This window comes from Mya arenaria, chromosome 9 (genome assembly GCF_026914265.1).
Source record: "Mya arenaria isolate MELC-2E11 chromosome 9, ASM2691426v1".
Taxonomy (NCBI): domain Eukaryota; kingdom Metazoa; phylum Mollusca; class Bivalvia; order Myida; family Myidae; genus Mya; species Mya arenaria.
The window spans coordinates 16281185-16413921 of record NC_069130.1 but is presented as its reverse complement, the minus strand read 5'-3'; the positions used below and the strand labels follow the sequence as shown (position 1 = coordinate 16413921).

The 132737-nt window shown below is 34.2% G+C and overlaps 6 protein-coding genes, 1 long non-coding RNA gene and 1 pseudogene across 9 annotated transcripts; 6 read left to right on the top strand and 2 right to left on the bottom strand.

The window, feature by feature from the left end:
• The first annotated feature begins 13645 nt into the window (after window positions 1–13645).
• On the top strand, window positions 13646–23996 carry LOC128246774 (uncharacterized). 2 transcript variants are annotated; one of them, XM_052965209.1, is made up of 4 exons: window positions 13646–13884; window positions 19771–19885; window positions 20363–20523; window positions 22196–23996. In XM_052965209.1, exons 1-4 carry the CDS (start codon window positions 13821–13823, stop codon window positions 22540–22542), a joined length of 687 nt encoding a protein of 228 aa, XP_052821169.1. In that variant the 5' UTR covers window positions 13646–13820; the 3' UTR covers window positions 22543–23996. The 2 variants fall into 2 exon arrangements, with proteins under 2 accessions (XP_052821169.1, XP_052821170.1); XM_052965210.1 differs by lacking the exon at window positions 13646–13884 and adding an exon at window positions 18028–18173.
• A 2609-nt stretch (window positions 23997–26605) lies between these two features.
• On the top strand, window positions 26606–32271 carry LOC128246788 (uncharacterized). The gene is made up of 4 exons (XM_052965226.1): window positions 26606–26770; window positions 28326–28440; window positions 28855–29012; window positions 30690–32271. The coding sequence occupies exons 1-4, from the start codon at window positions 26677–26679 to the stop codon at window positions 30806–30808; spliced, it is 486 nt and encodes a 161-aa protein (XP_052821186.1). The 5' UTR covers window positions 26606–26676; the 3' UTR covers window positions 30809–32271.
• Window positions 32272–45107: 12836 nt separating this feature from the next.
• On the bottom strand, window positions 45108–49137 carry LOC128246773 (uncharacterized). Its single transcript, XM_052965208.1, has 6 exons — window positions 49086–49137; window positions 48659–48799; window positions 47974–48153; window positions 46546–46715; window positions 45953–46136; window positions 45108–45669 (listed from the first exon to the last, which is right to left on the bottom strand). Exons 2-6 carry the CDS (start codon window positions 48726–48728, stop codon window positions 45329–45331), a joined length of 945 nt encoding a protein of 314 aa, XP_052821168.1. The 5' UTR covers window positions 48729–48799; window positions 49086–49137; the 3' UTR covers window positions 45108–45328.
• Window positions 49138–49146: 9 nt separating this feature from the next.
• Window positions 49147–65182, bottom strand: LOC128245802 (galaxin-like). Its single transcript, XM_052964028.1, has 10 exons — window positions 65049–65182; window positions 63270–63310; window positions 62997–63095; window positions 60673–60804; window positions 60198–60416; window positions 59150–59319; window positions 50466–50506; window positions 50181–50278; window positions 49564–49694; window positions 49147–49307 (listed from the first exon to the last, which is right to left on the bottom strand). Exons 1-9 carry the CDS (start codon window positions 65180–65182, stop codon window positions 49639–49641), a joined length of 990 nt encoding a protein of 329 aa, XP_052819988.1. The 3' UTR covers window positions 49147–49307; window positions 49564–49638.
• On the top strand, window positions 55737–56935 carry LOC128246792 (uncharacterized). Its single transcript, XR_008263363.1, has 2 exons — window positions 55737–55937; window positions 56689–56935. It is a non-coding gene; the product is annotated as an uncharacterized LOC128246792 (long non-coding RNA).
• A 4383-nt stretch (window positions 65183–69565) lies between the features above and the next one.
• Window positions 69566–79522, top strand: LOC128246786 (uncharacterized). Its single transcript, XM_052965224.1, has 4 exons — window positions 69566–69729; window positions 75417–75549; window positions 76239–76393; window positions 77724–79522. The coding sequence occupies exons 1-4, from the start codon at window positions 69663–69665 to the stop codon at window positions 77978–77980; spliced, it is 612 nt and encodes a 203-aa protein (XP_052821184.1). The 5' UTR covers window positions 69566–69662; the 3' UTR covers window positions 77981–79522.
• A 7305-nt stretch (window positions 79523–86827) lies between these two features.
• Window positions 86828–94355, top strand: LOC128246771 (heat shock 70 kDa protein 12B-like). 2 transcript variants are annotated; one of them, XM_052965205.1, is made up of 8 exons: window positions 86829–87077; window positions 88468–88563; window positions 88812–88904; window positions 89130–89345; window positions 89749–89908; window positions 90204–90800; window positions 91061–91123; window positions 91387–94355. In XM_052965205.1, the coding sequence occupies exons 1-8, from the start codon at window positions 86967–86969 to the stop codon at window positions 91788–91790; spliced, it is 1740 nt and encodes a 579-aa protein (XP_052821165.1). In that variant the 5' UTR covers window positions 86829–86966; the 3' UTR covers window positions 91791–94355. The 2 variants fall into 2 exon arrangements, with proteins under 2 accessions (XP_052821166.1, XP_052821165.1); XM_052965206.1 differs by lacking the exon at window positions 88812–88904 and having other exon boundaries at window positions 86828–87077.
• An 11396-nt stretch (window positions 94356–105751) lies between these two features.
• On the top strand, window positions 105752–126482 carry LOC128245801 (heat shock 70 kDa protein 12B-like; annotated as a pseudogene).
• The last annotated feature ends 6255 nt before the right edge of the window (window positions 126483–132737 follow it).

The following is a 132737-nucleotide window of genomic DNA, read 5'->3' as shown; positions in this document are numbered from 1 at the left end:
GGAAATCAAGGAACTTCTTTTCAGCCGCTTTTCAAGTAAATGAATTAAAGCGGATGTGGGCACCAGGTATTCTTTTATATTTAATCAGTTTTCAATCTGCAAAATATACTGCTCCAAAAATTTTCAGGAATAAACACGTTTAATTTCTTTAGTTTTACTTTACTCTACAAAACAAGTTTCATTCCACCCCAAATTCATATTTTGTTTTGAACATTTTGAAAAATAAGATAATGTTCAAAATAAAAATAAAATATGTTGATGGCGAAGTCCTGTTGTTTCTTTTAGTGTTAGTTCTTATTAAAACAATTATACCATGATACAATTAAATATGCATTTCCTCAGATATACATACATACGATGTCATCCATAAAAACGTTCTACCATTAAACTAATATGAATTATAGCATTTAATTAACGTTAGAAGATATCGTGAGGTCTAAATTAATCAAACATGTCATTTTCAGTACTACATATACATACAATATACAAGAAAACAGTACGAATCAAATGGCATTTAGGTTAATAAAATGAATATATACATAAAAAATATGTCTGCATACATATAGATAACAGTCATATATTTCAAAGACAACTCTATTGTTTGCCTTCTTTGGTGGACCATTTAATCCACCCGTGAATCTATTAAGATGTCAAATTTAGGATGTCAACACGGTGTTGATATTGAAAAGATGACACCAAACAACAGTTGCATTTTAAAAGAAATTTCTCTTCAAGTGGGAAAACAAATTTCTTTTGAAAAAAATATATTACTCATTTTACAAGAAGCCGATATTTTATTGGATATATTTAACACCAATATCTAACCGATTTTAAATTAAAATATATTGTTACATTTTCCAAAAAATGGGTAAATCCATTTCATGAAACATTATCTTTGCGATTTTTTAAAGTCAGTTTTAAAACCTAACGCGTAGCATCCGTATATTATGTATATTGTTTTTACACACTTAGTCCAATTTGGATATATATTATGAGATGCATCCATGTTGTATCGGATGCGTAGTTGCAGTTCATTCCTCAACATGTGATTACTAGTGTATTCATTGTGTTTCATACGAGTCCTCTGTTACGATGAAAATGCAGAACTTATCTGTAAACGAAGAAGAAGATCTGTCAATCTCTCTGGTTTATCTTTTAACGAAAGAGATAAATCTTTTAGAAAGAGGGGATGATCCCTTGCAAAAAAGATTTGTCTAGAGCTGTGCAAAGAGCCTTAACAAAGTTCAAGCAATATGGTAGGTATAATAGCTTAAATAAATACAGATTGCAAAAATCGAAGTCTATTTTAATAAATGCATTATATTTCTGTCGATCACGTTGGTTTCGAACGTTCAATATACTAGTTTATGTTTTAGGCACTTTGACAAAGGTTCTCCGTGGAAGCGTCGTGTTCTTTATACAGTTATCGTTCGTCAATTGATACGATGATATGCTTTCCGGCAGACTGACAACATAATTTAAACCATTGGAAATGGAGTTGAAGAAACGTCTTCAAAGACCAAGTCTAGAACTGGATGTGATCATTAATACCAATGAAGTCCAGCACTTTCTTCAACATTCGTGTAAGTCACAATTTTATAACTGTTTCAGTATTATATTACAATATGCCAATGCTGTGTATCTTACTGCATTACTCATTTAATGTATTACGTTACTCAATATATGCATATGCTTGATAAGCAAACACAATTAAACAATAAAACAACGGACAAGCCCAGTAATAAAACATATTCCAAAACAAGGTGTTAGAGGCATAAAACTAGCGCCGAAAATACACAGAACGAGGGGGACACAATCTTTAAACAACACTAAGAGTTCACGCATGCATCAAAATGTGTTAAAAATGTATGTTACTGCCAAGGCTACCGCCTTAAATGTTTAACATGATCAATAAATTCAGCCATGGACTCAATGGATTACCTGAGTACAACGAAGGTTGATCCTTTGAAATAATAGTTTTTTGCGTCACTACATTAAAGAAAGGAGAAAAGGGTCGTCACAACGCTGATCTCAATCGTAAAGTGTCAATAGTGTCATGTCCTAAACGTTGGTCAACGAAAGTCGGAGATAGTTGAGATTAAAACGCTTTTATTTTCTTTTATCTTTTTTATCCAAGTCCGAAAATATTCTTGCAAATAAAATCATTAGAAATAAAAATGCCTTAAAAGTGGACATTTGAATAAAAAATATTTAACAGAAACGTTTGTTCAAGAATTTTTATATATTTTGTTACTATAATGCTAACAGTAAGGAAAGATGTAAGCAAAACTGAACCCTTTTGTTTTGAACAAAAATTTTATTATATTCCTTTCTATGAACTGAGATTCGTACGTTTCATTATTAATTTAGGGATATGGATTCTTTATATGTTTTGGCACGTTTTAATTGTTTCAAAATGAAGCAAAAACCCACAGGTGTCATTATATGTTCATTGTTTAAAAAGTTTTCTTAAAAATTAGTATATGCAAGTGTATTTGAAAGTGTAATTTTCTATCCGTCACTAAATACAACTCTTTTATTGAATACTTATGTGAAAAATTATAGAAACAAGCTCAGTAGCAAAAATTTAAATATAAATTCCGATTAATGGCAGCGAGTAAACGCCAAAGACATAGAACACAAAAACAAAAAATCACAAACAAAAAACATGGAACAACAGCAGAAAACTCCACAAACAGCACAGTGCATATATACTATATATAAAAACTAGGTAGTTTATCAAGGAATGTTAGGTACCGTCTTGGAACGGTCTGTAAAATGTTAATTTACTAGGAGTTTAACCCAGTTTACGTGCACAACCCACACTCACTAAACGAATTCTACTCAAATGGGTTTTCTATCTAAAATTGTAATATACGAGTAGAAGTCGACTGCTATTCATGAGTAAAACAACGATATTGTCTGCTTGAACCAAAAATTATCTTCTTTGTAAATGTTTTGTTTGGTAAACAATTAAGTAATTGCAATACATTTTTTTAGGGAGAGCCAAAGTATTCCCAAAAGCTATATTTGCTTTACCCAAAAATGGTATTATACTCAACCACATTCATGCATTCAGATCCACACTTTCTGATTACTCATGATAGTTGGGTATTTTTAAAGTATATACGTGCATTCTGTAATTCCTTTTACAGTGCAACTGTTAAAACAGTTGGATGCTGGTTTAGACGTGGACCAAGAGCCAACCTCCGACAAAGGTAAAAATCGTATACACAATTTTACATTACAGTAAAAATAATTAAAGAAACACATTTTGAAATATTTGAGATGATTACATTGTAAAATGACAATAACATAATATATATATATATATAAACACTGTTGTTTTTAAAGCTATAATTAAAACAACAGCTGTGATGTATGATTGCTGTTTTAGTTTATCTTTAGATACAGATGAAAAATTCAACAATTCTTACAGACATTATAACTACATCTGTCGAATACAACTTTAATCAAATACATATCATCAATACAATAAGATATATACAGATGTAATAATAGAATGTTTTAACTGTTGCTAAAAGTACAACCTTTAACCACTTGATGCGCCATAAATTATTGACTTGCTTAAAAACCACAAGGTTATATAAGTACGCATAGTATATCAATTGCAATCCACTTTATTTGTCAAAACCCGCTTCACCTAAAGGTATATTTTCTTGATTTATTGTCAAAGAGGTTTTGATTTTATTTAATATGTTAGACCTAGTACACAGGAACATGTAATTGCATTAATGTACATTCAGAATGAGTCTTCTTTTATAGGACGCGCTGAGAGCTCGCGTACCCGTATATACTTTTAGAAGTTAATCGTAGACATATGACGACCTTTTGCACGTCATGTTTACAGCATTCTAATGCCTGAACTGTGTTTGAAAAAAGAGCCTAAAGCCATACCATTGAACTGCAACAGGGACACTTTACCAAGGTGATTTAAGAAAATACCTTTATCACCCACGACGATCAATTTATCTTCGATTTCTATTTAATACATTCTCCGATTTACAACGATGAGTATTATCATACGTAACTTATTAAAATGTGTTTTTTGACCGAAAAGACAAAAAATTAATTTGGATCATCCCGCGTATGTATTAAATTATGTAATAATCATATGTGTTAACACACATTCATCCCATAACGAGTATATATAGTAACTTAACTAGAAGAAACGAAAATTCTGACTAATTGTGTTGCAAACATCCAAAGGCAGATATAACGTCAAAATAAAAGCCACTGTCAGTTGAATGATAGTCATATTTAAAAAATAGCACTAGTGATGACACATGCCATCCTAATGTATTCGTTGTTGAAGGTTTCAGACTATAACATGAAGTACGACCTGGTAAAGAATGTTCTATGCTACACTGAATTAGTTTAATTAGTATTCGAAAAATATTGGATATAAGTTAGAACAAATACCACACTTCACACGGTATGGTATAATTTGACTTATTATAAACTATTTTTTACGGCATTGCCATTCTCAATCGTTTCTCAAAAATAATTTAATATTAAACTATCGATATAATTCAGGCTATGGGACTGGTAATGAAAACCACCATTCTCTCTCTCTTTTATCTCACACGCACACACACACACACACACACGCACGTACGCACGCACGCACACACACACATGCACGCACGCGCGTGCACACACGCACACACACACACACTCGGAACTTTCTACACCTTGTGTTGAAAGTACGTCTACTGAACATTTTGCCATTTTCTACCTCTTGACCATACGGGTTTCTACGAGATATAGTGTATAACTATAATCTTACCCATTGATTTAAAATAAGAAAGTAGCTTACTGTTATTAACATATTATTTAGATATACCTGTGAAAACAAAATTGATCACGAGACGCTTCTTTCTCGCTTAGAACATCACTTTGGTATCACAGGGACACCACTTACATGGATGAGGTCCTACCTCAGTGATCGCTTTCAGACGGTAGCCATTAACGGTGAACTCTCGGACTCAGTGCTGATGAAGTACAGCGTACCCCAAGGGTCTGTTCTTGGCCCCAAAGACTATACAATGTACACAAAGCCTGTTGGAGCTATTTGTAGAAAACATGAATTGGACAACCATTTCTATGCGGACGATTCGCAATTATACTTCAAACCATTAAACACGATTTAAAATGACGAATCTGTCAATCGCATTGAACACTGTCTGAATGACATAGTGAAATGGATGAACAACAACATGCTAAAGATAAATGCGGACAAAACAGAATTAATCATATTCTCATCTGAGCACAACGCAAAAACAGTTTCAAATGTTTCCCTCACAGTCGATGGCTCTATAATCAAACAATCACCAAGTGTTAGGAATCTGGGCGCTTATCTTGACTCAAACATGAAGCTGGATCAACACGTCAATAGTGTTTGTAGGAATTCTTAGGCACAATTGCGACACATTGGCCATATAAGACCTTATCTAACACTGAACGCAACCAAATATCTGGTAAACTCTCTTGTTACATCTCGCATAGACTACTGCAATGCTCTCATGTACGGTGTTCCAAAGCAGATATTAAACAAACTACAAACTGTTCAAAATACTGCAGCTAGAATTGTTACGAGTACAGCCAGGTACAACCATATAACCCCCGTGTTATGGGAACTCCATGTGCTCCCTGTGCAATGCAGAGTAGAGTACACAATTCTAGCAAACACATTTAAAGCGCTCTATCGAACAGTTAGTACGGTATCATTGCCCAATTTATTGCGTTCTTCGATTCGATAAAACTGTCGGTTCATCATTCAAACGTAAGGTTTGGAAATTCGATCAAGGTGATTATGTAAAACTAAGGAACCTTATCTCTAACTTTGACTGGAAGTCTTGTGTGCACACATATATCAACATATATACCGATAATTTCACTAATCACTTCATGGCTATGTGTGAGACCTGCATACCTACAAAGACTGTTGTAATTCGCAATAAAGACCCCCCTTGGTTGCACAATGAAATCTGAAAATCTCTTCGACAAAGACGGCGCGCTTATAGAATCTAATAGAAAGGCAAAACGTGTAAATTCCAAACACCAATGGTGTATATAGAATCAAATATGAAATCATGTTACCAACCTTGTTCGATCTGCCAAGCTATCACATTATGAACAACTAGCTACACGACTCAAGGAAAAAAAACATCCGACTTTTGGAAAACCATAATGAACTTTGCTATACCAACAATTTCATCTAAAGAAATCCCACTACTTAGCAATAACGGCATCATCTACGAATCAGATACAGACAAAGCGAACCTACTTAACACATTCTTTCAATCTAAGACTCAATTAAATATACCAAACAGGCCACTTCCTTCCTCCATTGATACTGTTAATCCAAAACTACAAGACTTTGTTATTTCACTTCAAGACGTAATTGATTCAATAATGGTTCTTAAAACAGGCAAAGCAACTGGACCAGACTTTATAAATAGCTTTGTGCTGAGGGAAGTAGCAACTGAAATTTCTTACCCACTTCGTGACCTTTTTAATACCTCACTTCGTCTTGGTAAAGTACCATGTAAGTGGAAGCTAGCTCATGTCTGTGCTATTAATAAGAAGTCTGACCCCCAAGATGTTGGAAATTATCGGCCTATTTCCCTATTAAGTGTTGTCAGTAAGGTTCTTGAAAGAATTTTGCATAAGTATATTTTCAATTTCTTGCGTCAAAACGACTATCTAACACCATTTCAATCTGCTTTTGTTCCTAAAGACTCCACTGTTAAACAGCTTGTATCGATCTATCATTATTTTTGCCTCGCTCTAGATGAAGGTAAAGAAGTAAGAGCAGTATTTTGTGTTATTTCGAAAGCTTTTGATCGAGATATTTGTTTAATTTCGTGTTGGTCTAGATACGATTCAAAAATAAGATCGTTTCCATATTTCTTTGGTTTTTCGTGCATGAATTTTTTCCAATCCCCATTATTATTTGGGTCTAGATATCGTTTAATCAGTAGAGTTTTTAGTGAGCCTAGGAAGTGTTCTATATCTGTTAATTTTATACCTCCATATTCATAGTTTTGACATATAATATTTCTTCTAATCTTATCAAGTTAATTGTCCCACTAAAACTCAAAAACTGTTTTTTTAATGTCGTCAATTGTTTGTTTACTTGGATTAGGAAGAACTGCAAAAGGGTATATAAGTTTCGGAAGTGCAAAGGTGTTAACGACCTTAAATTTTCCCATGAGTGTGAGCTTTCTGTGCTGCCACTGTTTTAAGCAGATTCTGAATTCATACACTTTGTTTTCTATGTTCTTCTGTATATTTAGTTGTCTATTGTTTGTAAAAGTCATGCCTAGTGTATTTGCGGTGTCAGAAGTCCATATAAAGTTTTAAGTGTTGCTGAAGTGTGTGTTTGTATTTTTCAATGATCCCACTCTAAGGACTATATATTTATTGGTGTTGAGGTTTAGGCCTGAACAATCAGAGAACATTTCTATTGTCTTAACAAGAGTTTCAAATGATTGTCTACTACCATTATTAAAGAAGGTTGAGTCGTCTGCAAAAAAGGTTTGTTGTTGCATTTCAGGATATTGTAAAAGAAATAGCAACAATAAAACGATAAAACTCTTAATCAAGGTCACATTCATTGTATATACAAACCAAGTCAAAAAAAAGAGAAATAAAAAAAAATCAAAGAAGAAATGTCGAAGGCATATTTAAAAAAGAAAGAAATCAAAGTTGGGCTTACAGACCGTCACGTTGTCATGACCTTTGTGTCGTTGTTGTCGGCGTCGTAGTTGGCAAACAAACACATTAACCTTTCACATGACTCAACAATCGTTCAAGATACTCATATGACACTAGGTACACATTTCCTAGCGGCAATACTCACATATTCCGTTTTTGACATATAATCTTTTAAAGGGTATATAAAAAGTATGAGCTTCAATTCGGCCATTCACTCCCTATTTCTAATAACGATATGTTTTAAATGAACAGTAAGAAGATCATTGTGTAATCCCATCAATAACAATAAGACACTTCATTTGGTTTATTTTGCCATTTGGTTAAAACAAGAGTAACTGTGATGGTGATACAGATATTAATTATACAACGGTAATTACAGGGACTACAAAGACGTACGTACACTAAGAAAAAATAATTGTGTAATCCCTTCAATAACAATAAGACACTGTATTTGGTTTGTTTTTGCCATTCGGCTAAAACCAAGAGTACCTGGTGATCCAGCTATTAAAAATACAACGGCAATTACAGGGACTACAAAGACATAACACAAACTTTATCAGAGACACACAACACCTCAAACGTCATAGAAATACAATGCACATACATCAAAATAGCGGTATTTATAAATAAATAAATTTAACTGGATTGAGAACAAAAAATTGATATTACTGCATACCGGTTTGTGTGCAGCAAACATAACTGCTTGGGTCATATTCTGTTTCTTGTCCATTTGGTACTGTGCATTGAAGTAATCTATGTGTTCTCGCATTTCTATCCACCAGTTCTGTTCCGTGGCACACACTAGTAAATTATAAATTTAGATGTATGGATTCGAGCTTTATTTCTTGGAAAGAAGAATTGTCAATTATTTGTATTTTATAATCATCTTGAGTGAAGTAGTGAAAGTGGAATCATCATCATCATCATCATCATCATCATCATCATCATCATCATCATCATCATCATCATCATCATCATCATCATCATGATTCATCATGATTCTTCATGATTCATCATCATTATCATCGTAATCATCATTATCATCATTATCATCATTATCATCGTCATCATTATCATCATCATCATCATCATCATCATCATCATCATCATCATCATCATCATCATCATCATCATCATCATCATCATCATCATCATCATCATCATCATCATCATCATCATCAGCAGCAGCAGCAGCAGCAGCAGCAGCAGCAGGAGCAGCAGCAGCAGTAGCAGCAACAGCAGCAGCAGCAGCAACAGCAGTAGGGTCATCATGTTCATCATCATCATCATCATCATCATCATCATCATCATCATCATCATCATCATCATCATCATCATCATCATCATCACCATCATCATCATCATTACCATTTTCATCATCATCATCATCATTATCATCTTCATCATCATCATCATCATCATCATCATCATCATCATCATCATCATCATCATCATCATCATCATCATCATCATCATTATTGTCATGTACAGCAACAATAATATGATTAATAATAACATCAAAATGTTACATATATTTCAATCTGTTTGTTTGAAGTTATGTCACAAATTCAGAATATAATTGATATTAACAAAACATCCCCACCAGTTGCATTTACTGCCACGCCAGTGCATGTTAAGAGTATCCTGAAATATAAGTCAACTCATTCACCTTATAACCAAACAAGCTAAATGCTCGATGTTAACAATGTTATGAAACATTGAAAACTGAATTTGTATATCCATTGTGTCGGGTAGCTCGTATTGCAAAATATTTGCTTAAGGTTTTTAGCATTAACATAAACACGCAGATGACTTCAGTGACAAACTGATGTTTACACTAGATGATTTGTGATTCTCATGGATAACTTACACACATTACAGTGCTAGGATTAAATAACCATGTCTTAAATTTATAGTTGAAATAAAAATCTAAAACCTGGACATGTTTTGTACACGGATAAATTGTAACGTAATATTGGACAGACTTAGGTTGTGAACATCAAAATGGGATACAGTCATTGTTTGAATTTATGCATGAGTATAGCTACATGTAAGCGGATAAACAAGATGATCGGATAGGATGCGCGCAATTGTCCCAAAGGTATACGATACATTTGTACAAAAACAACAACACTTTATTCGTTTTTATTGCACGTGTGCTAAAGCAAATGTCACGTGACATTCATGAAGCTTAATAGTTCAAACGAAATAACCGACACGGGATAAAAACCCATTTATGTTTGCTTGTACTCTGATCAAATACCTACGCAAAATAGACAAATAAACACAGTAACATTGTAATAATGTGAATGCTTTTTTTAGAACTACTTATGTCGCAGTAAAAAATCGAAAACTGAATGATCCTTCCAAGACAGCTTAGAAAGATATATCTAACATTTGTAAATCAATAAAGTCGATACCAATATTGAATTCATTTAATTATTTTTAGATCGAATGGGACACTTCTGTAATGGAAAACTTTGATTCAGATCAATTGGTATTTAATATGCAATTTAACTCAATCTTAATGTCATACATTATTGACGTCATCACTTTTATTAGTCAGTTATAATAACAAGTATTCCGATTAGCTACGCCGTTTTAAGATCCAATTAAGACCAAAATTGAATGCCATCCAAGTTTAAAAATTGTTGATAGGTTTTATATGTAATGCAATAATAGATGGTGTACTTTGCGTCCTATATGTGGCTAAGAATGCCTAGTACATCATTTGAAAACAGAATCAAATACAGCTTGTTTAAAAGTACCTGAAAATTTGATTGAAATCATAAAAGGTATGTATTTTGCTAATAAAAAATTAACGTGAACAAGGAAAAAGTATGATTGATTCGAAAGACATGTAGTTTGACGGATATAGATATTTCACGAAAAGTAAAACTAATCGCTACTTACAACAGTGCCGTTCGATTCATCTCTGATACTGATACTACAGAAACAAAGTGTGTAGTCCTTGCTGCTTAATTGTTGAAACGTTTGATATATACTATTCTGGTATATTGTAATATATTTAGTAAATCAAATAAACGCCCATTCAATCCACCTATTTAGTTTTGAATGACCCTTCGCATGTTTCTACTAATTTATACTAGTCTAGCTAATATATAGGGAATTTTTCAAGCTTTTTTTAAAAATAACTCTACATGAGAAATCCCAGTAAGCCTTATGAGGTTTAAGGAATTCCATGTTAAACTTTGAATTTTGTCATAATAAAAATCCCGTGCGGGGGAGGCCGATGAGGTAGTGTTTTAATATATTCTGTCTGGTTAGACGTCGGTGATAAGTACTTTAAGAATGTGTGGTATTGAAAATATGATAATATGTTGTAATTAATACCTTACTCTATAAAATTTAAAGCTGACTCAAATTGTGGAATGTAGGATAATGCATCTTGTTTAGTAATTATTCGGCCTTGGTGCTGGGCGCGTTTTAAACAGGATAATGACTTTATTTAAAGCTATCGGGCCAGTCTCTGTATTTACCATCGTTAGTTACCCTGTCCGTATCAGGGCGATTGCCATAACAGTTGCCAATGAAGATATATTGAGAACTGTGTACTTTTCGCTGTCTTGAAGCAGTATGGCTCTGTTAAAAGCTAAAGGGCTTTCTGTATTTACGATCGCTTTTTACTGACCGTACCAGGGCTGTTGCCATAACAGTTCCCAATGAAGACAAATTGATAACTGTGTGATGTTTGCTGTCTTGAAGCAGTATGGCTCTTGTTTGATGTATTATTTATGGAATGAACTGCGGGGTATGAACGCAATTGTGCTGGTCAAAGTGTGTGGAGTCCGAACAAGATCAATAGTTTTCATGTATATTGTTATGCGATGAATCGCGATCCGAACATATCCGAAGATGTTGCGTTCATCGATTGATAAAAGCAATTGCCGAAAGGCAGTTCATTTAACGAATGGAAGTTGAGGTGTAAATATGTATATGTGTGGTCTTTATCCGTGTACCTTTAAACATGATATTAGTAAGACGGAATACTTCCGTGATTGTCCCTGTATCTGTTATTGTATCATTATATCACGAGAGGTGATTCTCTGACGTTATGGTTTACTAGAAGAAGTTTCAAGTAGAATATATCCTTTAAGATTGAAAATGTGTAGGACTGTTGTTTCTTTATCCATTATATTGAATGTATTCTCCATATAGAGTCATTAAAATAGAAAACAGCCTTAATATGTTAAAATAATCAATATAAGGAAAACTCTGTTTTCAATTTAGGACATCACCAAATCATTAGCATAGTGAATGTGGTCGATACATAAACACACCGCGACCAATATATATATATATATATATGTCTATACGTATACAATGTACTATTACAAATGAGCACAAAAACACAAGTTTGTGTCAATAAACTATCTGAACCTCTGAATAACCCGTCACAGTATATCTACAATGAGAAATTAGGATTTAATTTCCCTTCCACACATATAATTGTTTGCTCTTATGTCAAAGCTATTAGATACTGCATACTTTGATGCCGTGTACATGCCTTGCTATAACAATGTTTATATGTTTATGCAATTAACGGAGTTGAGATGAGTTGCATAATCAGGAGGTTGTGTTAGATTTTAGACTACTGGTATTGTACATGTAGTTTCTACTAATTTTTTGACATTATTTGCAACGAAGTCTTATTTAAATAATAACATATGAAAAGGACCGATATATTTTAAGCACTTCATAAACTACACTTATCGGCGTAGTATTTAATTATTTTTTTCACTTGCTTATTTTAAGACTATTAAATTACTCCGGTACAGAAACTGGGCATATGAACCAGTTAACGTTTTGTTTACTCGCGCTAAAATTGATATACGTGATAAATTAAGACATTTTGAATTATACTTTATCATAATTTGTATCGATGTGTTGATAAATTAATATACAAACACTATGTTTAAAGTGAATTCCACTTTCTGTTGTCAAGCACCAAATATCCACACGTAAGACCCATATATATAAAAATAAATCATACTTCATGTATTAAAGGTAAAAAAAGCAAAAACAAAAGTTTTATTTTTTTCAAATGGGTAAATCTAATTTACTGTTCATTTACCCATACATATCGAAATGATTTTAATAATATCGATGATGTGTGTCTTAACCCTGTATTGATTGTAACAATACTGCCAGTGCGTTTAATAACTAATGACTAATGTAACCGAGTCAATGCTTAACTCCTACGCATCATAAGCCATTTTTTTTATTAATATTCGATCAGTGCTTTTATAGTGTGATATATTGTCTTTGTTAAAAAATACTGTATTCGTAACTAAAAAATCAATTCTATACCCTTTAAAAGTATAATATAGTGTCTTTGTAATCAAGTTGTGCATAAAAATCCCTGTGTTTTGATATGCATAGAATAGTACAAAACGACTTGCTTCACTGGCGTTGAGATGAAGAATATCTTGGCGTGCTCACCGACGTTAGACGCTTACACTTACGCGGACTTTGATGGGCGGTTAATTTTCCGGCACTCGATTTAAGTGCTGAAATCTTTTGAGCATCCACTGACTATGGTGATTATTCGACTTTAAAATGCCAAACCATTTCTGGCACTATTGATAGGTGTTTTTTGGTCATTAATTACCGTTCAGAGCATCTGGCCCTTTATGTAAAATGATAGCCTTATTTAACTCGCCTTTACAAATTCTGCCTTGAACAACATGCTTTATTCTTTCTGCGGTCATTCATTTGTTATTTCACTCACCAGTTGCCAGATGTCGATAAACAACGTATGAATAGTCGCACAGCTGTTTCTTAACAAATATAGGCTTTTATAGTTTAAACATTGTATATTGTACAACGATTGTGAAGAAAGTTATGATAGCTTATACTTAGTCACTCTCGTTGGCACGATGTTGCGCGAGAGTGTGGTCTTGTGTTGTGGGAGAAACCGGAGTACCCGGAGAAAACGCACTAGTCCGGCTTGGTGACCACTAGCCAAACTCACATGCGTCCAGACCGGGAATCGAACCCTTGACGAGAAACAAGTGCACTAACACTGCGCTAACCGAACAACAGGTTATATTGCAATGGTTAACGGTGCATTACAATGGATTTACTCTTTCAAAATCCTATACACTCGGTTAAAGGAAGGTAAGCAGCCGGGCATCAGTTGATCAATAATTGGAAAACAAATGTTAGCCAACGATTTTCATATCCAATGAATTCACTGTAACGCATTCACACTAATTGCTTTGCTGAATTGCCAGTTTTGAGTTTAGTCTGCCAATAATAGTCTGTAGGTTTCACAGTCACTCTGAATGAGAAAAGTGTAATGAAAGGAAATAAGACAAGGATGATATGAACAATACAAATGCCAACTAGTTTCTGATAAGATATCGAGCGTACTAACACAATGTCAGAAGCAGTGTGTAAAGGCTTCATTTGGTATCATCAGAAGCATTGCGAAGCGCTACCTTTTACCATCAGAAGCAATACATAAACGCGACGTTGTGTTCCGTCTGGAATAATGCTTGACTTTACATTGATTATAACAAGACGCAATTCGTAAAGTCTACATTGTATATCGTCTGACGCGAAGCGTAAGCGTTACATCGTGTATCGTCACAGACAATGCATACATGCTAAATTGTGTATCGTTAGGATCAGTGCATAGTGCTCCATAGTTATATATCAGAAGCATTTGGTACATTGTGTACGGTCAGAGGCAATGCGTAAACACTTCATTGTGAAAGATCAGAAACGATGCGTTAACAGCACATTGTGTATCGTGTGAGGCAATGCGTAAACACTTCATTGTGAAAGATCAGAAACGATGCATTAACAGCACATTGTGTATAATTTGAGGCAATGCGTGAACACTTCATTGTGAAACATTAGAAACGATGCGTTAACAGCACATTGTGTATCGTGTGAGGCAATGCGTAAAAACTTCATTGTGAAACATCAGAAACGATGCGTTAACAACACATTGTGTATAATTTGAGGCAATGCGTGAACACTTCATTGTGAAACATCAGAAACGATGCGTTAACAACACATTGTGTATAGTTTGAGGCAATGCGTGAACACTTCATTGTGAAACATCAGAAACGATGCGTTAACAACACATTGTGTATCGTGTGAGGCAATGCCTGAACACTATTGTGAAACATCAGAAACGATGCGTTAACAACACATTGTGCTTTGTTTGAGGCAATGCGTGAACACTTCATTGTGAAACATCAGAAACGATGCGTTAACAGCACATTGTGTATAATTTGAGGCAATGCGTGAACACTTCATTGTGAAACTTCTGAAGCGATGCGTTAACAACACATTGTGTTTTGTTTGAGGCAATGCGTGAACGCTTCATTGTGAAACATCAGAAACAATGCGTTAACAACACATTCTACGTCTATACAGTAAATTACACTTTATTTATGAAATTGCTGAATATTGTAATCCAGCAGTTTTCCTTCAGTTAAGGAATTATTGCTGTGAGTACGATGTATATTAGTTGTTTAAAGTGGATTGTATGCTTGGTTTACTTTGTTTATCTTTCAAAATTAACTTCCGCTCAGTTTCACACTTTGAAAATAAAACGTTGATGATAAACATAGAGCAGTATTTATATTTGCAATAGTTCTGAATATAACAAAGAAACGAAACATTTCCATTGAAAATGCATGGAATTAAAAGTATTCTGGTCGGTTTTATGACCTTCAGCATGATTGGTTTCTCAGGTTTGTTTATGATTTCATGATTGTTTAACCCTGTTTTACTTTCAAGTTAAACGTTATTTATTATGTTTAGCTTTACGTTTTTACAATCAGATGATCCAGACATACAAAATATATATCTTTCAGTCCCAAAGCTATATAAAAACCTTTTTATTAATCATTTCTTAAAGTTAACATTGTTAAGTTTAAGGAATCAAAATGTATCATTGTTATCTTTATATTTCTTCCTTGTTTCATATTTTCTGAAAACGGTGTATTAAGGTCGTTATTTGATATGTTGAATCACTTGTTGTTTATTTACTGTAACCTTTAAGTATCACCATTGTGTAAAAAGCATGATCTAACAGGTAATACCCTAGACAATTAAAGGTTTCAGCCTGGTTCAATTTGAATCTAAAGCATAGGAACAAAGTACAAAAGAAAAATAAAACGATATAAAGACATCGTACACAAGTAAAAAAAATCGGGCAAAAGTACGCAAGCTTTAAATACAAAGTTATAAAATATACACGGCATAATAACATAGAGACATTGTACACAGACACATAGTTGAAAAGTACACATGACATTAATACATAAGTACACAATGCACAAACACATAGGGTCAAAATACACAAGGCATAACACATAGGGACAAAGTACACACTGCACAAACACATAGGAACAGAATACAAAAGGAATAACGTACAAAGGGACAAAGTACACATGGAAAAACACATATGGACAAAATACACAAGGCATAACAAATAGGGACAAAGTAAACAAGACACAACATATAAAGGCAAAGTATACAAAGCACAATAGATAGGGACAAAATACACATACACAACACATAGAAACAACGTACACAAGGCGCAACACATAGGGTCAAAGTACATATGGAACAAATCCATAAGGACGGAATAAACAAGACATTAACACAAACTACACAAAACATTACCACATAGAGGCAAAGTACATAAGGCGTAACACATAGGGACAAAGTACACAATACATTAACGTACAGGGACAAAGTACCCAAGACACAAATACATAGGGACAAAGTACACATGACGCAAATACATAGGGACAAAGTACACATGGCACAAATACATAGGGACAAAGTACACATGGCACAAATACATAGGGACAAAGTATCCAAGACATAAATACATAGGGACAAAGTACACAAGACACAAATACATAGGGACAAAGTACACACGACGTAAATACATATTGACAAAGTACACAAAGCACAAATACATAGGGACAAACTACACAATGTACACTAACATAGGAACATAATACACAATGACCAAATACAAAGGGACAAAGTACACTAGGATCAAAGACAAAAGGACATAGAACATAAGGCAAAACACACAAAGTACATAAGACACAAATACATAGGAACAATGTTCACAAGGCACAAATACATAGGATCAAAGTACAAAAGACACAAATACATAGGAACAATGTTCACAAGGCACAAATTCATAGGAACAATGTTCACAAGGCACAAATACATAGGAACAATGTTCACAAGGCACAAATACATAGGAACAATGTTCACAAGGCACAAATACATAGGATCAAAGTACATAAGACACAAATACATAGGAACAATGTACGCAAGGAACAAGGACAAGGGGACAAAAAACACAAGGAACAATTACATAGAGACAAAGTACACAAGGCACAAGATATAAGGACAATTTCCGCAAGGCATTACATATAGGGACAAAGTACACAAGACACAGACACATAGGGACAAAGTACACACGACGCAAATACATAGGTACAAAGTACACATGGCACAACACATAGGAATATGATTGTGATGTTCATATGCAAGTAATGAAAATTCATATGCATACATATTTGGTAAAGTGTATGAATGTATGTGCACATAATTTTGTATGTGTATGTATGTGTGTATGTATGTTTGTATGGGTGTATGCATGTATGTATGTGTGTATGTTTGTGTGTGTGTGTGTGTGTGTTTATATGCGTGTGTGCGTGCATTGGTGTGTGCGTGAGTGCGTGCGTGCGTAAGTTCATGTATGTATGTGTGTGTGTGTGTGTGTGTGTGTGGGGGTGCGTGCGTGTGTGCGTGTGTGTTTCTTTAACATATTTAATGGAAACAGTTCCCAATACACACAATAACATTCCTGATGACAATTCGTGAAAACATATATTGAGTGAAATTTAATTATAAAATAAATATAGAATTGAAAATACCAAATTTTGTTTTTAACCCCTAGAGCACACGCTTTATTTGTTACATAGCAATATATCAAACATATGTTTGTAATATTTGCAAAATCTAAAATAGTTTGTATATTTCACTCTAAGGTCAAGGTCACACTTAGTGTTTATTCACTATCTTAAATGGCATACTTTTGTAATCGACAACAAGATATTTTTAAAAAGTAATTGGCGATAAAAAGCAAACAGCAGTTAGCAAACAGAATGTCCCGTACGTCTTTCCATATATATCATACTTAGTTCGACTCTACCTTATTTACAAACGTACTCTACTCATTAATTGTTCAGTATTTGTCCCTTTGTATTTGTGCCATGTGTTCACAATTCTTTGTTGAGCAGATGAGATAAGTTGAGTTGTGTGAATAACAGATTCATAAATAACTCGATTAGAAATGCATGGAGTTAAAATGTTTCTTTTATGTTTAATGGCCGTGAGTATGATTGATTTTTCAGGTATGTTTAACGTTTCTATGATTTGTTAAACTTTATTAATATTTTAAGATAACAAATATTTGGTTCTGTTTAGTTTAACAGATTTGCAAACAACGTTTAAACCATGTTTTTGCTTTTTGATAGCACGGGGTATATCGCCTTTTGTTCATGTTTAAGATAAGCAAACAGTTTATCGAGCATACGATTGCTCACTGTAGTGGAAGGACTATTGACTATTGTATACATGTATGCATACAACTTCATTTGTAGTTTAAAGCTGCACTTTCAAAGATATAACATTTTTACAACTTTTTTTGTCTTTAAAAGAGCAAATGTTAGCATAAATTTCTACAAACCAATGATCGTAGATTTTAATATGTCCGTTCGAAAGTTAATGCTTTATGGCTTAAACCGTTACTAACGGGTTGAGAAATATGCATAAACCATTATTTTTTGAACTTAAATATAAAAATCTGCGATCTAATTCTTTGTCAGCAGTCTTATATGATTGATTTCCATGAATTTTTGCAAATATTGTTTCGTTCCAAGACAAAAAATAACAAAAAAGGTTGTCAAAATGTTCAATCTGTGAGAGTGCAGCTTTAAGTAATGTATTCACTGTCAAATGGTTAAAAGTGTAAACTTTCGATTGCTGTAATACGTGGCAATAAAGCATCGCTATTTAGGATTTGATTTCTTTTCTAAAGTTGTAAGCGGGTAGTAAATGGATACATTTTAGACAAATGTTAGGTTCGAAAGCCATGACAAAGTGAACCCCTGTTTGTTTGTTTGTTTTGCTGACCGTTCCATGGCGTTGACTCAAGAGGTTGCGGTAGAATATGTATTAATGTGTGTGTCTTTTGTGTTGTTAGTACATTGTGTGTTTCTTGTTTAGTGTCTTCCACAGTACAAAAGTGGACTTTAAGGACGAAAACACGAAATCATCAAAAAGCCAAATTCTTTATCTTTTGAAAATACAATTGTTAACTAGCACGATATATGTGAAGGTATTTTGAAATCCAAGCAATTAATAAACACTTTTTTTATCTGATTTTGGCACAAACTATATATGTGGGGTTTTTTTCTACGAAAACTTGTAACAAATTAAGAATTGTTTTTCCTACCAAACTACTCATTTTGCGTTTTGTTGATTGATTCAATTGGAAGACAGATATTTGCCCTTAATATTGTGAATATAAAATGAATTCGAGTCACCATTTGGCACTATTCTTTTGAATAAATTTCTCATTTTAAACCAATAGGTAGTCACAAAATATTGTGATGACAAAAAAACTGTCATAAAGACTTTTCGTAAATTTGAAATACAATTTCAAAAAATAACGAATATAAAGTTTATGTGTAAAATGGTCTTACCCCATAAACAACAAAACATATTGGAAATCATGTTTATTTTTCTCTCGAGCTAAGGTGTATCAAAACAAAATGTAAAACAAATCATTAATATTTGCCTTTTTCACACACTTTTGCACTATGGAATTCCTTAAACATTTTTGAAAGAACATCATGATACAATGTTTGTCAGTTATTCAGTCAGATTGCTATGCGTTTAAGTTAACATAAAAGCGACACTGAATTCTTCATAATTATATAATTACAGGAAGCCTAGCGCCTGATTATATTTGTTCTGATGTGTGGGAAATCGAAGATGCTTTTCAGAGGTCAGGCTGCGAGCCCATCGGATACATCAGAACGATTACAAACGACTCATGCACGTAAGTTGACGTCTTTCAACAAATATTATTAATCAAGGTGTCCGGTTAGCACACTGGTTAGTGCTATCGCTTCTCACCGAGGCGGCCCGGGCTAGATTCTTGGCCTGGGTCATCATTCCGGACAAGTGGGTTTCCTCCGGTTCCCCCACAACACAAGAACACACTCCCTCACACCATCGTGCTTACGCCTGAGACTAAGTTTAAGTAACCAATCTTTTCTTACAATCGTTGTTAAATATATACTGTTAAAACTAATCTCAGTCAATCCTTCAATCATTTCTTAGGAACTTTAAAGTTATCAAATGACTTACCACAGAGGTTAAGGATAGACTTACAAATATATTTTGGAATGTTGCATGTTGTGTATTCCGTAGTGGAATATGTTGTTAAAATTTAGTTATATACTTACAACTCTATTACCTTACCCAATGTTTTAAATACAGAATAATGGCATTGTACGATTTTCGTATTTTCCAGAACCGTAAACGAGTTGCTGCATTGCATTGCTGAATCCATTTATGGCTACAGAGAGCGAGAACATAGAGAGGCTTGTGTTCTGCACATGCGCACTGCCATCCAGGACAGACACATAGACTCTATGTTTCCAGCATGGCCTTTTAAATGGAAATTCTGTAGCAGTAAGCTTCTTATTGTCAGGGTGCCATTTCCTTATAAATGTTAATGTTATCTTTCAAGTCAATAGTCGTTTACAAATATACACATGTATTTTGGATTGTTCGATAACTGTTTTTATGCCCCCGAAGGTGGGCATATTAAAATCGCACCGTCCGTCCGTCCGTGTGCCCGGCTCAATAACTCGTGTCCGGGCTGTAACTTTCCCTTGTATAAACAGATTTTTAAATAACTTGCCACATGTGTTCCACATACCTAGACGAGGTGTCGCGTGCAAGACCCGTGTCCCTACCTCTTAGGTCAAGGCCACACTTAGTGTTTATTCACAATGGAGTGCTGCATATAAGGACATAGAGTATAGGTTGTCGTGTCCTGGCTTTAACTTTCCCTTGTATGGACAGATTTTAAAATAACTTGCCACATGTGTTCCACATACAAATACAACGTGTCGCGTGCAAGACCCGTGTCCCTACCTCTAAGGTCAAGGTCACACTTAGGTGTTTATTCATAATGAAGTGCTGCATATAAGGACATAGATTAGAAGTTGTCGTTTCCGGGCTGTAATTTTCCCTTGTATGGACTAATTTTAAAATAACATGCCACATGTGTTCGACATACCAAGACGACAATGGAATGCTGAATATAAGGACATAGGAGTGTAGGTTGTCAAGTATGGGTAGTATAAATTATTCAGAGGCAATTTAAAATAACTTGCTATATGTATTTGACACGTAAAGGCAAGATCAACTTTTTATGTACTGACCTTGTTCATAGGTCAATGTCACATTCGGGGGCATTCGTCACATACTGTGACAGCTCTTGTTTATTATATATTTTGGGAAAATGGGGCTGTAAAGTAGTTGCTTTTGTTTCATTGCGTCCCGTTCTATTTCGTCCCATACATGTAAATATAGTGGCGTATTTTGCGCAATAAACAGTAAACATCAACTAATGAAGCTTCAAAGGAATGATGGGCAGCATGAGTTTTTTGCACCTTCCATAGCGTCCCGTGCTGTTTCGTCCATATATATTTTGGCGTATATTACATTAAACATTCACTTATGAAGCTTCAAAGGTATGATTGGCAGCATGATAAATTTTGCACCTACGATTTCTGTCATATTCTACTTGGTCTACCAAAAGTAATGGCCTTCGACCTGGTTTATATTGGCCTGAACAATTTTGTGGCTCATTAAACATAAACATTATGGCACATACACTCATAAAACTTCATCAGTATGTTGCTTTACATAAGATATTTTGCATCTGTCCTTTCTGTCACAGTTAACTCGGACGTAAAAGAGTTTTGGCATTTGACTTAGTAAAATATATCTGAAATATGTTTTGTCGCAAGTAGAACCAAATATATTTTTTGTTAAATTTCCTTTGCGCTAAAACAAGTTATGGCCCTTAACTTCGTAATAGATGGTATAATGAAGCATGCAGCACTAACTTATTTCATATACACTCGGGTACTCATAACGATTTTAGTAGCTATTTATCTTTACCTACAATGCATAGTTTAATTCTTCCTCAAGAGCATTATTTACGGAAGACGATCAACGACAAAAACATATTGTTGTTGTAATTGTTCGTGGCGCACGTAATTGTCTTGAAACGTTCCAACATCAGCTTAATTAATTAATATTACAATGGATTTATTTTAAAATATTTCAGGGGTATGGTGTGAAATCGGACACGAGTACACTGATGCTCAATTCAGTTGTATTTTCTGGTGCCTTGGGGGTCCTGCAGCTATAGGATTTACAGGAGTTCTAGCTCTTATAGGCCTTGTTACATTTGGTCTGCCAGCTTTGGGTTTTGGAGCTGCGGGAATAATGGCCAATTTCAATGCCGCCCCCCTCATGGGCTTGTGGGGCGTTGCAGTGCCTGTAGGCGGCATCATCGCCACCCTACAGTCTATTGCAGTGTTAGGAATCGGGTACAAGGCAATTTTGGCCACGTTGTTCTCAGCAGCTGCTATCTCAAGAGCTGCGATGGATTGCAATTGCTGCGAAAAGTAATCAATAAATATAAAGAACTAATGCAGTATACTGGCGTTAGAAAATAAATGTTAACTCAGAAATACGGATTTAAATTATTACATGTACATTGGATATAAGTTTATCAATAAGTGATCAACTCAAGAGCAATCTTGAAATAGGTTTCAGTTTCTTGTAGAAAGAAGAGGCTTTAATATGATGCCATAAAACTGCAATAGGATAACCTGCGAACTCCGCGAAAGGACGCGCACACCTTATCACTCTGTTTGGATAGCGACATTTGAAACGGACACCAATCGCTACTATCAAGATAACGATGCCACCCACAGCAAAGTGCGATACAATTTAAAAAGACTCAATCAGGATTTGTGACTAGTAAAACTTCACGCTTAGCTATTCCAAATTTGAGTGTAAAAATAAAGACAGTGCATGAAACTCAACAGAAAAGGATGGTATTTATGTTCTGAAAATTCCATGCAAAATTTAAATACTCTAAGGAGCAAATCGGTTCTTGCATTTATTTACACCCCTTTTATATGACGAGGGCAAATTTGTATCTTTAGGAAAATTACCCAATGGCAAGGGGCAAATATTTGCATTAAACGCAAATACCTATTTGGGGGAAATTACCCTCGATATATTTCTATTTTATCCATCCATGTATACTCACAATAACAAGGCATAACTAACTCGTAGATATGTATAAAAGGACGCATCAAGAGCATGTTTAGGAACTCGACCTAGTTTGTACATATCAACCCCTTACATATTGTACTAAACCAATGATTAGAGTTTTGAAATTCTGAATCATGCCAAAAAGACACTGTTCGGTGAAGTTGTGAAGTCCAAATACTTTTTTAAAAATTCTTTTTGATGACAGGCATACTATACAGCTTTAACTCTGGCTGTATAACTTTATATCAAACAGCCAGAGCATGCGGAACTTGTTATAACTCAAGTTCAAAACTATGTTTGAATTGAAATTAAAGAACTTCTCGTTTGAACACTGATGTATACACGTTGTAAGATATTTCATATTTAAATTGCATTGTTACAAGCAGTTAAATCTTTAAAATTGATGATCTGAAAACAGTGCGCTAAAATTTAAAGTTTCACAAGGTAACGCGATATGTTAATTAGGAAGTAGCATTGACATGACAAATAGATTAATTGTTTGGTTTACAAAGCGCGTATAGAGTGCGTTCAATTACGAACTATATTAGGAAAATCATATCCAATTAAGTTCTTTACGTGCTCTACCCTCAAAGAAAATTTGAACAAAAGTACTCAATGTTTTGAACTCTTATTTTGTCAAAACTCAAGTTTATAATTATTCAAATATTTAACTAGCAATACTTGTGCACAAATATTGAATTACATCGATAGCTAACGAATTCAAATCTATCACCAATTACAAACTTGACAATAACTTGTATGTATGTCGCTTAATCTCAAATATTGGAAAATGCAATAGAACTCAACGGCTAGTTATAATAAATTGTATCATATTTACTAAAATGTGTGCTAATCAATAAAAGGCATCCTAGAGTAATAAATGAAAAAGTATTTCGAAACAAAACAATATCAAGCGAATATATACATTGAACTTAACTTAAGTATTTCTATATATGTACCTCCGTCGAGTGGTGTCCGTTTTGTTTGATTGATTTCGTATTAGGTGACCAATGAACTAAACGTCCAGGTTGTTTCTGAATTTATAATTGTTTAGTGTTCATGGTCATGCCTCTATGAATGGAATAGACGAGATTCGTGAACCAAACTTGGATTAAGCAGATTACAACCGCCAAATATACATGTACGAGGTGCAGTCAAGAAGTTCCCGGATGCTGATTTTGAAGTGTACTTCCACTGTATCTCTTTCTGTGTAAGAGCAGTTTAGAGATTCAGTGGTGCGCAAAGTTGTATCTGACTGGCGACAGTTTAATAGCTGGTGTCTTTGTAGGCTATCATTAATCTTACCTGTGATCGTCTGCTAACGAAAAGTCTAAAAGCCAGCAAAAAATATTTTTTCGGTGTAATTTGCCAACTCGAGTGTTAACTTCACCAGACAAATGTGTACTTTCTGTTGCTGTCTATGCCTTTTTTTGATATGTAAGTGGTGAAACCAACTCTCTCGACAAAGAAGGGAGGTTCTTCGCTGAATCTCGATGCATTGTAGGACTTCCCTGTTTCTTTTAGGTTGTTGACCCATCGACGTAGCGTAGTTCTTACGTGCTGTCTGATAGATGGTATTCGAAACTTCTGACGTAGGTAAGTAACAGTCTAAGATACACATTGCGAGTTATGAATTGCAATGAGCGTCTGCAGTGACCAATCAGTTGGCTAATAGAAGATATCAATATATGGCTGTCTATGGTAACTGGGCTACAACTAATGCAATCAATGTAGTCGATGAAAAGCTATTTTCGGAAGTACATTTTCCGTCAATGATTACTGTGTTATTTAAACCAGCGAGGGACTAACCGGATGTTGATCAATTATTCGTCCCGTGCCTCACCATGGCAGTAAGAAAATAAATTAACTGGAAGTCAATTCAAGTTTAAGAGCGTTAATTTTAGGTTCTTCCTATCAATCAACAGATACATTACAATAAATAGGAAGTTCATTATAAATACAATCAGCGCGGTAACGTAAAAATGTGTGTAGGGACCTCATATAACGTTGCGCCAACTCGTTTAGTCATCAAGTGGATTGGTTAACTGGGTTGCGCCAACTCGTTTAGTCATCAATTGGATTGGTTAACTGAGTTGCGCCCACTCGTTTAGTAATCAAGTGGATTGGTTAACTGAGTTGCACCAACTCGTTTAGTCATCAATTGGATTGGTTAACTGAGTTGCGCCAACTCGTTTAGTCATCAAGTGGATTGGTTAACTGAGTTGCGCCAACTCGTTTAGTCATCAATTGGATTGGTTAACTGAGTTGCGCCAACTCGTTTAGTCATCAATTGGATTGGTTAACTGAGTTGCGCCAACTCGTTTAGTCATCAATTGGATTGGTTAACTGAGTTTGCCAACTCGTTAAGTCATCAAGTGGATTGGTTAACTGAGTTGCGCCAACTCGTTTAGTCATCAATTGGATTGGTTAACTGAGTTGTGCTAACTCGTTTAGTCATCAATTGGATTGTTGAACTGAGTTTGCCAACTCGTTTAGTCATCAATTTGATTGGTTATTTGAGTTGCACCAACTCGTTAAGTCATCAATTGGATTGGTTAACTGGGTTGTGTGGAAGCACCCGCATGCGCACTGGCGAGTACAGAGGCATTCACGAGGCATGGCATGGGAAATAATAATACTAATTATCGCCATTAATGATGATAATATTAATACTAATTATGATAACAGCCTTTTCCATTCTTGAATTGTGGGCTAACGAAGGATTACTCAAAAAGGTGGTATGCATTTGACAAACACAATGTTCCAAGAAATGTTCCAAGAAAAACCTGCATTCTGTATTAATACGTTTGGTTAAGTTATGATTCTGTTTTTGAACAGCATGTGAAAGTTTACAGTATTGTAGGGATAACGTAACTATGGGTCCATATTTCATGTCAGTCAATCAATCGATACCGAGGATATATACTGACAATTTCGATTAACATTCATCATGCATTGTCCATTCTTAAGCAACTATTGACGGACGAATATGGCAAGGACACTCGTTATAAAGCCTGAAAATAGCGAAATAAGGCCATTTGAAACCGAATTATTCCTTTAAAATGTTTGTTTACGATTATTTTGATTTAAGTATATGGTCACAAAAGTGCATGCGTTAATCTAAACATATGTCAGTGCATCTCAAGTATATCAACACTTAATAATTTACATAACATTATTGTAATTGTAAGTAAATATTGAACACAATCTGTTGGTAATATTTGCAAAGTCGAAATTATTTTGCGTGTTTGACTTATCATCATTAATAATACATTTTGTTAATCGCAAGATTTTTTCAAAAAGTTATTGGCGATAAAAAGCAAAAGTCGGTTGGCAAATACCAATAAGCAATTAGAATGTCCCGTACGTCTTTCCATATATATCATACTTAGTTCGACTCTACCTTCGATACACATTTACTCATTCTGAAATTATTGAATATCGTACACAATTATTTGTCCTGCAGATATAACAAGTTGTATGAATATTAAATTTTTAATAATTCGGGTAGAAATGTATGGAATAAAAAGTTTTCTTTTTAGTTTAATGGCCATGAGTATGGTTGATTTTTCAGGTATGTTAAACGTTTCCATGATTTGTAAAACTTTATTTATCTTCTAAGATAAAACATATTTGATTCTGTTCAGTTTAATAGTTTCACAATCACCTGTTGGAGATAAACAACATATCGTTCGGCTACGCATGTAAGGTTTCTTACTTTATATTTCATTTATTAAATCAATCTGATCAAGCTAAAATAACCATAGATTTGTATTAGGGTCGGTTATTGTAGTCATTTAATATCAAGGACGCGCCTATTTCCAAACATGTTGATTTCAATTGATACTGTGGCATTACACGAGGATCTTTGTTTCTTAGGGAATCACCTCAATGCCAAGGTTGGCTCAAGGGACTAGAATATGCATGTAATACCATCAAAAGGTCAAAGTTTAAACCCTGTTTGCGCTTTCTGACAGCATGGGGTATAACGCCGTTTGTAAATGTTTAAGATAGGCAAGCAGTTTATTGAGCATACAAATGATCACTGCAGTGGACAGATATTGAGTATTGTATACATGTATGCATACAACTTCATTTGTATATTAAGCAATGTATTCAGTACTATATATTGTCGAATGGTAAAAAGCGTAAACTTAAGATTGCTGTTTTACATAAGTGGCAAAAAAGCATGGCTATTTGGGATTTGACTTCGTTTTTAAAATCGTAAGCGGGGAGTTCATGGATAAATTTGATACAAATGTTAGGTTCGAAAGCCATGACAAAGGGAATCTTTGTTGTTTTTGTATTTTGCTGACCGCTCGAGGGCGGTGACTGAAGAGGTTGTGGTTGAATATGTATGAATGTGTGTATTTTGTAATGTTAGTACAATATGTATTTCTTGTTCAGTGTCTTCCACAATACAAATTGGACTGTAAGAACAAAAACACGAAATCACCATTAAGACATTTTTTTTTATCTTTTGAACATATTATTGTAAACGAGCACTCTCTATGTATGTAGGTATTCTGAAATCCAAGGAAGTAATAAAAAATGAATTGATCGGATAATGGCCAAAACATACCAGCTTTATTACGTGTAACACAATTAAGAATTGTTTCAACTACCTAACTGCCCATGTTGCTTTGTGATGATTGCTTCAATTAGAATAGAGATATCTGCTCTTAACATTGGGAATAGAAAATTAATTTACGTCACCTTTTTTAAACTTTTCCATTGAATATATTTCTAATTTCAATACATACTATTAGGGAGTCAAAAAATTGTTTAAAATACCTTCCGTAAAATTGAGACACAATTTCAACAAATCACTGAAATAATGTTTCTGTGTAAACAAATGTCTTAATAAAACATAAAACTCAATTATATACCAAAATCTATTGTAAATCATGTATGTTTTCTCTCGAACCAATGTGCATCAAAACTAAATGTAAAACAAATTTTAAAACGTTTTTATATTTGCATTTTTTCACACGCGTTTGCTCTATGGGATTGTTTTAAACATTTTTGTAATAAGATCCTGATACAATGATTGCCATTGATTTGTTTTTGCGTTTAATTAATAATAAAAGCGACACTTAAGCGCTCCCACTAATACAATGACATTACAGGATGCCAAGCGCCTGATGACGTTTGTGCCGATGTGCAGAAAATCAAAGATGCTTTCAAGAGGTCAAACTGCAAGCTTACTCAAGAAATCATTCCAATTACAAACGCCTCGTGCACGTAAGTTGACGTCTTTGAAGTGATATTCTTAATCCGTTAATCACACTGGTTAGTACTATCGGGTCTCAACTGGGTCATCATCCGGATTTCCCCGGCTATCCCCTCAACACAAGACCACACTCTCTCGCGCGATCTGCAAACGGAGGTGACTTAAGTTTAAATTATCATGCTTTTTTCAACATCATTGTAAAATATAAAATGCTAAATCTACTCAAAGTCAATGCCTTCAATCTTCTTAGAAACTTAAAAGTTATCAAATGACTTACCGCTAAGGTTAAAGATATATTAAGAACTATTATTTGGAATGTCGCGTATACAGTAGTGAACTTATTTGTTACATACTTTCAACACTATTACCTAAACCAATGTTTTAAATGAAGTATAGTGGCATTGTACGACTTTCATATTTTCCAGATCTGTAAACGATTTGCTGCATTGCGTTGCTGAATCCATTTATGGCTACGGAAAGCGAGAACATAGAAAACCTTGTGTTCTGCACATGCGCACTGCCATCCAGGACGAATACATAGACTCGTTTCCAGCTTGTCATTTTACATGGAGATCCTGCAGCAGTAAGCTTCCTTAATGATATGGGTGACATTATCTTTAGGTCATTAATCGTTTACAGGTATACACATATAGTTTTCAATTGAAAAAGGGTTGAAAAGGGTTATAGTTTAATATTTCGGCGTATATAGGGCCATAAACATTACGCGTACAATGGTGAAACTTCAAAGGTATGATGGGAAACAAAAGTTGTTTTCACGTACCATTTCTGTCATATCTTACTTGGTCTAACAAGTGTTATGGCTTTTGACCTAGTTGAAATTGGTCTGAACAATCTTGTGGGTGAATGAAACATAAACATTATTACACATTTCCTCATGACACTGTATCAATTGCTTTCAATAGGCTATTTAGTATCAGTCTTTTCTGTAACAGTTAACTCGGACTTACAAGAGTTTTGGGGTGAGGTTGTGCACACAAACACGTTTATCCATTTATCAACCGTTTCAAGGCGGAACCTAACAATCCTTGATAAACACACCTAGTTTTTATATTTTGTATATGCACTGTGTTGTTTGTGGAGTTTTGTGCTGTTGTTCTATGTTTCTTGTTTGTAATTTTTTATTTTTGTGTTGTATGTCTTTGGCGTTTAACCAGTGCCATTAAACGGGGTTTTAGTTGAGACGTTTGGCTACTGAGCTTGTTTTTGTAGATTTTCAAATCAAAATTGGCGCATGCCTTAGAAAAATATGATCTGAAATAAACTTTGTCGCATATAACACCAAATATATTGCATTAACTTGTCAGGATGGGCTCATGTGAACTTACCATGTTTGTTAAATTGTACTTATGAAAATCACGATGTCGTATATAAGGTGATTTGTTAACCATTGAAGTATAGCTTACGTTGTGGAACAGCCTTTAAACATTTAAAAAACCAATGTCACATGAAATTATCTATTGAAGACTCATAATCATAGCTCTCTACAATTATAATGCTTTCAAAGCGTGAAAGAATATGGTCATATTTCGAATATAAACTCTGACATTGCAAATAATCGTCTGGAATTGAACACAACCCTCTATTTTAAACTTCTAGAAACCAACCTTTATTATTATTATTAAAAACCCCCTGATTAAAACAATTTATACGAATGGTTACAGTTTCTTGTTAATATTTAAAAATATATTCAATAACTAACTCAAATGACTAACCACATAATAGCTTGATATGTTTTAAACATACACAGGGCTTAAACAGGTTATGTCCCTTAACTTCGAAAAATATGGTATACAAATTGTATGCTGCATGAAACTGTCATTGACTCAAGAGGTTTCATGTTTAGCTGTTGTGCACGTGTACTTGCTTTTACACTTATTTTTTACTTACATATGTAATTTTCCTTCGAACATTCTTAAATTGTCTGACACATGTTATGTCCCATGTCGCTTAAACACTTATTCACCTACACCCTTAAAATTGCATCTTATTTCGCATTTCAACTGTTATTTCCATATCTCGACATTTAATCGTTCTTGTGTCCAGGCGATGTCTTGGTTATTTGTAATGACGTTTATTGCTTTAGTTTGACCTTTCAACTTCTCTAATAACACTATTTTCGGGTGGAGATCAACGACACAAAGACATTGTAACTAACGTTGTTCGTCTCACACGTTGTTATCCTGATATATATAAATTTGCTTAATTATTTAATAAAACAATGTATTTTTTAATATTTCAGCGTTATGGTGTGAACTCGGAGTCGAATACACAGATGCTCAATTCAAATGTATTTTCTGGTGCATTGGAGGTCCTGCAGCTATTGGAATTGGAGGAGTTCTAGCTCTTATAAGCCTTTAACGATTGGTCTGCCAGCGTTGGGTTTCGGAGCTGCGGGAATAGTTGCCAACAATATTGCCGCCACTATCATGGCCTGGTGGGCCGGTGCAGTACCTGCAGGAGGCATCATCGCCACCCTGCAGTCTATTGCAGTGTTAGGAATCGGGTACAAGGCCATTTTGGGCACGTTTCTTTCAGCAGCAGCTATCTCAAGAGCTGCGATGGATTGCAATTGCTGCGAAAAGTAATCAATAAATATAAAGAACTAATGCAGTATACAGGTGTAACATCTGTAGAAAATCAATGTTTACTCAGAAAGTCAGTCGTATTCAAATTATAACATGCAAATTGAATATAACTTTACCAATTAGTGATCAACTTAAGAGCAATCTTGAAATAACTTTCAGTTTCATGTAGAAAGAAAAGGTCATAAAGCTGCACTCTCACAGATTGAACGTTTTGACAACCATTTTTTGTCTTGGAACGAGCCATTGTTTTTGCAAATACTCATGGAAACCAGTTATATAAGACTGCTGACAAAAAATGAGATCGCAGATTCTTATTTATGATTTCAAGAATGAATGTTTTATGCATTTTTTTTACCGATAGTAACGGTTTAAACCATAAAACATTAATTTCCGAACGGAAATATGAAAATCTACGATCTGATTTTTCGCGATATTAACGCGAAGAATTGCTTTTTCCAAGACAAAAAATAAAAAAAGTTGTTAAGATGGTCAATCTGTGAGAGTGCAGCTTTAATATGGTGACATATAACTGCCATTAGATAACCTGTAAACTCCGCGAAAGGACGCGCACACCTGATTACTCTGTTTTGATAGCGACATTTGAAACGGACTACAATCGCTACTATCAAGATCACGAGGCCATCCCCAGCAAAGTGCGATATAAATCAAAAAGAGTCCCTCAGGAGTTTATGACTAGAAAAACTTCACGCTTAGCTGTTTCAAATTTGAATGGAAGAATAGAGATGTGCAAAAAACTCGAACAAAAAAGGACTGTATTTATTTTCTGAAAATTTCTTTGGATATGGATTGTTAAGGGAGCTCCTTCCCGAAATTTTGCTTGTATTGTTCGAGTATGCTGAAATATTGTGTCAATGAAATTTAGTTTGTTACTGTAAATTATACTTGCTTGTTTTCTCATGGAATGTGACTCGGGTTTGTTCTAATCCGGCGTACCTATCTTTGGCATCAACTTCAATCTATTTTCGAACAAAAAACGAGACCTAAATTTATTTGTTTAGAATGAAACTACTATAATTGTTGTATCAGAAATATGTATACATGCGATTAGGGCTCTTCTTGTTATTTTTTAAATTCAATTTATTAGAACTGCATATTTAGAAATTCTGAATCATGCAAAAAGACACTGTTTGGTGAAGTTGTGAAGTACAAACACTGTTTTTTAACAATTCTATTTGATGACAGGCACACAATACAGCTTTAACTCTGTTTGTAAAACTTCATATAAAGAGCCAGATAATACAGAACTTGTTATAACTCAAAGTTCAAAACTATGATTTTTATTGAAATTAAAGAACTTCTCGTTTAAACACTGATGTATAAACGTTGTAAGATATTTTATATTTAAATTGCATTCTTACAGGCAACTAAATCTTTAAAATTAATATATGACCTGAAAATAATGAGCTAAAATTTAAACTTTCAAAGGTAACGCGATATGTAAATTATTAAGTAGCACTGACATGACCAAAAGGTTCATTGTTTGGTTTACAAAGCGCGTAAAGAGTGCGTTCAATTACGGACTATATTAGGAAAATCATATCCAATTAAGTTCTTTACGTGCTCTTTACGTGCTCTTTCCACAAAGCAAATTTGAACGAAAAATACTGAATGGTTTTAACTCTTATTTTGACACAACTCAAGTTTATAATTATTCAAATATTTATCTAGCAATACGTGTGCACAAATATTGAATTTCTTCGATAGGTAATGAATTCAGAACTTGACAATAACTTGTATGTATGTCGCTTAATCGCAAATATTTAAAAATGCAATAGACCTCAATGGCTAATTATAATAAATTGTATCATATTTACTGAAATGTAGGCTAATCAATAAAAGGCGTACTAGAGTATAAAATGAAAAATTATTTCGAAACAAAACAATATCAAGCAAATGTATACATTGAACTAAACAAAAGTATTTATATGTACCTCCGTCGAGTGTAAAAAAACTTTTCCGTTGGTGTCCGTTTTGTTTAATTGATTTCGCATTAGGTGAACAATGAAATGAACGGCCAGGTTGTTTCTTAATGTATAATTGTTTAGTGTTCATGGTCATGCCCCTGCCATTGGAATAGACGGGTAGATTCACATTTAATTTAGTAGAGTTCTGTGAACCAAACATCCATTAAACAGATTACAACCGCCAAATATACATGTGCGAGGTTCAGTCAAGAGGTTCCCGGACAGATGCTCATTTAGAGTGTACTACCACTGTATCTGTGTAAGAGCAGTACAGATATTCAGTGATGCGCAAAGTTGAATCTGATTGGCGACAGTTTAAAAGGTGGTGTAATTGTAGGCTTTCATTTATCTTGCCAGTGGTCGTCTGCTTACGAAAAGTCTAAAAGCCAGCAAAAACTATTTTTTGGCGAAATCTGGTATTTTACTAAATGGCGACTCAAGTGTTAACTTAACCAGACAAATGTTGCTTTTATTTTGCTGTCTATGCCTTTTTGATATGTAAGTCTATGTTAATACCTACACTCTCAACAGAGAAAGGGGGTTCTTCGCTGTGTCCCGTGGCCAGTAGTGTTGGTAGTCCGGTGCATTGTAGGACTTCCCTGTTTTTTTAAAGTTGTTGACCCATCGACGTAGCGTAATTCTTACGTGCTGTCTCATGGATGTTATCCAAAACGTCTGACGTAGGTAAGTAACAGTCTAAGCTACACACAGCGTGTTATGAATTGCAATGAGCGTCCTCAGTGACCAATCTGTTGGCTGGTAGTATATATCAATACTTGGCTGTCTCTGGTAACTGGGCGTTCTGGATTCTTCCGCAAAAACTACCGTAACCACGTGTCCGTATTTTATGCCAGTCAACCAACCGTATCGGAGGTAATATACTGATAATATTGATTTACATGAACATAGGAAAACGTATTTCATATGAATGAAGAAGGCCATTTGGAACCGATATATTCCTTTATAATGTTTGTTCGACATAATTTTGATTCAAATATTTGGGCACAAAAGTGCATGCATTAAACTAAAAAATGTGCCAGTTCATCTTAAAGTATATCAACACTTAATAATTTCAAAGTATTAATGTTATTGTGCGTGTTTGACTTGCCACCTTTAATGGCAGTCTTTGTCAATCGGCAAAAATATATTTTCAAATAGCAATTGGCGATAAAAAGCTTAGTTGAACTCTACTGACTATATGATTGTACTCTATTCATGAATTGCTGAATTTCGTACACAATTCTTTGTGGAGCAAATAAGTTAAGTTGTGTGTTTAGCAAATTTATAAATAATTCGATAACAATGAAGGGAATTGAATTGAAATGTTTCTTTTCTGTGTTATAACTATGAGTATGATTGATTTTACAGGTATGTTTAACGTTTCATGATTTGTTAATCTTAAATAAGCTTTAAGATAAAATACATTTGGTCCTATTCATTTAAACAGATTCACAATCACTTGTTGGAGATATACAACATATCGTTCGGCCATGCATCTAAGGTTTCTTACTTTTTACTTCACTAATTAAATCAATGTGGTAAAGCTCAAATAATAATGCATTTGTATAACGATCGCTTAATGTTTTCATTTAATATCAATGCAGCGTTGTATTTCATTTGAAATGATGGTGTGACATTACACGAGACTCTTTTTTGCTTATGGAATCACTTCAATGCAATGGTTGGTTAGGCCAGAACATGCACGTAATACCATCAAAATGTCAACATTTAAGCCCTGTTTGTGTTTTGTTGAAAGCATGGGGTATATCGCCTTTTGTTCAGATTTAAGATAGAAGAGCAGTTTATCGAACATACGAGTGATTACTGCAGTGGAAAGACGATTGAATATGTATGCGTACAACTTCATTTGTAGTTTAGGTAATGTATTGCTCTATTACAGTGGTGGCAATAAAGCATTGCTATTTGGGATTTTACTTCATTTTTAAAATTGTGGCAGGTAGTAAATGGATAAATTTGAGACAAACGTCAGGATCGAAAGCCATGACAAAGTGAACCTTTGTTTGTTTGTTTTGCTGACCGTTCCAAGGCGGTGACTCAAGAGGCTGGGATAGAATATGTATGAATGTGTGTGTATATTGTGTTGTTAGTTCATTGTTCAGTGTCTTCCACAGTACAAATGTGGATTTTAAGGACCAAAATCTCCAATACACCGAATTCCGTCTGTTCTGAAATAACCATTATAAACTTGCGATATATTCGTAGGTATTTTGAAATCCAAGCAAATAATAAACACATTTTTATCGGATTTTGGCCCAAAATATATGTTTTTTTACGAAAACTTGTAACAAATTAAGAATTGCTTTAACTACCAAATTACTCATGTTGCTTTGCTGTGATTGATTCAATTGAAAGACAGATATTAAGCCTTAATTTTGTGAATAGAAAACGCATTCAAGTCACCATTTGGCACTATTCATTTGAATATATTTCTCATTTTAAACATACCAATAGGTAGTCACAAAGTATTTAAAGTGTTGTCTCAAATACTGTCATAAAGACTTTCCGTAAATTTGAAACACAATTTCAACAAATCACTGGTATAAAGTTTCTGTGTAAAGATGTTCTTACTCCATAACAATCTTGGAAATCATGTTATTTTTTCCCTCGAGCCAATGTCCATCAAAACTAAATGTAAAACTTATCAATAAACGTTTCTTAACTTGCATTTTCAACATTCTTTCGCACTATGAATTGTTTTGCATAAAAGCGACACTAAAGCCTTCCAATGAATACAATAACATTACAGGAAGTCTAGCGCCTGATTATATTTGTGCCGATGTGCAGAAATTCGAAGATGCTTTTCAGAGGTCAGACTGCGAGACCATCGGATACATCGAAACGATAACAAACGATTCCTGCACGTAAGTTTACGTCCTTGGACTCATAATCTTAATCAGGTTGTCCGGTAGGCATACTGTTTAGTGCTCTCGCTTCTCAACTAGGCGGTCCGCGCTCAATTCCTGGCCTGGGTCATCACGTAGTACAAGTGGGTTTTCCCCGTTCCCCCCACAATACAATATCACACTGCCTCTCACAATCGTGCTGACGAAAGTGACTAAGTTTAAGTTATCAATCTTTGCTCACAATTGTTGTAAAATATATACTGTTAAAACTAATATTAGTCATTGCCTTCAATCATTTCATAGGAACTAAAAAAGTTATCGAATGACTTCCCACTAAGGTTCAGGATAGATTTAGAAATATCATTTCGAATGTTGCGTATCTCGTATTGATATATTTTGTTAAGTTTCAGTTAAACTTACAAAACTGTTACCTGACCTAATGTTTTAATTAGAATAATGGTATTGTACGATTTTCGTTGCTGCGTTGCGTCGCTGAATCCATTTTTGGCTACAAAGAGCGTGAAAATAGAGAGGCTTGTGTTCTGCACATGCGCACTGCCATCCAGGACAGACACATAGACTCTATGTTTCCAGCTTGTCATTTTACATGGAGACCCTGCAGCACTAAGCGTCCATAATGATAGGGTGACATTTATTTATAAAGATTTTTGTTATCTTTAAGTCATTATTCGTTTAGAAGTATACACATTATATTTTGGATTGTTCGGTTACTGTTTCCAATTCAATATTTTTGAAAAGTGTTTCAAGTCAAATATAATAGTGGCGTATATAGTGCCATAAACATTACGCATACGATTGTGAAACTTCATAGGTATAATGGGAAACATGAGTTGTTTTACACTTACCATTTCTGTCATATTTTACTTGCTCTAACAAGGGTAATTGTCTTTGACCTAGTTAAAATTTGTCTGAACAATTTTGTGGCTCGTAATTGAAACATAAACATTGTTACACAAACTCTCATGACACTTTATCAATTGCCTTGAATAGGCCATCGTGCATCAGTCTTCTCTGTCACAGTTAACTCGGACGTACAAGAGTTTTGGGGCGAGGTTGTGCACACGAACTGGTTTATCTATTCATCCGGTTCCTAACAATCCATGATAAACACTCCTAGTTTTTATATCATATATAAACTGTGTTGTTTGTGGAATTTGGTGCTGTCATTCATTATTTCTTGTTTGTGATATCTTTTGTTTTGTGTTCTATGTCTTTGGCATTAAACCTGTGCCATTAAATGGGGTTTTAGTTTAAACCTTTGGCTACTGATCATGTTCCAGTTGATATTCAAAGAAATATTTTCACATGCCTTAGTAAAATATGATCTGAAATATATTAAGCTCAAAATAAATAGCATATTCTTTTCAGGAAAGGCTCATGTGAACCTGCCATGATTTTAAAATTGTTTTTATGAAAATCACGTTGTCGTATAGAAGGTTACTTGTTAACCATTGAAATATAGCTTACTTTGCGTAACATCGTTTAAACATTTCACATAATAACAGAGTGATCATATTTTGAATATGAACTCTAAAGTTGCAAATACTCGTCTCTATTCTATAATTCTGGAAACCAAACTTTACTATTATAAAAAAACTGTTTACAAAAATTACACGAATGTTTACAGTTACTTGTTAATATCTAAGAATTCATTCAATGACTCACTCAAATAATTAAACCACATAATAGCTGGATATTTTTAACAATACACAGGGCTTAAACATGTTAAATCCCTTAACTTTGTAAAATATGGTATAAAAATAGCAGCATGTTGAACGAGCTTGTTTGATATACAGTCATGGGCTCAAGAATAATTTATATTTAGCATAGATTGTTTTACACATGTTATGTCTTATGTAGCTATACAACTCATGCACCTATATCCTTGAAACTGCAACAGAATTCGCATATCAAGTGTTATTATTTGTTTGATCTTTCAACTTCTTCAATAACATAATTTTCGGGTGAAGATCAACAGAACAGAACAGAATGTTTATTCAACTTAAGCATGTACAGCTCATCATACACATAATCAATTCAATATTGCACGCATTAAAAATGAAATACCTTACTAACAGAGATATATTGTCAGAATTGAGTAATGATATATCTTTTTCCAAATCTAGGATGTCTGACATAATTTCAAGGAATATAATTCTGCCTTGTATCAATATACATTTGACAAACTTATACAAGATGAAATTATTCTTCAATATTGTTGAAATTACACAGTGAGCATTTCCGATCTTGTCTTTGAAATTTTTTATGTCTCCCAAGTTTAATGGTTGAATTATGGGATGATAATCGGATTTTAGCTAAAATATTTATATATTTGAAAATTTCCTGTAAAACAATGAAAGTTTATATTTTAAACGTTTTCTTGATCAACAACACAAATATGTTGTGGCCTACGTTGTTCGTCCAAACGTTAATGTCTAAAAATCAATTGAGATTAATTATTTAACATAACAATGCATTTTTGAATTTTTCAGCGTTATGGTGTAAACTCGGAGTCGACTTCACAGATGCTCAATCATATTGTATCTTTTGGTGCTTAGGGGGTTCTGCAGCTATTGGAATAGGAGGCGTTCTAGCTCTTACAGGCCTTGTTACGTTTGGTCTGCCAGCTTTGGGTTTCGGAGCTGCTGCCTCTCTCATGGCCTTGTTGGGCGGTGCAGTGCCTGTAGGAGTCGGGTACAAGGCATTTTTGACAACGTTGTTTTCAGCAGCTGCTATCTCAAGAGCTGCGATGGATTGTAGTTGCTGCGAAAAGTAATCAATTGATGTATGCAACTATTGTATTATACTGGCGTTGTGTCTACATCATTTATTTAGTTTTTACTCCAAAATACGTTGTAAATCTGTAATATGTAAATTAAATATAAGATTTTCATTGAGTCATTAGTTAATATATAAAACTATTGTATCATATTGGCTTTGTGTCATTAGCAAGTATTAGATTCTACTCCAAAATACGTATTTTAATCTGTAACATGTAAAGTAAAAAATATTATTATTATTATTATTATTATTATTATTATTATTATTATTATTACTATTACCATCTCTACCGTGTTGTTTTCTGAAAGACGTTGTTTCATTTCATAATTTACTAAACATTTAATGTTAATGTACATCCTTTATAACTTTATGTTATCTTGGTCACATAATAAAATGTACGATATGATGAGTGTAAACAGTGATTAAAACATTTCTAAAATTACGGAATGCCCAGCTCACACGAAAGATGGCAAAAATACCACTGCGACCACGAAACTGCACTTGATGCGGATCTATTAATGTTTTATTGCGCTACGATAATGAGATTGCAGACTTATAAAACAGTAGGTGTCATTTTCCCTATTAAATCTGTCGTTGAAACTGTTACACGCTTATTAATCATTTTGAAATTGAGTAAGTGTTGAGCAATAGTTGGGAATTCCTTTGCAAGTTGCTACATATACATGTTTGAATGATCCAATTTAATACTTACTTACATAATATGATACTCATTATTTACCCAATTAAAACTTTGATTTTTGTATACAACAGTGGCTAAGTAGTCTTGATTCATTCTTAAAATAGAAACCATGATGAACAGTACTTAAAAAGAATGACTACTACGCAATTTAAAAGTGTTAAATTAATTACCAACAATATTCTACCAATTTATAAAACTGATTCCGATGAATAACTCTTTACTGTTTTATGCGTTGCGTTATGCATCAGTTCTCTCCCTTTACCGCACATGACAAAAGCGATTTGTTTGTTTTTTGTTGTTTTATCTCAAAGATCCAAAACATCATTAACTTTCACTTACATCTCACATTTGGCTCATAGAGATAAAGTTCTGCCTCTTCCAATGTCAAATCTCGCTAAATGAGGAAATTTTCCAAAAAATAGTAAATCATAGTAAACTCGAGTTCTCCACCTACCGTTTCTTACAACTGATGATTGGTTATGATGATTATTTTTCTTTTTATTGAAGGTGAGCATTGTTTTTTGGCTCGAATTTTCTGAGGCTCGATGTATTTTCGCCGGTCCCTTGAAGTTCCAGCCAACGTGGTTGGACTGTAATATTACATTTATTTACTGCACTACATTAAGGGCTCATTTACGTTTCCCTCTTAGAAAATAGAACTCACTTATACGCATACCAAATGTCTGTTACAATGGTAAGCTGTTACAAAAAAACACACTTTTTGATTAATTAAGCAATTATTGATAGCTTTAGTTTTTATATGTTCAAAATTTTGGCCAGTTGCAGATTGTGTTTGTTCATGGAAGTACAATAATGTAAAACAACAGAATGTTAACAAAAGTTAAGAAAATTGAACATTAACATTGTGTCGCTTTAAAACCCGATTATTCACATTGTCTATGTCGCTTGAATGTAAAATGTGCTTAATACACGTGGCTTAATATATATATATATATATATATATATATATATATATATATATATATATATATATATATATATATATATATCTTATTGCGCACGCATAAAACTGTATGTTTATTGCGACGGTGATAAGCATGACAAAGAGCAAATACCTCACAGTATCGATTATAGAATATATTGTTCTTTTGCACAAGGAGGACAGTGCCATTTTGAAGAAGAATGCATGTTTTTCGTATCGGAATAAAATAAAGAACGAGGAGTAAGAGTATGAAATACATTAATGTTGCGGCAATTGATTTTGAGACGAAATTGTTCTGGTAACGCCTACTCTTTGTGGAAGGATACCATAGCCAATGAATCAATTAAATTACATACATACTTCTACTTTAACAATACAAGAAAGACATGCAAAACTTGTACAGCACAATTTATTGGTACAAACAGTTTCTTTTCAAAGGTAAATATATAGGATCAATATTGCATCCGACAATTATGGAAATCTCAAGTCCCTTGGGGTTTGAGATGTATGTCATTTTTGGTGTGCATTCCAATGGAGGCAACTTCATTCACTCAAAACCTTACAGCAAAACGCAATGAACACCATAATTTCCGTCCGTAAAGTTTAAACTGAAACGAAACTAATTTAACCATTGAGAAACATGTTTTATACGTTAATTTGAACTGTACCGACACATGGTCACCTTCCTCAGCCATTTTATCTGGTCTCCTTCATATTAAAAAACACACATAGTAATGAATATTTATGCCAGTCGCAGTTGTTTAAACGGGACTTCTTCAAATTTGTCTGTAATATGAAAAACAACAACAAACAATTTATACATTATCAAGAAAAAAACACAACAGTGGAGAGTGGTGGCTGGGAAATATTGACTCAAAATTATTATTAATTATTAATTATTATCGCTGCCAATAAAAAACCCAGTGGCCAATCACGCCTTGGAGCTTCTTATAAACCACAGCACGAGAACCTCATTAATTTCCACAAATATCCTTCAGCCAATCGTCTCAGTATACAAGCAGACGACAAATCATCATTTTTAAAACGGAAATATTTTTTTACGCGCTAAGATCGTGGGTCAAACAATTGTTCCAAATACGCCTATACCATAAACTTAACATCTAACATAGTATAAATAAAGCCGAATCAAGTTAGTACTTAGGCTTGTCGCGAATGTCGAGCAAAACATAGAGATTACTTATCCTTAAACTCTGCAGATCTAAATTTGCCCTTTGAAAACATTGGGCATCATTAATGTATGATGAGATACTTAGCAAAAAATGATGTGTAGAACTTCTCGGCTTCCGCAATCCATGACACATTTTGAATAAACAAAATTGTAACAGGTATTTAAATAAAGAAGCATATCAGTGATTAAAAAACTTAACTCGTCCATGCTAACTCTGATTTTTCTTTACATTTTTCTTTATATTTTTACAATGTTCAATAAAACATGTATAAACATCCGTAAACAACTAAGTGATTTCACTGTTGTATTGTAAATGTTATTTGTAATAGTAAGAATGTTCGAATAAATTTAATTTGCAAAGGACTTCATTTCTACCTCAAAAAGGCAGCAACCAGCTGCTTTCCACTTGCAGAGCACAAACCGTAGTATTCCTCCATTTGCAGATCAAATAACGTGGTATTCCACCAATTAGAGCACAGAACGTGGTATCCCATCACTTGTTGGGCAAATAACGTGGTAATCCACCAGTTAGAGAAAAAAACGTGGTATCCCTCCGTTTGCAGAGCAAATAACGTGGTATTCCACCAAATAGAGAAAAAACGTGGTATCCCTCCGCTTGCAGAGCAAATAACGTGGTATTCCACCAATTAGAGCACAAAACGTGGTATCCCATCACTTGCTGGGCAAATAACGTGGTAATCCACCAATTAGAGCACAGAACGTGGTATCCCATCATTTGCAGAGCAAATAACGTGGTATTCCACCAATCTGAGCACAAAACGTGGTATCCCATCACTCGCAGAGCAAATAACGTGTTTTTTCACCATTTACAGCACAAAACGTTGTACCCCCACTCTTGCAGAGCACAACAAGTGATAGTCTACATCTTGCGCCCTTGTAGATCCCATTTACACGCCATCATTAGTAAAGCAAGTAAACTATACATATATGGTCTTCTTCAATGAGTAAGCAATTATATAAAGTATTGAAATCATAATCATCAAGGGTTTATTTTACTATCAAAACATTCACCCGTTCCATACCCGATGATTTATGTCTTGTTCATTTTTAACGAAGGATTATCTCAAAGGAGTTTTACCTGTCAAACGTAAAGTTTTCATTACATGTAAAGGTAGCATGAGGTATAAATAAAGCAAGTAAACTATACGTGAATGGTCGTTTCAATGACTATGCATTTATTTATGTTATTAAAATGAATGTCAACAAGCAGTTTAGTTTACTATCAAATAATTCATTTTCAGCAAGGGTTTATCGCAATATCGAAACGTAGCATAAACTATAAACATTCCAACGATAAATTATTGATGGAAATAACTTGGACTGTAACAAATAGATAGACGCCCCTTGCAAAGCTTTTGACGCTGTGTCAATTCAAATAAAAGTTTAAAGTCAAATGTCAGATGAACTAACTGATTTTTTTTCCAAATAGTTAATATTTTTTGGCAACGTTACCACTATTTACGAGCACGGCCATTCAATTTCTGTCAGACCTAATAGTTTAAGGGTGTTTTTCGTCAATGAACGATTGTGGTGACTGTCTGAAATAAGCTTTTCCATAGATGGTACTTAGACAATGTGGATTACGATGTTTATACTGATAATAATTTCTAGAAACGACAGCTAAGATTTTTTTTCAAATATTTAATTGTTTGGTCACGTAGTGTTACATATGCCTAAATAGTTTTACAAATGAGCATATTTCTACTATATTTTCAGAACATAATACAGTTTTAACTTGCATTAAACGTTTCAAACAAAATACACAATAAAATAGGAAATATGACTCTTGACAATTCATAAATAGTATTTAATGCTTTATATTCATGGTGAACGGTAAAATAAATGTTTGGCTATTACATAGACAGACATCAGAAAGAAAACATTTAATAGCAATTTTGCAGTTCAAAACAATTTCCTGTAGACGTATGGCTTAACTATAATATAATCAAATGTATCAAGTATGCTTATGTATGTAATGGTGCCAATACAAATGTGTATTTCAATGTCTTATTCGATGTGTCATTTCATTCCAATATCAAACTAAATTCTATTAGGGACACATGAATATGTCAATCGGTGAAACTAAACGAAGTGTTTATAATATCATTATTTAAACGTGCATTTTGTAAATAACTTCTCAATTCTATTTCTTAATTCAAAAGCGTTATATACAATTATGCATTCGATAATTTATAAGTATATGAGTATAACTTATTTCAACATACATTTGACATTAACAAAACTACTGGAACGTCTCTTCAAGTACCTTACATATATGACAAGGTATTCACTTCAAAAGAGTTCTATTCTATCTACAGAGTCCTATGTTTAATCTTATTTTAATGCAATTTAAATAAGCCTTTATTATAAGGTTGGACATTAATACAAATCTAGATAATATTTAAGCTACTGATCGTACAGAAATATTTTAGCCAACGTGATAAAATCCTACGTATGTAAAATTTCTTAATACACATTGCCAAATTTTAACTTCGTAGACGTGTTTCAGTATTTCATAACATAGTTTTATAAACAACGATATTTGTTTTCTAGTGCATTTGTTACTATTAACCAGAACATTCCATAATAACTATACCATATGAATATAAATCAACCCTACCAATATGGACGCCTTCGATTTCAATACTTCATTAGATAACAGCTCTATTTCATAACCAGCTGTAATATTTGAAAATTTATTTAACAAATGCCTTTTTTATCTAAATTACTTGTTTTACCTATTCAGACAGTCTTGTTTTTACTTACACAAACACCTGTCGTAAATTCTACTCAGACATACGGTAAATTGCGAAATAAATTAATAAAATTACCATCATTGTAAAAACGTATATATATATATAGAATTCTGCCAACTTTTCGAAAGATTTAAAAAATGCCCCTTTTTATTGACCTATAATTCCCTTCTGTTGCAGTACTCACGAAATATAATTAAATTTGAATGGAATTAGTCTACCGAATCAGTAAAAAATGTCTAAGTCGTTAGTATAAACTTACATGAAAAACTTGATTGAACCAAATCATTATGTATAGTATCTATCGTCGAAGTTATTGACATGCATGGACAATTAAAAATGGCAAGGGGCTTATTCTAATCGATTGTACATCTCAGTTGCACCCATAGCATACTCCATTTGTCTGCTGCCTTGAAGTATAAAAAACAAACATATACAACTTTTTTGAACAGTAATGCAATTGGTTCCTGGGGTTCTTAGGATAAAACATGATATGAACACAATCGATTTTGTAATGAAAAAGTAATGAATTGTACAGTTAAAGCATAACAGACTTGCTTTATATACATAATGACCTATGATGCGCTCAATGATGTGTTGGTAAATAAACGAATGCAACACAACTGGATGGCATTATGCAATAAATGTTGTATTCTAGGGTGAGTTGGACTTTTGTTGTCCGTCTCTCATCCAATATTTGGGATTTGAGTCCTTTTGGACATCAACTTTTAGTCTAAACAAAAAATGAACTATATTTGATAATAGTTTTCTTCACAATCGAGTTGAAACTGATTTGTTGCAGTAATCCCGTTTTAACGTTTATATCCAGTTCCTTTGAAGTTGTAAGCAAATAACCATCATTTCCCGAATCGGTGGACGACCTTTTATTGCCGTACTGTGTTCATTTAAATATCTTTCAATATGTGTTTGTTCCTCTAACGACGTTCCATTGTTAGATTTAATTTATGTGGCTCCTCTACATAACAATATATTCTCTTCCACCGTTAAAGCATCAATGTTTTCGACTATATTACTTTCAACGAACTGGTGAAGCTCTCCACGAATTGTAGAAAGCAGAATATTTTCGCCTAATTGTGCATTTAAATTTGTCCTCCCCACTTCCTCTTCTTACTAGAAAATCGTTTTTCTTTATTGTTTGAAATTTTGTGAATTCAAGGTTTCCGTCTATTGTCAATTTTCTTACCCATCCCTTGTTTGTAAATAACGTGTACACATTGCCACTGTCGAGACATGGACATATGTATAGCAACACTATTGTGACTTTCTTGTTGACAAATTCATCCGGCTGGATAATTGTTACGTTAAGATTTGATCCATCATCCGTAAAATTTACGTCGTCAAGATAAAGGTCCAGCTCTGTAAGAACAATAAAACATATGTTGGAATATTTTTAACATTCTTATTCGTCTCAAATAACTCGACTTTAAATATCTTATAAAATGAAATATAACTGTGAACATTTCTTGAATTTTGAAATGGAAAATCCGAGACAAACAATCACATTTCATTTCTCATAATTTAATTATTTAACTGAAAGGAAGATTCCGAATTTGTTATGTTAAAAATGGTTATTTTAAGTAGCCAAAACATTTGCTGCAAGCAAATAAACCGATTTTACATCGTTTAATTTATTCCATACCAAAAAACTTTTTGCAAGTTGAACGTTGTTTCTGTTCCCTATCAAAACATTCTGTGAACGGACATTCTTCTAATGGGCTTCTCTCTGTAGTTTTACTTTCTGTGTTTTGATTCCCTTCCGAACTACTTCCTGTTTTTGTCGGATTGTTACGCAATGTTTTTCTTATATGGGTCAAAAGACACTCCTGTAATGAAAATAGTTTTTTGTTTAAAACATATAGTATGAAAAAACCATTACAGTTAAACTTTATAAATAACCCCAGCAACCAAGAACTTACTATTACTAACATTTCAAACGGTTGCATACTTACATTAGACAACTAAATCACATAAACGAAGAAATAGAACAGTTCCTTTCAAGAAACATTTTTTTGCAAAAAGTGTGCCACTTAAACAATGGCAAACAATAGGTTTGTTGTTTATTGATGAAGCTGGGAACCCACAAACAATCTGTCTCTAAAATGTCTTAGTTATATATTTGGTTGCTCCATGTCGGCTTGTCTGTCATTTCCATTGTACACAAACGGTAAAACGACTAGATAAGGGAGTTGGGTATTTAAATTTTACTGCAAGCTTCCTTTAAAATTCACTTACTTTAGGAGGATCAAACTCATTGTAGGTTGTCCATGCATGATTAATGTTGCAACATCCGTAGTAGGAAGGATGCGTCTTCGTCACAATACTGTTTTTGCAACACAGCTCCTTGGATCTGTTGATGACCTTGTTTTCACAACATTCTTCGGCCTTCAGAATGTAAGGTGTATCTGAAAGCATTCAATATTTAAACGCGATGCAATTTATACACCTGTTATCTTGTTGTTTACGTGGGGTTGTACGTTTAATAATGCATACCATTGTGTAATCTTCCGCTCAAACGGCCGATATATTTAACTTAGTTTTTTCTACGGATCCTAAATTCGAGGACTTGTGACGACCGACCCTAAATCTAAGTCGCTTTTATTGCCTTCATTTTTAACATCGTTTTTTTACAAATCTCGACGACTAGAGTGAAAATAAATCGCCCATGTGTTTCGCTTCCCTTTATGTTAAAATATACGTGAAACAAATGCGATGAATACTTGTTATAGTACTTGTTATAGCGATGAATATAGAAATATACGTAAAGTGCATTCGCGATTGGATATAAACAAAGATCCAAATTGATGATAAACATTATTTAATTGTTCAGACAAAAGTCAAGCCTTCCCACCTACATGATATTTTTCAGAAGTTTGCTGTCACTTTTTCTTTTTATGTCTGCTTTAGTGTAATGACCGAGACAAAAAGCCCAAAACGTACTATTGCTAGGGGGATATTCAGGCTTTGTGCCATCTAAGGCGGCAATCAACTCGTGTACATGTTTTGATGAAGTCATGTAGATGCATGTATGGTGTATTTGTGGTCAGTTTACGCTTTTGTCGTTTGGACCCACAGCTTATGCCTCTAAATAGGGTTTATTTATTATTGTTTGCCTACGGAGCTTGTTCCCGTTATTTCCGTTGTATATTTGTGACTGGATAACACTTGACACAAACCCTATGAACAAGTATTACAAATGAATGTATAACGCCAATAATTCTTAAATATGAATAGGGGTTACTAGCTTGTTTCAGTGTAAGATCGTGACATATTCCACGATCATCAAAATATATAGTTCACGAGTGACGTAGCCACTGACGTACTTAATTTTGGTCTTCACGAGGTTAGATATATTGCTATCTTACACTGACACAAACAATTTTTTTTATCATAATTATGTCTAAAATTGGATTTAAAAGGCATTTCATTACACAATATTTGAAAAACGTGGAAATGACGTCGTAGAAATTGGGTCCAAATCCGCTGTGCGCTGATGTTTGACTTTGAACTGAGAGCGGGCTCGAATTTTAAAACAGTGAACATTATCAAATTGATATTTTCACTGTAGTTATATCACTGATAATTCTCTATAAACCACCAGAAAGCATAAAATAAACTTTATTAATATGAAATTGAAATAAAGCAACACTACGTAATTCTTACGTCCTTGACAACATCCCTGATCACCGTTAAGAATGACTTTGTTGCAGCATGTTTGGCTTGTGTAGTTATACATCTTTGTCCCACAACATTCCATTGTGTTCCATTTGCTCTTTTCCAATTGATGTATAACACCGTCACAGCAGTAGGTGTCATAAAATGGACTTCGCGTTGTGATAAAAGCTGCAATCAGATGGAATGCTAATCATTAAATATTGTTTTAAGAATATAGGCAGATAAAGGAAATAAAGTTCACAACAAGTACGAGTATCTTTTGGCCTAACATTTGAAAATAAAACCTTATTGATATATTTGTTTTTATTAAATTACAAAATACACAAAACCATTTATGACATACTCCAGTGATCCCTATTGGAACATTTTTGTGAATAAAACTATTCGATAATTGAAGTTGAAATACATTTATAACGCACCACTCTATGCCTAGCCCCACCCACATACTAAATTGTCATTTTCAAAATCGGAGTAAAAGATGAAAATAAAACACCAAACTGTTCCATTTCAAACTTCATGCTTAATTGTAGGTGGATCATCAAATTCCCCTAACTACACTTTATCCACATAAATTTCATTTTAGAACAACGTTCAAAGTTGCCTCCCCTTCCTGAGAAGTTTCATCCCTCAGATACAAAACTCTTGCCTCAGCCCTACGTTTAATAATGCTTACCACTCCCACATAATTTGATGTCTTTCTGGATAACAACGTTAGAGCCATTCTTTAGACGTATCAGTTGCATTAGATATGAATTATATACGCCATTATCTTGACAGAAGTATTGCCCTGGTCCCGGTTTTGCTATTATAAGACCTGAAATGAACAGTAAGAAGATAATTGAGTAATCCCTTCAATAACAATAAGACACTTCATGATTTATTTTGCCATTTGTTTGAAAACAAGAGTAACTGTGATGGTGGTACAGCTATTAATAATACAACGGCAATTACAGGGACTACAAAGACGTAACACAAACTTTATGAGAGACACACAATACCACAAACGTCATAGAAATACAACATACATCAAAATAAGCGGTATTAATAAATATTCAGGTAATTTCATTTAACTGGAATGCGAACAGGAAATTACAGCCTACCGGTTTGTATGCAGCAAACATAACGGCTTGGGTCATATTCTGTTTTTTTTTGTCCGTTTTGTCCTGTGCATTGACGTACTCTATAGATTCTCGCATTTCTATCCACAAGTTCTGTTCCGCGACACACCTGAGCCGTACCGACCTTGCGATCGACCACGACACCATTGCAACACTCTTGCAATCTTCGTTTGTAAAACCGCTCCTAATCACCACGACAGCATCCTATTAGTTGCAATAAAAATCACAACTTAAGTAAGCCAAAATGGGTGTATATATATTTATTAAACATATTATTTTTCTAATATTACATCGGGAGAAGTCCGAATAATCGTTTAAGTTTACTTCTTTTATAAAAGGTATTGCAAATTATAAATTTGGATGTAGGGATTCGTGTTATATTTCTTGGAAAGACGAATAGTCAATTATTTTGATTTTGTAATAATCTTGAGTGTAGTAGTGAAAGCAGAATAATTCTTACCGTCATCATTCTCCTTTATATGAAACTGGCCAAAACAACAGATGAAGTCTTTCGTGTATATCTCTTCCACACTGGTTATGAGTTCCAGTCCATCGCCACAAGCAACTTTTTCAGTTTTGTTGAAAATTTCTCTGTGAAATATTTTTATTTTCATCATCATCATCATCATTATCATCATCATCATCATTATTCATTATGATTCATGATTCATTATGATTCATCATGAATCATCATCATAATAGTCATCATGATCATCATCACCATCGTCATCATTATCATCATCATCATCTTCAACAGCAGCAGCAGCAGCAACAGCAGCAGCGTCATCATCATCATCATCATCATCATGATTCATCATCATTATCATCATCATCATCATCACCAATATTTATCATGATCATCATGATCATCATCATCATCATCATCATCATCATCATCATCATCATCATCATCATCATCATCATCATCATCATCATCATCATCATCATCATCATCATTATTAACAGCAACAATAATATGATAAATAATAACATCAAAATGTAAATCAAATAGCAGTTCTAAGACAAAATCGTGTGGGTGAACTGTGAACTACGGAAAAAATACCTTTTAATCCTAACCTTGAAAACATCCAAACTCGTGTCCGCCTCTGAACCTTCCTGAGGAAGGCTTCCGCAGCAGATTTCTGTATTTGCATTTATTTGTGTTATACCACAAACTTAAAAAAATAAAATTACAAAATGTTATCATGTTCTACATAGTATTACGGATTTCATCTTTAAATATTAAACACATTAAAGCAAGTTAAAACATATTTAACAATCATGTTACATATTTTTCAATCTGTTTGTTTCAAATTATGTCACAATTTCAGAATATAATTGAAATTAACAAAACATCCTCACCAGTCGCATTTACTGCCGTTCCAGTGCATGTAACAAGTATCCTGAAATATAATTCAACTCATTCACCTTATAACCAAACAAGCTGAATGCTCGCTGTTAACTGTGTTATGAAGTTTACATCTCAATGGGTTATTCAGTAGATTAAACAGGAAATTTGTAAATCCATTGTGTCGGGTATCTCGTATTGCAAAACATTTGCTCAAGTTATTTAATATTGACATAAACACGCAGATGACTTCAGTGATTAACTTATGTTTACACTAGATGATTTGTGACTCTCGAGGATAACTTGCACACATTGCAGTGCTAGGATTAAATACACATGTCTTAAATTTATAGTTGAAATATTAATCTAAAACCTGGACATATATTTTACATGGATAAATTTTAACGTAAAACTTGACAGACTTCGGTTGAAAACATCAAAATGCGACGATCCTGTTATTATTTAAATTTATAGCTGCATGTACACGGATAAACAAGATGATCAGATAGGATGCCCGCAATCGTCCCAATGGAATGCGATGCTTTTATAAAAAAAAACCTAAGGTAAAAGTGCATTGTATGTTCATATTCGTTTTCATTGCACGTGCGCTAAAGCAAATGTCCAGTGACCATTGATGAAAATTAAATAATTCAAACAAAATTAAATTATATTTGCTTGTACACTGATGAAATACCGACCAGAAATAGAAAAATAAATACAGTTACCTTGTAATATTTATAAGGTGAATGTTCATTTTGATTTTAAGTATCTATGTCGCATGACAGAATCAAAAACCGCTTGAGCCAGCTTAGAAGGAAATATCGATACAAAAATGAAGTTATTTAGTTATCTTTATACCGAATGGCACACATCTCAAATGGAATACTTTGATTGATATCAAATGGTATTAAATATGCAACTTAAGTCAACCTTATGGGCATTCATCATGGACTTCATTCACTCTTTTTGTCAGTTATGTTAACAAGTAATCCGATTAGCTATATCGTTTTAAGATCCAATTAAGACCAAATGTGAACGCTAGCCCAGTTTGAAAATTGTTGATAGGTTTTATATGTAATGCAATTATAAGTATTGTACTTTGTGTCGTTTAAATGTATGAAATTAGAATGCCTAGTACATGATTTGAGAATAAAATCTAAATTCAGCTTGTTTAAATGTACCTGAAAATTTGATTTAAATTATAAAAAAAGTATGTTTTTGCTGATAAAAAAAATATCGAGAACAAGAAAAAAAAATGGATTGATTTGTTTTAGAAAGACATTGAGCTTATCTTCGGTTTAAAGGGCATATATATTCCACGAAAAGAAACACTAAGTTCTACTTACAACAGAGCCGTTCTCATCATCTCATACATTCTGATATAACAGAAACAAAGTGTGTAGTCCTTGAATGCTAAATTGTTCAATTATGTATACCAAATCGTTTAGTATTTTAACTTTCACTCATTGTTTAAATCAAAATTGATTTATCTTATTTCGTATCGTTTTATCGTAAGTGATAATACGTTATATATAGTTTTTTCAGGTATATTGTAATATTTCAGTAAATCAAATAAACGACCGCGCAATCCACCTGTCTAATTTTGAATGACCCTTCGGATTTTTCTACTAATTTATACTAGTCTAGCTGAAAGGGAATATTTCAAGCTATTTTTATAACTTACTCTATGTGAGAAATCCCAGTAAGCTTTATTAGGTGTAAGGATCAACTTTTGGTTTGGATAACGTTTTTTGTATGCATTAGGTGTTTCATGGTGTCAATTGATCGTTATGTATCGATTTGTTTTAGTTTGATAAGCATGTATAAGGTTGATAAGATAGTTCATTATGACAAAATCAACCATATTCTAACCGATTTGTCAAAAACAGAAATGGGGTTTTCAATATATGTCAAAGCTCAAAATGATTTATTTTTAGATATATTTCGTAACAGTGCATACAGTTTATAGGGCTTTCCCATTCTAAAAATAAAAATTGACACTTCGTATAGGGCTTATTTTTATTGAAAAATATATTAAAAGTATTTAATTTCTATCGCGTTTGTTGTTACTTTAACACGTATAATGTACAGTATAAGAAGTTAATCACTCACTCGTGTTTCCATTTAAGGATTGAAGTGTGCTATTGATGTCATTAGTTGGTATTGAACGCAGTTAGGCTGGTTAAAATGTGTATAAGTCGAAGTATAATGTAAAATGTTATGAGATCTTTCGTGAACCGAACATATCCGACAATATTGCGTTCATCGAAAAATATCTGCAATCGGCGACAGGCTGTTCTTTTAAGAAATTGAAGTTGTGGTGTAATCTTGGTGTAAAGAAACTATTGAAGGTTGGCGCCTTCAAAGATGATGTCAATGGAAATTACAACGATTAGTTGCTTTAAAAAGAAATGCGTCTCTAAATGTTCACAAGTAACTCAATTTCAGAATTATTGGTTTAAAACAATACATATATGTATATAGTTCTGTTCATGTACTTGCGTAAGTGCTCAACATTGGGTAAATACCATTAATCATTCATGGATTACTGCTTGGGATTCCATGTTTCACGAACTCTCATAATAAAAATCCCGTGCAGGAGAGGCCGATGAGGTTGGCCGCATTCAAAGATGATGTCAATGGAAATTACAGCGATAAGTTGCTTCAAATAGAAACACGTTTCTTAATGTTCACTTAAGGAATGAATTGCGGAGTTGATGTCATTATCGGGGTATGAACACAATTGGGTTGGTCAATGTGTGTGGAGTCCGAAGGACTCCATGCGTACTTTGACCAACCCAATAATAATGTAAAATAATAATGTTTGCTGTCTTGAAGCAGTATGGCTCTGTTAAAAGCTACAGGGCTTTCTGTATTTACGATCGCTTTTTACTGACCGTACCAGGGCGGTTGCCATAACAGTGACCAATGAAGATAAATTGATAACTGTGTAATGTTTGCTGTCTTGAAGCAGTATGGCTCTTGTTTGATGTATAATGTATATGTTTGGTCTTTATCCGTGTACCTTTAAACATGATATTGGTAAGACGGAATACAACTGTGATTGTCCCCGTATCTGTTATTGTTTCAATCTATATAGAGCGTAATTATCTGACGTTATAGTTTATTGGAAGATGTTTCAGGTAGAATAAAGCCTATAACAGTACTATTGTGTATGACCACTGTGCCTTATACCTGTCTATTGATTTCATTATAGTTAACTTAATAAAACATATTCTGACAGGTTTCTTTCACGTTTTAATAGTTATAAACTGCTTATTTCTAATTCATATATTATTGAAATCTGGTTTTTGTGAGGTAGCCTTATGATATGCAAAAGGTCTCGTCTCAGCCGGTTTAATCAATATGCTTTAAGATAGAGGGCTATAAACAAAAGCTATAGAATCTAAGAATATAGATAATCCAGTTATCGATGATGTGATAGAAATAATTTCTCATATAAAAGCCGAAACTGTGCAAAGAAATCGTCTGCTAACGAAAAATGTTTAATCGATACTCTACAAGAGTTTCGCTCGAGCGCACCCAAAAACGACTCATTTTCTACGCCGTCCTAGTTGGCGGCTTTTTATAGTATATTTAATTGTGTCACTGAGTGCATATTAACCGGATGAGCCCACCTGATTTAAATTCCTGCGGCGCGTCAGACCGTAAAGTGTCGACCTCATCGGAACTAGTCACTTGATAAGTTACAATGGTTTAAGTGGTTAAATAGTTTAAACAAAATAGCTAAATATTGAGGTTTATGATTATACAAAGCAAGTTAATAAACGAGTTACAAAATGTAAAACTTTTACATTGCGGGTTTAAAAAAAGATCGTCTGCTACAAAGTATATCATTGTATACCGTAAGAAGCAATCCGTAACGCTACATTTTGTCTAATCAGGAGAAATGCGTAAACTGAATATTGTGTATGGTCTGAAGCGATGCGTATCGCTTCATTGTGTTTTTTTCTGTAACAATGCGTAGCACTAGAATGTTAATCGTCAGAAGCAATTCGTAAAGAATCAAATCATATCTCTTACAGATGATATGGTTTTTAAAACAAGTTGGAATAAAAACGTTTTACCAACAACATAATGCACTGTTTTATTTGATTGTAAAAATGGAAGATAATAAATAGGTCAATTATCTCTACGAATCTGAACAAGTCCTTATATAGACATATATAAAATTTGGGTGTGAATTAAGTCGAGGGGGGGGGGGCAAACATACATTCAGCCTAACATTGAAAACCCACCGACCAGCGACCTAAGAATATTCTGCTGAAACACTTGGTCTCATAATCATCTTTTATTCTGATTAATGCAGTTTTGGGAATGCTGAACACCGATGACCAATTGTTTTTGAATCCTGTTTGAATAGACTAACGTTTTCACATTAAACAATATGCACCTTTGAAGTAAAATCGACGGCTAGGGATAGATCAGATTCCTATAATTTGAACACGAATCCGTGAACAAATAAGTCCTAACTCTTGAAGATGATCTCTGATTCTTGCATAACGGACATTAGTCCCCGAGTGGCCTGGAAATTTCTATCTTACCCGACCCGGGTAAGATGATTCACTTACGATGACGTCATGCATTTTGCGGACTACGTTTTTATAAAATCCTATGTGAGAGTCAGGTTGATTCCCTTTTGAAATACGTTATTAAAAAATGAACTGAAAAGTGATTGTTTTTATTTATTTATATTATACATCAATTATGGTATATTTAACTATTAACTACAAACAACAGGAAATATACGAAATTGAATAAAAATAGTTGTTCCCCTTGGCTTTACTTTAAGATACCGTACTTTTGGTTTTACGGTTCCAACTTTAAGTGCTGACTGCCTATCACAATAACCTAAAATCCTCATCTTAACAGTTGATTCAGGGCATTTTGAAATGTGGGTGGTGTTAATATCGTTGTTAACGAACATGTTATCAGTCTAGGGATTTTGCCTCCCAAACTATTTTTGAGAAAAAGGTTTATCAGTCAATGAAATCACCATGAAATTCAATCAGTCAGTTAATCACCACTTTATTGTTTTCGCATTAACAAACTACCAATGAAATAAATAGGTTGGCAATGTGTTGATACGCGTTCATTCTTTCAATGGAATGTGTAGTAATCTGTTACTCCACTATAGCTTTTAGCTCTTTCTTCCAAGTTTAAAAGTAGCGATGGTAAATATGTGTAGATATATACCTGTACCAAACAGATATGATATAAACTGGGAAACCAGTATGCGCTATTATTACACGGGGTTACTCAGATGAGACACAGTGGATTGTTATCTTGATTTATTTTTCACTGTTAACTTCCGCTCAGCTCTACACTTTGAAACTAAAACGCTGGTGATAAACATAGAGCAGTGTTTATATTTTCAATAGGTGTTAAAATAACAAGCTAACATTTTCATTGAATTAAAAGTATTCTTGTCAGTTTTATGACCTTCAGCATGATTGGTGTCTCAGGTTTGTTTATGTTTTCATGCTCTAACTTTGTTTTACTTTCAATATCAACGTAATTTAGTTATGTGTAGATTTACATTTCGAAAATCAGGGTGTTCCAGATATACAACGTATCTTTTAGTCACAAAGCTTTATATGTTTTTTTTTAATTATTACTTAATTAAACATTGTAAGGTTAAAGTAATCAAAACATAGCATCGTTATCTTTATATTTCTTCCTTGTTTCATATTTTCAAAAACCGGTGTATTTAGGTCGTTATTTGTAATGTTGGATCACTCGTTGTTGATTTACTGTTGCCTTAAAGTATCACCTTGATGTAATAGGCATGAACTCATACCCTCAACAATTAAAGTTTTAAGCCTAGTTCAATTTGACGCAAAAGCGTAGAGGCCAAATTAAAAAAAATCAAAGATATTTGTCTCAGAATCGGCTTATTTTGGCATTCTTTAAATTAAGACTTAATATATAAATCACAAAGCAAACTTCTCCGAGCCAAAATATGATAAATGCAATCGAATCCTGTGTAAGTTGTCAAAGTGATCAATCTGTGAAAGTGCAGCTTTAACAGTGAAAAATAACTTCTGCTAATGCTATATATTTTAAAATATATTTGCCATTGCAATAAAGAGATATTCACCTACAATATCATACATAAACACCAAAGAAATATCAAAGTTTAATTAATGTTTGCAAAACAACAATGTATTTAATAAATCTGATATTAAATATGCAACAACTGGTGTTATACTCCAGAACTGAAGCTAACATCATAGAGGTACATCCTTCCAAGAATCCATCAAAACAACATGCTGAACAACTTCAAGAACTCTCTTCAAAAGACCACACTTTCCTGAAATAAATAAAAGATGCCAATATTAAAATAAATCAGTTACATGTATTGTTAAATATTTTAATACTAGCTGTAAATGCTACTGCCTTTGATGTTTGCTTTCTACATGTATATCATAATGAAATATTGACAAGATAATAGCTAATGTTTTGTGGTTGTTGTTTTTCTCTGAACAAATAGTCCATTACTTTTGTACAGCAAAGTAAAACTAAATGTTATAAAAAGCTTTAAAAAAGGTCCTACCGATTATTTGTAAAACTTGTCATCACTGGTTTTCTCTTGCGGTTGACATTGCCTGGACTGGCAAATATCATGTGTGTGTGGGGGGGGGGGCGGTTTCCGGTCTTATGCTAGGTTCACTGTGGCGGTAGGCTTGTTGAAGACAATAATAAGAGGACTTCCTTATCTCCATCAATCAGAATACTTTAATAGTGTCAACGGTAAATAGCAGGAGACCCTCCACCAGCCTTAACCGGTAACTGGGGGGGAGGATAGTGTGTGTGGGTTAGAACCAGCTGCCCGGTCAGCTTAGTTGGTTAGAGTGCCGGGCGGTTCTGGTGGTTGTGAGTTCGAGCCCCACACCGGGGGCACTTTTCCTCCCAGGTCTACTTTTACAGCCAGAGTGTGTGAACATGTTCCACAATTTCTGTAAGAACAAAAATCAAAGCATGTGAATGTTTGAGCAATGCAAAAGTTACAGATTGGTATCACCCACGATTGTCACTTGTCAACTATTACATTATTATCCATAAGGGAGAGTGTTCAATGGCTTAGAACTGAAACTTTTTATGCATAACCCCAATAAACCATTTCTGCTCATACTATAGAATACAAGGTTATACTCTATAGCTGGCATGTAACTGTTAGTTAATGTCACTTCCGGGTTCCCCATTCGGGCCATTTATGATTTACTCATATTGTGCGATGATTTAATCTGTGTTTCAACAATACTCTAAGAAGGACCGGTGTTATTAAAAGTTAAACTTACCCTTGTTTGCATTTACAGTATGCGTCACACACACGCTTTTCCTTTGTATCGATGTCAATATTGACAACATGGCGGCTATCCGATTTTCTCTGACTTGGATAGATTTCACCCCGTAAATATTAGATATCGTCATTTTCTAAAGATATATCGAGCCTTCCGATGTAGCAGCCAGTTACAAATTCCTTTGACTTCTATTTTTTTCGCATTGTAATTTCACATTAATGATAATTTGTCAGGAATATCGGAAAGCGAAACGACACGAGACGCCATTACTTCCTCGTTTGTTTGACGGACATAGACAGAGTTCGGTCCCTTGATATCAGGGGGCGTGGCTTAGAAGCCGCTGTCGTAAGGTCAATTGGTGGACGACTTTCATTCCATTGTAAAACTGTGTTGAGTTAAATATATTTCCAATAAATTTTGTTCCTCAACTTACTATGACGTTGCATAGTAAGATTTGATTTGATTGGCTCCTCTACGTAACAATATGTTCTCATCGACCGTTAAAGCATTAATGTTTTTCTCGACTATATTTTAACATTTTTATTCGTCTCAAATAACTCGACTTTAAATATCCTATAAAATGAAATAACACTGTGAACATTTCTTGAATTTTGAAAAGGAAAATTCGAGACAAACAATCATATTTCATTTCTCATAATTTAATTATTTAACTGAAAGCAAGATCCCGAATTTTTTATGTTAGAAATGATTATTAAAGTAGCCAAAACATTTGCTGTAAGCAAACAAACCGATTTTACATCGTTTAATTTATTCCATACCAAAAAACTTTTTGCAAGTTGAACGTTGTTTCTGTTCCCTATCAAAACTTTTTGTGAACGGACATTCTTCTAATGGGCTTCTCTCTGTAGTTACACTTTCTGCGATTTGATTCCCTCCCGACCTTCTTCCTGTTTTAGTCGGATTATTATGCAATGTTTTTCTTATATGTTTCAAAAGACACTCCTATAATGAAAATAGTTTTTTTTGTTTAAAACATACAGTATGAAAAAACCATTACAGTTAAACTTTATAAATAACCCCAGCAACCAAGAACTTACTATTACTAACATTTCAAACGGTTGCATACTTACATTAGACAACTTAATCACATAAACGAAGAAATAAAACAGTTCCTTCAAGAAACATTTTTCTGCAAAAAATGTGCCACTTAAACAATGGCAAACAATAGGTTTTTTGTTTATTGATGAAGCCGGGAACCCACAAACAATCTGTCTCTAAAATGTCTTAGTTATATATTTGGTTGCTCCATGTCGGCTTGTCTGTCATTTCCATTGTACACAAACGGTAAAACGACTAGATAATGGAGTTGGGTATTTAAATTTTACTGCAAGCTTCCATTAAAATTCACTTACTTTAGGAGGATCAAACTCGTTGTAGGTTGTCCATGCATGGTTAATGTTGCAACATCTGTAGTGGGAAGGATGCATCTTCGTCACAATATTGTTTTTGCAACACAGCTCCTTGGATCTGTTGATGACCTTGTTTTCACAACATTCTTCGGCCTTCAGAATGTAAGGTGTATCTGAAAGCATTCAATTTTTAAACGCGATACAATTTATATACCTGTTATCTTGTTGTTTACGTGGGGTTATAAGTTTAATCATGCATACCATTGTGTAATCTTCCGCTTAAACGACCGATATATTTAACTTTTCTACGGATCCTTAATTCGAGGACTTGTGACGACCGACCCTAAATCTAAGTCGCTTTTATTGCCCTCTCTTTTAACATCGTTTTTTTTACAAATCTTGACGACTAGAGTGAAAACAAATCGCCCATTTGTTTCGCTTTCCTTTATGTTAAAATATACGTGGAACAAATGCGATGAATACTTGTAATAGTACTTATAGTAGTTATAGCGATGAATATAGAAATATACGTAAAGTGCATTCGCGATTGGATATAAACAAAGATCCAAATTGATGATAAACATTATTTAATTTTACAGACAAAAGTCAAGCCTTCCCACCTACACGATATTTTTCTGAAGTTTTCTGTCCCTTTTTCTTTTTATGTCTACTGTAGTGTAATGACCGAGACAAAAAGCCCAAAACGTACTATTACTAAGAGGATACTCAGGCTTTGTGCCATCTCAGGCGGCGATAAAATCGTGTACATGTTTTGATGAAGTCATGTAGATGCATGTATGGTGTATTTGTGGTCAGTTTAACCAAAGCATTTGGTTGAAAACAAGAGTAACTGTGATGGTGATACAGCTATTAATAATACAACGGCAATTACAGGGACTACAAAGACGTAACACAAACTGTATGAGAGACACACAATACCACAAACGTCATAGAAATACAACGCACATACATCAAAATAAGCGGTATTAATAATTATTCAGGTAATTGCATTTAACTGGAATACGAACAGGAAATTGATATTACAGCCTACCGGTTTGTGTGCAGCAAACATAATTGCTTGAGTCATATAAGGTATTTTGCCCGTTTGGTCTTGTGCATTGACGTAATCTATGTATTCCGGCATTCCTATCCACCAGTTCTGTTCCGCGGCACACCTGAGCCGTACCAGCCTTGCGATCGACCACGACACCATTGCAACACTCTTGCAATCTGCGTTTGTACAACCGCTCCTTATCACCACGACAGCATCCTATTAGTTGCAATTAAAATCACGTCTTAAGTAAGCCAAAATGGGTGTATATATATTTATTTAACATAACATTTTTCTAATATTGCATCGGGAAAAGTCCGAATAGTCGTTTGAGTTTAATTCCTTTATTAAAGGTATTGCAAATTATAAATTTTGATGTAAGGATTCGTGCTATATCTCTTGGAAAGAAGACTAGTCAATTATTTTGATTTTGTAATCATCTTGAGTGTAGTAGTGAAAGCGGAATAATTCTTACTGTCATCATTCTCCTTTATATGAAACTGGCCAAGACAACAGATGAAGTCTTTCGTATATATCTCTTCCACACTGGATCTGAGTTCCAGTCCATCGCCACAAGTAACTTTTTCAGTTTTGTTGAAAACTTTGTCTGTGAAAAAAATATCACCATCACCATAATAATAATAATAATAATAATAATAATAATAATAATAATAATAATAATAATAATAATAATCATCATAATAATAATAATAATAATCATCATGATCATCATCATCATCATCATCATCATCATCGTCGTCGTCGTCGTCGTCGTCGTTGTCGTCATCATCATCATCATCATCATCATCATCATCATCATCATCATCATCATCATCATCATCATCATCATCATCATCATCATCATCATCATCATCATCATCATCATCATCATCATCATCATCATCATCATCATCATCATCATCATCATCATCAACAACATCATCATCCTCATCCTGATTCATTACTATCATCATTATCATCTTCATCATTATCATCATCATATTCATATTCATATTCATATTTATATTCATCATCGTGAACATCAATAAGATTATGATTAATAACAAGAAATGTTTTTCAAACACTATGCCCCCCTGAGCGCCATGTTGTCAGGATTATATGAACAATTGAATGAAATATGCATGGACCGAAAAGAAAGCTGATTTGTCACTGACATATGATGCCGTTGAGGCAGTTTTATGATTATGACCATTCAAAGTGTGAGGATAGAGTGTGTTATGACCATGACCTTTGACTCTATGACCTCAAAATCCATAGGAGTCATCAGCTGGTCCCCAAAAAAACTCAATGTCAAGTTTGAGGGCCATGGGTGCAGGCATTGTCAAGTTATCACACAGACAAGCTGTTTTCGTTTAAAAAAACCCTTAAATCATAACGGGTCATCTACAGGTCAGAAGCAACTCTAAATAAAGTTTGAGGGCCATGGGCGCATGCATTGTCAAGTTGTCACTCGAAACATTTTCGCATTCAAGGTCATTGTGAACTTGACCTTTGACTCGATGACTCCTAAAATCAATAGGGGTCATCTACTGGGCAGGTCAAACCTCCATGTCAAGTTTGATGATCATTTGTAAAGGCATTGTTGAGATATCACTGGGAGAAGAGTTGTTAACTGTTTTGCGTTTAAAGTTACTGTGACCTTGACCTTGGCCCGATGACCCCTAAAGTCAATAGGGGTTATCTACTGGTCAGGCCCAACCTTCATCTCAAATTTGATGACCATAGGTCCAAAATTTGTCGAGTTTGCTTTCAAGGTCACTGTGACCTTGACCTTTGATCCTAAAATCAAAAGGTGTCATCTACTGGTCAGGCCCAACCTCCAAGTCAAGTATGAGGACCATGGGTGCAGGCATTGTGGAGTTATCACTCGGACGACCTTCTACCATTAATGGTCACTGTGACCATGACCTTTGGCCCAATGACCCCTAAAATCAAAAGGAGCCATCTACTGGTCAGGCCCAACCTCCATGTCAGGTTTTAGGGCCATGGGTGCAGACATTGTCGATTTAACACTCGGACAACCTTTTACCATTCAAGGTCACTGTGACCTTGACCTTTGGTTCGATGACCCCACAAAAAATAGGGGTCTTCTACTGGTCAGGCCCAAGTCAATTATGAGGACCATGGGTGCAGGCATTGTGGAGTTATCACTTGGACAAACATTTACCATTCAAGGTCACTGTGACCTTGACCTTAGGGTTGATGACCCCCCAAAACAATAGAGATCATCTACTGGTCAGGCCCAACCTCCAAATCAAGTATGAGGGACATGGGTGGAGGCATTGTGAAGTTATCACTCGGACTAGCTTTTACCATTCAAGGTCACTGTGACCTTGACCTTTTACCCGATGACCCCCAAAAACAAAAGGTTTCATCTACTGGTTAGGCCCAACTTCCAAGTGAAGCATGAGGGCCATAGGTGTAGGCATTGTTGTGTTATCACTCGGACAAACTTTAAAATGATTTTACCATTAAAGGTCACTGTGACCTTGACCTTTGACCTGATAAGTCCTAAAATCAATAGTGGTCATCAACTAGTCAGGCCCAACCTTCATGGCAAGTTGGATGGCCATACATCTAGGAATTGTTGAGTTATCACTCGGACAAGCTTTGGTTTACCGACGGACTGACCGACCGACCGACCGACCGACATGTGCAAAGCAATATACCCCTCTTCTTCGAAGGGGGAGCATAATAACAGCGTAATATAAATGAAATGACACTGCTAGGACAAAATCGTGTGGTTGAGCTACGAAAATAACACCTTTTAAACCTTACCTTGAAAACATCCCAACTCGGATCCGCCTATGAACCTTGCATGAGGAAGGCTTCCGCAGCAGATTTTTGTATTTGAATTTATTTGTGTTTGACCACAAACTTAAAAAGAAAGTTAAAAAAAATATGACCATTTTAGCATGATCGTCATAGTATCATCTTTAAATATTAAACACAATGAAGTTAGTAAAAACAAATCATATTGAATAATTTTCAGTCGTTTTTTTGACAATTCTTTACTGCAACATAAAATTAATATTAACAAAATATCCTCACCAGTCGCATTTACTGCCGCTCCAGTGCATGTAACAAGTATCCTGAAATATAAGTCAACTCATTCACCTTATAACAAAACAAGCTGAATGCTCGCTGTTCACTGTGTTATGAAGTTTACATCTCAATGGGTTATTCAAACCACTGAAAACTGAAAATTTGTATATACATTGTGCCGGGTAGCTCGTATTTCCAAATATTTGCTCAAGGTATTTAACATTAACATAAAACGCAGATGACTTTAGTGACAAACTGATATTTACATCAGATGATTTGTGATTCTCATGGATAACTTGCACACATGACAGTGCTATGATTAAATAAACATGTCTTAAATTTATAGTTGAAATAATATAATCTAAAACTAGGACATATTTTGTACACGGATAAATTGTAACGTAATATTGGACATATTTAGGTTGTGAACATCAAAATGGGATACAGTCATTATTTGAATTTATGCATGAGTATAGCTACATGTATGAGGATAAACAAGATGATCGGATAGGATGCGCGCAATCGTCCCAAATGAATACGATACATTTGTACAAAAAAACACAATTTATTCGTTTTTATTGCACGTGTGCTAAAGCAAATGTCAAGTGACATTCATGAAGCTTAATAGTTCAAACGAAATAAACGGCACGGGCTAAAAATCCAATTATATTTGTTTGTACGCTGATCAAATACCTACGCAAAATAGACAAATAAACATTGTAATAATTTGAATGCTTATTTTAGGTTGAACTACTTATGTCGCAGTAAAAAATCGAAAACTGAATGATCCTTCCAATGCAGCTTAGAAAGATATATCTAACAATTGTAAAACAATATAGTCGATACAAATATTGAATTCATTTAATTATCTTTAGATCGAATGGGACACTTCTGTAATGGAAAACTTTGATTCAGATCAATTGGTTATATGCAATTTAACTCAATCTTAATGTCATACATCATTAACTTCATCACTTTTATTAGTCAGTTATAATAACAAGTATTCCGATTAGCTACGCCGTTTTAAGATCCAATTAAGACCAAAATTGAATGCCATCCCAGTTTAAAAATTGTTGATAGGTTTTATATGTAATGCAATAATAGATGGTGTACTTTGCACCCTTTAAATGTGGCTAAGAATGCCTAGTACATCATTTGAAAACAGAATCTAAATTCAGCTTGTTTAACAGTACCTGAAAATTTGATTGAAATCATAAAAGGCATGTCTTTTGCTAATAAAAAATAAACGTGAACAAGGAAAAAGTAAGATTGATTCGAAAGACATGGAGTTTGACGGATATAGATATTTCACGAAAAGAAACACTAATCTCTACTTACAACAGTGCCGTTCAAATCATCTCTGGTACTGATATTACAGAAACAAAGTGTGTAGTCCTTGCTGATAAATTGTTGAAACGTATGATATATATTATTCAGGTATATTGTAATATATTTAGTAAATCAAATAAACGCCCATTCAATCCACCTATTTAGTTTTGAATGACCCTTCGCATGTTTCTACTAATTTATACTAGTCTATCTAATATATAGGGAATTTTTCAAGCTATTTTTTATAAATAACTCTACATGAAAAATCCCAGTAAGCCTTATGAGGTTTTAGGAATTCCATGTTAAACTTTGAATTTTGTCATAATAAAAATCCCGTGAGGGGGAGGCCGATGAGGTAATGTTTTAATATATTCCGTCTGGTTAGACTTCGGTTATAAGTACTTTAAGAATGTGTGGTATTGAAAATATGATAGTATGTTGTAATTAATACCTTACTCTATAAAATTTAAAGCTGACTCAAATTGTGGAATGTAGGATAACGCATCTTGTTTAGTATTTATTCGGCTAGCACGTTTAAACAGGATGGTGACTTTATTTAAAGCTATCGGGCCAGTTTCTGTATTTACCATCGTTAATTAATGTTTACCCTGTCCGTATCAGGGCGATTGCAATAACAGTTACCAATGAAGATATATTGAGAACTGTGTGATGTTTGCTGTCTTGAAGCAGTATGGCTATGTTAAAAGCTACAGGGCTTTCTGTATTTACGATCGCTTTTTACTGACCGTACCAGGGCGGTTGCCATAACAGTAACCAATGAAGATAAATTGATAACTGTGTAATGTTTGCTGTCTTGAAGCAGTATGGCTCTTGTTTGATGTATTATGTATATGTGTGGTCTCTATCCGTGTATCTTTAAACATGATATTGGTAAGATGGAATATTTCCGTGATTGTCCCTGCATCTGATATTGAATCATCATATCACGAGAGTTAATTCTCTGACGTTATAATTTTTCAGAAGAAGTTTCAAGTAGAATATATCCTTTAAAAATGAAATTGTGTAGGACTTTTGTTTCTTTATCCATTATATTGAATGTATTCTCCATATACATTCATTACAAATAGAAAACAGCCCTAATATGTTAAAACTATCAAAGATAAGGAAAACGAATTTAGGACATCACCACATCATTAGCATAGTGAATGTGGTCGATACATAAACACACCGCGACCCATATAAATATATGTATAACATCTAGTATTACAAATGAGCAAAAAAGCAAATTTGTGTCCATTAATTATTTGAAAACTCTAAAAATATCAGTAACAGTATATCTACAATGAAAAATTAGGATTGAATTTCACTTCCATCCATAGTAATTTTTTGCCCTTATGTGAACACTTTTAGATACTGCATACTTCCATGCCTTTATATGCCTTGCTATAAGCCTGTTTATATGTTTTATGCAATAAAGGAGTTGAGTTGAGTTGCATTATCAGGAGGTTGTGTTAGATTTTAGACTATTGGGGATGTCATTTTAGTTTCCACTAATTTATTGACATGATTTGAAACACTTTGAACGAGGTCTAATTTAATTATAACCTATGAAAAGGACCGATACATTTCCAGCACTTTATAAACATTCACTTATCGGCGTTGTATTAAATAATTATTATACACTTGCTTATTTTGCGACATTCAGTTTTCGCACAATTAAACTACGCAGGTACAGAAACTAGGCAATGTGGTCCAGTTTACTTTTTGTTAACTCGCGCTAAAATTGATATAGGTGACAAATTATGACATTTTTAAATACTCTATTATTCCTTGTATCCATGTGTTGATACATTAATATACAAAAACTATGTTTAAAGTGAATTCAACTTTCTGTCTATAAGCAAAAAAAAATCACACGTAAGACCCTTATATCAAAAAATAAATGATACTATTTAAGCTAATAAAAGCACTGGGAAACCAGTATGAACTGTTTTGTTAAACGAGGAAATTCAGATGAGACAGCAACATGATCCTTGCGTTATTTTTTATCACTATACTGTATTTGCCGATTTAGGATCATCTGTAGCGGACTTTACTTTCATTTGATTAAATTCATTTCCGTCGATAATCCTTTGAGCTATTTGTTTTGGAAGTTCTTGCCACATTAAGATACCTAACTGTTTTAGCAATAAAGAGCAAATTATAAATTTCTAACTTTTACTATTCATCATATTGTTAACATTATCTAAATACATACACTAATAATTATCATCAATTCTAAACAAAAACATTTAACTAATTGTAAGTTTCGAAATATTATGATTTATAAAAGAAACCTTTCTACCAACTGAACTCTGAAAACTCTGTGGTCCTTAGGCCACACCAAATTAATGTTTAGTTCCTCGGATTTTTGCCAAAAAAAATTTAAGCGAGCGAGCGAAATAAAAATAAAAATAAAATTTTGTCAGTTTTCATTAAAACCGAAGCGAGCGAAGAGCGAAAAATATATTTTTCCTTATATTCAATATAAATAAGAAGGATTGTTCAAAATAATTGCCCTTAAACCCATTTTAATGCCATCTTAAACTGAACCTCTAATGGACATTAGGAAAATGTCGGAATACACTCTATTTATTCATCCGTGTTTAGTACAAACATTATATGGATAAATCTAATTTCTTATATAATTAAAACGTACTTTAATATGACGATCATTCATAATAATAAATAACCCTGCTTTTAGTAAAAAGTTTAAAACGACTTATATAAATCTACCTGAATCAGTTTAACATCATATGCAACTGTATTTAGACATAAATACACAGGATTGATTTTGCATTTGTAAAAAATGATCACTTACACAGGCATCATCAAACATCAGACTCAATTTTACATAGACTAAATTTTGTTTTTATTATCACAGGAAATGCAATGACATGTGCTTATTAAAACAAAAAGAAGGATATTTTTTAGAGTACTTTTTTGGTTATTTAGATGTTTTTATGCACCAGCCAATTTTATATGCCCCCCCCCCTAAGTCCGGAATAGCGGGGACTTTGACTCCCGGTCTCTCAAAACCCGGGTAAAATACCCGACCTGCAAGGAAACACTGCTGGTAAAATCCCTGCCAAATGGCCCCGAAACCCCAAATACCTATGTGAGGCCAATTCCTGACTATTTTCAATTTGAAGACAAAACCACATTCACTAGGAACTGCGGGGCCACCTGTAAGGTAAAAACACAGCCCATTGCCTCTGCTGTCCCCGGTATACCCCTGGAACAAGGGCGAGGGGTGGGCGGGGCAGTGGTTACAATTGACAAGCGCATTACAATCCCAGATTATGCTGCAAATAAAAACAAAATATAAGGTGATAAACTTACGCTTACTTATGTTGAGTTATATCCAGACCAGTGTTTATATCGCTATTTGTGAAAAGATACTTGTTCAAAACTGTTGTTTTGTCAGAATTTGATCAAAAATGGGCTTGATACATCAATTTGGACCAAACAATGACTCATGTTCCACATCATCTTCAGCATCGTCGTAACGAGGTAAAATTTGGGTCCCTTGTATTATGACTTGAATAAAATAGTACTGTACAGTACTAAGTTGATCATTCCGATTTCCATTCAAAACGAGTCACTAATTACGCAATATAATCGCTACCAGTCTCTTATACACATGCTTTATTGCATAATGATTTCTTTAAATAATGATCCATTAGTGCATTAGACGATCAAAAATGACTTCAAGCATGCTCAAAACATATTTATTGTCAAAAATAAGATTTAATTTCCAAACTTCGAGCCACATTGTTTATACCGGAAGCCGCCATTTTGATTGAATTTATTGAAACCCATGCTAAACCGATCGAGATACAGTATAAAAACACTACGCATCGGTAACTTCCCTTTACAAAAACACGAAAACTAGCGTAGAAAAATTATACTTTATTATTTTTAGCCTTTTAATAAATTATTACCTGAAAAAAAATCTTCTTGGCGATCAAAATGGAGGTGCGGGCGCACAAAAAAATAAAAAATTCTTTTTTTACATTTTCAAAAAAATAGGAGCGGTAAATCCGAGGAACGAAATATCAATTTGGTGTGGCCTTATTGCTATGACTCATGTATATATACTGCATATACTGCAGCAGACAATGACAAATTGAGACCACATAATACTGTAACAGCGGGAAGAATATCAGGAGTAAATCAGGAGTCAAAATTAGGAGTAAATCAGGTGTCAAAATTAGGAGTCAAAATCAGGAGTCAAAATAAGGAGTCAAAATAACTTTTAGGTATAGTTAGTAAATAATTAAACTGGTAAAATATGACAAACATAGTAAAATATCTAATTCCGATGTTCACGACACTATCTGGTATCTTGTCCTTTCAAAGTAGATTATCGATAGTATATATTATTCATGCAGAATTAATAGGTTCAGTTATATTTATTTATTTTGTAGAATCGTTAATAATATTTACGATTCAATTAATGTAGATCTGGGTTTCATCTCATACACCTATGTATATTTCTAAATGGTTTAATAAATAACAAAATTTGTTATTTAAACTTGACATTTGTCATACGTTGATGCCAATGTATTGTAATATTGTTTTTACTTTATTGAGAATAACAAAGACACCTTTTCACGTTGTAAATGACTTATTTTACTACACTTCAATCTAAACTAGCATTGGTTATTTTTTGAACGAGTCAACAATCTTTTTCTGCTGGAATCATTCGAGGCTCGGTCGAAATTAAACGGGGTGTATGTTTAAACTTTTGGCTACTAAGTTTGTTTCTGTAGTTTTTTCACATAAATATTGGCGTCGGTGTGGTAACATATGTCTGTATGTTCAATACAATCAATTGCACTGTATTTATGAAACTGCTGAATATCGTAATCCAGGCGTTTACGTGCAGATAAGGTTTTATGGCTCTAATTACTTTTTGTTAGTTTTTTAGTGGATTGTCTGCTCGGTTAACTTTGTTTATCTGTCAAGGTTATATTCAGTTCAGTTTTAAACTTCGAATATCAAACGTTGAAGATAAATATAGAGAGCCTGGTTTATATTTTCAATAGGTGTGAAAAATAACAAACAATGAAAATGCATGGAATTAAAAGCATTTTTGTCGGTTTTATGACCTTTAGCATGATTGGTTTCTCAGGTTTGTTTATGTTTTCATGATTGTTTAACCTTGTTTTACTTTCAAAATAACCGTTATTTAAGTATGTTAAGCTTTACATTTTTAAAATCAGACGTTCTTGAAATACAACATATATATCTTTCAGTCCCAAAGCTTTATAACAGCATTTTTATATACATTTCTTAAGATTAACTTTGGTTTAAAGAATCAAAATGAATCATCGTTATCTTCCTTGTTTCATATTTTCTGAAAACGTTGCATTTAGGTCATTATTGGGTATGATGAATCACAAGTTGTTTATTTACTGTAACCTTAAAGAATCGCATTTATGCAATAGGCATAAACTAACAAGTAATACCCTCGACAATTAAAGGTTTAAGCCTAGTTCAATTTTACTCCAAAGCATAGGTACAAATTACAAAAGATACAACGATATAGTGACATCGTACGCAAGTAAAAAAAAACACATCGGGGAAAAGTACACAAGCAAAGGTACAAAATATACACGGCATAAAAAATAGAGACATAGTTCACAAGACACAAACACATAGTTGAAAAGTACCAAGGGCACGAATATATAGGAACCAAGTACTCAAGGCACAAACAAATCGTGAAAAAGTACACAAGACATTAACACATAGGGACAAAATACACAAGGCACAAATACATAGGGAGAAAGTACACAAGGAACAAATACATAGGGACAAAGTACACAAGGCACAAATACATAGGGACAAAGTACACAAGGCACAAAACATAGGGACATAGTACACAAGAAACAAACACATAGGGACAAAGTACACAAGGCACAAAACATAGGGACAAAGTACACAAGGCACAAAACATAGGGACAAAGTACACAAGACACAAACACATAGGGAAAAAGTACACAAGACACAAACACATAGGGACAAAGTACAAAAGGCACAAAACATAGGTACAAAGTACAAAATGCATTACCACATAGGGAAAACGTACACAAGGAACAAATATAAAGGGACAAAGTACACAAGGCACAACACATAGGTACAAAACACAAGGTACAATTACATAGGGACAAAGAACACAAGGCACAACCACATAGGGACAAAGCACACAAGGCACAACACTTAGGGACAAAATACACACGAAATTAACACATAGGGACAAAATACACAGATAAATAGGGACAAAGAACATAAGACACAAATACATAGGGACAAAGTACACAAGAAACAAATACATAGGGACAAAGTACACAAGGCATGTGTACAAAGGAACATAGTATACAAGGGCACAAATACAAAGGGGCAAGGTACACAAGGTATTAACACACAAGGTCAAACTACACAAGTCACAAACTCATAGGGACAACGTAAACAAGGAACAAATACATAGGCACAAAGTACACAAGGCACAAATACATAGGGACAAAGTACATAAGGCACAAAACATAGGCACAAAGTACACAAGACACAAACACATAGGGACAAAGTACACAAGACACAAACACATAGGGACAAAGTACAAAAGACACAAACACATAGGGAAAAAGTACACAAGACACAAAACATAGGGACAAAGTACATAAGGCACAAAACATAGGGACAAAGTACACAAGACACAAACACATAGAGACAAAGTACACAAGACACCAACACATGGGGACAAAGTACAAAAGGCACAAAACATAGGTACAAAGTACAAAATGCATTACCACGTAGGGAAAACGTACACAAGGAACAAATATAAAGGGACAAAGTACACAAGGCACAAACACATAGGGACAAAGTACACAAGGCACAGCACATAGGGACAAAAACACAAGGTACAATTACATAGGGAAAAAGAACACAAGGGACAACCACATAGGGACAAAGCAAACAAGGCACAGCAGATAGGGAAAAATACACACGAAATTAACACATAGGGACAAAATACACAGATACATAGGGACAAAGAACATCAGACACAAACACATAGGGACAAAGTACACAAGAATCAAATGCATAGGGACAAAGTACACAAGGCACAAATGCATAGGGACAAAGTACACGAGGCACAAATACCTAGGGACAAAGTACACAAGACACAAACACATAGGGACAAAGTACACAAGACTCAAACACATAGGGGCAAAGTACACAAGACACAAATACATAAGAAAAAAGTACATAAGACACAAATACCTAGGGGACAAAGTACACAAGGCAGTTACATATAGGGACAAAGTGCACAAGACACAACTACATAGGGATCAAGAACACAAGGCACAAATACAAAGGGACAAAATACACAAGACACAACACATAGGGACAAAATACACAAGACAAAACACATTGGGACGAAGACCACAAGGCACAACACATCGGGACAAAGTACACAAGGCAGTTACACATAGGGTCAAAGTACACATGAAAGAAAAATATAGGGACAAAGTACACAAGGAACAAATACATAGGGACAAAGTACACAAGGCACAACACATAGGGACAATAACAAAAGGCCGAATTACATAGGGACAAAGTACACAAGGCACAAACACATAGGGACAAAGCACACAAGGCACAACACATAGGGACAAAGTACACACGAAAATAACACATAGGGACAAAATACACAGATACATAGGGAAAAAGAACACAAGGCACAAAGAACACAAGACACAAACACATAGGGACAAAGTACACAAGGCACAACACATAGGGACAAAGTACACGATGCACAAATACATAGAGACAAAGTACACAAGAAACAAATACATAGGGACAAAGAACTCAAAGAACAAATACATTTGGATAAAGTATACAATGCACAAATACATAGGGACAAAGTACACACGGCACAAACACATGGGACAAAGAACACAATGCCCAAATAATTTGAGACAAAGTACACAAGGAACAAATACATTCAGGGGTGTAGACATTAATTTAAGTAGCAGGGAATATCCCAAAAGTAGGCCTGGGTGGTTTGTGTGTCCTCCGACAGTTAGGGTCTAGGGGGCAACGCCCCTTGGGGGATGAATTTAAGCCTCTTTTAACCAACATTTCTAGTCTTTGGTGCGTGTTTATTTTTTAACATTGAACCTTTACATAAATGTACTTGAATCTGAAACTGAATCTAAGTACTCCCCCCACTAGTGAGGGCTAATTAATAAACCAATTTACTGTCAAATTCAGTTTCAGGAAAATAGTATAACATCTTCAATTTCCAAAAGAAATATCAGGATACTTTGTGACATGTAAAGCGTACACAATTTAACCCAACGTATATGTAAACTTCATCAAAATAATGGATTATTCTTAGCAGAGACAACGCTGCAAGCTTGTTTCAACTTGTTTACACCCGGGTAACACGCGTATACAAAAAGGACTGTTGTGTAAATGGAAATAGGACTAACAGAAGGCCAGACACGGTCATGCTGCAAACTTACTACGCTTTTTGGGATCTGGGGAAAAGTATACTTTTTTCACCCTCCATTGCTTCGCAAATTAATAACTTCAAAACATCCCCGGAGGGGGATGCAACTGATGAGGTCATGCATCGAGCTAATGTTATTGTATTCAGAACGCTGAAAAACCAAAACCTAGTACTTGAAAACATCCCAGAGAAGGATGCGACTAACGACGTCACGTTTCGAGCTAATGCTGTATTGTAGTTGGAACGCGCGGAAACCAAAATAAACAATACAAACAATCAGGGTTTTAAACGGATGTAATCAGAAAAAAAATACCAAAAATAACAGAATTTATTTTTGTTGATGCAGGGAAATCAGCCGGGTGAAGATGCTAAAGTAACCGGGTCATTTACCGGCTCACGGCCCATTTCAACATAGGGACAAATTGCATAAGAAACAAATACAAAAGGACAAACTACTCAGGACACAACACATAAGGACAATGTACACAAGGCACAAATACATAGGGAAAAAGTACACAAGGAACAAGTACATAGGGACAAAGAACACAAGACACAAATGCATAGGGACAAAGTACACAAGGCACAACACAAAGGGACAAAATACACAAGGCACAACATAAAGGGACAAAAACACAAGACACAACACATTGGGACGAAGAACACAAGGCACGTGTACAAAGGGACAAAAACACAAGGCATAAATACAAAGGGACAAGGTATAAACGGCAAAAATATAAGGACAAAGCACTCATGTAGGTAAAGCAAACAAGGCACCAGCACATGAGGTAAAAAAACGAAGACACTAACAGATGTGAATATTTGGATATAGTCAGAGTACAAAACGCACAATTGATATGAAACACAACGCAAAATCGCAAGGGACAAAGTGCACAAGGCAAGTAGGCACAACAGGAACAAGGTACAGAATGAAACAACCTCACCGCGACATATTGCAGAAGAAGCAATCGAAAAGGGACAAGAAATACAAGACACTCAAGGCAGACGCATGGGGACAAAGTACACAAAGCGCTGGCAAGAAGGAACACAGTACACAAGGTACACTCGCTCAATGACAAGCTACAGGACAAACAAACACGTCTTGACACATTGAAGAAGGCACTACCGCAATTGGTAATGAAATGACTTACATCTAAGGACAATGTAAACAAGGCACAAGCACATTAATATAAAGTAAACAAGACATAATACACAAAAACAAATGCATTGAGACATAGTGTACATGGCAACAGCACATAACAAAACACGAACACATTTGGACAACATACACCATGCACAAGCACAAAGGGACAAATTACACAAGTCACAATCACATGGGGAAAAAGTACATCAGGCACATACATGCAGTGACACATTAATGAGGACGCAATCACAATGGTCAAAATTAAACTTTCAAGCACTTGCCCACAGGAAAGTGAACACGCGGCACCATCGCATTGACACAAAGACACAAGGTGCAACCATATAGAGACACGATGTCTAGAGACACAGTGTACACAACATAGAAACAACTAAGATAGTACACAATCACATGAACACAAAGTGAACACGGCATTAAAGCATTTATACAAAGTACTCAAGGCATATGCAAGTAGGTATTTAAGTTAACCGCACGTCAGCTGTGTACATAATAGTCCACATGAACAGGTCTAATTTAACAGGACGTGAGCTGTGAATAATTTGTATGCTGTGAATGTTACATTCCACATTAATATATCTTAACGTAAATAGGACGTTAACAGCAAACGTTTAGTTCCAGAAACTGCCAATTTCGAAATTAAACTGAAAGACCAAATTGTGCATGTTTTGTATAAATTTTTATATACGCGTTGATGATAAGAATGCCGTAGAAAACAATACAAACGCTTATAGAATATATCGTAAATAGATTATGCATATATGTTCATTTGAAGTGTCACGGAAGTATGATTAATTAATGAGTAATTAATGATTATTTAAATTATTGCGTCTGCAATTCACAATTAAATTGTATGAAAGCGTTTAAATCATTTTTTATCATAGCTGGGAGGAATATTATTGCCTATATTATAAACAATAATATTGAAAGCTTTTAATATCTTCAAATTACATAGACCAACCTGTGGTGGAAATTTACCCCTATATTAAACGCAGTCTATAAAAGTGCATTTTTTCAATTATTTTTGTATTATCAGATGCTGATATAAACCGCATCAAAACTACTGGTAAACCGTTTTGCGTGTATGTTAACATTACTTTAGTACGCAATATGTATACAAGGTGTAGATACGACTTACATAAAATTGCAGGAAGCCTAGCGCCGGAGCATGTTTGTACCGATGTCAAGGCTATCTCAGAGGTTTTCGAGAAGTCAGCATGCGAGCATATTGGATATGTCAGAATGTTAAGTTGGTTCGTTAGTATAACGAACGGAACATGCACGTAAGTGCCGTCTTTTAACTATTAACTATTAACTGCAGAAACATATGAAAGCAAGAAATTTAATCATTACCTTTTTCAAACTCGTTTTCGGTAATATGTAGAATCACTTTAAATACTATTTTCGAACTTTGAGTAGTCCTCATATATACAGCCACGAAGTAATATATTTAAATATACTGTCATTGAAAATACATTGTTTAGTATTAGTCTTCGTGAAATTGGATCTTTCGTTACACATAAAAAAGCCTAAGTGTTTCAGCTTTCCTTTAAGTCATAAGACCCTAATGTCGAGTTGATTAGTCAATCAACAAGACATCCAGGTAAACAATCAGAGCCGAATTGCTATTGTCTTGCTATAGTTAGCTCGCTATTCACCTGGATATTTAGATCCACATTTAAACGACGAAGTTAAAATTAAAGCAGCATGACGCGCCAGCTGGGCCTTTGGAATTCATGATTTTAAATAACGAGCTGAATGTGAGATGAAAAACGGATAAGCTCACCGATTGAACTTTGTAACTGTAATGTCAAACAGAACATCGTGCTGATGAGGAGTCAGTAGAATGTTCGGCTATCGAGCTTAATATCGTATTGCTAAAGGAGGAGCCATCTTGCATAAATATTATAACCAACACCATTATACTTAAAAGTAAGTCTATTTTTACAATAATTGTGATACGCTTTTTCAGATTGGTGGACGAGTTGCTGCATTGCGTTGCTGAATCAATTTGGAGAGAGCGTGAGCAAATAGAATCGTGTGTTCTGCACATGCGAAGTGCGCTTCGATACACATATGTTAGTTCAATGTTTCCAGCATATCCCTTTAAATGGAAGTTCTGTGAAGGTAAGCCTCTTAGTGTTTAAGGTTGCCCGATTCTTATAGAATGGATTAATATTTGTAAAGTAAAGTCATTGGTTAACATATGTTTAATTTAGTAGCTAGGAGTATGCTATCATAAGTTGTTCCTTCGACACTCTCACATATAAGGCAACTTAGAGGATTTGCTATGCCCTTAACCTGAACTTCTTTTAGCGCATTGATTTAAAATAATATTCGACGGTAGTATCCAGCGCTTGTTATAATTAGATGTACATATAGTTGCCATTGTTATTGTGGAAATAGTTTCATCCTTATTAAAATTTGTTTTCTTTTTATGCTTATGTTTTTCCGGAGCACGGGAACCATAGCTCTGACTGCAATATGTTATTGCCGTTTGTTCTTTTATATCCTATAATTGTATCCAAAGCACAACCCCTATGGTTTTATTGGTATAGATAACTGATGTGTCATAATGAGAGAAAGTAATGCACAAAAATCTCTCAGCCTAAGCCTAACTCTATTAGCCTTCAAACTTCAAACTCAGATATATCATATTGAGGGGAATGGCGGTGTTAAGAAACCTTTATTTTCTGTATTACTTTAGTTACTGCCCTGTGTTCATTTACACACTTATTTCTTGTCCGGAGCATTACTTCAAACGTCTGTTTTAGGTTTTGACATTCTAATTTATAGTAATATAGATTTTATCGAATCAAGTGCATGACACATAACCCTGGATATATTCATACCCATATCATATTGCTTCATATTGTTTTAAAACAAATGCTTAAATGGAATACTTGACATTATATTGTTTTAACAAATTAGCACCCTAGCAGATAAACCTTAAAGCTGAACTCTCACAGATGTACCGTTTTGACAACCTTTTTTGTATTTGAATGGGCCAATGTTTGCATGATTATCTAAACAACAGTGAAATAGGAATGCTGACAAAAAAGAACAGATCTCAGATTTTCATATTTCCGTTCGAAAATGTATGTTTTATGGCGAAAAGCGTTACTCACTGTTTAAGAAAATGCATAAATCATCAATTTCTTAACTTAAATATGAAAAGTTTACATTAGTCGTGTTCATGCATGTTTGCATAATTTGGCTCGTTCCAAGACAAAAACTAAAAAAGCTGTCAAAACATTCAATCTGTGAGAGTGCAGCTTTAAATAGAACAAAACCTACATTTAATTTAAGGTACACATGTAGTTTTAGATATTTGTGTATCATTATCCAGTATCAAAATGCTGAAAAAAAAACTATTCTTCATACAGCAGGGGATATGACAGTCTGAAAAATATGTGTCTTTGATTTTCCAGTGTTATAATGTACTTTTTTTTTCCAGTTGTATGGTGTGAAAACTTCCACAAATTCACAGATGCTCAAGTCGCATGTTTTGTTAGGTGCCTTTCGGGTCCAGCAGCTATATGTATCGGGGGAGTTCTTGCTTTTCTATGCCTTCTTAATGCCGTTGGAAGAAAGGCCTTGTTGGTCATGATAGTTGCTGTTATTTGCATTGGCTACAAGCCAAAGTTGTTCACGTTGTTTTCAGTAGTCAATATACTTAAATTTGTAATAGACTGTGATTGCTGTGAAGTATAGTTGATTTTTGAAAAGAGAACTTGCCTATAAGAGTTGTAGCAAGACTATAAGCTGACATGCGTATACCTTCGATTACTTGTAAATCAAACAGAATTGTTCTCATTTCAGGAATGAATCGCTTGATTGATGGCACTATCGGGGTATAAATGCAGTTTGGATGCTTATAGTATGTGGTGTCCGAATGACTCCACGCGTACTTTAACCAGCCCAACTGCGTTCATATCCACGATAATACCATTTATAACGCGACTTAATACATATGTTTACACCAAAAGCTGATTATTTATTTTCAGAACTGTTAAAATAATTTTTAATATCATTTTAGAAAACTTTACTGTAATTCATTCTCATCAATTATCTATATAGAACCCGAGGCTTTATTTCGATGACCAGACATGTACATGATATGCCTAGTACGCTATTTAAATCAATATATGGTGATTCGCGATCGAGGTTGTCCGGTTAGCGCAGTGGTTAGCGTACTCGATTCTGACCAAGGCGATCCGGGTTCGATAACTGGCCTGGGCCCATGTGAGTTTGGTTAGTGGTCAAAAAGCCGGACAAGTGGGTTTCCTCCGGGAACTCCAGTTTTCCCCACAACACAATATCATGCTCTCGCACAACATCGTGCCTACGAGACTGACTTTGCATAAGTTAGCATAAAATTCTTTGCAAATTGTTCAAAAATGTATAAGGTTTAAACTAACAATTCCGAGAAGGTTGCGTTCATCGAGATATATTGTTTAATGCAGTTGATTTAAGGAATGGAACTTGAGGTATAAATATTAAGCGATACTCTTATGGGCCGAAAATTACGTTTAACAATATCGCTGTCATGTTAAAAGTAAATTGGTGTAAAAGGATGAACACTTTTTATTATGCCTTAGGCCTTCCACAAAATTCGTAAGTGATTTCAAGATAACACCTGCACATCTATGCCTAAACGGATCATTGCATTCTTATTTATAAATGAAAAGTATAGAGAAAGCAAAACTTCATTAACTCAAATTTTACCATATTAAGAGGCACTAGGTTAAAGCAGTAGTTGCACGGGATGACTAAGAGACCACAAACAGACCATATTCTAGATGTGCCACTGTTGTTCTGTTTTGTATTAAATTTTGTACTTTCTAATTCTGTTTTTGTGCCTGGTTAGCTTTAATACTATGTAAATGAACGATTGGACAAACCCCATTGATTTTCGATCGTAGAAATCTTTGACCGTGTTAAGGCGATATCCATAACACTTATTAATACCGACAACTGTATATGACGTTTTGTTTGTGACTGTGTAAGGCGGAATGACCTTCATTTAGTGCCTGTTTTACCTTACAACTTGTGTTCTAAACTTAATGTTGGTTAATTGTTAGGCATCTAGGATGTATTATTGCCATTAAACTTGCTCTCTTAATCATTTGGTGTTCAAATGTAAATGCCAGTTAGCAATTTAATGTTAGATTGTAAAGCCATATTTGAACTAATGTGACGTGTACAATTAAATATATGAAATCTCTATCTAAATAATAAAATGTGTATATAATAAATTGCATAATATATTTATTACGGATGTCTGTGTAGTTTTTTGTTTTGCTGTGTTGTATTTTTTGTCCAACGTTAGACTTTTTTTTGAAGGCATCAACATTTGTTGCAAAAACACAAATAAAAATGTTTATGCTTATATTAAATTTCACTTAATCTAAAAACGAACCAAAATTTAAACGATTTAGGAATTTCCTTTAATTTGGAGGTTTAAGAAGTTTGAATAGGTATTTGACGTTTCAAGTTTTATTTAATCTTAAGTGCATGCTTAAAAGCAACGCAAATTGTTGGTGTTCGCCGAAAGATGATAGTTTTAAACGACCAGTCATAAAATCTCGCCGAGTATAAAGCCTGACAAAGTTACTGAAGCATCGCATGAGGTTAATTATGAAGGGTTGGATTCCCCACATACTGACTGATAGGGCCTCAATTTAAGTTCAAGCTAATGAATGATTTAGCTGAGCTGATAACTTGCAAAATCATATAACCAAGGTGTAATGTGTAACGAAAATAATGAAAGGCATTCGCAGCAGCATTCTGAAGGACATGTGCAAAGAACGGTCATGTTATTGGGATATATACTACCGTCAGTACTGTTGATATACAGGCAAGTATCAAAGGAGAGCACAAGGTTCTCGCAGGTGGGGCTCTGGTATGTGCGAAACAAGTGAGGTCTCATAAAACATTGAACACATTTTCTGGTCGGGGACAGACACGCCTGAGACGCAAATAAGATGTGCTGGACAACAGAAGTAGGATGAAGGGCACTTGCAAATTTGCTCGTGAAAGCATATGGAAATAGTATGTTGTTTAAAAGATAGGCTAGACCACGGCATTGAAAGGCTTTGTACTAAGTGTTCATTTTTAACAAAACACTGCTTTTAAAGTGAAATATGTTGTAAACAAAGTAATATACATAATCAAAAAGGTAACAGGGCATTTGCTTTTCACATTAAATAACTACAGATTTACGGAAAGAGGCCCGATCACCTGATTATAACAAAAACGTCATTTTAAGAGACAGAGAAACATAGTTTGTTCGAGATACGAAACGTACAAATATGAACATATATATCCTGACTGTAAAGAGTCAAACCAATGCCGGGTCGAGAGTCTTGTAAACGAGTGGTAGAAGACACTGACATGGAACCCAATCCAGGGGGTACAGACCTGGCTGTGCATACGATTGTGCTCGACATTGACGAACTGATTCGTGTGCAACAGTGGCATATCCCAAGTGCCAGGTGACGTTGAGACATGGAACCAGCTCATGCTGAAAGCATGGGATGATATTACCAGCAAAATCAGGTGAAAGCTAGATATCCATTCAATCTAATTATGCAGAAATTTGCATAGGACAGTGGTCACAAAAAACTTGGTAAGAACATGTGGGTATGCTAGAGACATGTTACAACGTATCAGAGCATAACTAAGCATAACAATGATCTTAACATGTTTGTTTATTCCAAAATACATCATGTGAGAATCGCATTCCGTAAGTCGCATGTCTGACACGTTGTCATTAAGCATACAAACATTCTCTGCAATACGTCCAACCACATTGCGTTGGTTGTAGACAAAAATCTCCTAGTGACGTAGGAGCAAGTAGTTTTTATGTATGGGGTATGACATTTCGCTCGCCATTAAGGCATAGGTAACTAGTGCATCCGACGACTAGTTTCAGGAGTGATCCTCTCCTAGAAGCAAAGTCATAGGGGTAAAAAAACGCTGCAGGCACTGGCATCGATAGTAGTTGTGCACTGCAACATCTGACAGTTGATAGTTGAACTGGCGCTTCATAGAGTTCCGTTCATGATACTTCTAGAAGCTAAGCAATAGGGGCAACAAAATGCTGCGGGCACTGGCATCTATGGTAGTCGAGGACTGCGATATTTTACAGTATAAAGTTGAAACGGCGGTACAGTGTTCAGTTAGTAAGACGCTCGGGCTTGTGTGAATATTTCTGTTAATATTTCTTTAATCTTAATGACAAGAAGGAACTACTAAAAAAAACAAGTCACACATTTACCTTACAACCGACCTATTGAATACTAAGTGTCTAGGGTTTGGCAGCTTCACTTTTTATATCTATCTACAACGTGACAGAAGATGCTGATAGGAAGCATTAGGAAGGTCATCGCATTACGAGGGTTGATAACAGCATGGCGACCGCGATACGAACTGTTCATTATGTTTGCAACAGAGATACTATAATTTAGTTATTTGTGTTTGAATAATTAGGGAGATTTTCACTGCTATACTAGTAACGTATTCTTTTATGTGATTATCATTTACCAGAATTCTTAAGAAACAGATATGTTTAATGACATTACTTATGATGTATATAGTTTGGCAAATATGCGTTAATTATACTTATTCTAAGTCAATCAGTCCAGTTACTTCATTCACAGCTTGAATATGAGTTTCTCTGTACATAATGCCCCGTATCTCTGTAAGTAGTACTCTGCTACTGAATTCCCACCTGACCTCATCTCTTAAACTGCCAGAGTCAAATCAACATACAATTTTACAAAACGTTGTAATATTTTGGCAACCTAAACAACTTAACAAAAAATAACAAGAATATTAATTAATTCGAAGAACAATCTACGCTTAGTATGTTGCGTTATGTTAAAACATATGATAATCTAGAATAAGGTACTTTAGATATTTTCAATATCCTTTTGTCTTGATAGACTTGTGACCATAACACCTGTGTCTAGTTATATCTTTTTTCCAAAGGTAGTTTATTGGTTCGTTAAATTGAAGTTAAGATTTATAATTGGTTATGGTATCCGATTTTTATAAAGTTTATTGTAATCCTTAAAGTAAAATAATTGTAACAGATTATTATAAATAAACGTATATGTTGGTATAACACGAAACTCACTTTTGTGATGTAAATTATAGCTACAATGTCCAATTACTTAAGCAATTTATTTGACATGCATGGCCCAATTCAACCATTTAAAGGAACAATGTCTACGGATGGCGATCAACAACATAAAGAGCATAGCAGCTGTCACCGTTCGTGTTGTACGTTCGTAGGCTTTTTTGTATTAAAACTCCTCACCGAGGACGTCATATAATGCTTCCTTGAGGTGTCAATATTACGTGTTTTTTTAAAATATCTCGTGGTATTGAGTAAATTAGAAATTGAATACACAGATGCTAATACTATTAAAAGTATTCTTTTATGGTGCATTGTGGGTTCAGCAGCTATATGATTCGGAGTATTTCTAGCTCTTATACGCCTTGGTACGTTCGGGATGACGGCGTTTGGAGGCATCATCGCCACCATGTTTTGGGTTACATTTTGGTATATCGGCTTATTTGGCATTTTTTGCCACATTGTATTTAGAAGCTGCTATCACAGCAGCTGCTATGGATTGTTGTTGCTGCGAAAACATAATAGTTCTAGTCTTAAAGTCGGTAACCGATATTTTTAAGCGTTAGTTTGCATTAACTACAACAGAAAGAAAAACACACAACTTGAAACATAATTTAAGCCCATCACGTTGTTTTGCTAAACATTAAGAAATAACACTCACAGTGTGCAAGCAATATATCAGTTTTGTGTCATGTTTTTCATCTCCTCATTCATATGGAAGAACGGAATATATTATGAACATTTCATTTATAATAATATAATGGTCAGAAGTTGAAGGAATATTAGTACTAGAAGTACTTGAATCTGTAATCGTATGTTGTCATTAGACCTTTTTTTGCAATATCGTTTATTTACGTTTGGAATTAACTCGTTTTGAAAGGCGACGTCTTTATGCACTGATTACAAAATCTTAACACATATTTATGCTTAAATAACTTATTATTATCTTCCTTTCGAAATAAAATGTACGAAACACGCGTTGATTGTAAACATTTATTAAAGTAGTTGCATCGTATTGGAATGCACGTCTAACACTAAACGTTTTGAGAATACCTGATTTTACGGGTCGATGTATTATTGAATTTAAATGAATACGACTTTAGTTTAATAAAAAGGTGACGTCATTTAATGTATTCAAACAGCTGATTAACGTTTAATGCCTTTGAACCTTTTTTCCATGTCACATGTAGAGTAGATAAACCATGTTGCTGCTAGGGATTTGACAATAAAGATGGTGACGTAGAGCATACGACAATTCAATAAGAGTGACACCTTTATTCAAAATCAATACATAAACATGTATAACAAACATACACTTCCTAAATAATGCATTTGTGGAAAATATTAATTACTGGTAAGAGGATTGTAACCGTGTGTTAAAAAGCTGAAAACGCAAAAATATTAAATGATTGGTGAGTGCTAAAATATTAACTGCGATCTTCTTTTATCTCATAAGGTAGAAATACCGTGTTTGTGCACCTTTATTTCAAATAAAATTCGGTTTTCTTCGACTTTTTTCATCCTTTTTGGTACATTTAAGCAATAATGTTACGTGTAGTATTCTCATTCGGGAGGAAGAATTTCATTGGTTCCGCGAAGTACCAAATGCTTTACAGTTGAAAAATAATATACCGATGGCCGGAAATGAACCAGGACCGTCTTCGCAGTACAGTAGTATTATGCAGTAGTTAAGATGGAGTGTCACGGAGGCTACTGACACTGTTAATTATTTGAAAATAATTAAAGTGTAACTTGCACATTCATTGGAAGAAAAGTTGTCTCTTGTCTCATGCCTATTCAGTTAAACGAGATTTTGTCAGTAAATTGTCCCATGCTATGTATGAAGTGTAACGGGAGAAAGTGCCGTGGTTGCCGACGATGATAAAATACAGCTAGAGAATGTTTCAAGTTTAAATCTATGATTTATTGAAATTAATGAGCTTTTTGTTAAAATACTGTCGCGTAATAATACAATGAAAAAACAGGGACGAGCCCATGAGAAAATAAAAAAAATAAGAAGCTCAAGGCAAGGGTTCGAACGACAAAGAACCATAGACACAAACATAAAAGCAACTCATACACAGATATAAACACCAAAAACAAATAATACTGCATAAACAAATACAAACACCATAAACATGTAAGGCAAGTCAAGATTCGTCAATAAACTCTTGAATTAAATTGCATCGCAAAACGCAACTAAGTTTGAAAAATGTTTTATTAACAGAAAACAGTATGCTTCAATTTAAAGTGACACTCATATTCAAAATCAATACATAAACATCTATAACAAACATGAATTTTGACTGATACACCTTTAACTGCTCACTCAATTGTGCATTTATGAAAAAAATATTAATTACTGATAACAAAATTGTATACGTGTATTTAATAGCAGAAAACACAAAATTATTAAATGGTTTGTGAATGCTTAAAGATTAACTGTGGTCTTCTTTAGTCTCATACGATAGAGGTACCGAGTTTTACGCTCATTTCTTTCAAATTAAACTCGGTATCCTTTATAAGAACTGTTGTTTTTGACATTTATTCAACTTTTTTGAATATCAAATAAAATCATTAATTGTGGTAAATCTTATTTGGGAATAAGAGTGCACCTTTAAGCTTTCACAGGTAACGCGATATGTAAATAGGAATGAGCATTGACATGATAAAAAGGTAAATAGTTTGTTTTACAAAGCATGTGCAGATTGCGTTCTTTGACAGACTGTATTCGGAACATCAAATACAATTAAGCTTATGATTTGCTACCCACTCAGAGCAAATATGAACCGAAAAACTGCTCAATTAATTTAAAATATTTTATATTTTACAATACAAGTTTATAAGTCGTCAAATGTTTAACTATCATTATTTCTTCAAGAGTAATGAATTTCTTCAATAGGTAAAGATTTCAAATGCATTAGGCCTCAATGGCTAATTATAATATACCATATTACTTAATTATGTGCTACTCCATAAAGGCGCCTTACAGTATAAAATGAAAAAATGATTTTCGTCCATGTCGTCTAGGATTTCTTTGCAGACTTGTTGGATAGTTGTTATCAATGAAGTTAATCATTCAATTGTAATTTGTTTTCAATTGTTTATTGTATTATACTGTCAATTAATTTCCTTGTTTCATCAAAACGTTCTTCAAGAAAATAAATGTCTACCGTATACTTTTCATTCGATTGTCCCATAATTGATCGCGTGGTATCAATGACAAGTTTTGTTTGCAGATAATTGAATATTATCGATATCTGGTAAGCTTGCATTGTAATCAACAGAATACTCAAAAAGAGCCCAAACTTCACTCCATTTCAATTTTTCATCATTAGATTATTTCAGATCTAGTTTTAATAATATACACTTCGGAATATATTTCCTTGTTTGTCGCTCAAGATATTTCTCTTTTTGTTGAACTTGTCCATTTATAAAATGCTGTATTTTTGTCAGCTTAACTACAAGTTTGTATCTTTTCTCAGCCATAACGACTACAGTGTTTTTGTGAAATAAAATTGAAATTAAATTTGCATTGCTTTATAAACCATATTCATTTCTCGACAAATTTGAAATACTCAAAGACTTATCACGTATACACGAATTTTATAGTAAACTTTAAAAAAATTCAAATAATATTATTAAATTCATATAGAAAAATACAATTATGAAACATAATCATCGTTATGTAAATTGTACCAAATTGTTAAACATTCTATAGTATCAGATTATATGAATAATCCGATAATTCGCTTTGTTCGTGACAACACTCCAGACATACCACAGATACATCAACATAGACATTGTTTTGTTAATAAGGATCTGTGTTACCGCCTTTGAACGGTCAGTGAAATATGGACCTCAGTGTTTGGTTCAAATAATTTATATTACCTTAGATTAGTCGTGACATATATCAGCAGTTTAAGCATAATGAATATATACGCTTGAACGATGATACGTATGCAAATCATTTGTAAGTAAAATGTATTAAATATTCATTTTTATACTGGTTAAAGGGACGCGTCCTAGATTTTTAAGGTAAGACCTCTTAAATCATAGTTTCGTTTAAAGCATGAAAAAACGCGTGTCTCAATAATAAAGGATTATTTAAAGTTCAGAGGAGAGTCAATGATTATTTAGAATTTGGTCAGAAAATGTACTATTTTGCCGAAAAGCTTTAATAATTAATTGAAAATTATTTCTTGTTATGACTGGTTTGATAAAAAAGTGTATCCGTCAGTTGCTATTTTGGTTTCGTGTATTAAGGTAAAAAGTACTTCTCAAGTTTAAAATAAAGATGTTTGCTAACACTCACTCTGTGAACGAATCACTTTAAGACATTTGATATCTTTATAGAGCACACACTAGCCTTTAAGATATCATTTTAACAGTACCCAATAGCTAAACGGTTAAAAACTTAATTTTACATTTCATAGATACGAAGATGACGTGTATAATAAACCTACCCGTATAGGAAAACGACGGGTATTGCCCTGAGTTTGAGCAAAGAGAAAGTGTGTACAGTGTGTATTCAATACAAAATTAAACGGAAAAAAGATGAGTGAAACAAGTATAAATGAAATAATTATTGTGGCTATAGATTTTGGAACGACATTTTCTGGTTACGCCTACTCTTATAGGGAGGAGTATTTACGAGATCCACTTCAGGTTCGTACTTTCGCTTTCCATAGGCATATACTATGTGTGAAAAGCTTATATATAAAGTTTGCTCTAAGCAGTTTTTTCAAAATACTTGAGTCAGTTTTTAGAATCCATTATATTGAAATACTCCTAATTATCACTCTTAAGGGTAAAATTGGATAAAAAAGGTTTTTCACTACCTTTGTGTAGGGCTGTAATGAATGAACTTTAACAGCAAGAGGTAAAGATATCTCCTTTTCTATTTAAAATGATTCAATATATAGGAAATCGTTTGAACATTATGAACGAAATGACATGCCTTTTTATAACAAACCTATTTTTTTTTAATTATTATTTCTACTGTACCAAAAAACACAATTTTTGTTCATTTTAATTATTATTTCCTCTGAAATTTGCAATGTTTTCTGCACTCAAATACCAAAAATATACCATTTCGTTTCTCCAAAACAGTTTGTTGTCCCCATCTACCAATTATGATATGGACGTTTTGATTACTTGTACGGAAATGTATAAGATTTAAGCTTCGACAGTTTTGCAATATATTGAAATACTCTTCAAATATTTTATCATATATAATTAACGAATATATTTTAGATGAGCTATTGATCTGTTCGAATCAGGTTTAATAAAATTCGTCCACAAGAGTGGATTCTACAAATGAAGAAATGTTCCGCGTGTTCATTCTAGTTTGGTTAAGCCTAACATATGAATATATCCCGTTTGATCAAGAATTGATTTAATACCTGTGTGCCAAGAGGTATTTTGACGCTGATCAATGTATTTTTAATCAATAGGCTAACCTTTAAAGTTTGCACTGAAAACATTATCAATTCGCTGATTATTTGGCACCCTGCCACTACCCCAGGGAAATAGACATATTATCAATATCATGGCTTTACAAGTCGGACATGTTTTTAAAGGGACTGGATCATGGTTTTTAAAATGCACTTTGTACAAACACAAAAAGTAATGGTTGCAAATCATATAAGTATTCAAACTAAGTTACTGGCAGCTTGAACTCTTCAGAACATGGTGATATTTTCTGCTGAAGACCAGACTTTTGAATTCAGTTTCTAACGGGATTCAGCGATTCGTTGTAGCGTAATTGGTTGTTTGACATTAACACGTGATGTTATCACTGTTTTCTAAAAACGGTCGAAATTCCCATTTTCTTTGGTATAATACCTTGTGGCCTACAGGTATCAGTCTCGTTTTTTTTTATATTTCTATATAATCGAGAAACCTTTTGGTAAGAAAAATGAGCGAGCTACTTTTAGCCGTTTTCAGTTGAATCAGAATGAATGGGTTTAAATTAAACTAATAATTGTAGTATTACAAGTCGTATTATCACATACGCTGTGCAAATAGAAAATGGACCTACGTTATCTACATACAGATATATTCAAATCGTTGGGATGGCCAGATTCTTCCGCAAGCTCCTACTGTGCTATTGTTCAACAGTGAAAAGACGGAATCTTACTTCGGATTTGAGGTTTGTTCGAAAAAATTTGATTGTATTCCGGATTACTATTGTTATCTTTACTTTTAATTTTATTCGCAATCAAAAGAGGATATTAGAAATGATCGGGGATTAGCCCTATAGCAACCGTTTCAAGAATAATAGTTTGACAGTCCAACTGTTGGAATCTTTCACCAACGTAGGCAGATAAGTATGTTTGCTTTCGGACAGTGATCTACATCGAAATATGTCGTACATTGCTGATATGTATTCACTTAAAGGCGGAAGAGAAATACGATGGACTTATAAAAAGAAAAGAACATAAAGACTGGCGATATTTTCGAAGGTTCAAAATGGATCTTAACAGAGAGAAAGTATGTTGTTACTTATATGTGTTTTGAAAATTGAACAATGCATACCATTATTTTGTTACAGTAACTGTTTTTTTACTTGTGTATTTTTATAGTTGATATAAGCATACCATCCATGTAGTACCACTTTTAAAACTTACATAACTATTTAACTGTTAATTATCTAAACAATTATCTGTTTGAAACGTAAACATAATTTTCTTTGATGTCTTATTAACCACTTTATAGAAACTCACACGGAAAATGACTATAAAAGATGCACAAGGGAGAAAGATGCCTGCGTTGGAAGTTTTTGCCGCTGCCATTAAACATTTGAAGAATCATTTTATGGAGCAGGCTAAGCTGAGGGTAAAACTCCAGGAGCATGAAGTTCGTTGGGTGATCACCGTTCCTGCTATCTGGAGTGATGATGCCAAAGAATTCATGGTTGAGGCGGCAAAAATGGTTTGTCGTCATACTTAGTTTGAAATGCAACCATATAATTCGTCGATACGAGGCTTTTTCATGGTTATTTAAATGAACATCATAACTTGCCTCTAAGCCTAAGGTCATAATTAAGATTCCAAATCAAATGAATGTTTTATTTCAGCCTTATTTTGGTATTTAGGACATGAACGTCACACCGAAAATTTGACATTCTGCTGTGGCAACACGGCATTTGTTTTCATTTGGACTGTATCATGATATTATCGTTAATGCATTTGGTTATAAAAATTTGGTTTTGATAGAAAATTTGGGACTTCTTCAGTTACATTAAGTTGGGTCTGTGCGACATAATACATGAATATAAATATTGAAAAACAATGAAGTGTCAAATACAATCAGATTATATTTTTGCTTCCCTAAGGCTGAAATAAAAGAAGATAAATTATCACTTGCATACGAACCGGAAGCTGCGGCTATCTACTGCAAACATATAAGACTTGCAAAGCTTAGAGAGCCAGGAAAAGATGCAACAATTCAACCGTTTCCTCCGGGATTGAAGTTTCTTGTTCTTGATCTTGGAGGTGAGTCTAGCTTGGATACATTTAATTTGACATTGCAGTGTATTTTATGACAGGATTTAAGAATGTCACACATACTTATCAGTCGTGTATTTAGGCTATCTGATCTAAATAATGATTGGCACTAAATTTGGACAAATGTTGACCTTGTCGTCAATGGCGGCATATGTTAGACAAGACACAAACATAAACGAAAAGGCAAAATCGTATGCGATACCCTTATATAATCATTTTATTACTTAAGTTTATACATCAATTGGGGATTAGATGTTTCAATTTTTTCTACTTGTCTTGTTAGGTGGAACTGTCGACATTTCCGCACATGAAGTGCAAGAAGACGGCACCCTGAAGGCACTTACAGAGCCTTCAGGTGGGAAATGGGGAGGGACTCTTGTCGATGACGGTTTTTTAGAAATATTTGAAGGTCTCTTTGGAGCGGATATCATGACTGGCCTAAAACGCGACATTGAACAAGCCGAATCAAAACGCGAGCTTGATGCCGAAATTGAAATGAAGAAGAGAACAATTGTTGGTAAAAGTAATGCCAAGGCTAATAACGTTATTTCGATTAAACTACCATTCGCATTGCGTGAAGGAACAAAGTCTGCTCAGTTTGAAAGTGCTTTAGAAAGCGGAACATATGAACTCATACAAGGTAAACTCCTGATTGACAATTCAATTTTGTTATCGGCCTTCGAAAATTCAGTTTCGAAAATCGTAGAACATTTTAACATTCTGCTGGGAAAGACCGAGTTGGAACGATTGGATGCTGTTGTTATGGCGGGCGGATTTTCAGACTCGAAAGTAGTTCAGGAAGCAATCAAAGACGTTCTAAAGAATTACCCGAAAGTAGACCTGATAATACCAGAGAACAGCGCTTCAGCTATTGTTCACGGTAATTATGCAATACTATGACATAGAAGATCCGATGCCACGTGCTCTAGCATGCGGCTTTTTTTCTGATCGAGGCTTTCGCCTTTCCTGCTATTACCCCGCTTCTCATTATTCAACCACTGTCTTAAATCCCCATCATGCCCGAAACAACTGTTACTACAAAATATCCATCAAACTATCAATTTATTAATGAATGCGATGTTGTTGTTTTTTGTTGCGTATCATGTTAGAAGCTCCATATGTTTGGTTGTGTTCTTTCAGGAGCTGTCTTATATGGATTCAACCCATCAGTTATATCAACACGGAAATCAAAATACTCGTATGGTAGGTTTAAGTTATCTCTTCATATCCATAAATCCTTGTGTTAATTATTAGATAAATGTAAAGGAATGCAAATGATGTCAATTATTTGATGAAAACTTAAACTTTTTTGAAATAAAAAGAGAAAGAAGAGCATGCTTCAAGATGATGAAGTACAAAAAGCAGACGCATATCATAATTTGTTTGTAAGATTATGTTGTCCGCTTTAAACAGGTATCATTCTTGGCAGTAACTATGTACAGTAAATACTTTTTGTCTTATTTCAGGAATTAGTACATCGGCTCCGTTTGTTGAAGAACTTCATCCGTTGTCACATGGTGTGCAAAGAGATGGGTCCAACAAATGTGAAGACATATTCAAGGTCTTTGTTAAGAAGGGTGAGGAAGTGATCCCTGGACAAACAACGGCTACTCATACGTTCAACCCCTCTCCGTTGACTCGAGAGAATCAAACTATTGAAGTTTACAAGTCAGAGGAAGACGTACCACCAATGCTTGTTACAGAATGCCAGAAAGTTGGGCTTGTGTGTTTTACTGTACCCAATGGTGACTTTGATGCAACGACTGTCAAAGTAGAAATGAAGTTTGGAGGTACACAGATGACCGTTTCCGCAGTCGTAAATGGGCCTAATGGAAGTAAATCAGTGAAAGCCTTTTTTGATTGGCTATAATACACATTGTCGTCACTGTTTATGATTCAAATCGTGGTATGAAGGTTGGAAACGAAGATTCTATGTTACCAAACATTGTGTTATAAGTACAAAAAGTTCTAGTGCTCAACTGATGGTATACTCTTGTTCAATGTTACAACTATAAAAAAACTGTCAGTTGAAAGTTTTCGTGCTGCGATCATTGCAAACTCGTATTTTGTTAAGAGGCCTGTGACACTATCCACCTTTTGTACGGCCAACTCAAACAGGAAGGAATCAAGGTCGTTTTCGGACTCTCGACGCCGTTCTCCAAATATCATCTACTGCAAAAAACAACAACAATAATACAATTTATACCAATAATCATACAGATGTAACTACTTTACGACTTTTTCAACAGTCAAACATCTTGTGATTGTGTTAGAAGACACATAGTTAATCATATTTATAATATTCATTGTCTCCTTGATGTATGCATGATATATATTTACTGTTATGATTTGGGGTTTTGGGCATAAGATTGTTGTATACATTGTATTATTTAATTTTGAAAAATTCTCTACTGAAACAAACTTGTTATTGAGATAGACTCAATGATTTACTTGGATTTTATCAAAATAACCTTCTATAGGCAACAGTTTGAAGAATACTTGCCTTTTAGTTTTTTGAAGATGAATTCCTGAAACAAAATATAGGGTTGAATATATCATCCTTACATAACTAAGCTTTCAGTTCTTTGATTTTATGAAAAGCTTGCTAATTCATGTTATTTTTAAAACTGTTTTTGACTCGGAGTGTTTTGGCATGTGAAGCCATTTTCTTCAAATTTTTTAAATAGGTTATCATTTGGAAGAAAAGATATGCTAATATAAGTCGTTTTTATTTTAATAATGTGTTCTTTATTTGTTCCCAGTTTCAGTACAATGATATTCTTTATTATGAAACTCTATCATCAATGTTTTAAATCTTTTACTTTATTAGGCAGACTGTGTGTGATGCTCATAGTTTCAAACAATGACTGCATCGTATCTTTGAAAAGTTTTTGCAGATGCTCTGAATTGTATTCCTCCGTCTGCAGATAGAGTTGGGATCTCTGATCATAGGAGTACTTGGGGTTAACCTGTAAGTTTATTATTATTTGTGTTATTGTTAAGTGTCCTCAAGTTAATGCATACTTTGATAAGATTTACCTTTAGGTTTTTTTTTATTTAGGATTGTTTGGATAAGAGTGAGGTTTTAGCACTTAAACTGGTTTAAACCCCCTGTAAATTTACATTTACTGGTCGTTCCAAGGCGGTTACTAATAATCCTTGATAAACATACCTAGTTTGTCATAAATAGTATGTATGCTATGTGCTGTTTGTTGAGTTTTGTGCTGTTCTTCTATGTTTCTTGTTTGTGATTTTTGGTTTTTATGTTATATATGTCTTTGACGTTTACCCAGTGCCAATAAACCGGGTTAATGTTTAAACATTTTGCTACTGACCTTGTTTCTGTAGTTTTTCGCATATCTATTGTTCCTAGACACAAGACTTAAAACACTTTTCGTCGAGAACACATTCAGTGCAAGAGACGCTTGTAAAGTACACATCAACGTTGTGAACTTTTTTGAATGATATGTTAACAAATATGCAAGTCGAATGATTTTTAGTATGTATGCAAAGAAATGTCTTTTAATATGTTATGTCTATTTTATATGAAGTGTTAACACTGCTAACAACGGACAGTCTGAAACGGATATCATTTCCCTTGACCACTCGGCTATCGATACCGAATAGGTTCTGAATGTATGTGTTTTTAAAATCGTGTCCATTAAAAAGCCTTATATTTCAATTCGTTTAAACTAGAAACGCCAAATATCTGGAATTTTCTTATATGTATTAAACTTAAATCAGTACTAGAACAATGTTTGATTAAAAACATACATCTAGTGACTTATTTTATTACAGCAATTGTTACATGTATGCTTTTCTAATAAAACGGCATGTGTTTTTTTAGTATTGAAAGCAAGGAGTAACATTTGACATTTGTTGGCTTTATATTTCTGTAACTAACTAATTGTTTGTTTTCTTTTTAAATTAATGATGCAAGCTATATTTAATTGATGATTAATATATGCCATGGTCCTCAAACGTCTCGGCTTGGTTTTCATGAAGAAATAATGACGACAATATTTGTCAAATACATGAATGTCTACATTTGGCTCTTATTCTAAAAGTCTAAAATGCAAAGTTTCTGATGCAATTGTACAAAGTGACTTCGTAAGTAAACACCATGTGTTTAGTTATGAAGAATGGATAAGTTCTTTTGGAACTTTCGGTACTTATTGATAATACTCATCACTCGCAGAGTACATTATACTAAACTGTAACTGTAAATACTAACTGTAAATTGAACTTTAAGATTTTTAAACTATAATATATTAAAAGGAACTTGATTGTAATTTTGTACAAAGATAGAAGCTGAAACATCTGTCGTCCCAGCTGCGTGTTCCAAAGCAGAAGAAAAAAGGGGGAAAGAGATGTTGAAACGCATTGTTGAGCACATTAACAATGTATTATTTTTATTAAAAGTATTGATTTTGGACTTGAAGTTTGATAGTTAACCCCGTTACAGTGGTTTGTATGATGTTTTTTTTTACATTGATGCAGTGCTGGATAATCGTTTCTTTAATCATTTAATGAATCAAAAAAATCTAGCCTTCTCCTTTTTATAATACCATAAGCAGACATTGTGTAGTTTTGTTAAATATTAATCAAGTTTTATGCGAAAGAGGAGACGCCGTGTAATAACTTTCGTATTTCGATATATTTAAACTTTCTAACGTCTCGATAAGTAAAGGTTTCTCAATACTACAAAAACAAAAGCTGCCATTTTGACAAACGTTATACTGAAATGTACAGAAGATCAATGCTTTTTTGAAAGGGAATAGCAAATAAAAGACCTTGAAAACGGAATAGACGCCTCAACCGCGACAAGATTTGGATCGTAGACAGAGGCAAAATTTTCATTCGAAGTCATTCATTTTAAATGCATTCTCTGACGGAGAAAAAAATGACATCACTCGTGCATTTTCAGTCCTAGATATACAGAGTATGAAATACTATAAATGTATGCAAAATAAAAGTAAATTACAAGCCTGACTGGTAAAAAGTGTCGATTTAAGACCAATCGAGAAAAAGAGATGATGGAAAGAGCAATTTTTGAGGAGGGCACGTGGAATAGGTAATACTTGTCCCTATAGTATAGTTCTAGTTACTACACCCTCCCTGTAGTTTTTTTATTCTATCACATATAAAGGCGCAATAGTTATAAATCGGTGGTCATGTTGCGACAGAACGTATAGTGTACTAATATTCTTTGATTGAATTTCATGGCGTTTTTGTTTTCATTGTTAACGTACAGTATACCACAACACAGACACTAGTACTTTCTAAATGAAATCGGAAGTGCATTAGCATTGAAATAATTTTTTATTTAAAAATAATTTTTGTATTTGAATTTTCTTAAGCAACCTTTAAAGTACTCATACCGGTTGGAAAGAGCGACAGTTCCATCCCCACAAAAAACCAAAGTGACCAATCAAAGGCCTTGTCCACGTTCTAATTAACCTACATAATGTAGATTTTGTTCATGACACAAGGTCATGTGACTTTCATAAATTGCTAAAAAATACAGACGTGCCTCTATTGGTACAACGTATAACCTATATTTCATTTGATGAACTGTCACAAAACACAAATGACTCACGTACATGTCCGTTATTTACAGTCTTTTAGATTAAATTTTATTTATGTTACAAAGATTGTGGAGAATATTACATGTACTTATGCTAAGTCACTCGCGTTACACAATGTTGCGCGTGATTTTGGTCTGACAGGAGTGCCAGAAGGAACTCCACTTGTCCGGCTTGGCGACCTCAAACCTATCTATCTCATGCCCGCCCAGGCCGAGGATCAAACACTTGCACTTTGGCGAGAAACAAATGGGCTTACTACTGCGCTAATTGGTCCAACATTTGAACTCATATACGTTTTTTTGCATTTATTAAAACATAGAATGAATATTATTCTTATTTATATTGGTTGACTAGCAATATTTGAATAGGTAAAAATGCACAACATATTTGTAAAAATATATTTTAAAAGGTCGACACATGCGCACTGCATGTTTTTTTATATTTCAAACAATGTAATATACACAAAAAATAAAAGCAGCAGAATAAAGATATGCTAACAAAGAATGTTATCAGACCATAATGACATCGTTGGAAAATTACCGTCTGATAAAATACATCCAACAATATGAATGAAATGAGGCATTCATACATCAAGAAGTTCTTTTCCTGTTTCAGTAAGTATTGGTTCATTGAAATAAGCGGGTCGGATTTTGATTATTTGATGATTTTTATTGAGAAAAGATATTGCTGATTCCCATGTTGATGTACACATTAATTAATTTAGTATTTCTTAACAACTTTCCTGCATCTGTTTTTTTTACAAAATGAAGTTTCAACTTATTTTCCTACCGTATCTTTTTCTTGAATAATAACAAGTTACATATTGTTACATCACACCGTTATGTGAATTTGAATCTGATGTGGTCGGCAACTCCTGTCGCATCATTGGCATTGAACGCTTCTCTCTGTGCTAACGTGATGACTTATTATTTTTACCTCATTCCACAATGAAAACATACACCTACTTAACACGAGTAATTTAATTTCAGTATGTATTAGGAAATTATCACAAACCATTTATCTTCAATGTCGTTTTAAATTATTTATTACATATAATAAAAAATGGTTTATCACATTGAAAAATAGCGATAAATTCTACCTCATTATTTACACATTTTACTTAATATTTCATACTAAAACAATTTTATTGACTTATTTGAATGAAACCAGGTACAAACAAGTAACCACTTAAACACCTCTTTATATATTTATATAATATTAAATCATTAATTTTATAAACGTTTTGTGTTAAAAATCAGGCTTAACCTGCCACGTATTTAAATGTCATGTACACTAGTTGAAAGTACAGTCAACAGAAAATATTGATATATGTGAGAATATCCCTTGAGTATTGAAAAAAAAAGTATTTAATCGTATAAGGTGTAACGTTAGTTTTATCATTTTCTAGCCAACATAGACAAACAGGCGGTATTAAACGCATAGCCTCAACATTGCTATGGAATATCAAAACAATAACTTCCAAATTACGTTCTTCAACCCATTATAGTGCGGCATGCAGAAATGGTACAATCATATTTGCAAATGTTTAGTTAATATTACATATATTGCTAATCGTTAAAGGCCTAGTTTAAGGAATGATTGGAATGAAAAATCCTTGCTGTGCTTCTGCTAATTGCACTGATGTCTCACTAAGGACCAATTTCCTGATCTTTTGTTTATTGGCTCGGGGCCATTTAGGTTCCATTTCTAAAATAAAACCTCCGAAACTGCACAGCAGGATATTCAGATCTGAGATCTGAGAAGACAATTTGGCAATTAGATTAAAATCAATTCACAGAGTACAATACAAGGTTTGGGGGAAGGGGGGTCACTTATAGAAGGCTAAATCTAGGCCTTTAATGTAAAGAAATGATATTTACATACAAGTAAAATAAGTCAACCAAATGAAAATTGTAACACCATTAAGGTTTTGGATATTCTAAACGTCATTTTAGGATCTTTAGTCTCAGATGTTAGATTATTGCTTGCTTGGAATTCTCCTTAATAATTCATTAAGTTTACTGTTTATCTGGTCTGCACTTTGTCTCGTTTCCTCGCGCAAACGCTCGACATTTTCATTTGTTTTGTTAAGTTCAGATCGCAAGTTAACAATATCTTCACTAACAATGCCTTTGAAAAAGGGTTTTAGCTGTTGTATACCTAACTGACGAATTATTGTATCTATTGGCATGACAGCAACTACGTGCCCTTCCCCAATCCAACCTCCTACTACCATTCCGACGCAAACTGATTCGCCATTTGGCCTGTCATAAAACACAAGAGCTCCAGAATCACCTTTGTCAGCAAATGTTTGGCTTTGGTTTAGTGAATGCACTGCAAGTTGATTATATAATTCGAGTGAGTATCCAAGCATATCGTACTTTAGCGGAGGAAGCTTAATAGAGCAGTTAATAGGCCCAACGCGACCGTCAGTAAGCTGGGTAGCCATTCATTACCGACCGTTGTACCGCTGTTATAAGATTTAAAATACGGCACCGCTTGATCTGAAATTATAAAAAAATGTTTCTTATGTAAAACAAAAAAAACACATTGATCTTCATGAATATTATGTCATTGGGTATGCGTTTCCGGACAGGAAATATAATCAAATTTAAGAATTGATATCTCCGGCAAAATGAGTTCACTGTCGGAAGAATTAAACAGTTAAAGAAAACAAAATGTTATGAGTAATGTATTTTGGCTTTTAATCGAGGTTGTTCAGTTACTATTGTGCACTCACGATTGGTTAATATTTATGATTATTAGATTCAATAAGTTAAAATAACTATTTGTTATCGATTCAAAAGGACAAAGTGCAATAATTATGGTGTTGCTCATTCTATACAGGCTAAAACGTATGGTTATTTGGTAAAAAGCTAAGGCATGAGTTTTGATGATGTGAGCTCGCAATTGCCTTAAGTATTTGTTGATGTTTGCTTTATAAAATTATATTCAGGCACAAGATTAGTTGTGTCTTTAAAAGGAAAAGAAAAGACAGTTTAGTTATCGATGGGTAATTGCTCTGATGGAACTGTTTTTTTAGACAAAACAAGCACATGCTACACAGCACAATGGATGCACGCACATTATGCAAATTTCTGTAATATCCGGCAAAAATAAATAAAGATGTATAGCTCTGTTTTCCATTGATTCAAATGGAAACTCTGTTCTTACTGACCTAATTGATACGAATCATGCCCACACATCTTCACACGAAATATATAGACATTTAATGTAAGTTCCATAAATTGCTGTCTTCATTTAAAAGAAGTAGCAGCTGACAGACGAATAAAGGGTAAAAACCCTTGTGTTACTGACCCGATCTAGATGAATCTTGCGCGTTCACCACCGCACTACAGTTATACACTCATTACATTTGTTGCATGGCCTTTATTAATCAGGTACAAAGAAATGGCTCTGGACAAACTTAAAACAAATCTTCAATATTTAAAGGGATGTAACTCTAGTGTGACTGACCAGATATAGAAAAATATTTCGAGTGCACCACCGCACTATGGTTTTACATAATTCACACAAGTTTCATAAATGTCGGTTGATGACTAACATAGATATGGTTCCGGATGGATAACTGGTAGCTTTATTCACTACTTAATTGGCAAAATCTCTTGTGTTCTTTAATCCAGATGTTATTTAAGTGTGCTGCAGCCCAGAACCTAACGGAGCTAAAATTGAAAAAGTCACAAGTGTCGTCGAACGGTTGGATGGCGCAGAAGTGCAAACGAACACATGACCAAAAAGCGCTAGCGTGTTCATGAAATTTCTTGCGTGCCCTGAATCATTTAAACAGCATAAACGCAGGAAAATATGCTGTCAAACAAATATTACTATGGACGGGGTTTTTAAAAAGAGAGCATTACTCCATTATTTCAGTGAGGTATTCATAAATTGTAATGTTTGTTTGATATGTGCGGTAAATGGTAATTATTAGTTGCAAAAGCACAATACTATTACAAGAAGCAGTTTCAAAGAAACTGACATTTGCCATGTTGTCATTGTAATTTTACGTTTTCGTGCGCCGGGTTTTATGTATTCAAGTGTTAAAACATACATATCTTTGTCAGGTTTGGAGAGCTTTATTCTTTAGTTTGCCCGCGATTTAAGATATCACGTATGCATATATATATATTTCTGACAGTTACTCGTTTTTCTATTGTTTACGATATTCTAGTATACTCAATTACACCGCGTTTAATTTTTTTTGTGGCTATTAGTTGAACAGCAATTACTCCGGACGGACAGATTTAAACGTTGTTCATTTATGCAATGGGCAATCTGCTTTGTATATTAATTTTGTCAATCAAGTACAAATAAATGTCTCCGGACGGACCAAATGAAGTTTTCTTGCATTAGCTTCAAAGCAATAATGCAATAACGCTTGTCTTTTTGGGCCAATAATGAAACAAAATCCGCAAAGCTATATCTTTCAAGGGAAATCTTCTGCGGGTTATTCAAAGGTAAACTGTTTAGTTTTGAAAATAATAAATGTGCATGCGAATCATGTACAAAATATTTCATTTTAGCAGAAGCTAAAACAAAATTTATGTTAAATTTTGACGTTAGATCTAAATGTTTCCACTCGTGGTCGCAGAACGTAGCAGTTCCCTTCTACTGCGCTATTAGTTGAGGAATACATTTCAATCTTACAAATATATTTATATCAAATAAAATACCAAATCAATATATTACCGTCTGATTTTATTACTGGGAAGGCTCCAGATAATGGCTCTCTGTCGGATATATTAAATACTGCTAATTCTACCCCGGCCTCTTGCTCATTTCCTTCATTATATATCGCCTGGACCAAGTGACCTATTTTGTTTGATTCTGCATAATTTGGTTGGCAAACGGAAGCATTCACGTGCGGGAAATGCAATTTTCCATTGTTTTCTTTACACCGTGTAAACTTTGTTTTACTCAAGAGTACATGAGCGCAACTCATACCACAAAGTCCATATTCAGGATGTTCGAAAAAACCACCAAGTGTTCCTTTCAATGGCAAATTATTGGCATCAGATAGTTCAGCCCTCATTATTTGGCATCCAATCTTAAGCTCATCGTGTCTTTCTGTTGCAGCCAAGTTTGTATAAAGAAAGCAAATACCTTCAGAAACGATCACAGGAAAGCCGTCGTATTCTTTTGAAAAAGGGTCATCTCGAAGAGGAATGAAGCCTTTAGCGTGGACAAACAACTGAATGCAAACTCTTTTCCTTTCTGAAAAGCGGCTAACATCAACTCTACTACCAGTTATTATTCTTAAATTTGAATGGCATTGGAAAAGTTGCTTTGAATTGTTGGAGATATATTGGTTTAGTTTGCCTTTATCCGCCTGAGGCAAGAAGTCTTTAAACTCTGCCTCATTCAATGTACTTTCAGTTGTCGCTGAATCTAAAGATTTCAATACAAATCCATAATCTACAACTTGCATAACGACCTCATCCTGAACCTTATGTGTATTTGTGATAACAAAAATTATACTTCTATCATCCTCTCTTGGGTACGAAGCATATATATCCACGACCTTTGTTTTCAGGTTTCGTGCCGTGAAATGCGAATCAAGTTTTTCTCTGATTTTGTCGCAAATCGTATCGGTAAATATGTCATTTATACATAGGGACAAAATACACACGAAATTAACACATAGGGACAAAATACACAGATAAATAGGGACAAAGAACATAAGACACAAATACATAGGGACAAATTACACAAGAAACAAATACATAGGTACAAAGTACACAAGGCATGTGTACAAAGGAACATAGTATACAAGGGCACAAATACAAAGGGGCAAGGTACACCAGGTATTATCACACAAGGTCAAACTACACAAGTCACAAACTCATAGGGACAAAGTTCACAAGGAACAAATACTAAGGGACAAAGTACACAAGGCACAAATACATAGGGACAAAGTACAAATGGCACAAAACATAGGGACAAAGTACACAAGGCACAAATACATAGGGACAAAGTACACAAGGCACAAACACATAGGGACAAAGTACACAAGGCACAAAACATAGGGACAAAGTACACAAGACACAAAAAATAGAGACAAAGTACACAAGACACCAACATATAGGGACAAAGTACACAAGGCACAAAACATAGGTACAAAGTACAAAAGGCATTAACACATAGGGAAAATGTACACAAGGAACAAATATATAGGGACAAAGTACACAAGGCACAAATGCATAGGCACAAAGTACACAAGGCACAACACATAGGGACACAAACACAAGGTACAATTACATAGAGACAAAGTACACAAGGCACAAACACATAGGGACAAAGCACACAAGGCACAAAAGATAGGGAAAAAATACACACGAAATTAACACATAGGGACAAAATACACAGATACATAGGGACAAAGAACATCAGACACAAACACATAGGGACAAAGTACACAAGAAACCAATACATAGGGACAAAGTACACAAGGAACAAATACATAGGGACAAAGTACACGAGGCACAAATACATAGGGACAAAGTACACAAGGCACAAAACATAGGGACAAAGTACACAAGACAAACACATAGGGACAAAGTACACAAGACTCAAACACATAGGGGCAAAGTACACAAGACACAAATGCATAAGAACAAAGTACATAAGACACAAATACCTAGGGGACAAAGTACACAAGGCAGTTATACATAGGGACAAAGTGCACAAGACACAACTACATAGGGATCAAGAACACATGGCACAAATACAAAGGGACAAAATACATAAGGCACAACACATAGGGACAAAATACACAAGACAAAACACATTGGGAAGAAGACCACAAGGCACAACACATCGGGACAAAGTACACAAGGCAGTTACACATAGGGTCAAAGTACACATGAAACAAAAAGATAGGGACAAAGTACACAAGGAACAAATACATAGGGACAAAGTACACAAGGCACAACACATAGGGACAATAACAAAAGGCCGAATTACATAGGGACAAAGTACACAAGGCACAAACACATAGGGACAAAGCACACAAGGCACAACCCATAGGGACAAAGTACACACGAAAATAACACATAGGGACAAAATGCACAGATACATAGGGAAAAAGAACACAAGACACAAAGAACACAAAACACAAACACATAGGGACAAAGTACACAAGGCACAACACATAGGGACAAAGTACACGATGCACAAATACATAGAGACAAAGTACACAAGAAACAAATACATAGGGACAAAGAACTCAAAGAACAAATACATTTGGACAAAGTATACAATGCACAAATACATAGGGACAAAGTACACAAGGCACAAACACATAGGGACAAAGTACACAATGCCCAAATAATTTGAGACAAAGTACACAAGGAACAAATACATAGGGACAAGTTACACAAGGAACAAATACATTCAGGGGTGTAGACATTAATTTAAGTAGCAGGGAATATCCCAAAAGTAGGCCTGGGTGGTTTGTGTGTCCTCCGACAGTTATGGTCTAGGGGGCAACGCCCCTTGTGGGATGAATTTAAGCCTCTTTTAACCAACATTTCTAGTCTTTGGTGCGTGTTTATTTTTTAACATTGAACCTTTACATAAATGTACTTGAATCTGAAACTGAATCTAAGAACTACCACCACTAGTGAGGGCTAATTAATAAACCAATTTACTGTCAAATTCAGTTTCAGGAAAATAGTATAACATCTTCAATTTCCAAAAGAAATATCAGGATACTTTGTGACATGTAAAGCGTACACAATTTAACCCAACGTATGTGTAAACTTCATCAAAATAATGGATTATTTTTAGCAGAGACAACGCTGCAAGCTTGTTTCAACTTGTTTACACCCGGGTAACACGCGTATACAAAAATGACTGTTGTGTAAATGGAAATAGGACTAACAGAAGGCCAGACACGGTCATGCTGCAAACTTACTACGCTTTTTGGGATCTGGAGAAAAGTATACTTTTTTCACCCTCCATTGCTTCCCAAATTAATAACTTCAAAACATCCCCGGAGGGGGATGCAACTGATGAGGTCATGCATCGAGCTAATGTTATTGTATTCAGAACGCTGAAAAACCAAAACCTAGTACTTGAAAACATCCCAGAGAAGGATGCGACTTACGACGTCACGTTTCGAGCTAATGCTGTATTGTAGTTGGAACGCGCGGAAACCAAAATAAACAATACCAACAATCAGGGTTTTAAACGGATGTAATCAGAAAAAAAATACCAAAAATAACAGAATTTATTTTTGTTGATGCAGGGAAATCAGCCGGGTGAAGATGCTAAAGTAACCGGGTCATTTACCGGCTCACGGCCCGTTTCAACATAGGGACAAATTTCATAAGAAACAAATACACAAGGACAAACTACTCAGGACACAACACATAAGGACAATGTACACAAGGCACAAATACATAGGGAAAAAGTACACAAGGAACAAGTACATAGGGACAAAGAACACAAGACACAAATGCATAGGGACAAAGTACACAAGGCACAACACAAAGGGACAAAAACACAAGACACAACACATAGGGACGAAGAACACAAGGCACGTGTACAAAGGACAAAAAACACAAGGCATAAATACAAAGGGACAAGGTATAAACGGCAAAAATATAAGGACAAAGCACTCATGTAGGTAAAGCGAACAAGGCACCAGCACATGAGGTAAAAAACCGAAGACATTAACAGATGTGAATATTTGGATAAAATCAGAGTCCAAAACGCACAATTGTGACAAGAAACACAAGGCCAAATCGCAAGGGACAAAGTGCAACACACAATGCACAACAATACAACACAGGACAAGGTACAGAATGAAACAACCTCACCGTGACATATTGCAGAAGAAGCAATCGAAAAGGGACAAGAAATACAAGACACTCAATGCAGACGCATGGGGACAAAGTACACAAAGAGCTGGCAAGAAGGAACACATTACACAAGGTATACTCGCTCAATGACAAGCTACAGGACGAACAAACACGTCTTGACATTGAAGAAGGCACTACCGCAATTGGAAATGAAATGACTTACATCTAAGGACAATGTAAACAAGGCACATGCGCATTAATATGAAGTAAACAAGACATAATACAAAAACAAATGCATTGAGACATAGTGTACATGGCAACAGCACATAACAAAACACGAACACATTTGGACAACATACACCATGAACAAGCACAAAGGGACAAATTACACAAGTCACAATCACATGGGGAAAAAGTACACAAGGCACATACATGCAGTGACCATTAATGAGGACGCAATCACAATGGTCAAAATTAAACTTTCAAGCACTTGCACAGGAAATGTGAACACTTGGCACCATCGCATTGACACAAAGACACAAGGTGCAACCATATAGAGACACGATGTTTAGAGACACAGTGTACACAAACATAGAAACAACTAAGATAGTACACAATCACATGAACACAAAGTGAACACGGCATTAAAGCATTTATACAAAGTACACAAGGCACATGCAAGTAGGTATTTACGTTAACAGCACGTCAGCGGTGTACATTATAATCCACATGAATAGGTATTAAACTTAACAGTAGGTAAGCTGTGAAAAGTTTGTATGCTGTGAATGTTATATTCACATGAATAGATCTTAACGTAAATAGGACGTAACAGCAAAACGTTTAGTTCCAGAAACTGCCAATTTCGAAATTAAACTGGAAGACCAAATTTTGCATGTTTTGTAAAATTTATATACGCGTTGATGATAAGAATGCCGTAGAAAACAATACAAACGCTTATAGAATATATCGTAAATAGATTATGCATATAAGTTCATTTGAAGTGTCACGGAAGTATGATTAATTAATGAGTAATTAATGATTATTTAAATTATTGCGTCTGCAATTCACAATTAAATTGTATGAAAGCGTTTTTAAATCATTTTTTATCATAGCTGGGAGGAATTTATTGCCTATATTAAAAATAATATTGAAAGCTTTTAATATCTTAAATTGCATAGACCAACCTGTGTGGAAATTTACCCCTATATTATACGCAGTCTATAAAAGTGTATTTTTTCAATTATTTTTGTATTATAAGATGCTGATATAAACCGCATCAAAACTACTGGTAAACCGTTTTGCGTGTATATTAACATTACTTTAGTACGCAATATGTATACAAGTGTAGATACGACTTACATAACATTGTAGGAAGCCTAGCGCCGGAGCATGTTTGTACCGATGTCAAGTCTATCTCAGAGGTTTTTTCGAGAAGTCAGCATGCGAGCATATTGGATATGTCAGAATGTTAAGTTGGTTCGTTAGTATAACGAACGGAACATGCACGTAAGTGCCGTCTTTTAACTATTAACTAACTGCAGAAACATATTAAAGCAAGAAATTTAATCATTACCTTTTTTAAAACTCGTTTTCGGTAATGTGTAGAATCATTTTAAATACTATTTTCGAACTTTGAGTAGTCCTCATATATAGAGCCACGAAGTAATATATTTAAATATACTGTATTGAAAATACATTGTTTAGTATTAGTCTTCGTGGAAATTGGATCTTTCGTTACATAAAAAAGCCTAAGTGTTTCAGCTTTCTTTAAGTCATAAGACCCTAATGTCGAGTTGATTAGTCAATCAACAAGACATCCAGGTAAACAATCAGAGCCGAATTGCTATTGTCTTGCTATAGTTAGCTCGCTATTCACCTGGATATTTAGATCCACATTTAAACGACGAAGTTAAAATTAAAGCAGCATGACGCGCCAGCTGGGCCTTTGGAATTCATGATTTTAAATAACGAGCTGAATGTGAGATGAAAGACGGATAAGCTCACCGATTGAACTTTGTTACTGTAATGTCAAACAGAACATCGTGCTGATGAGGAGTCAGTAGAATGTTCGGCTATCGAGCTTAATATCGTATTGCTAAAGGAGGAGCCATCTTGCATAAATATTATAACCAACACCATTATACTTAAAAGTAAGTCTTTTTACAATAATTGTGATACGCTTTTTCAGATTGGTGGACGAGTTGCTGCATTGCGTTGCTGAATCAATTTGGAGAGAGCGTGAGCAAATAGAATCGTGTGTTCTGCACATGCGAAGTGCGCTTCGATACACACATGTTAGTTCAATGTTTCCAGCATATCCCTTTAAATGGAAGTTCTGTGAAGGTAAGCCTCGTAGTTTTAAGGTTGCCCGATTCTTAAGAACGGATTAATATTTGTAAAGTCATTGGTTAACATATGTTTAATTTAGTAGCTAGGAGTATGCTATCATAAGTTGTTCCTTCGACACTCTCACATATGAGGCAACTTAGAGGACTTGCTATGCCCTTTATCTGAACTTCTTTTAGCGCATTGATTTAAAATAGTATTCGACGGTAGTATCCAGCGCTTGTTATAATTAGATGTACATAGTTGCCATTGTTATTGTGGAAATAGTTTCATCCTTATTCAAATTTGTTTTCTTTTTATGCTTATGTTTTTCCGGAGCACGGGAACCATAATTCTGACTGCAATATGTTATTGCCGTTTTTTCTTTTCTATCCTATAATTGAATCCAAAGCACAACCCCTATGGTTTAATTGGTATAGATAACTGATGTGTCATAATGAGAGAAAGTAATGCACAAAAATCTCTCAGCCTAAGCCTAACTCTATTAGCCTTCAAACTTCAAACTCAGATATATCATATTGAGGGGAATGGCGGTGTTAAGAAACCTTTATTTTCTGTATTACTTTAGTTACTGCCCTGTGTTCATTTACACACTATTTTTTTGTCCGGAGCATTACTTCCATAGTCTGTTTTAGGTTTTGACATTCTAATTTATAATAAGATAGATTTTATCGAATCAAGTGCAGGACACATAACCCTAGATATATTCATACCCATATCATATTGCTTCATATTGTTTTAAAACAAATTTGCTTAAATGGAATACTTGACATTATATTGTTTTCACAAATAAGCACCCTAGCAGATAAACCTTAAAGCTGAACTCTCACAGATGTACCGTTTTGACAACCTCTTTTGTATTTGAATGGGCCAATGTTTGCATGATTATCTAAAAAACAGTGGAATAGGACTGCTGACAAAAAAAACCAGATCGCAGATTTTCATAATTCCGTTCGAAAAATTTATGTTTTATGGCGAAAAGCGTTACTCACGGTTTAAGAAAATGCATAAATCATCAATTTCTTAACTTAAATATGAAAAGTTTACATTACTGGTGTTCATGCATGTTTGCATAATTTGGATCGTTCCAAGACAAAAAATAAATAAAGCTGTCAAAACATTCAATCTGTGAGAGTGCAGCTTAAAATAAAACAAAACCTACATTTTATTTAAGGTACACATGTAGTTTTAGATATTTGTTTATAATTATCCAGTATCAAAATGCTGAAAAAAACTATTCTTCATACAGCAGGGGATATGACAGTCTGAAAAATATGTGTCTTTGATTCCCCAGTGTTATAATGTACTTTTTATTTTTCCAGTTGTATGGTGTGAAAACTTCCACAAATTCACAGATGCTCAAGTCGCATGTTTTGTTAGGTGCCTTTTGGGTCCAGCAGCTATATGTATTATTGGGGGAGTTCTTGCTTTTCTATGCCTTGTTACCGCCGTTGGAAGAATTTCCAATAATTCGTTTATAGCCTGGTGTATTAAGGCCTTGTTGGTCATGATAGTTGCTGTTATTTGGATTGGCTACAAGCCAAAGTTGTTCACGTTGTTTTCAGTAGTCAATATACTTAAATTTGTAATAGACTGTGACTGCTGTGAAGTATAGTTGATTTTTGAAAAGAGAACATGCCTATAGGAGTTGTAGCAAGACTTTAAGCTGACATACGTATACCTTCGATTACTTGTAAATCAAACAAAATTGTTCTCATTTCAGGAATGATTCGCTTGATTGATGGCACTATCGGGGTATAAACGCAGTTTGGGTGCTTATAGTATGTGGTGTCCGAATGACTCCACGCGTACTTTAACCAGCCCAACTGCGTTCATATACACGATAATACCATTTATAACGCAACTCAATACATATGTTTACACCAAAAGCTAATTATTTATTTTCAGAACTGTTAAAATAATTTTTAATATCATTTTAGAAAACCTTACTGTAATTCGTTCTCATAAATTATCTATATAGACCCCGAGGCTTCATTTCGATGACCAGACATGTACATGATATGCCTAGTACGCTATTTAAATCCATATATGGTGATTCACGATCGAGGTTGTCCGGTTAGCGCAGTGGTTAGCATACTCGATTCTCACCAAGGCGACGGTCGGGTTCGATAACTGGCCTGGGGCCCATGTGAATTTGGTTAGTGGTTAAAAAGCCGGACAAGTGGGTTTATCGGGTACTCCAGTTTCCCCCACAACACAATTTCATGCTCTCGCACAACATCGTGCCTACGAGAGTGACTTTGCATAAGTTAGCATAATTTTTTTTGCAAATTGTTGTAAAATGTATAATGTTTATACTAACAAATCCGAGAAGGTTCCGTTCATCGAATATATTGTTTGATGCAGTTGATTTAAGGAATGAATGGAAATTGAGGTGAAAATATTAAGCGATAATCTAATGGGCCAAAAATTACCTTTAACAATACCGCTGTCATGTTAAAAGTAAATTGGTGTAAAAGGATGAACTGTTTTTATTATGGTTTGGGCTTTCTACAAAATTTGTAAGTGATTTCAAGATAACACCTGCACATCTATGCCTAAACGGAGCATTGCATTCTTATCTATAAATGAGAATTATAGAGAAAGCAAAATTTCATTAACTCAAATTTAACCATATAAGGTGGCACCAGGTTAAAGCAATAGCACGGAACGAGTAAGAGACCACAAACAGACCACATTCTAGATGTGCCACTATTGTTCTCTTTTGTATTTCTACTTTATGATTTTATTTTTGTGGCTGGTTAGCTTTAACACTATGTTAATAAACGATTGGACAAACCCTATTGATTTTCGTTCGTAGAAATCTTTGCATGCAGAGACGATATCCCGACAACTGTGTATGACGTTTTGTTTGTGACTGTGTAAGGCGGAAGGACCTTCATTTTGTGCCTGTTTTACCTTACAACTTGTGTTCTAAACTTAATGTTGGTTAATTGTTAGGCATCTAGGATGTATTATTGCCATTGAACTTGCTCTCTTAATAATTTGGTGTTCAAATGTAAATGCTAGTTAACAATATTGATGTTAGATTGTAAAGCCATATTTGAACAAAAATATAATATATGCAATCTCTATCCAAATAATAAAATGTGCATATAAATATATTGCATAATAAACACATTACGGATGTCTGTGTAATTTCTTGTTTTGCTGTGTTGTCCAACGTATGACATTTTTGGAAGGCATCAACATTTGTTGCAAAAACACAAATAAAAATGTTTATTATATTTCACTTAAACTAAATACGAACCAAAAAGGAAAACAATTTAAGAATTTCCTTTAAGTTGGCGACTTAAGAAGTTTGAATAGGTAATTGACGTTTCAAGTTCATTTAATCTTAAGTGCATGCTGAAGTTTGTAAAGCAACGCAAAATGTTGGTGTTCACCGAATGACGTGATTTTTAAACGACCGATCATCTAATCTCGCCGTGAACTCATTAGTCGAAATTGAGATGAAAGCATTTCCACAGTAAACATAGTCACTATTATTAAATGCCAATCAAATTCCTTTTCCATATCCAACAATGAAAATACAGCACGGCGTATTGAAAATCCGTACCATGATACTATCGTTTTCTGATTCCGTATCATGCGAGTACCGTGCGTAATCTTGGAACTACTTTCGCGTTGCTAAAACAAGCATAACAAAAAAACTGGTAAAACCTGTCAACCTTTAAACACATTAAACTATCTAACTTTACTCACGCTTCTGAAGCATGTAAATATTCAGGAACATGGTTATCATGTTCTTCAAAGAACCATGAGGATAAGCGTTAAGGAGAGAACACTTCCAGTCTATCTAGATAGCTACTTCAGTGAACTAGTTGTTGTCCATTTCGAAATTCATAAATTGTTGCATTAATGATTATCCATGTTTATTATCATAAATGTGAGCAGCTCGCCAATATAAAGAAGAAGGCGATTTCAAGTCATCGATAGAAATAGTGACTGACTCACGAACTTTCCTCAATTCTGCATATTATTATCGTCAAAAAATCCCAAGTATATTTACTTTTTTTAAAAATGGCCGCGTTACGTCTACAGGAAATGACGATTAGTGTATACTCGTAAAATAAGTACCGCTTTTTGATGTTTTTTGTGTGCTGTGACATTAAATAATTGTTAATTTTGCTAAAATATAAAATATTTTGTTATTATTATGCTCAATTAAGTGAATTCTGTAATGTTCTGAATTCGTTTGGCTGTAGTAGCCTCCCCTGACTTCATTACACAAACTACGTTAACACATTCGAATTCATACGCGCATTTGGCAGATGGCGGTAAAATCAAATCAAATTGAAACCAAAAAACAAAAAGGAGTAATTGAATAGGCAGGTATTTAAGAAATGGAATATTAAATATTACGATAAAACGATTTTCTGGCGACCTGCATCACGTCTCGTTCGGTGAGTAAACATGTATCCGTCTCGACCTGCGGTCTCGACGGATACGTGTTTACACACCGAACTCGACGTGATACAGGAAACCGTCCTATCATTTTATCCCCTATGTATACCGCTTACACAAAAGCAAACACAAAAACAAATATATATCTTGATGAGCCTATCCAAAGGAGCGGAGTCTAAATACCAACAATCGGACAGAGGAAACCGGTACGGTAATTAAGTCCGCTGCAGACGACCTCAAAGCTTAAGCTCTGCCGAGTATAGAAACAGACCAAATTACTTAAGGTCAATTATGTAGGATTGGTTTCCCACATACTGAGTGATAGAGGGTCTCAATTTACGTTCGAGTTAATGAATGACGTAGCTGAGCTGGTGTTTGTTAAACAGTTATTTGCAAAATCATATCACCAAGGTATAATGTGTAATACGGATACTGAAAAGCATTCGCAGCATTATTCTAAAGCAAATAAAAATATTTAATTGGGATATATACTTACCGTCAGTACTGTTGGTATTCAGGCAAGAGTTCAGGGAGAGCACAAGGTTCTTGCATTTGGGGCTGTGGTATGTGAGAAGCGAGTGAGGTCCCATAGAATCATTGAACACATTTCTAGTCTGGAACAGAGACGCCAGAGACGCAAATAGCAGATGAATATATATATCCCGACTTAAAAGAATCGCACAAATGCCGGATCGAGTGTCTGGTTAACTAGTGGAAGAGACACTGACATGGAACCCAATCCAGAGAGCACAAATCTGGCTGTGCATACGATTGTGCTCGACATGAATGAACTCATTCTTGTGAAACAATAGCCTATTCCATGTACAGGTAGACGTTGAGACATGAAACCAACTCATGCTGAAAGCATGGGGTGATATAACAGGCAAAGTCAGGTGAAGGCTAGATCTCCATTCTACCTTATTATGCAGAAATTAGCCTAGGACTGTGGTCACACAGACAAATACATAGATGATATGTTTTGGCATAAACAAACATGGTAAAAACATGTTTGTATGCTTATAGACATGTAACAATGTATCAGAGCATATATCGAAGCAAAAACATGCTTTTACTATGTTCGTTTATTCCAAAATGCATCATGTGAAACTCGCATGCCTCAAGTCGCATGTCTGACACGTTTTCACTAAGCATAATATTTTTTTCTCCAATACGTCCCACCACATTGCGGTATTTGTGGACAAAAACTCCTAGTGCCGTAAGAGCAAGTGTTTATCTATGTGGTATCACGTTTCGTTCGCCATTAAGGCACAGGTAGCTAGTGCATCCGTCAACTAGTTTCATGAGTGATCCTCTTCTAGAAGCAAAGCCATAGGGACAACTAAACGCTGCGGGCACTGGAGTCGATGGTAGCTGAGGACTGCGACATTTTGCAGTTGATAGTTAAAACGGCGCTACAGAGAGTTCCGTTAATGAGACCCCGGGCTTGTGTAAATATATCTGTTAATATTGCTTTTATCTTAATGATGAGAACGAACTACTAAAATAGAAGTCACACAGTCACCTTACAGCCGCCCTGTATAATACTAAGAGCCTAGGGTTGTTGTCAGCTTCACTATTAATACCTTCCTACAACGTGACAAAAGACGTTGATAGGAAGCATTAGGAAGGTCATCGCGTTACGAGGGTTGATTACAGCATGGTGACCGCGATACGAACTGTTCATGATGTTTGCAACAGAGATACTATAATTCAGTTATTTGTGTTTGAATAATTAGGGAGATATTGAATTTTCACTGCTATACTAGTAAAATATTCTTTTATGTGATTATCATTTACCAAAATTCTTAAGAATTCTTAAGAAACAGATATGTTTAATGACATTACTTAAGATGTATATAGAATGGCAAATATGTGTTGCGTTAATTATACTTATTCTAAGTCAATCAGTCCAGTTACTTTATTCACAGCTTGAATATGAGTTTCTCTGTACATAATGCCCTATATCGCTGTAAGTAGCACTCTGCTACTGAATTCCCACCTGACCTCATCCCTTAAACTGCCAGAGTCACATCAACATACAATTTTACAAAACGTTGTAATATTTTGGCAACCTAAACAACTTAACAAAAAATAACAAGAATATTAATTAATTTTTTGCCACATTGTATTTAGAAACTGCTATCACAGCAGCTGCTATGGATTGTTGTTGCTGCGAAAAAATAATATTTGTAGTCTTATAGTTGGTAACCGATATCTTTAAGCGTTAGTTTGCATTAACTACAACATAAAGAAAAACACACAACTTGAAACACAATTTAAGCCCATCACGTTGTTTTGCTTAACATTAAGAAATAACACTCACAGTGTGCAAGCAATATATTAGGTTTTTTTGTCATGTTTTTCATTTCTTCATTCATATGGAGGAATGGCATATATAATAATCATTCCATTTTAAATGATATACTGGTCAGAAGTTGAAGAAATATTAGTACTAGAAGTAGTTGAAGCTGAAATTGTATGTTGTCATTAAACCTTTTGGCATTAACTCGTTTTGAAAGGCGACGTCTTTATGTATTGTTTACAAAACCTTAATAAAATTTATGCTTAAATGACTTAATATTATCTTCCTTTCAAAAAAAATGTACGAAACACGCGTTGATTGTAAAAAAAATATTAAAGTAGTTGCATCGTTTTAGAATGCACGTTTTGAGAATACCTGATTTTACGGTCGATTGATGTATTATTGCATTTAAATGAATGCGACTTTAGTTTGATAAAAAATGACGTCATTTATTATATTCAAACAGCTGGTTAACGTTTAATGCCTTTGAACCTTTCTTACCATGTCACATGTAGCTTAGATAAACCATGTTGCTGCTAGGGATTTGACAATTAAGATGGTGATGTATAACATACGACAATTCAATAAGAGTGACACCTTTATTTAAAATCAATACTTAAACATGTATAACAAACATAAACGTTGAGTGATAAACCTTTAGCTACTACCTAAATAATGCATTTATGAAAATTACTAATTACTGATAAGAGGATTGTAACCGTGTGTTTAAAAGCTGAAAACGCAAAATTATTAAATGATTGATGAGTGCTAAAAGATTAACTGCGATCTTCTTTCATCTCATAATGTAGAAATACCGTGTTTCTGCACCTTTATTTCAAATAAAAGTCGGTTTTCTTCGACCTTTTCCATCCTTTTTGGTACATTTAAGCAATTGTGTTACGTGTAGTAATCTTATTCGGGAAAAAGAGTTTCATTGGTTCCGCGAAGTACCAAATGCTTTACGGTTGAAAATATTCTACCGATGGCCGGAAATGAACCGGGGCCGTCTTCGCAGTACAGTAATATTATGCAGTAGTCAAGATGGAGTGTCACGGAGGCTACTGACACTGTTAAATATTTGAAAATTATTTAAGTGTAACATGCAAATTCATTGGAAAAAAAGTTGTCTCCTGTCTCATGCATATTCAGTAAAACGAGATTTTGTCAGTCAATTGTCCCACGGTATGTATGAAGTGTAACGGAAGAAAGTACCGTGGTTGCCGACGATGATAAAATACAGCTAGAGAATATTTCAAGTTTAAATTTATGATTTATTGAAATAAATGAGCTTTTTTGTTAAAACACTGTCGCCTAATAATACAATGAAAAAACAGGGACAAGCCCAGGAGAAAATTAAAAAAAAATAAGGACCTCATAGCAAGGGTCCTAACGACAATTAAACATAGATACAAACATATAAACAACATACACAGATATAACCACCGAAAAAAATAATACCACATACACAAACACAAACACCACAAAAAATGTAAGATAAGTCAAGATGCACTAATAAACTCTTGAAACATTTGAATTAAATTGCATCGCAAAACGCAACTAAATTTGAAAATTGTTTTATTACCTGAAAACAGTATGCTTAATTTAAAGTAACACTCTTATTCAAAATTAATACATATTAAACATTTATAATAAACATTAATTTTGACTGATAAACCTTTTATTGCTCACTCAATAGTGCATTTATGAAAAAAATAATAATTACTAATAACAAAATTGTATACTTGTATTTAATAGCAGAAAACTTAAAATTATTAAATGGTTTGTGAATGCTAAAATATTAACTGTGGTCTTCTATAGTCTCATACGATAGAGGTACCGAGTTTTATGCTCATTTCTTTCAAATTAAACTCGGTATCCTTCATAAGAACTGTTGTTTTTGACATTTATTCAAATTTTTGGAATATCAAACAAAATTATTAATTGTGGTAAATCTTATTTGGGAAAACGTTGACATGATAAAAAGGTAAAATTAATAGTTTGTTTTACAAAGCATATACAGATTGCGTTCTATGACAGACTGTATTCGGAACATCAAATACAGTTAAGCTTATGATTTGCTACCCACTAAGAGCAAATATGAACCGAAAAACTGCTCAATGAATTTCAAATATTTTTTTACAATAAGTTTATAAGTCGTCAAATGTTTAACTATCACTATTTCTTTAAGAGTAATGAATTTCTTCAATAGGTAAAGATTTCAGATCTGTTTTCAATCATAAACCAGACAATAATAATTTATCATGTATGTCACTCAATCCCCCGAAAAAGAAAATGCATTAAACCTCAATGGCTAATTATAATATACCATATTACTTAATTCTGTGCTACTCCATAAAGGCGCCTTACAGTATAAAACGTAAAAAGTATTATGCACTCTATTTCAATTTATCATCATTACAGTATTTCAGATCTAGTTTTGGTAATATGCACTTCGGAATATATTTCCTTGTTTGTCGCTCAAGATATTTCTCTTTCTGTTGAACTTGTCCATTTATAAAATGCTGCATTTTTGTCAGCTAAACTTCAACTTTGTATCTTTTCTCAGCCATAACGTGTTTTTGTGAAATAAAATTAAATTTGTATTGCTTTATAAACCATATTTATTTCTCGACAAATTTGAAATACTCAAAGACTTATCACTTATAAACGAATTTTATATTATACTTTAAGATAATTCAAATAATATTATTAAATTCATATAAAAAATACAATTATGAAACATAATCATCGTTATGTAAATTGTACCAAATTGTTAAACATTCTACAGTATCAGATTATATGAATAATCCGATAATTCGCTTTGTTCGTGACAACACTCCAGACATACAACAGATACATCAACATAGACATTGTTTTGTTAATAAGGATCTGTGTTACCGCCTTTGAACGGTCAGTGAAATATGGACCTCAGTGTTTGATTCAAATAATTTATGTTACCTTAGATTATTCGTGACATATATCAGCAGTTTAAAGCATAATAAATATATAATCTTAATCGATGATACATATGCAAATCATTTGTAAGAAAAATGTATTAAATATTCATTTGTATACTGGTTAAAGGGACTCGTCCTAGAATTTTAAGGTTAGACCTCTTAAATAATAGTTTCGTTTGAAGCGTGATCAAAACGCGTGTCTCAATAATATTTAGCATTATTAATCAACTATAACGTATTTAACGAGATACAGAGACTATTGCCGTATCAAAACAAGACAATTGAAGACAATATATGCCAGAACTCGCTCTATATCGACCAAACTCGGCCAATATCGACAAAACTCGCCTAATATGAGTTTACTCCGCTTTGATTGGCTACAAAACTCGCCTAATATAGGATTTGAGAAATGAGCCATTTTCATTGGCTGTCGGAACTCGCCCTATATGAGAAATACGCTGGAAATTAATTTTAAAGGGTAGCCATTTTGTTTTCAGTTTCCGACTGTTTTGAAAATTTTGTGTTTGTATAAACCTTTATATTTGGCATAATTGAACCTACTGAACGATTGAACCACTTTGTACGGTTTGATATAACAGTTGTATTTAACCCGTAGGTGGATTTTACGACTATTATGATTTTGTACGCCGACAAAATGGACGACGAAGGTGAAACATTTGACGTGTTGGCAAACGATTTACAAAATTAAGACGAAAAGACATGCTTCCTCTTGCAATGTACAGTGCTTTATTCATGTGCAATGTCACTATAAAGATGCATGTCAAAATCAGCAAAGTCAAGTCTAGAAATGCAGACACCATGCATTAATAAGGGATAAATTCGGCTTCAATGTGACCTAAAGGTAAGTTATAAGAATGTTTTTAACCAAAATGGTAATAGTTAATTAATAAAAAACTTATTAATAAGGTGATTAAATATTGACCAAGTTATTTGTCCTCGGTCAGCTGTATTTGAATTCGCCCTTTCGGGCTCAGGCAAATACAGCTAACCTTGGAAAAATAACAAGGCCAATATGAAATAACCTAATTAATAACATTATAATATATTTATTTCAAGTTCAGAGGAGAGTCAATGATTATTTAGAATTTGTTCAGAAAATGTACTATTGTGCCGAAAAGCTTTAATAAATTAATTGAAAATTATTTCTTGTTGTGACTGGTTTGATAAAAACGAGTATCCGTCAGTTGCTATTTTGTTTGCGTGTATTAAGTTAAATAATACTTCTCAAGTTTAAAATAAAGATTATTGCTAACACTCACTCTGATAACGAATCACTTGAATCGATATTTGATATCTTTTATAAGAGCACGCACTAGCCTTTAAGATATCATTTTTAACAGTACCCAATAACTAAATGGTTAACAACTTAATTTTACATTTCATAGATATGAAGATGACGTGTATAATAAACCTACCCGTATAGGAAAACGACGGGTATTGCCCTGAGTTTGAGCAAAGAGAAAGTGTGTAAGTGTGTATTCAATACAAAGTTAAACGGAAAAAAGATGAGTGAAACAAATAAAATGAAATAATTGTTGCGGCGATAGATTTTGGAACGACATTTTCTGGTTACGCCTACTCTTATAGGGAGGAGTACTTACGAGATCCTCTTCAGGTTCGTGCTTTCGCTTTCCATAGGCATGTACTATGTGTGCGAAACTTATATTTAAAGTTTGCTCTAAATATTTTTTTAAAACACTTGAGTCTGTTTTTAGAATCCATTATATTGAAATACTCCTAATCATCACTTTTAATGGTAAAATTGGATAAAAACGGTTTTTCACTACCTAATTACGGTAGGGCTGTAATGAATGAACTTTAACAGCAAGAGGTAAAGATATCTCCTTTTCTATTTAAAATGATTCTATATATAGGAAATCGTTTGAACATAATGAACGAAATGACATGCCTTTTTATAACAAACCTATTTTTTTTAGTTAATATTTCTACAGTACCAAAAAACACGATTTTTGTTCATTTTAATTATTATTTCCGTTGAAATGTGCAATGTTTTCTGCAATCAAATACCAAAAATATACCATTTCGTTTCTCCAAAACTAGGTGACATTTTGAACGACGGGTACAGTTCACATTCGGAACTCCTCGGCCATTGTTATCTAAAACAACCTCGGATGTATGCCGGTACATCAGTAGAATAGTTCGTAAAATATCGAATTATATCATTAATTATATGAAGTAGTTTAACTTATATTTGTCGATCTAAGTTTAAACTGGTTGCCAGTGAAGTGTTTTATTGCAAACATAATTAAGATTACCAAGAGTTAAGACATTAATTTTAGCTGCAAAATTAAATTATTTCGCGATCTACTTGCATCGGACTTAAAGGGGCAACAGGACTATATAACCCTCCAGGTGGCGCTGATGCAAGCTTTTGTATAATTTTATTCATGTTTCACATCAGGGACACATTTTCCAAATTTATGCAATGCTTACAAAAAGTTGAGACATGAAACTTTGCAGGCATGTAGAATGAAGGTTAAACAAATAAAAAAATCTTAATTTGTTTTTGAAACATTACTAGAAACATGACTTTGAGAAAAAAATCCAACTGTCAGATTGAACATTTGAATTTGCCGGGGGAGTTGCTAATTGGTGTTCTGGGGGTTATGAACTCTCTATTGTAAACATTACCACGTGCTGATGTTAACATCCCTAGCAGCTTACTTGTAGCAGACGACATGCCTCACTATCAAATACTGTAGTAATAAAAGTGAACAAACTTTGATAAGTTTTTATTCCACCTGCTATTCCGAAAATTATTGATAGATATCATCAGCTTCATATGCTACATTTTAGTCTAATTGTTTTCTATGATATTAACACTTTTTACTTTTGAAGCGTTACGTAATTAATAAGTCTAGTGAATCATTCCTAGGTTGAAATATGTAACATTGTTTTCATATTTGTCGTTTAAAAAAAAAAATTATGAGCCTCTTTGCTTAAATGTTAGTTGCTCCTTCGCTTTTCTATCAAAAGCTTTGTAATCATTACAAATGTTTATATCCCAGCCAGGTAAAGTGAATATCTCCTGTTCTTCAGTCATGTATATCTTTGTCCTGATTATTTTGTTCCATAATTTGAGTCTTCTTATTGTGCCCAAAGTTATTATTTTAAAGGAATACAGTACCTAGTTCCATGGCTTGCAAATGTTCATGTATAACTGTGTTTGAGTTCCCTCCTTTTTGACTCAAAATGTGCGTTTGATTTCCAGTTATCAATACACAAACCAGATTCCAGCCAGTGACATTTAATTACCAATTAAAGGTGTCAACACTATCTGAATTGTTTCCTTGCTGAACTCGTTTACAATAAGGTTAATTTGTACTAGGGTTGTGGATGCATTCAATAAAGCATTATTATTGTTTGTTGACAAAATAATTAGTTTTGGATTCCAGACTGAGAATAAACCTTGCTATTTTGGATTGGAATGAGAATGCTGATTCTAAACATTTGAGATGGATGTCCCATACAGAAAAAAGATATAGTCGAGCTTACAAAATGCCAGTTAGGAACAGGAAACAATCATTTCAAAGAAAACATCTGGAAAAGTTGGCGTGGTCATCTTTATTTCATATAGAAGATTGTAGTGTTGGGAAAGACATCGTCTGCTCTGATCAGCCCTGTTTGTTTACATTTCTCTTGTGTGTGCTAAAGATAGAACACTGAGTTTAACAGACAGGTACATAGCTGAGGGAATTTACAATAAGCCACTCCCCATTTACTCGCTGCCGAGGCAGCGAATGTTGCCCCTTTAAACATACCGATTTCTGAGTATGTAAATATTTATGCAAAAAGCTAGAGAAACAAGCTCAGTAGCAAAATGTTTACACATAAACCCGATTTAGTGGCACTGGGCAAACGCCAGAGACATAAAACAAAATATCACAAACAAGAAACATAGAAGAACAGTACAAAACTCCAGAAACAGCAAAGCCTTCAATAATTCTTGAATGTCGTTTAAGCCGCTGGGAAGCAATGCATTTTATTTTGTTACTTAATTGCTTAAAAACGTAAAGCCAAAATTACAAACTACTACTTTAAGCAGCCGCAATACTTAATCATGTCGTTTATTAAATGTCTGTAGATCACCTGCGGCATTATCTATTTTTGTCAAAACTGCTTTTTATTTAACTTCTTTCATCAAACTTATATCCAATTTCTAGTTTTGGTGTTGTCTATTTTACGTTACTATTTATCTGTTGAAACAATACAACCATAAAATGCAACAAGTATGTTACAGGCATTACATACAGGACTCATAGTATTTTTGTGCCAATTTACCTTTGTACTTGATGACCTATTACAATGCTGTTGTATCATACGTGGATACGAGGCTTTCGAAAATGGTTTATTAAAATAAACATAATAATTGTGTCTAAAAAATGCTAAAAGGGTAATTTAAATTTTAGTGACCTCTTAATTTATATCTTGGTAATAACAGTTTTTTAATGGTCGTATTTTGTTGTTATGTAAATGTGCATCCACTTTTTTTATCCCAGTCTTTGTTAATTAGGTAATTTACTCAAATATATAAATATTTGTTAATTGCATCAGTTTACAGTTAAGCACATTAACGTGCAAACAACCTACATAGTTTTACATAGACATTTAAGTTAGGGTGGTGGGTACATGCCGTCTATTTCAGTTCAGACGTTTGGTAATATTTACATATAATTATTTGGGGAATGTGGCTAGCAACTTATAATATTAAACATGACATAACACATTTGATAAACTGAAACAACCGATATAATAACATACTTGAAAACATTGTCTTTGCCAATTTCGTTTAAATTGATAAACTTGTAGATTTACAAGCATTGTAGTATTTCTGGGTCCCAAACATTTAAAATATCTCTTAAGGTCAACGCTTTTGGTCAAATATATTTAATGAATTTAAAAATATTTCATTCATGGAAATTAAAAAAATGACAGTTTAAAAGTAATGCTTTTCGTCGACAACATCGGCCAAAGAGAAAACTTTATTTTAGATTTAGGTACAGTTTGTTGTCCCCATCTACCAAGTATGTTATGGAAGTGGAAGTGTACTGAAATGTATAAGATTTCAGCTTCGACAGTTTTGCAATATATTGAAATACTCCTCAAATGTTTTATCATATATAATTAACGCATGTATTTTAGATGAGCTATTGATTTGTTCGAATCAGGTTTAATAAAATTCGTCCACAAGAGTGGATTTTACAATTGAAGAAATGTTCCGCGTATTCATTCTAGTTTGGTTAAGCCTAACATATGAATATATCCCGTTTGATCAAGTATTGATTTAATACCTGTGTGCCAAGAGGTATTTTTTTAATCAATAAGCTAACCTTTAAAGTTTGCACTGACAACATTATCAATTCGCTAATTATTTGGCACCCTGCCACTACCCCAGGGAAATAGACATAATATCAATATTATGGCTTTACAAGTCGGACATGTCTTTAAGGGACTGGACCATGGTTTCTAAAATGCACTTTGTACAAACACATAGAGTAATGGTTGCAAATCAAGTATTTAAACTAAGATACTGGCAGCTGGAACTCTTCAGAAAATGTTGATATTTTCTCCTGAAGACCAGACTTTTGAATTCAGTTTCTAACGGGATTTAGCGATTCGTTGTAGCGTAATTGGTTGTTTGACATTATCACGTGATGTTATCACTGTTTTCTAAAAAAGGTCCAAATTCTCATTTTCTTTGGTAAAAGACCATGTGGCCTACAGGTATCAGTCTCGTTTTTTATATTTCTACTTAACTGGTGCGGGTTCGCACCCTACTACGACCATTTTTTAAACTTTGTGTTTTCTTCTGCAAGTTTCGTATGAAAGAGTAAAATAATGATACTAGAATAAGTGTTTTCAGATGCATAACCGGGAAACGTTTGGTAATAAAAATTAGCGAGCTACATTTAGCAGTTTTCAGTTGAATCAGAATGAATGGGTTTAAATTATACTAATAATTGTAGTATTACAAGTCGTATTATCACATACGCTGTGCAAATAGAAAATGGACCTACGTTATCTACATACAGATATATTCAAATCGCTGGGATGGCCAGATTCTTCCGCAAGCCCCTACTGTGCTACTGTTCAACAGTGAAAAGACGGAATCTTACTTCGGATTCGAGGTTTGTTCGAAAAAAATTGTATTCCGGATTACTATTATTATCTTTACTTTTAATTTTATTCGCAATCAAAGAGGATATTAACAATGATCGGGGATTAACCCTATAGCAACCGTTACAAGAATAATAGTTTGACAGTCCAGGTGTTGGAATCTTTCACCAACGTAGGCAGATAAGTATATTTGCTTTCGGACAGTGATCTACATCGAAATATGTCGTACATTGCTGATATGTATTCACTTAAAGGCGGAAGAGAAATACGATGGACTTATAAAAAGAAAAGAACATAAAGACTGGCGATATTTTCGAAGGTTCAAAATGGATCTTCACAGAGAGAAAGTATGTTGTTACTTATATGTGTTTTGAAAATTGAACAATGCATACCATTATTTAGTTACAGTAACTGTTTTTTACTTGTGTACTTTTATAGTTGATATAAGCATAACATCCAGGTAGTACCACTTTTAAAACTTAACATAACTATTTAACTGTTAATTATCTAAACAATTATCTGTTTGAAACGTAAACATAATTTTCTTTGATGTCTAATTAACCACTTTATAGAAACTCACGGAAAATGACTATAAAAGATGCACAAGGGAGAAAGATGCCTGCGGTGGAAGTTTTTGCCGCTGCCATTAAACATTTGAAGAATCATTTTATGGAGCAGGCTGGGCTGAGGGTAAAACTCCAGGAGCATGAAGTTCGTTGGGTGATCACCGTCCCTGCTATCTGGAGTGATGATGCCAAAGAATTCATGGTTGAGGCGGCAGAAATGGTTTGTCGTCATACTTAGTTTAAAATGCATCCATATAATTCGTCGATACGAGGCTTTTTCATGGTAATTTAAACCATCATAACTTTATACGCCTAACGTCATAATTAAAATTCCAAATAAAATGTTTTTCTTAATTTTTGCATTAAGAACATGAACGTCACACCGACAATTTGACATCCTGCTGTGACAACACGGCATCTTTTTTCATTTGGACTGTATCATGATATTATCGTTAATGCATTTGATTATGAAAATATGGTTTTGATAGAAAATATGGGCCTCCTTCAGTTTCATTAAGTTGGGTCTGTGTGACATTATATTTGAATATAAATGTTGAAAAACATTGAAGTGTCAGATACAATCCGATTATATCTTTGCTTCTCTAAGGCTGGAATAAAAGAAGATCAATTATCACTTGCATACGAACCAGAAGCTGCGGCTATCTACTGCAAACATATAAGACTTGCAAAGCTTAAAGAGCCAGGAAAAGATGCAACAATTCAACCGTTTCCTACGGGACTGAAGTTTCTTGTTCTTGATTTTTGAGGTGAGTGTAGCTTGAATACATTTATTTTGACATTGCAGTGTATCTTATGACAGGGTTTAAGAATGTCACACATACTAATCAGTCATGTATTTAAGCTATCTGCTATAATAATGATTGGCACTAATTTTGGACAAATGTTGCCCTTGTCATCAATGGCGACATATGTTAGGCAAGACAAAAACATAATCAAAAAGGCAAAATCGTATGCGATTTCCTTAATCAATAATCATTTTATTACTTAAGTTTATACATCAATTTGAGATTTGATGTTTCATTTTTTCTACTTGTCTTGTTAGGTGGAACTGTCGACATTTCCGCACATGAAGTGCAAGAAGACGGCACCCTAAAGGCACTTATAGAGCCTTCAGGTGGGAAATGGGGAGGGACTCTTGTCGATGACGGTTTTTTAGAAATATTTGAAGGTCTCTTTGGAGCGGATATCATGAATGGCCTAAAACACGACATTGAACAAGCCGAATCAAAACGCGAGCTTGATGCCGAAATTGAAATGAAGAAGAGAACAATTGTTGGTAAAAGTAATGCCAAGGCTAATAACACTATTTCGATTAAACTACCATTCGCATTGCGTGAAGGAACAAAGTCTGCTCAGTTTGAAAGTGCTTTAGAAAGCGGAACATATGAACTCATACAAGGTAAACTCCAGATTGACAATTCAATTTTGTTATCGGCCTTCGAAAATTCAGTTTCGAAAATCGTACAACATCTTAACATTCTGCTGGGAAAGACCGAGTTGGACGATTGGATGCTGTTGTTATGGCTGGCGGATTTTCAGACTCGAAAGTAGTTCAGGAAGCAATCAAAGACGTTCTAAAGAATTACCCGAAAGTAGACCTGATAATACCAGAGAACAGCGCTTCAGCTATTGTTCACGGTAATTATGCAATACTATGACATAGAAGATCCGATGCCACGTGCTCTAGCATGCGGCTTTTTTTCTGATCGAGGCTTTCGCCTTTCCTGCTATTACCCCGCTTCTCATTATTCAACCACTGTCTAAAATCCCCATCATGCCCGAAGCAACTGTTACTACCAAATATACATTAAACTATCAATTTATTAATGAATGCGATGTTGCTTTTTCTTTTTTGCGTATCATGTTTGAAGCTTCATATGTTTGGTTGTGTTCTTTCAGGAGCTGTCTTATATGGATTCAACCCATCAGTTATATCAACCCGGAAATCAAAATACTCGTATGGTAGGTTTAAGTTATCTCTTCATATCTATAAATCCTTGTGTTAATTATTAGAGAAATGTAAAGGAATGCAAATGATGTCAATTATTTGATGAAAACTTAAACTTTTTTGAAATAAAAAGAGAAAGAAGAGCATGCTTCAAGATGATGAAGTACAAAAAGCAGACGCATATTATAATTTGTTTGTAAGATTATGTTGTCCGCTTTAAACAGGTATCATTCTTGGCAGTAACTATGTACAGTAAATACTTTTTGTCTTATTTCAGGAATTAGTACATCGGCTCCGTTTGTTGAAGAACATCATCCGTTGTCACATATTGTGCAAAGAGATGGGTCCAACAAATGTGAAGACATATTCAAGGTCTTTGTTAAGAAGGGTGAGGAAGTGATCCCTGGACAAACAACGGCTACTCATACCTTCAAACCCTCTCCGTTGACTCGAGAGAATCAAACTATTGAAGTTTACAAGTCAGAGGACGACGAACCACCAATGCTTGTTACAGAATGCCAGAAAGTTGGGCTTGTGTGTTTTATTGTACCCAATGTTGACTTTGACGCAACGACTGTCAAAGTAGACATGAAGTTTGGAGGTACACAGATGACCGTTTCCGCAATCGTAAATGGGCCGAATGGAAGTAAATTAGTGGAAGCCTTTTTTGATTGGCTATAATACACATTGTCGTCACTGTTTATGATTCAAATCGTGGTATGAAGGTTGGAAACGAAGATTCTGTGTTACCAAACATTGTGATAAAACTACAAAAAGTTTCAGTGCTCAACTGATGGTATACTCTTGTTCATTGTTACAACTATAAAGAAAGATAAATGGCATGAAGTTTATATACGGTTTGCCTTACAGATATATTACAGGATTGTACTTTATAAATTGAAGGCAAACATTTGAATAGTTTAAACTGTCAGTTGAAGTTTTCGTGCTGCGATCATTCCAAGCTGTTAAGAGGCCTGCGACACTATCCACCTTTTGTACGGCCGACTAAAACAGGAAGTAATCCTTGTCTTTTTCGGACTCTCGACGCCGTACTCCAAATATCATCTACTGCAAAAAAACAACAACAACAATAATTCAATTTATACCAATCATCATACAGATGTAACTACTGTACGACTTTTTCAACAGTCAAACATCTTGTGATTGTGCTAGAAGACACATAGTCAATCATACTTATAAATATATTGTCTCCTTGATGTATGCATGATATATACTTACTGTTATAATTTGGGGTTTTAGGCATAAGATTGTTACATACATTGTATGATTTACATTTTTTAACATATTGGTAAATTCCCTACTGAAACAAACTTGTTATTGAGATAGACTCAATGAATTACGTTCCTAGGCGTTACCTAAGTAACAATCCTTGATAAACATACCTAGTTTATTATAAATAGTATGTATGCTATGGGCTGTTTGTTGAGTTTTGTGCTGTTCTTCCATGTTTCTTGTTTGTGATTTTTGTTTTTATTTTTATATGTCTTTGGCGTTTACCCAGTGCCAATAAACCGGGTTTATGTTTAAACATTTTGCTACTGAGCTTGTTTCTGTAGTTTGCATAACTATTGTACCTAGATACAAGACTTTAAACACTTTTCGTCGAGAACACAGTTTGACCATTCAGTGTAAGAGACGCTTGTGAAGTATATATATATCAACGTTGTGCGCTTGTTTGACTGATATGTAAACAAATATGCGAGTCGTATGATTTTTGGTGTGAATGCAAAAAAGATTTTTAATATGTTATGTATATTTTATATGAATTGTTATGATTGCTAACAACGTAAAGCCTGAATCGGATATCATTTCCTTAAGAGAAAATACATCAACCGGGTAATCCCGACTTTCATTCCTTCCATACTGCATGGCAGCGATTAATCAACTGCCTTCACTCACGCAAGTTATAGTTAACTAGTCCAGATCATTGACAACGTTTCTAACACGGATCAAACCTGGGTCACACCGGAGGTCCGATGCACTTATAGCTTGACCTCTCGACTATCGCTACCAAATAGATTCTGGATGTATGTTTTTAATCACGCCCATTAAAAAGCCTCATATTTTAATTCGTCCAAACAAGACTATGCGCCACTATGGATAATGAAACGTCAAATATCTTTGTTCTATATGTATTACAATTAAAGCAGTGTTGAGATTGATTTTTGATTAGAAACACATATTTATTTTCTACATATTTAGTTACAGTAATTGATACATGTATACCTTTTCTAATAAAACGACATGTTCATTAAGTATTGAAAGCGTTATTGGTATGATGATATTTATATTGATGCAGTGCTGGATCTATCATGTGTTTCAGTTTCGGATAAAACAATCCGACACGAGGGCACCTGCGTTGGCATGCCGAGTTACCGGCTACGAAGCTCACCCGAGGGTCGGATTTTTGTATCCGGATCGGACACACATGACATATATTTTTCTTGCATACCAAAAATTTCATTTTTTTTTTAAATGAAAAAAATACAAAGAAAAGTGCATTTTATACATTCCACCAAAAGGGGCGTGCGATGATGTTTACTGACGTCATGAAGCGCAGTTTTTTTTATTCTCTGCCTACGTCAAGAAGTTCCTTCATTTCACGTCTTTAAAGGGTTATTTAGTTTTGTTTTGAAGATATATTTTTGTATCTTTATTGTTTATGTTTATCTTTGAAATCTCATAATTCTGGCTACAAAAAGTGTTAAATAAAAGAAATAAAAAAATATTACGTCACAGCGCGTGACTCATCTGGCATGGGGTGTGCCAGATGGAATTTTCCAGCACGGCTAAATTCACCGGAAATGCCTATCCTGTGTGCTAGATAATATTTTCACTTAACGTTTAATAAATAAAATAAGTCGTGTCTTTTGTCTTTTATTATACCATGAACAGACAACGTGACGATAGATCTTTTAATAATCATCCAGCAATATACGAAAAAGGAGACGCCGTATTATAATTTTATCAATCTTTGCCTTTGCTGTTTTTTGATATATTTTCAACATCTAAAGCAAAACATGACTGAAAATTACAGCGAAATCACTGCAAAAGCAAATGCTGCCTATTATGACAAACGAAATATTCAAACAAACATGGGATGTAAAAGAGATTAATGTTTGTTTGAAGGTGAATTGCAAAAAAGCACACCTTGAAAACAGAATGGACGCCACATCCGCGACAAGATGAATAACGTGGACAGTTGCAAAAGTGTTATTCAAAGCCATTTAATTGAAATGCATCCTTTGCCGCAGAGAGGAATGGACACCACTCTAGGCATATTCCGTCCTTCAAACAAAGATACAGTGTATGGAAAACTATGGAGGTATGCAAAATGGAAAATTTATATTAGCCTGACTGGTCACGTCGTCCATTTAAAACCAATTTAGAGATGATAGATCCATGGAAAGAGCAATTGTTGAAGAGGGCAAGTGGATTAGGTTGTGCGTGTCCTATAGTATAGCTTTGATGATTACACTTTCCCTGTAGCGTTTTGATACTATCAAATATTAAGGCGCAATAGTTATAAATCGGTGTTCATGTTGCGACAGCACTTGTAGTATACCAATATTCTTTGATTGATTCCTACGGCGTTTTTATGTATATCGTTAATGTACAGCATACCACAATACAAAACACTAGAACTTGTTTAATGCAATCGGTAGTGAATTTAGATAAACACCATGCGATAAAACCTAGAGGGTTAAATTAATAATTGAAATAATTTCCATTCACAATTATGACAAATAAGAACTTTGATGTAAGAAAATGTTTTTATTGGCAGGGCAAATAATAATGAACATGAACATTACTTTTTAAGTTGAATTAAAATTTTCTTAAGGAACCGGTAGAAGGCCTTATACCGGTGGACAAAAGCGAATGAACCGCCCCTTCAAAACTCTAACCAATCAAATGCTCCGTCCACGTTCAAATAAATAGACACATATTATAATTTGTTTATGATTCAAGCTCGCGTGACTTCCAGAAATGGCTCTTAATAACAGACATACCTGATGATACGTTATTTGCGTCTTTAAATTATAACACGTATCTGGCCCTAATTTCTCGAAACTTCTTAAGCTTAACAGGCTTAAGTCGCTTATTTCAATTAGCCAAAACACATACTGAAAATGGATATTGATAAATAAAAAATGGTTTATTCTGATAATCATACAAATTATTCCTACAATAATATTTATACAAATTCTTGAAGAAGTAAATATAACACATTTTATAGAACAACAAAAATAGTAAGATTAGCTTAATCCTATTATAAGGGATTTAAGAAGTTTCGAGAAATTGGGGCCTGGAGACTATCAATGGATATATTGCAAAATGAGTGCATATATAAGTTTAGTAAAAACAGGCTTAAATGAAAATTGTTGATGAAAATGCTGTTCCATAATTCCTTATCTGTTCTTAAGAGAAAAGTAACAACTCTTTATCACTCTTAAAATCACCGGAAAGCATATAACAAATGTACTTTGCAGAATGCCAACTTTAACGTCATTTTGAATATACTGAACTACAGGAACAAGCTCAGAGACCAAAAGATTTATCGATAACCAACTTAGAGGAACACAGTTTGATGATTGGCAGGCGCTGTACGAAAGACAATGCCAGAACCGTACTAAAGCGTTAAATTTAAAGCCCTAATTTCTCGACATATCTTAAGCGTAAATAGCCAAACTAGGTATTAAAACTTAGTTTTAAAAGACATGAAGCATTGTATTACAATTATCCTAAAGGTAACTTCCCTTAAGAGTCTCAAATCTCTTATGATATGAATATACACAAATCAAAACCAAAACAAAAATAATAAGGCAAGCTTGATTCTGTTATTAGTGGTTGTTTGTGCAACTGGGGCAAGTATTTAATTTTCGATATTAGAATTCTTATATTGTAATTATTGTTGTCGTAAAGTATAATAGGATTTAAAGAAGTCCTGGGCAATTGGTTATTCATCACACTTGGTTGATGTCTTTGACACATAGAGATAATGAAACACAAAATATAGGCGATTAAAGTTTTTATTAATATTTATTAAAAATGTGACTGTCTGTACACAAACTTAAATCCACATTACTTAGCTACTCGTTCGTATTCAAGGTAACAAATGTTACTATTGAAGTGATGATCCTTTTTCCGTATGCATATATTCCAAATATCTCTGTAGATGGTGTAAAGGATGTAAACGATCTCTTCATGTATTTATTTCTATGGTTCAGGATAATTAAGTATACATACGGAAGAACCCGGGTTTCAGCACCGATCGCGTCTTACCAACATACGTTATTCGTTTTGGTACCATAAGCTCAAATGCCTGGCGTTCGATAGGGTAGTTTTGTGGTACTGTGAGTTTATGTTTTACTGGCCGTTCGAAGGCCATTTCCCATCATTTACCGATAAATCTATATGTATGCATGTGTGGTGTATTTATAGTGAGTATAAGCTTCGCGTATCTTCTCCAACGCCTATTGGGCCGTTAACCTGTGCGTTTCAACAGGGCTTATACTTGTTTTTGTTATTTCTAGACTGGCCCCGTAGTTTCCATTGCATCATAATTTAAAACTCTTGAAAATACAACGCTTAAGCAGATGTTGTGAGGCGTTAACAGTGTTTATATTAAACCTACTGCCGATAAATACCTTTAATAAGACCGGGACTGAAGTTTTCCAACTAAAGTATTTCTGTATTACGAGAATAGGTCTATTCCAGCAATTGCAATATACCTTTTGGACACCCTTTTTCGTCATACTCTATCGGGAATTGCGGAATGCAATCACACTTCATCTTTGACTCGAACTATGGTTTCTTGTTACTGGTTCAAATCAGCATACATTCCAAGCTGTTTGCCTCACAGCATTGGTGTGTGATAACGTTGAAAATACACTCTTTTTCTAGGTTTCCAAATATGCATAAAGGTAATCTTGCAATACAGATAATAACATATTTTATTAGGTATTCACACGAAATTTATCACACACGTTTTCTTACCTTGATAAAAAAACAAGACTCTATAAAACAATCAAATACCATTTATTTATGACGTCACGTCAACAGTTAATACTAGTTTATATCAAAATTCAATTGATGATATATAATAGTATAGCAATCTTTATTTTGGGGTAACTTATTTCATTTTTATCTTATGTGCATATGGTCTAAATGGTGATGATAATTTCATTATAATCGCTGCAACCTCCAATAAGTAATTTAACGAATTTAAACTCGAAATAATTTACTGATGTAAGTAAACAGTTTGGTATATCCGTTATACAGTGATTAAAGGTTGAAATGTGGCAAAAATGGTATTGTATTGGTCTAAACCTGTTTTGATACAATGAAGGGATATACAATAATGTATGATTGGGCATTATATAAATATTATATAATTACGATGAATGGCATCATCTAATGACACCAAATATGACATATCGTGTATTCCTTCATATGTGGACGAAATGAATGCGTGTTCAGGTATCATTGATCATTATTTATATGCTGAATATGGATTAAGCATGTTGACTTTACGATACATGCCTTACAAAGTTACTTGGGCGTGTTTATTATCAGTAACGTGCTAGTTGGTATTGGCCACGAACTTTATGTTCCGCGGGAACCGCTCATATCTATGATCGCGTTTCGTCATTGTATATGGGTCAGACAGTCACTAGAAGAGACTGTCTAAAATGTTTTTAAATATTAATACAAAAAAAAATCATTTTTACAAAAGCCTTAGACAAACAAAACGATTGGGTTTTTATAACAAAGGTTTTATATTGACATTAGAAAAAAAGATGTTCCAACCTATTTTATTGCCTGACTATACACTAATCGCAGAGCCACATATATGTTCGTTCCCTCGCTTGTGTACGTTTTAAGGAGATTTATACCAATATATCATGTGCTATACTTTATTTCTTTTTTCGGTTTGTATGTAGACGTTGATGTCGTTTACCTTGAACGGTAAGATCTTGCTGAATGGCAGAAATAATTCTTATAGTATAATAACGTAAGTGTAAAATACGACGTCATGGTTTCAGGATTTTCTGTGTCGATAAATGAAACGGCTGTGACCTGTGATAATGTTGTTTGAGGTCTTTTGAAGTAATCTATGTTGTAAATCGCTTGTGAATAAATAGGAAGCATTTAGGCACCAGTTCACCACAACCACTTATAATAAGTGGTAAGCTTGATAAACATTCAGTTCCCTTAAGGAATGTTGGCGAAAAATCAAACTAAAGTAATCTATTGCGACGATTTAAGATTGTTAATGGGTGTTGTAATTTGTTTGTGGTTCAATGCCGACAACACGTATACCTAAAGAGACCAGCTGTGTTGTGGTTGAAAATACCACATTACAAAATGATGCCTTTGATAAAGTAGTTCAGTCTACGGCAGGTGCGAGTCCTGACACGAACAAAAATGAGACTTTAACCTAAGCAAATAAGTTTCAACACAGTGTAACGCTGTTGGTTTCTGACTGTGTAATGCCTGGTGGATCGACCCTCTTCTATCGGGGGGATTGATGTTTGTAGGTGCTGTAGCCATATCATGTTTTTGGGCGGAAATTCCATGTGAGTGTTTTTTATGGTCGTTCATTTGCAGTTTAGTTTACTAAATTGCGACATTAGTTAACGCACAAAATGTTCAACA

Excerpts from the sequence above, each read along its gene's own strand:
- LOC128246774 (XM_052965209.1), top strand. The coding sequence starts at position 13,821 with ATGGTTAACGGTGCATTACAATGGATTTACTCTTTCAAAATCCTATAC. Across the intron at positions 13,885-19,770 it reads ATACACTCGGTTAAAGGAAG|GAAGCCTAGCGCCTGATTAT; the intron begins GTAAGCAGCCGG and ends ATATAATTACAG. Across the intron at positions 19,886-20,362 it reads ATTACAAACGACTCATGCAC|AACCGTAAACGAGTTGCTGC; the intron begins GTAAGTTGACGT and ends CGTATTTTCCAG.
- LOC128246786 (XM_052965224.1), top strand. The coding sequence starts at position 69,663 with ATGAAAATGCATGGAATTAAAAGCATTTTTGTCGGTTTTATGACCTTT. Across the intron at positions 75,550-76,238 it reads ATAACGAACGGAACATGCAC|ATTGGTGGACGAGTTGCTGC; the intron begins GTAAGTGCCGTC and ends ACGCTTTTTCAG. Across the intron at positions 76,394-77,723 it reads TAAATGGAAGTTCTGTGAAG|TTGTATGGTGTGAAAACTTC; the intron begins GTAAGCCTCTTA and ends TTTTTTTTCCAG.
- LOC128246788 (XM_052965226.1), top strand. The coding sequence starts at position 26,677 with ATGAATATTAAATTTTTAATAATTCGGGTAGAAATGTATGGAATAAAA. Across the intron at positions 26,771-28,325 it reads GAGTATGGTTGATTTTTCAG|GATGCCAAGCGCCTGATGAC; the intron begins GTATGTTAAACG and ends ATGACATTACAG. Across the intron at positions 29,013-30,689 it reads TACATGGAGATCCTGCAGCA|CGTTATGGTGTGAACTCGGA; the intron begins GTAAGCTTCCTT and ends TTAATATTTCAG.
- LOC128246771 (XM_052965205.1), top strand. The coding sequence starts at position 86,967 with ATGAGTGAAACAAGTATAAATGAAATAATTATTGTGGCTATAGATTTT. Across the intron at positions 88,905-89,129 it reads TGGATCTTAACAGAGAGAAA|AAACTCACACGGAAAATGAC; the intron begins GTATGTTGTTAC and ends ACCACTTTATAG. Across the intron at positions 89,346-89,748 it reads TGGTTGAGGCGGCAAAAATG|GCTGAAATAAAAGAAGATAA; the intron begins GTTTGTCGTCAT and ends TGCTTCCCTAAG.
- LOC128246773 (XM_052965208.1), bottom strand. The coding sequence starts at position 48,728 with ATGCAACTGATACGTCTAAAGAATGGCTCTAACGTTGTTATCCAGAAA. Across the intron at positions 46,716-47,973 it reads TCAGGGATGTTGTCAAGGAC|ATACACCTTACATTCTGAAG; the intron begins GTAAGAATTACG and ends GAATGCTTTCAG. Across the intron at positions 45,670-45,952 it reads AACTTGCAAAAAGTTTTTTG|AGCTGGACCTTTATCTTGAC; the intron begins GTATGGAATAAA and ends TTGTTCTTACAG.
- LOC128245802 (XM_052964028.1), bottom strand. The coding sequence starts at position 65,182 with ATGGTAAATACAGAAACTGGCCCGATAGCTTTAAATAAAGTCACCATC. Across the intron at positions 60,417-60,672 it reads TATAAAGGAGAATGATGACA|GATGCTGTCGTGGTGATAAG; the intron begins GTAAGAATTATT and ends TGCAACTAATAG. Across the intron at positions 49,695-50,180 it reads CGAGTTTGGATGTTTTCAAG|AGAAATTTTCAACAAAACTG; the intron begins GTTAGGATTAAA and ends AATATTTCACAG.